The 124908-nt window shown below is 50.0% G+C and overlaps 8 protein-coding genes and 2 non-coding genes across 35 annotated transcripts; 6 read left to right on the forward strand and 4 right to left on the reverse strand.

Moving 5' to 3' along the window:
• Positions 1-2964: 2964 nt before the first annotated feature.
• On the forward strand, positions 2965-5910 carry Rps16 (ribosomal protein S16). The gene is made up of 5 exons (NM_001169146.1): positions 2965-3084; positions 3224-3325; positions 5132-5228; positions 5318-5365; positions 5459-5910. The coding sequence occupies exons 1-5, from the start codon at positions 3037-3039 to the stop codon at positions 5602-5604; spliced, it is 441 nt and encodes a 146-aa protein (NP_001162617.1). The 5' UTR covers positions 2965-3036; the 3' UTR covers positions 5605-5910.
• Positions 3773-3898, forward strand: LOC120100461 (small nucleolar RNA SNORA40). The gene has a single exon (XR_005500201.1). It is a non-coding gene; the product is annotated as a small nucleolar RNA SNORA40 (small nucleolar RNA).
• A 5845-nt stretch (positions 5911-11755) lies between the features above and the next one.
• Plekhg2 (pleckstrin homology and RhoGEF domain containing G2) lies at positions 11756-24917 on the reverse strand. 2 transcript variants are annotated; one of them, NM_001134972.2, is made up of 19 exons: positions 24208-24917; positions 23461-23591; positions 22607-22863; positions 22428-22528; positions 21013-21079; positions 20868-20914; positions 20476-20626; positions 20165-20302; positions 19821-20021; positions 17448-17540; positions 17275-17361; positions 16898-16931; positions 16705-16806; positions 16564-16611; positions 16449-16484; positions 16277-16293; positions 14966-15142; positions 13947-14847; positions 11756-13422 (listed from the first exon to the last, which is right to left on the reverse strand). In NM_001134972.2, exons 2-19 carry the CDS (start codon positions 23567-23569, stop codon positions 11954-11956), a joined length of 4035 nt encoding a protein of 1344 aa, NP_001128444.1. In that variant the 5' UTR covers positions 23570-23591; positions 24208-24917; the 3' UTR covers positions 11756-11953. The 2 variants fall into 2 exon arrangements, with proteins under 2 accessions (NP_001128444.1, NP_001402720.1); NM_001415791.1 differs by having other exon boundaries at positions 22607-22866.
• A 400-nt stretch (positions 24918-25317) lies between these two features.
• Positions 25318-25411, forward strand: Trnai-uau1 (transfer RNA isoleucine (anticodon UAU) 1). Its single transcript has 2 exons — positions 25318-25355; positions 25376-25411. It is a non-coding gene; the product is annotated as a tRNA-Ile (tRNA).
• A 3523-nt stretch (positions 25412-28934) lies between these two features.
• On the reverse strand, positions 28935-31415 carry Zfp36 (zinc finger protein 36). The gene is made up of 2 exons (NM_133290.3): positions 31334-31415; positions 28935-30663 (listed from the first exon to the last, which is right to left on the reverse strand). Exons 1-2 carry the CDS (start codon positions 31373-31375, stop codon positions 29725-29727), a joined length of 981 nt encoding a protein of 326 aa, NP_579824.2. The 5' UTR covers positions 31376-31415; the 3' UTR covers positions 28935-29724.
• Positions 31416-37811: 6396 nt separating this feature from the next.
• Positions 37812-43215, reverse strand: Med29 (mediator complex subunit 29). Its single transcript, NM_001106237.1, has 4 exons — positions 42949-43215; positions 42107-42165; positions 41820-41904; positions 37812-38697 (listed from the first exon to the last, which is right to left on the reverse strand). Exons 1-4 carry the CDS (start codon positions 43159-43161, stop codon positions 38455-38457), a joined length of 600 nt encoding a protein of 199 aa, NP_001099707.1. The 5' UTR covers positions 43162-43215; the 3' UTR covers positions 37812-38454.
• Positions 43216-43503: 288 nt separating this feature from the next.
• On the forward strand, positions 43504-49082 carry Paf1 (PAF1 homolog, Paf1/RNA polymerase II complex component). 2 transcript variants are annotated; one of them, NM_001024898.1, is made up of 14 exons: positions 43504-43755; positions 44110-44139; positions 45006-45098; positions 45371-45492; positions 45582-45648; positions 45724-45825; positions 45899-46004; positions 46079-46147; positions 46229-46332; positions 46662-46778; positions 46880-47008; positions 48158-48263; positions 48358-48448; positions 48524-49082. In NM_001024898.1, the coding sequence occupies exons 1-14, from the start codon at positions 43709-43711 to the stop codon at positions 48946-48948; spliced, it is 1608 nt and encodes a 535-aa protein (NP_001020069.1). In that variant the 5' UTR covers positions 43504-43708; the 3' UTR covers positions 48949-49082. The 2 variants fall into 2 exon arrangements, with proteins under 2 accessions (NP_001020069.1, XP_063122479.1); XM_063266409.1 differs by having other exon boundaries at positions 43622-43755; positions 48358-49082.
• A 179-nt stretch (positions 49083-49261) lies between these two features.
• On the reverse strand, positions 49262-87550 carry Samd4b (sterile alpha motif domain containing 4B). 4 transcript variants are annotated; one of them, XM_063261538.1, is made up of 14 exons: positions 87374-87549; positions 82857-82931; positions 73298-73700; positions 63418-63888; positions 57706-57945; positions 57253-57362; positions 57016-57102; positions 56141-56459; positions 55604-55689; positions 55113-55231; positions 53778-53976; positions 53532-53655; positions 51524-51607; positions 49963-51317 (listed from the first exon to the last, which is right to left on the reverse strand). In XM_063261538.1, the coding sequence occupies exons 3-14, from the start codon at positions 73491-73493 to the stop codon at positions 51289-51291; spliced, it is 2064 nt and encodes a 687-aa protein (XP_063117608.1). In that variant the 5' UTR covers positions 73494-73700; positions 82857-82931; positions 87374-87549; the 3' UTR covers positions 49963-51288. The 4 variants fall into 4 exon arrangements, with proteins under 4 accessions (NP_001100968.1, XP_063117608.1, XP_008757365.1 ...); XM_008759143.4 differs by lacking the exon at positions 82857-82931; NM_001107498.1 differs by lacking the exons at positions 82857-82931; positions 87374-87549 and having other exon boundaries at positions 49262-51317.
• A 910-nt stretch (positions 87551-88460) lies between these two features.
• Positions 88461-99029, forward strand: Gmfg (glia maturation factor, gamma). 9 transcript variants are annotated; one of them, XM_006228606.5, is made up of 7 exons: positions 88461-88812; positions 94044-94140; positions 94262-94311; positions 95578-95627; positions 97181-97263; positions 98397-98470; positions 98857-99029. In XM_006228606.5, exons 1-7 carry the CDS (start codon positions 88507-88509, stop codon positions 98926-98928), a joined length of 732 nt encoding a protein of 243 aa, XP_006228668.3. In that variant the 5' UTR covers positions 88461-88506; the 3' UTR covers positions 98929-99029.
• Positions 99030-99170: 141 nt separating this feature from the next.
• Lrfn1 (leucine rich repeat and fibronectin type III domain containing 1) lies at positions 99171-121291 on the forward strand. 13 transcript variants are annotated; one of them, XM_008759174.4, is made up of 6 exons: positions 99171-103535; positions 107135-107167; positions 110251-110341; positions 110602-110656; positions 111319-112758; positions 119616-121291. In XM_008759174.4, exons 5-6 carry the CDS (start codon positions 111353-111355, stop codon positions 120508-120510), a joined length of 2301 nt encoding a protein of 766 aa, XP_008757396.1. In that variant the 5' UTR covers positions 99171-103535; positions 107135-107167; positions 110251-110341; positions 110602-110656; positions 111319-111352; the 3' UTR covers positions 120511-121291. The 13 variants fall into 13 exon arrangements, with proteins under 13 accessions (XP_008757396.1, XP_017444961.1, XP_038940899.1 ...); XM_039084971.2 differs by lacking the exon at positions 99171-103535 and adding an exon at positions 103655-104264; XM_039084968.2 differs by lacking the exon at positions 99171-103535 and adding an exon at positions 104428-104611.
• Positions 121292-124908: the final 3617 nt, after the last annotated feature.

Consider the following 124908-nt stretch of genomic DNA (forward strand, 5'->3'; position numbering starts at 1 on the left):
AAATTCCTATTTTGAAAATATCCTGTTTCAAAACACTCATATGGGCTGGAGAGATGGCTCAGCGGTTAAGAGCACTGACTGCTCTTCCAGAGGTCCTGAGTTCAATTCCCAGCGACCACATGGTGGCTCACAACCATCTGTAATGGGATCCGATGCCCTCTTCTGGTGTGTCTGAAGACAGCTCAGTGTATTCATATACAGTAAATAAATAAATCTTCAAAACGCTCATACAATGTGCTGGAGAGAGACAGCTCAGCAGTTCAGAGATTGTTCAGTTGTAATATTTTGCTGGGAAGCTCACAACAGATCCAGGGGATCAGATGCCTTCTTCTGGCCTCTTTGGGTCTGTACACATGCACACGCGCGCGCGCGCACACACACACACGCACAGAGGGAGAGAGAGAGAGAGAGAGAGAGAGAGAGAGAGAGGGATGGAGGATGAGCATAAATCTTTTCTTGTTTGGTTTTTGAGACACGGTTTCTCTGTGAGGCCTTGGCTATCCTGGAACTTACTCTGTAAGACCAGGCTGCTGTCAAACTCAAGAGATCTGCCTCCCAAGTTCCCAAGTGCTGGGATTAAAGGCACACACTACCATTGCCCCGCTAATAAAATAAATCTTAAAACACAAACGAAAGGACACTTTTAAAACTGGATGTAGTCGTACGCATCTGTAGTCCCAGAACTGGGGAGGTGGTGGCAGGAGGATCAGGGGTTCAAAGCCATCTTCTCCTTAGTTATATTGTGACTTCCAGCCAGCCTAGACTCCAAAAGAAACTGTGGGGTGGATGGAGCAGGACAGGGCTGCTGGGTGGACAGAAGGACCACCGGGGTTAGGACAGTACTTTACTGCCATCTGCTGGAAGTTGACAAATATGAATCTAGGATGTCCAGGACAAACACCATCCTGTGTAGATGTCACATGTCTGCCCATCTCACGGAGTTAGCCTGGAGAGAACATTAGCCAATATACTCAATACATTTAGATTGGATCAGCACCTGGCACAGTAAGCACCATTTAAGTGTGACTGTAATCGATGTAATTATCATTTGTGTGTCTGAAAGACGTTTACCTACTGAAGTTTGAGGGAGTGGGTCAGGAGTAGGCCATCCAGGGCTCCAGCCCTACTGTTTACTGTGAGCGTGTTCAAGCATGCACAACTGCTTGCATACAGAGCCCATTGGTTTTTCCCTAATTTCCCAGCTCCGGGAAGGAGTTACCACTGCCAAAGGCATAGTCATGCAAGTGTGGACAGTGCTGTGCTTTGTTTTTTTGGCTGGCCTGGAACGCTTTCTGTAAGCCGCATTGACCCCTAATCCAGAGATCCACTGTGTGCGTTTTCCATTTTACTACAGTGCAGTGTGTGTGTCTGTGTGCGTGTATACATACCACCGTGCATATATGGAGTTTGGAAGACACCTTGCAGGAGTTGGTTTTCTCCTTCTACTCTGTGGGTCTCAGGAATCAAACTCGGGCCCTCAGGCTTGGCATTTCACTAGCGAGTTTCTTTTTCTTTCTGAAGCAGGATCACACGTAGCCCAGGCTGGCCAGACATTTCATAATGAGGAGAGGATGGCTTCGTATTCCTCCTGATCCTTCCGCCTCCACCTTCCAAGTGTTAGTATTTCAGGTGTACATGACCATACCTAGTCTTTTTGTTGACAGCTATGCCCTCCGAATGTCTCCACATCCCTGTGCTGCTAGAGAAACTGAGGCAATCCTGAGAACTGAAAACTGTTGCCCAGTGAGAAAGTCCCCTTGACTTAGAAGAATTCTAGGATGGGTACTATGGAAAAACTAAAAGCTGGGTTTCCTCAGGTTGGTGAGAGAGGGGTAAAGACAAAGAGCCGAGGGTTTAGGGGAGTATGACGATCATTTGGAGGTCGGGAAGATGGTTGGTTAAAAGCACTTACTGCGGGGTTGGGGATTTAGCTCAGTGGTAGAGCGCTAGCCTAGGAAGCGCAAGGCCCTGGGTTCGGTCCCCAGCTCCGGAAAAAAGAACCAAAAAAAAAAAAAAAAAAAAACAAAAAACAAAAAAACTTACTGCTTTCCTTAGAGAGGACCTGAGTTTGGTTACAGGTACACAAGTTGGGTGGCTCAGACACCCTGTAACTACATTTCCGGGGAGCCTGGAGGCCTTCCTCGGGAACCTGCCCTCACAAAAGTATTAAATCTAAAAACAAGACTATTAGGAGGATTCTGGATAAAGATCTTCTAAGATAACTGCCCTGCAGACAGGTCCTGAGGGTAGGTTTTCTAGGGCAGGGCTAAGCTGGGAAGAGCAGTTTCCCAGGTTCGTTTGCTGGGAAGAGCCACAAAGAGGTGAAGGCCTTCCAGTGGTGAAGGCCCGAGACTCTGAGGGAAAAAAAAACGTATATAAGATGCAATCCAGGAAGAAAGAGAAGTTTAGGAGAGCTTTGGAAAGGGCTTTTAAGGGGGTTAGGTTTACTGGGAAGAAGAGTCTCGGATAGGAAGGCAATTCTGGTGAAAGGCAGATTCGCGGTGGAAGATCTGAAGGGCTAGGGGAAGAGGGTTCTGGGAGGCAGGATTCTGAAAATCCAGCGTGATTTAGCGAAGTGGAGGCAGGAAGACTGAGATGGGATGGGGACCCTGGGAAATAGTGAAAGGAAGACGGCGAGTTGGGGGAGTGTGAGAATTGGTCCGGAGGAGGGCTTTGGGAGAGTATCGAAGAGCAGAAATGTCTATAAGAATTGGCCAAAAGTCAAGACCAAAGCGGCGGAAAGATAATGGAAAAGGAAGCCCAGCCCTCCATTTTCCGAGTTACCGACCGAGTCCCCGCCCAGTCCCACACAGCTCTGCCCCTCCCCATCGAAGGCCACCCCCTCCCTTGCTTGAGGGCGTTCCCGCCGCATTTCATACGTCCTGACTTCAACGTTAGCCGTAAAGCTCGCTTCTGTCGTGACTCAACGCTCTGTGCGCCTGCGCAGACCCTGGAAAATCGGTCGGGGTGGCCCCAAGCTTTCCTTTTCCGGTGGCGGCGCGGCGCGGTGAGGAGCTCGTGTTCATACTTGTAGCTATGCCGTCCAAGGGTCCGCTGCAGTCCGTTCAAGTCTTCGGACGCAAGGTGTGCCAGAGACGGGATGAAAAAAGACCGGTGGGGTGGAGTGGGAAGGCCCGGGCTGGGACACCTCAGGAACGGGGGCCCACCTGAGAATTAGGGTCCCGAACTCACTCGGCCCCGCCATCTCCCTCGCCTTTCGCAGAAAACAGCCACAGCTGTGGCCCACTGCAAACGAGGAAATGGGCTCATCAAGGTGAATGGACGTCCCCTGGAGATGATCGAGCCGCGCACGCTGCAGTACAAGGTGTTGGGGTCGGGGACGGGCGTCTGGGTGGCGGAGAGACGGAAGGAAAGGCCCCGGGACTATTAGAAGCAGAGGTGGGGAAGGGAGAATGGCTTGCCTAGCGGTAGATCTAGACCTGGACTTGGGAATGGTGAAGTCCGAGCAGGTAACATAAATGGAAATGTGGACTATTGAAGATTCTGTAATCTTCAGTGTCTCGAAGCTCGCCAGATTCGAGGAGCCGATGGCCAAGGGAATAGCACAGTGTATCTGACCTGATTGACGATTTCTGTTCTAGAAGTACAAGTTTACAGACTCATGTGTATGATAACCTAGCTCCTTGGATAATAGCATACTACTAGTTACAAGTCTAACGTGCAGTTTGGGTCACCATGGAGCTACAGTGTGAAACACTGCAAAGTAATAAAAGGTACAAACAGTAGGAGCCCTCTGAAATTTAACATTGATAGCACTTGTATGGGTTTTTGTTGAACCAGTGGACAAAGACTTAACAATAGGTGCAAGAACAAATCCTCTTTTGCAACCCAGAACTCATTGTTGTATGAGTTTTTGGTACATGTAAGAAGGAATATCACGGGGTTGGGGATTTAGCTCAGTGGTAGAGCGCTTACCTAGGAAGCGCAAGGCCCTGGGTTTGGTCCCCAGCTCCGGAAAAAAAAAGAACCAAAAAAAAAAAAAAAAAAGTCTGGAAGTCGCCCGTTAGGAGGATAATTTCCAGAGTTTAATAATGCCACTAGGAGGGTTGGGGATTTAGCTCAGTGGTAGAGCCCTTGCCTAGCAAGCGCAAGGCCCTGGGTTTGGTCCCCAGCTCTGAAAAAAAGAAAAAAATAATGCCACTAGGAGCCTCCTGCTTAGCTCTAATCCAAGTCAGGCAAAAGGACATAGTTGGGGGCTGGAGAGATGGCTCAGTGGTTAAGAGCACTGACTGCTCTTCCAGAGGTCCTGAGTTCAATTCCCAGCACCCACATGGTTTCTCACAACCATCTGTAATGAGATCTGGTGCCCTCTTCTGGTGTGTCTGAAGACAACTACAATGTACTTATAATAAATCTATTTTTTTTTTTTAAAAAAGGACATAGTTGGGCTGTCTGAAGTTTTTCGATTCTGTACAAGACCCTTACTGGTGTCATTCAGGCAGTCACTAGACTTGCTCTCCCTTGGGTCCACTCTGTAAAATGGGGACTTTTTTTGTTCTAGTGGGTTATGTGAGAACAAATCTGAAAGACTGGCTTAAATTCTATTACTCTCAAAGGGTAAGAACCTTTGCAGAGTGAAAATTACCAGATTTATTTTGTATTCCATATACCAAAGATATTTTGTATAACAAAATAGGTATTTTGTTTTTTGGTATCAGTTTATTTGATTTGTGTGAATACCCTGTGTTGTGAATTGCCCTAATGGTCCTGATGGCTCCAGGCCTGGCACTCAATGGAGCCTCTGGATAGATTGGTCCTAGACGCTGGACATAATTTGATCCAAAGTAATCTGGACTAGGATGTGTGCTAATGAAGGCTCAGGGGAGGATGGAGTTGGCTGCTGTGAGAACAGTGGACTGACTTCCTTTTTGGGGCACTTCATAATTTCCTGTCACTCCATAATCACAGCTCCCGAGGTGTCTGGGGTTCTCTTCTGGTCTCCATGGACACATACATGGAAATCAGAAGGGTACAGGGATCCTAGGATAGGTTGCCTCCTTGATTCTGGTGATGGTGGGAACCACACAAGGGGAGATAAGGAATTCCCACAGAGGGTGGTTAAGCCAGGCTATGACTTAACTCCTTAACCTGTTGGTTTCCATTTCTCTAGTTACTGGAGCCTGTTCTGCTTCTGGGCAAGGAGAGATTTGCTGGTGTGGATATCCGGGTCCGTGTGAAGGGTGGTGGTCATGTGGCCCAAATTTATGGTGAGTGTGAGGATCTGGGTGTGAGCGTGAGACAGCTCCTGAAGCAAGGCTGGGTCTTCACAAAACTTTTTGGTCATTGTGTCTTGCAGCTATCCGGCAGTCTATCTCAAAAGCTCTGGTGGCTTATTACCAAAAATGTGAGTAAGACCTGGTCCATCATGATCATGGTGGTTGGGCTATGCGTGGGAATCAAGGCTTGGGCACTTAAATCTTGTCTTATTTCTCTCTAGATGTGGATGAAGCCTCTAAGAAGGAGATCAAAGATATCCTCATCCAGTACGATCGGACCCTGCTTGTAGCTGACCCCCGTCGCTGCGAATCCAAGAAGTTTGGCGGTCCCGGTGCCCGTGCCCGGTACCAGAAATCCTACCGATAAGCCAGTCTCAAGGATCAGGGTTTACCTTTGTAATAAACATCCTGGGACTTTATATTTCTGTATTGTTGTCTCTCTTTGTAGTGTTTGGTTAGACAATGCAAGAGATACCTTTAATAAGTGGCTGTGGGGACTGGAGTGATGGCTGCCTTCCCACAGCATTTGAGCTCTGACCTGGTTTCTCTCCCCCCAGCTATCCTGGAACTCACTGTATAGACCAGGCTGGCCTTAAACCCAAGAGCTGTGCCTGCTTCTGCTTCACCAGTGCTAGGATTAAAGAGGTGTGGACTACCACATTCAGCGACTTAACATTTATTTATTTTGTATTTTTTCGGAGCTGGGGACCGAACCCAGGGCCTTGCGCTTCCTAGGCAAGCGCTCTACCACTGAGCTAAATCCCCAACCCCAGGCATGTAGTTAAGTATATGGATGTGTGTAAATGCATGTGGACGACAGGGCCTCCTTGGATGTTCAAGTGCTGCCCAACTTACTCTTTTTTAAGGTTTATGTTACGAGTTTTTGTAGGTTTATATGTGCACTATATACCCAGTTCTCGGCAGAGGCCAGAAGAGGGTGTTGCATCCCTGGAATTGGATTTACAGATTGGTAGGAGTCACCATTTAGATGCTGAACCCAAGTTCTCTAGGAGAGCAGCCAGCCAGTACCTGTTAAACTTGGGAGCAAGACCTTGGAACCATCTCTACTAGCCCCAAGATTCTTAAGACCACGAGGGAGGCAGAAGGGCAGGTAGAATGAGCTCTCTTACTGGATTTGGGTAGTGAGCTGCAGGGATCTGCCTGTCCCCACCTCTCTTGCACAGGGACTACAAGTGTGTGCAACCGTGCCCAGCGTTAATTCATTCTCTTTTGAGACAGGTTTCTGCTGCTCTGGCTGTCCTGGAACTCCAGAACAAGCTGGCCTCAAAGTCAAATATCCACATCCATCTGCCCACCAAGGGCTGGGATTGAAGGTGTCATTGGGCTTGCTCCAACTCCAAGGCTGCTTTTCTCTCGTGTGCGTGCGCGCACATGTTCCCTCTTTTTGGACATTGCTTTCTGCACCCTCCTTGGGGTGTTCGCACCCTGTGTGATTCTCCCCAGAGCCTATAACTATGACAAGTGGGTGGTGATAGGACTGTTCCCAATTTTCCTAACCCTAACCCTGGTCCTCACGCTTCCCAAAGCAAGCACTTTGCCAATCAAGCTTTCACCCTATCCCCTTTTGGTTTTGAGCAATCTGGTTATGTTCTGCTGGGCCAGAGCAATCCTATGTCCCCACCTCCATAGCCAGGACTAGTGTGTGCAACTATCAGCACACTACCACACTATGACACACCATCATAGCAGACTACAGAGTCCTTTCTTTGCCTACTTTGTTTTGCCTGGGAGCAAACCTGGGGCTTTGTACAAGCAAAATGTCCCTCCTTTCTGCACTTCACTGAGCCTTGCTGTCTTTGCTCATCTTGAACTCCAGGGCTCAGGAATGCCTCCGCCTCCCAAATGCTGGGGCTCGAGTTGTGCCATGCCTAACCCTGCTGAACACAAGAGTGGAGGAACTGTGAGGCCCGTAGTCTTCAGTACAAAGAAAGTGGAAGTTTTAAAATGTCAGGCATAGTATGGATATCTGATAGCCTGGAAGCCACCCAAGTTTAAGGGTCCTCCCGCCTGTAGGCCGTAGGCTGGGCAGACTGCATCTGCTCTTCTGAATCTTCAGATGCAGATTTAGGTACGGAGGGAGTGTAGAGCCCAACCTCAGAGCAGGACCCCTTATGCTCAGTGTAAGGAGCCCATGGAGCCTGTCTTTAACTTAGGTGGGCTCAAGTGCTCACCTTCTTACAGGAGCCACTCGATGGGTCTGCTGTGGGGCACGCGCCTTTCTTTTTTTGAAGGGTCATGTTGAGGTGTTGGTCTTCGATGCTGGTTTCTTTGCATTACCCTAGGTGTCCTTGAGTTCGATCTGAAGACCAGGCTGTCCTTGAACTCTGAGGTGGCCTGTCTCTTCCTGGGATTAAAGGTGTGTACCATCACCACCTGGCACAGGTCTGTATTCTTAGCACTTGCAAAGGGAAGGTAGGAAAATGGGAAGTCGAAAGTCATCCTTGGTTGTGGAGGTGAGTTCAAATTCGGCCTGACTTACTTGCTGTTTTCAAAAATAATTCGGGCTGGAGCAACGGCTCAGTGGTTAAGAGCACTGACTGCTCTTCCAGAGGTCCTGAGTTCAATTCCCAGTAACCACATGGTGGCTCACAACTGCAATGGGATCCAATGCCCTCTTCTGGTGTGTCTGAAGACAGTGTACTCACATGCAAAAGTAAATATTCAGGGGCTGGAGAGATGGTTCATAGGTTAAAGCACTGGCTGTTCTTCCAGAGGATCCCGATTTAATTCCTAGCACCCACATGGCAGCTCACAACTGGCTAGAACTTCAGTTCCAGGGGATCTGACGCCCTCACACAAACATACATGCAGGTCAAACACCAGTGCACATTAAGTTAAAAGCATTAGAACCAGTACTTGGGAATCGCTGTGGCTGTCAGTCCTGTTTATGTGTCTTCGTAGAATGCCAGGCAATGGCTCACTCAGGCACACAGTATAGGCTGGAAGTAGAGCTGAGCCACAACAGAGGGTGGAAAGGCCCAGTTCCCTGATGCTGTGAGCGTGTGGGTGCATGCATGCGTGCTCAGAGGCTATCTATGCTTTGCAGCCCTGTTTGGGGAGTGTAAGGTCAGAGCATTCAGCTTTCAGCATTCAGCCTACAGAGTAGCTGGCCCAGTTCAGAGGATAAGGTGGGTTTCTTGGGGGTAGTGCAAGTCAGGATCTGCTGGTGGATTGTTAAATCTTCATACACCTCTGAGACGTGATCCAGGGACCTTGGTAACCAGAACCCAAAAAGCTGTTACTGGTAGCATTGGCAATTGAGTGGCCAGCAGTCAGTGAGTGGCTGACCCGACATGCTCATGGTGGCCTTGGGAAGGGGAGTTGAGGGTAAAGTTCACACAATAAGGAGATTTACTGCTGAAGACCACACACAGCCACTGTCCTCAGCTCACATACATTTAGTTTTTTTGTTGAGTTCATTATATAGTCTGGGCTGACCGAGAACTAGCTATGTAGACCAGGCTAGCCCCCCGATTCTCAGAGATTCTGCTTGCCTCTGCCTCTAAAGTGCTGGGATTAAAGATGTGTCTACCACATTGGACCCAACAGATAGGCCATTCCCATAGGTAAGAACTGCTCCATGAACAGCAGTGACGTCTGGCAGAACAATGGAGTGGGGTTTGCTGACTAGCAAGTAGTATTACCCGACATGCTCATGGTGGCCTTGGGAAGGGGAGGTGGGGTGTCCCTGAGAAAACTTTCTTAGTGCAGCTTAAGGGAATGAGAACTGGGGAAGAGTACCCCTCCCCCTTTAAGTCAGGGTCTCTCTACATTGCCCTGGCGTCCTGGAGCTCCTTCTGTAGACCAGGCTCCCCTCTAACAGAGATCTGTCTGCCTCTGCCTGCAAAGTGCTGGGACTAAAGGCATGCGCCATCACACCTGGCTTGGTTTCCTTCTTTAAGGGCTTTTGCTGTGTTGCCAAGGCTGCCCTCAGGGATCCTCCTGCCTCAGCTTCTGGAGCAGCTGGGACCCCAGGCAACAGGCACATTACCACTATCCTCCACTAACCTCCTTTTTGACTACCGCTGTATGCAGGCTGATGGGTGGGCAAACGCCCTCCTGGCCCTGGTAATCTGGGACTCGTAATCATATACAGATAGGAGCTGGGGTGGGGTAAGGACTGGAACTCATCACGAAGAGGCGGGGCCGAGGCTAGCCTGGAACCTATGGTTTTCCCAGAGCACAGCTGGAACACATCTGGAGAGGGGAATTGCTTTTTTTCCTCTTGCCAGGCTCTGAAGCAGACAGCCCTTTCTCCCTCCCTGCCTCCTTTGAATGCCGGGAATTCCGGCGCCGCTGGGAGCCTGGGCCGGGCTGGGAACTTTCCTACAGCTGGGGGCGGCTGGGAATGTGCAACTCTGCAGAGGGGGCAGGGCCAGCCTCAGTCCTGACCTTGAGGGAAGCCTCTAGTCACTGTGGATATGTGAGGGGGGGAGCCCCCAGATACAGTCCAGGCCCTGTGGGCACAATGGCATTCAGTAAGAAGCCTGCTCCTTGGGCTGGTTGACTCACAAGCTCCCTCTTGTAGCGCTGGTGGCTCTGGGCCACTGGGGCTGAGAGAATTTGTCCCTTTCCTAGCCCTGAGACTAGGTAAGGTGCTTCTTTGTGTCTCTGCCTCCTCTTCCTATTTTTTTGGGTTGAGAAAGGGAGGAGTTGGAGAGATGTTTGTGGTTAAAAGGGCCCTCACAGAGGACCCAAGATCAGTTTCCAGCATCCATGCTGGTTGGCTCCTAACTACCCACCCATTTAAGTCCAGCTTCAGAGGGATCTGACTCCCTCTTTGTAGACTCAGGGTCATTTGTATGCACAGACATACACAATTCAAACAAACCAACCAAACCCACCAATAATGAAAAGCTGGGGAGAGATGAGGTGGGGTTAGAGCACTCGCCTAGCAAGCCCATGGCCCTAAATTCAATGCCCAGCACTGCAAACAACACAAAAGCCATCCTTATTGTTTAAGGGAGGTGACCGGCCAAGCTCTTGAAAGAACATGGCCCCAGTTTGGTTGTCAGTGCAAAGCAAAACTTAAGTGGAACCTTCATTAACCTCTTAGGGATGCTGAGGGCCAAAACAGAATGAGCTCACATGTAGTGTCAACCCTTAAGCCAGAAGCTAGTTTGTAATAAAGCACAGCCTCTGGCTGCTAGCCAATGGCTAACAATCAGATTCCTGCGTTCTGTAGGTCAGGACTGGGCCTTGTGTGTGTTTGTGTGCGATTAGACTAACTCCCTGGTGAGTCATGGGTTAAGATGTCCCTGAGAAATGACAGGATGCTAAGCTCATTCTGAGAAGTGGTCACTTTAAAGACAGGAAAGCCAGAGTTCTTTGAGGAATGTCACATGCCAAATAGAAAGGGGACTTGAATTTACAGCTGTGACACGGGAATGTCTCAGAATTCTTGGGAGGATCAGAGACAGAAGGAGCTGGCATTCTGTCACCAAACAAATTGCTTAAATTATGCTGCCCTGCAGACCACTGCTGGGAGGGGGCAGGATTAAACATAAAATCCCTTTTGTCTCTACTACAAACTTGAATTATTCCGTGGGAGGCAAGAGCATCCCAAATGAGGAGGGATGTGGGGTGTGTGGGGGGAGGCTGGACACAATCAGAATATTCATGGGAAAAGGGGGCTTGGGTGTTCCCAGGAAAACCAAATGAGGAACAGAGCTGCCATAACCCCATTTTAATCTGCCCTGGTGTCAGCATGGGAAGATCCTGAGGTTTCATGGTACCTGGAAGAACCCAATCAAGGAGAGGCGGCCAGGGGCGGGGGTTGATGATTAGAGGTGGCAGCAGTAACGAGAGATTAAAATGGGTGGGTGGGTGGACAGATGGAAGGATGTGTGGGCAAACAGTGGGTGGAGATAAAGATGTAGATATTGGATATACTTAAATGGAAGAGGAGAATATGAACCAGGTGGGATGGAAGGATACAATTGGATGAAGGATGGAGGGATGGATGGATGAGTACAGGACAGAGGTTGGTGTGTAAGACACTTGATGGGAAATGGACAGAGATGAATACTGAATGGATTGTAGAGGTTCCTCATTTCAGCTTCCCAAGAGGCTGGGGCTGGTGGTGCGCCCCACCATGTATACTGAGCTTTTTTGGATAGGTTATCACAGTCCTAAATGCCTCAAAACCACAAATCAGGTTCCAACAGTTTCTAACGGTCCCCAAGGAGCTTGAGGTTCCCCATTTTCTTTTTTTTTTGAGACATGGTGTCATGTGACACAGGCTGGCTTTGAACTTGCTATGTAGCCAAGGGCAGCCACAAACATCTGATCTGACCTTCACAGAGTAGAGGTATGCATTATCATACCCAGTTTTAGGTAAGTGCTGGGAATTGAACCTAGGACTTTGTGCATGCTAAGCAAGCGCTCTACCAACTGAACTACGGCAAATGTTCTTAGAGCTTCGACATTCTGGCCTACATCAGCCCTTCCCATTCATGGTGTCTTCACCCACTCATGGGGGCAGAGAAGGACCTCAAGAAAGTCAAAACCACAGCATTTTATAAAATTAACAAAATAACCACGCCCTCAGGAGGGCCATCTGTGGGCAGATTCCTGGAGCTAGAAAGCTACAGCCATTTCTGGACCCATGTCCAGACTCTGGATGTCATAGGGATGGGTGGCACCTGGTGAATGTTCTTGAAGCCAGTGTCCAGGCTTACATATGAAAAGTAGTATCAGGAGCCTTCTGGGCCCTGGGAAGGCCCGAAGGCTCCTGGGTGGGGGGCTGCCAAGAGAGCAGGGTGGTTTAGCCGGACCTGAGCTCTAGCTGGTCGTAGCCTCCCACCACCTCCTACCTGAATGCTCACTGTGGTGGCATAGCTGAGCCTCCTAGCTGGAGGAGCTGGGGGCTGGGGCTGAGGTGGGGGTGAAGGTGCCCGTGATGTGGGGGCAGAGGAGGACCAGTGACCCTGGGAGGCTGCCATGCCCTCTCCCCCAGGGCCCTGGCGCCGAGCCAAGCTCTGGCTGATGTACGAAGCTGCCAGGTACCTTGAGAGGGCAGCTGCGCTGGGTCCCAGGAGCTGGCGAGTGGACAGCGAGGGGCTATGTGGCGGGGTCAAGTCCAGAGACTCTGAAGTGGCAACCCGAGAGACTAAACCCCTTGGTTTGGGTAGCTCCATGGTCGTCTGGACCGGGGAAGTTATTAGGCCTTGAATATCTTGAGGGCATCCTTGTTCAGGGCAAGGCACGGCAGCTGTTGAAACATGGCCATCTGTGGTGTTCTGTTGGCCTGATGAAGGTAAGAGTCTGGGAGCTGGGGTGTCTGTGAGGCTGGGCTCTGGACCCAGAAACTCTGGAGCTTCCTCCTGTGTGGGGAAAGACGGGGGCACTTTGGCCCTGACGTCTGTAAGGCCTTGAGGCTGGGACATGGGGATGACCGTTGGCGTCTGAACGTCTTGGGGCAGAGATGGTAGAGGGTCGCATGGGACGCAGCAGTCTGGATGACCTTGCTGTGCGGGCAGAGGTAAGGCACCAGCACCCTCCATGTCTGGGAGGTCAGGTGACAATGGCAGCGGAGTGGCTGGGATCTGATGATGGTCAGGGCTGCTTGTGCACGCTGGCAGAGGGCTGACAGCTTGGCCATCAACAGCAGTGGGGCCCTGATCGACGCCGACATCTCTTTGCTCGGCTCCTGGAGCACTGTTTGGGCTTCGGCTGTCTTCATGACCTTCTTGCCTGGGCAATGCCGCAGTGGTTGGCATCTGAAAGTCTGCCGGACACTCTTGGCCAGGAAGGGAAGTGGTGGTGGACTGAACCTGGATCTCCACATAGTTTCTATGCTCAGTTGAAGGAGCCGCAGCTGGAACTTGCAGCTGACCTGTATCAGGCAAGGTTGAGGCAGTTGGGAGCTGAACATCTGGAGGATCTTGCTTGGGCAAAAGGGATGCAGATGGAACCTGGAGGCTCTGGAAGTTGCTTTGCCCAGGCAAAGGGACAGGAGGTGGAATGCAGTTATTACTCAGATGGCCTTGCTTGGGCAAATCTGAAACAGTCAGACTCTGGCCACTCAGGTCATCTCCTTGTGTACACAAAGGTGTGGCAGCTTGAACCAGAGCAGCAGGGCCCAGAGGGACAGACTCCTGGGCACAGTTCAGTGGGAAGGCCAGCTCACATACAAGCACATGTCCAAATGCAGGCAGGGCTCCTGTACAAAGAAAAAAAAGGTCAAGAGCTAAGGACGTAGTAGAGCCCCTGCCTAGAATCCCCCAGTGAGGGGCTGGGGGCGTGGCTCAGTGGTAGAGCCCCTGCCTAGAATCCCCCAGTGAGGGGCTGGGGATGTGGCTCAGTGGTAGAGCCCCTGCCTAGAATCCCCCAGTGAGGGGCTGGGGGTGTGGCTCAGTGGTAGAGCCCCTGCCTAGAATCCCCCAGTGAGGGGCTGGGGGTGTGGCTCAGTGGTAGAGCCCCTGCCTAGAATCCCCCAGTGAGGGGCTGGGGGCGTGGCTCAGTGGTAGAGCCCCTGCCTAGAATCCCCCAGTGAGGGCTGGGGGCGTGGCTCAGTGGTAGAATCTCTGCCTAGAATCCCCCAGTGAGGGGCTCTGGGCGTGGCTCAGTGGTAGAGCCCTTGTCTAGAATCCCCCAGTGATGGGCTGGGGGCGTGTCTCAGTGGTAGAGCCCCTGCCTAGAATGTGATAGTGGCCCTAGTACCATAAGAGGAAAAAAGTTTGTCACCTGGTTCAGCCTCTTCCTGGGGTGGGCAAGGGCATGGCTGGGGTTGGGCCAGGACTCGAGGTCTGCGGCGGGGTGCATTGGTGGATGCCCTAGTCTCAGCTCGCTGCATCTGCTGGATCCGCTCGCTGTAGAGCCGAGCCAACTCTCGCACCCGTGACGCTGACCGCTCTGAATGTGGCATTCTTGTCTTCCCACTGGTGCTGCCTCCACTAAGATCAGAGTCCTCCAGGATCAGCAGAGGTTCTGGGAAGCCAGGCCGGGCCAGCTGCCCCTGCTCCAGTGCTTGCCAGGCACTCCGGATTTCTGAACAGGAGCGGTATTCCAGTTCTTCCGGGAATCCTTGGACTGGGGTGCCATCCTGGGTCTGCACAGCTGGGAAGGACACGCCTTCTGTGTCTTCCTCCTGCCCGGCTCTGCTTTCTGAGGGTGGCTCACTCAGTCTTCCCAGGTTGCTCCCAGTCAACAGTTCCCTCCTGGTGGCTTGAGACTGGGCTGCCTCCTGCAGGGGTCCAGGGAGCCAGGAGCCACAGGGGAAGGACGGGGTGTTGGCCAAGCTGGGAATGTCAGGCACACTGGACATGGGTGAAAGACAGGGCACCTCAAAAACACCAGGGATATCAGAGAGACTTGGAAGGCAGGGAGCCTCGGGAATTTCTGGAAGGTCGGGCATGTCACTGGGAATCTTAGGAAGGCTGGGAATGCAGGGAACTTCAGCTGCACTGGAACCTTCCAGCCCCTCTAAGACATGGAGCGGGGAAGGCTCCCGTTCATCTTTCTCCAGCTCTTCATCCTCCTCCTCTTCTGAAGACTCTCGGCTGGGCAGAGCTTGGAACGGGAGGGTTTCACTTTCAACGGGCACCCTGGAGTCTCTGGGGAACTTGGGAATGTCGTGGGTGGCTGGCTGTAGTGGGTACACAAAGAAAAGCCAAGAAATCAGGGAGACGGGGTGGGCTGACCGGACGGTGGTCTCTGCCTGCCCAAGTGCTTCAAATAGAATTGTGATGGTGATTTCATCTCACCCCCGAGTCCCTGAGGCCTCTCTGGTTCAGCAGTTCTAGAATTTCCTCAGTTATGGACGTCCCCGATGGGTCCAATGTGGGGGGCCCAGCATCCTCCAGGTCTTCAGGGGGACCAGGAGCAGTTACTGGTGGCTGCAACTCAGATGGGGGATGGAGTTCACCTTCACTGCCAGCATGCTGTAAGGAGGAAAGGCATAGAAAGCAAGGGCCAGGAGTGCCCTGTGCCCCAAGTTCCAAGCCCCTCCTCTTGCACATTGGGGAAGTCAAAGATGACCCCTCCACCTCCTCACCCCCTTTTTTTGGGGGGGAACAGGGTCTTATGTAGCCTAGGTTGGTCTGGAACTTTTTTTTTCTTTTCTTTTTTTCGGAGCTGGGGACCGAACCCAGGGCCTTGCGCTTGCTAAGCAAGTGCTCTACCACTGAGCCAAATCCCCAAACCCGGTCTGGAACTTCTAATCCTCTTACCTTCTTACCAAGGCAGTCTAGTTTCTCCCTCCCACCCCCTGCATCCCTCCTCCAGTTATGTTGCTGGGGTTGGAACTCAGGGACCGGATATTCTACCTCTGAGTGTTATTCTGCCCCCCTCAAACTGCCCTCCTCCCCTTTTCAGAGACAGGGTCTTACTATAGAGCCTGAGCTGGCCTAGAACTCAGTATGTAGACCAGGCTAGCCCCAAACTCACAGAGATCTCCTCGCCTTTGCCTCCCAACTAGGATTTGAGACCTGTGGTACCACGCCATATCTGACCTGCTAGTCCTTTGGTTTTTTTATTTACTTTCCACTTGTTTGGTTTTTAGAGACAGGGTTTCTCTGTGTAGCCCTGGCCTTCCTGGAACTCACTCTGTAGACCAGGCTGGCCTCTTACTCGCAGAGCTCTGCCTTCCCCTTTTCTATCTTGAGCCAGAGAACTTGCCTGTGCAGCTTCAAACTTGATCCTCTTGTTCCAGTTTCCAATGTAGTGGGAACTGCAGCCATCTGCCAGGACACCTGGCTCAAGGCCTTCTCCCTCCCCCCTCCCCTTTTGAGAGTCTCATATAGTCAAGCTCGCCTGTAGTCAAGGATAACTTTGACCTCCAAGTCCTCCTGCCTCTGCCTCCCACCTGCTGGGCTTTCCGGCTTGTGCCAGCACATCTAGGTTTATGTGCTGCCAAGGGCTCACCCCAGAGTTCTGTGCAGACTGAACAAGCACAGACACACTCTGCTATGTCCCCAAGCCTTTAACCCATGCTTATTTTGAGCCAGGGGTGTAGAATTTCCTTCTCCATCAGAGCTAAGGATTTAGGTACCCAGACCCTGGCGGGCATTTCTTACCTTGACTTGAGGCTTATCTGGGGATGGAGAAGTAAAGAGGAGACAAGAACAAGACACAGGAGTAAATTATTCCCGGTAACCCATCAGCTGCCCCCTTCTTCCCTTCCCACCCTTCCCAGACATCCCTAGAGAGAGACCAGGACAGACTGACAGACACAGACCAGTTACTAACCGTTCTGGGGAAGGATGACATAAGGGTCCTTTGACTCTAGGGGGAAGGAAAAAGGATTATCAGGAGGCCAGGCTCCCTGGCATCCCTGGGACCCCTTTGAGGAGTGGGCACTCACCAGACTGCCTGCGGCCACGGCGACTGCCAGAAAGTCTTGGAGATGGAGCTGTGGGAGAGATGGTCAGAATTCAGTGTGAGCCCAGCCCTTCAGCCTTGGGAGACGTTCTGGGAACCTGAACCCACATTCTATTTCAACTACCTGGGTTCCTTCTGCTGGGGGTAAAACTTCGAGCATCTCGAGGTCGGGGAGAGTCCAGAGGGGATGTTGGGGGTTCTGGGATGTGTTTGCTTTTTGGGGCACCTGTGGCGAGAGTTGGGGGGACTGTCTACTTTCTTGGAAGCATCTCCTCTTTTGGCATAGGACCACAGCCAGCCTAGGCCCCTGGACTCACAGTGCAGGCTGTTTTCCAAGAGAACTTGCTTTGCCTGAAAGACAGGGAGATGGAGAGGTGTTGGAGGGATAGGACTGGGAGGGCAGATCCCGAGAACCAACCATTCCCAGGAACAAACGGCTGCTTCTGGTGCCTGGCTGATGACCGTCAGTCCTCTCTACAGCCCTACGGTGGAGTGTCACTGTCCCCCCAGGTGAGGAAACCGAAGGCTGGTGATCCTGTTGCCCAAGATCACAAAGCAAGAACGTGCTGTATTCTCAAGCCAGAAAGCAGAACTCCGCAGGCTTAGCCATTAGGTAGCACGAGGGTCCTACTCAGGGGTCTGCCGTGGAGACTGGGCTCCAGCTCTCAAGGTTGCTTGTTAGACAGGCCCATACCTTGGCAGGGATGGAAGCCGGGTGGTTCTCGAAGAAGAGGCGCTGGAGACAGTGGATCCACAACCGCTTCTCTTCTTGGTTCTTGGCCTGGGGGTGAGGTAGGTGGAGCTGAGGGAATCTGGGCTCTGAGCTGGAGTGGGAATGGGTGTCAGCCCAGCCCAACCTTTGCATACCTGAAACAGGTGTCTGTGCTTGGGGATGGTCAGGTCTGACACCTTAAATCCTAGGGGATCTCGAGGAGTCTCGCTTACACTCAGGTTACAACACTGAGGAGAGCAGAGAGGGTGGGATGCTGAGGGCACCCTGGTACCAGACACACTTCAGAAAATTCAGGGTTCCCATCTGCTACGAAGAAGCTCCCCACAGGCTGTTTTGCCTCTTAACCCGTCGGGCTGGGCTCTGTTCACTCCCTCACCAGATTCCTCCCTACACTCTTGAATATATACTCCCTCCTCTTCCTGACCCCCATGAAGAAACTTTCCACACCCCTCTGGGCTTTTCTTGAATTTTTAAATGATTTCCAATTCTACCCTTAAGATATTCCTGATTAAACATTTCTGTGAACAATTGCAATTTCTTGTTTTTTTCTTTTTTTTTTTTAGTACACTGTTCAGACACCCCAGAAGGCACCAGATTTCAGATGGTTGTGAGCCACCATATGGTTGCTGGGAATTGAACTCAGGACCGCTGGAAGAGCAGTCAGTGCTCTTAACCACTGAGCCATCTCTCCAGCCCCTTATTTTCGTTTTTTGAGGTATGTTTTCTTTGTGTAGCCCTGGCTGTCCTAAAACAAGCTAGGCAGGCCAGTCTGGCCTCTAACTCACAGAGATCCACCTCTCTCGAGCGCTGGGATTAAAGATGTGCACCATTACCACCAAGCCCCTACATTTTCAAAAAGTCTGAGTCTTACTATGTAGCCCAGGGTGGCCTCAAAGTACTTGTTCTCTGCTCTTAGTTTTTCCAAGGCTAGGGTTACAGGCATGGGTCACTCATGCCTGGTTTCCCCCACCCCCTTTTATTACTGAACTGGGATCCTGAGCTTGAGTAGACCATGGTGACCATGAACTCCCAATCCTGTTGTCTTTACTGGGATTACAGGCATGCACTGTCACAACTGGTTTATTCTGGGTTGGGGACAGAATATGGGGTTCTATTCATGTGAGGCAAGCACTCTAACCATTGAACCACCTTGCTAGCCCATGCTTCCTGTTTTTTTAATTCACACACACACACACACACACACACACACACACACACAAAATGCTGGCAAATATGATGGCACACACCCGTAGTCCTAGCACTTGGGAATCTAAGGCAGGAGAATTAAAGCAAGTTTGAAGTCAACATGGCCCATGTAGCAAGTTCCAGGCAGCTAGGCTTATAAAGAGGGCTGCAGGGAGGGCTTAGTCAGGGCAGAAGCACTTGTGTGCCTCCTAAAGTCTTGAGTTTGGTCCCCAGTTTCCACAAGGGGTAGGACAGAACTGAACCGTGAGAGCTTTCCCCACCACCCCTTCCTCACACACACACAAATAAAATAAATTGTGGGCCATGGCCACTTGGTTCAGTCTGCCCTTCACTCTGGAGGGTGGACTTACTGCTTTTACTTTTTTTTTTTTTTTTTTTTTTTCTTTTTTTTCGGAGCTGGGGACTGAACCCAGGGCCTGGCGTTTGCTAGGCAAGCGCTCTACCACTGAGCTAAATCCCCAACCCCACTGCTTTTGCTTTTTACACTCTACAAGTCCTTGCAGAGGTCTCTGTGTGTCAGAGGCCATGCACAGCTGTATAATGAGACCATGTCTCAAAAATAAACAAATCAGGGGGACAGGCTATGTGCATGTGACTCCATGTGCCCTTGGTAGCCAGAGGCTTTGGACCCCTCTAGCTGGAGTTCAGTGGTCTTGAGCAGCCTGATACACGACGATCAAATCCAGATCCTCTGTAAGAGCTCTCTCTCTCTAGCCCTCACACTTTTATTTTTATATATACTTGTGTACGGGGTAATAGACACATCACCACGGTGCCAGGGGAGGTCAGAGAACAAGTCCGTGGCATCTTTCTGCATTGGGCCCTGTAGTCACACTGTTGCCTTTTTGGTTTGGTTGTTTTGAGACAAGGTCAGGCTCACTCTGTAGTCCTAGCTACCCTACAACACAGAGATCAGCGTGTCCCTCCTGAGATAGGATCTCATGATGTAACCTATGCTGACCTTGAGCCTTCCTGTCGGTCTTACTGGCCTTAGGCTTCTGCTTCAGGTCCCCTCTCCCCTGACCTCCAACACTTGGTCTTCAGGTGTGAGCTACATCATCTAGCCTTTCCTGTTTCTCATCAAGCTGCCAGAGAATGGTCTTGAACCTCTGGAGCCCAGGCTAGCCTTGAACTTTTGATCCTCTTGTCTCAGCATTCCCAGTAACTGGAATCAAAGGTCAAATGCCACTGGGCCCAGCTAAGCTAAATATGGTCCTTGGAAGCCAGTCTGTCCCCTTTGGGTATTCAGGTGAAGAAATGTTGGTTGCGACTGTCTGACCCAGACCCCACCCCATACTCACAAAGATGTGACCCTTGTAGGTGTATTCAGGCCCCCGACGCTTGGCTACCAGCAGCATTCGGGAGAACAGGAAGAGCAGGCGCTCGCCCCCACGAAGCCTTGGGCCTCCCCCGCCTCCCCCACGGAAGGTGCCTTCCAGGACCAGCTCTCCAAAGGCACTGAGCTCCGGGCCAGTCCAGCCACCCAGCCGCCGCTGCACTTCCTGCTGGGACCACACCGGGCACGGAGACAGGCCCGGGTTGGTGGCACATATACAGAAGCCAAAAGAGAGGTGTTAGTGACACTGAGCAATGTCCCCCTGGCTCAGTCCCCAGTTCAGGCGGCCCCGTCCACCCCGGGGGGCACCTGCAGGCGTGCTGCGTGCTCTTGCTTGCGCTTCATATCATTGATGTACCAGGCCACTGCGGTCATGGACACGATGGCTTCCTCCACCATCTCTCGCCCTCCGGTGTCTGGGCCTTCTGCCCAGTGCTTGCCCAGTTCCTGCCAGTCACCCAGCGGGGCAGACAGGATGGAGGAGAAAAAGATTAGAGTGAGACGGGAGGCAGAGCAACATGAGGGGAAGGGCAGACCACAGAGAGTCAGGGTCCCAGGGGTGGCTGTTAGACCCAACCAGGCCCCCTCTCCACAAGCCAGGCCTCCAGGGCACAGCTGACCTGCAGCAGGAGATGGTACTTCAGGATGCGCTGAACAGGCTTCAGCAAGAAGCTCTGCAGAGGCAGGGAGTGACGGAGCTGGGCCTGACGCTCCTGCAGCCACACAGTGGCTGGCGGGGACAGTGACAGCTCTCGGAGCAGGGCCAGGGAGCTGGGGGCACAGCACAGATCAGTGGTGGCTGGTGCTCCAGCAGGCAGGGCTGGGAGCAGGTGGCCAGGTTTGGGGATGATCAGATCAGGGCATTAAAAGGAGATGAGTGACTAACAAGATCTAGAAGGGGCTGCCCCTGGGCATGGGGTTGTGGGGAGGGGGTAGTGGGTGGAGGATAGTGGCTTGGCCCATTGGCTCATGGGAATACCCTGGGGTCAAGCAGGGACTTTCTCTGCCTCACCTCGGGTAGTTCATGCAGTACAATGTGTAGATGTCAAAATCTTCGCTCTGTGGGGGTACTTGAGTCAGATTCCCATGGCCCCCATGAATCCCAGCCCAGCAATTCCCTGGCCTCGAGCTGTCCTCAGAGGCTGGTTCATACTCACCCTTTGCACGAAGCACTCGGCGATGCCCCCTGCACTGCTGCAGCCCTCCAAGTCCTCCAGGAGCTCACTGTGGGGGAGGGGGGGATAAAGAACTTGCCTGCCTCCTTGTCCCACGACAAGACTCCAGAGAGCGACAGACAGGTAGGAAGCAGCCTCAGCCCACTGTCTTTGCCCGGATTCGTATTATTCAACCTGCTAACCCCGTCGTGGCTGGCATGCCATGACCTAGGGAGTGACACCACAGGCCTGGGACGGGGGGGGGGGGGTGTTGGTGATGCCCGGCATCTTAGACATCTTAGACTATGTTGTAAGCCAGGGAGTGGTGGCACTATCTTGTAACCTCAGCTACTTGGGAGGCAAGCAAGTGGGATGGAGGGTTCAATACCAGTGTGGGCTACTGAGTGAGATTCTAGTCTTACAACAACAACAACAACAACAACGGAAGAGAGAAACTGAAGACACAGCTCTGGATGCTGAGGCAGGAAGATCTCAATTTCTTTTTTTTTTTTTTTTCCGGAGCTGGGGACCGAACCCAGGGCCTTGCGCTTCCTAGGTAAGCGCTCTACCACTGAGCTAAATCCCCAGCCCCTTAAAGACACCTTTTCTTTCTTTTTTTTTTTTTTTTTTTTGGTTCTTTTTTTCCGGAGCTGGGGACCAAACCCAGGGCCTTGCGCTTCCTAGGCAAGTGTTCTACCACTGAGCTAAATCCCCAACCCAAGATCTCAATTTCGAGGCCAGCTTGAACCACACCAGGAGACCGTAGGTGTGGTTGTGCATGCGGGTAATTCTAGCACTTGGGAGGGAAATAAAGGCAGGGGACTGAGTCAATGTCGTCTTCAGCAACCTAGCAAGTTCCAAGCCGGCCTAGTTCTATGAGGCCCTGTTTACCTCAAATAATAATACAAATCACAAAAGCTTCTTTTTTGCGGGGCAGTGGTGGCGCACACTTTTGATCCCGGCGCACAGGAGGCAGAGGCAGGCAGATCTCTGAGTTCGAGGCCAGCCAGGGCTACATAGAGAAACCATGTCTTGAAACCCCCATTCCCCGTGAAAAAAGATTCTCTTGGGATTGTGAGAGGCTACACTTGGGCCCTAGTGGCTTCTTCACTAGGGCAAGCAACCAACTAGGTTTGTTCAGAGCTGAGGGTGTCCTAGGCCCATGAAACTGCTGTGGTAAATCTGGGACTGGATGCTCAGACCCCACAGGACTCAAGGTCTGAGAACCTAACATGGTTCCTGTAAGTTCTATCCTTCTTCCCATCTTGAGTCCTCACTGTCCCCATCATGCCCAATATTACACCTCACATGCCAGCCTACACAAGGCTACTAAGAGGCACTCAGGCTAGTGTTAGGACACAGTCCCTCCCCTGGCATAGCAGCCACAGTCCCCTGGCAGTGCCCACCCTGCCCCTTACCTGCTAAACTCATAGATGTCCTCGATGTTTGCAAACAGAGTGCCCACCTGCTCCACGTTCAGCCCTAGGGCCCTGCCATCCATCAGAGGGCCCAGGTAATCCTATGGGAATGACAGGGGTTACAGAGGCCAAGGGCCTGGCCTGGGTTGCCACTGTCTTCAGGTGCCTGCCCACCTCACCTCCACGATGCTGCGAAGGTCCCGGACATATGCCCGCTCTGTCTCCACAATCTCCCTGGCCACTCGTTCCAGCATGGACAGTTTCACTGACCCCTGGATCCCCACTGGCGACAGGTGCAGGCGTATGGGGGGCTCTGGCAGGGGCTCTGGCTTGGAGGCTGAGCAAGCTGGAGATGGGTCCCCCTCAGAGCCCACGGTGCTCAAAGAGGTGGAGCTGCCAGAGCCCCTTGGAGAAGCCATGTTGGGGGCTGCGGGAGCTGCTGAGGTAGGGAGCAAGTGGTTAGGGTTTCCCAGACACAGTCTTATGGATCCCATAGTCACCCCCACTTGGCTACCAGTTCCCACAGGTCTCTGCTCTACTATTAATTTGTCCAGTCTGATCCTGTACCTATCAGGGTACTTTCCTCTCTGGGGCTTAGATCTCCACTGCTTTTTCACCTCCTTCATCAACCACACAGCTATCACTATGAATCTGTCCAACTGACCTTGTCACTCCCATAAGCACAGGACCTTTACGTTCAAGTCCAAACTCCTCAGATCCACACAGCCCCATCTAATCCCCTCACCTAGTTCCCTTTCCACACCTCTCTAACAGCCCCCACCCCTTCACACTCAACTTTGTCCAATTATTTAAAGGTGCAGCAGTGGGCCTTTGCACATACTGTTCCCTGCATGCAGAATTCTTCTTTGTGTCCAACTCCTTTTTCCTGACTTCTCAGCTTAGTAGTCTCCTCCGTGGTGACAGGGCTGGGCTTTCTTGGCCATGCTCAGCACTAGGTGAGCCACAGAGGGATGCTCATTGTCCTGAGGGAAGGGACAAATGCCCACAGGCTCCACCTGTCTGGGCCGCTCACCTGTTGGAGTATCACTCACAGCTGCGCAGTCGCAAACTTCACCTTGGTGACCACACCCGAGCCTAAGGCTGGGTTTGGACAGGCTGAGTCCCCGGGCTCCCTCTGGCATGGCTGAGGGGCACAACTCGGACCTACAAAGAGACCCACTTCTTGGGAACTAGACTTCACTGGTCTCCAGGCCGCTCCAACTCACAGATAGATTATTGGAAGTTGATCTAAATCCTAAGGGGGGGCTCCAAGAAGATACAAAGTGACAGAAAGAAGGGGCTGAGAAGACAAGCTAAAGATGGGAAAAGGTTGAGACAAAGAACGAAGACAGCAAAAGTGCCTGACTCTGCAAGTCCCATCTGTCTGGGCACCCCCCCTTCCCAAGGCTCAGGGATCCTGGGAACTCTCAGGCTCGGGCTGAAGCCGAGGGCGAGGGGCAGGGCTGGGAAAAACCGTGGGCGGGAGAGGCCGCGGGGTCCCAGGGGAGGGCGGAGGCTGGGGGACCGGATGCCAGGGTCCTACAGACGGTTCCTTACCCCGCCCAGGACGGCGCGCTGGGGCGCTGGCCCCGAGTCCTCCACCCAGCTCCAGCCAGTCCCTCGGCGCCCCAACCGCGGTCCCCACTGTTGGATCCTTCCCTGTGCAGTTGCAGCCCCTAACTCCAGCCGGCGCCTCCACTACCCCCCGCCGGCACGCCCCCTCATTGTTCCGCTTCGGCGCCGCCCCCTCCCCCAGCCCCGGGCCCCTCGCTCCCCTCACCTCCGGGGGAGCCACGGGCCTTGAGGTCGGGAGTCCCGCGCGTCTGCACGGTAACGCGCGGTCCCGGGGGAGGCTCACAACCCAGGCTTAAGGTCGTGAACTTGGGGTTCTTGGACTCCAGAATCCGGGGAGAGTTGGGATCCGGAGTCCGAAGTCTTGGTGTTCTAATTAGAAGATGCTGCAACCCTCTACTCGAGTCTCAGAACAGGGCGCTGGGGACCCAAATTCCTCAGTCTTCTAGGTAGGGCTGTGTGTTGTCGGGGGGCACCGGGACTCCAGAGTTTCCAGAACCCGAGGGGCTGGGATGAAGTCACCTCCGGGAGGGACCGCAAGGACTGGCTAACTCTCGGTCTCCTGGAGGTGATGGATGTTGCAGCCCTAAGTCGAGGCGCGAGATCCTGTCCCCAAGTGGCTCCAGGAGGGGGTCTCGGACTCAGAGTTGGGACCCCATGGCAGGGATGCACGGCCACAAATCCTACGGTCTTCGAAGCCGGGCGCGGGACCGGCCTCCAGCCTCGGGGCTGACTTCCCGAGCCCCCGCCTCCTCCAGAAGGGGGCGCTGGGCATCAGGTCCCGGACTCTGCACGGGAGCCAGGACTTGCGGGTCTCTTAAGACGCGGGACAGAGGTCCCGGACGCCTGGGTCCGACACTATGGACGCCTCGGGCTCCCGAATGAGTGTCCTGGGGCTCTGGGGGCGGCGCCGTATCTGGGGCGGGGAGAGTCGGGTCCCAGATGTGGGGTGGGGGGCGGCCGCCGCTGCGGCTCACATCCTGTTCCCGCCCGCTGGGGGGAGGGGCTGCCTTCCGGCACGCCCTCCCGCAAAGGCTTTAAAAAAAATCCTCGCCCCCTACTCGGAATAATCGCAAACTGCGGGCGGGCCCAACAGCAAGTCACCGCCCACATTCCAAGAGTCTAGAGCCCCGAGGACTTTTTACCTTTTACAGCAAGGCCCAAGAGGCGTGAGAATCTGGAATAATCTCACTCTCTCGTTCTTATTGGTCGGTCGGCGGGCTTTATATTTGCATATGCAATGTTATGCCGAACCATTCAACAAAGTCGCGCGACTACAACTGACTGAAGGACTTTGTGGCGCGAGGGTGCGGCCGGAGCTCCAGTGGCGCAATCGGTTAGCGCGCGGTACTTATATGTCAGTGCTAGGCGAAGCGATGCCGAGGTTGTGAGTTCGATCCTCACCTGGAGCACTTCCTTTTTTCCCCCCCCTATATCTACCCTGCTATTTTTGTGTTCTCTCATCAGTTTAGACATTTTCATCAAAATTCAATCAAACGGTTTGGCTTGTTTGAGACAGGGTCTCACCATGTAACTCTCGCTGGTCAGGAAGTCACTATGTTAGACCAGGCTGGCCTCGAACTCACAGAGATGCGCCTGCCTCTGCCTCCCGAGTACTGGGATTAAAGGCGTGCGTCACTACAACTACAGAATTTTTGAAGAATGAACATTTCCTTGTGAATTTTTTGCAATGTTTGGTGGAACAGTACCAAAGTTGCAGTTTCTATTCTGGTCGCCAGGGGGCAATAACGTCTCTCATTAAAATGGCCTGAGCGTCAAATGGAACCTCAATCTCAGATCCTAGGGATGGATGGATGGATGGTTACAACAGGCTCTTTTTGTATATTTTTCTTCTTGAGGTTTCTTTTTTTTTTTTTTTTTTTTTTTTTTTCCGGAGCTGGGGACCGAACCCAGGGCCTTGCGCTTCCTAGGCAAGCGCTCTACCACTGAGCTAAATCCCCAACCCCCTTCTTGAGGTTTCTTAACCAATTTTTTTTCAATACATACACTGAACATTCACTAGGTACCGTTCCTTCTGTCTCTGAGGACTTGACCTTTTTTCTTTCTTTCTTTTTTTCGGAGCTGGGGACCAAACCCAGGGCCTTGCGCTTTCTAGGCAAGCGCTCTACCACTGAGCTAACTCCCCAAGCCCAAGGACTTGACCTTTTAACCAGGGAGTCTGATTGCTAAAAGTCTACAAATTAAGTACATTTTTAAATTTGACGTTCACTATGTTACCCAGACTGGCCTAAACTCCTGGTTCTGTCACCATCTGGGAGTGTAAGTATATCTTTAGATTAGGTACTGATAAATACAGAGCAGGTAGATGAAGATCATCATGGCTGGGGATCTTAGTTTTTATTTTATGTATATGGGGTGTTTGGCTCCCAAGTGTGTCTCTGCACCACGTGCATGCTGGTGCCCAAAGAGACTGAAGGAGGGCGGCAGGTCCCCTGGAACTGCGGTTGCAGAGGGTTAGGAACCTTGTGGTGCAGGGAATCAAACCAGAGCAGCCAGTGTTCTTAACTGCTGATCTATCTCTCCAGCCCCAGGAGAGATCTACTTTGAACAGACACCTGGAGGAGAGGACGGAGCCATGGGAACACGGGGAGATGTTCCAGATAACACTCTAAAGCTGAAGATGGGTGTGTTAGTGGAGCAGATGAGAGGAGTGAGCAGGGGAGGGGTTGTGGGGCAGGGGCAGGATGGACTCGTGTGTGTGTATGTGTGTGTGTGCGTCTGTTGATTTTTTTTTTTAAAGATTTATTTATTTATTATATACACTGTAGCTGTCTTCAGACACACCAGAAGAGGGCATCAGACCCCATTACAGATGGTTGTGAGCCACCATGTGGTTGCTGGGATTTGAACTCAGGACCTCTGGAAGAGCAGTCAGTGCTCTTAACCACTGAGCCATCTCTCCAGCCCAGTAGTGAGGATTTTGAACTCTAGTGTCCTAACAAGTTTCCCAGAGCAACTGACTACAGGGAGGAACGAGAGAATAGGTACTTTTAGAACTGGGTACTAGCAAGTGGGCTTTTGATGAGAGGGCCCTAGAAGCTGGAGTGATTTGTAGACTTGGCTGTGTCTTTAAAGCAGGTCTAAGGGGCTCGTGTCATAGCATGCCTAGTGTCCAGAGGCCAGGAGAGGGCTCTGGATCCTCTGGAATTGGAGTTGTCAGCCGTCATGTGGATCCTTTGCAAAAGAAGCAGGTTCATTCTCAACCTCTGAGCCATCTGTCCAGGACTGGAGAGGTCATACACCAGGGTTTGGCAGATGTTGAACAAGTACTCTGTACTTTGCTACTTCCTCAAAAGAACAAGAAACTTTCTGAGGGGACCAGTGCCAGGGGTGGTAGCTGTGTATCCCTTTCTTCTAGTGCCCATCCATTTCTTCCTCTCAATGTCCAGTGCTGCTTACCTCTACCTACCTGGTGCCTCGGGGACTTCTGGGTTTCTGTTCCCCTCTCCCAACCCTGTTCTACATACCAGGGCCTGAGCTCTTTCTCACAAGGGAGGCAGTTTCCTGCGAGAGGAGACCAAAGGTCAGTAGAATGGAGTGAAAGACACACAGGTTACGGGTATACTGTTAAGGGAGGAAGCAAAGGGCCTAGCAGGAAGGACTACCATACAGGGAGACCATCTTAAAAAACAAACGGAACAAAAGTCCTAGGGGCTATGAGACAGAGGGGGTAACGGGGAGGAGCTACAGCAATAGGTGGGAGGAGTTGGGGAGAAGAAAAGAGGAAGGATGAGAGGGAGGAGGCTGAGAGGAGGGGAGGAAGGGGAGGAAAACGAAGAGGGGCGGGGCGCGGGCCCTGACGCGGGCAGCTTCCGGGTGCGGCCCGCCCAGCCTAGGCTGGCTGCGGTCTCGGCCTTTTTCCTTGTATGGTCGGACGACGAGGCTGCCCTACCCCTGCGCCCCGAGAGCTGAACCAGACGAAGTTCCGGAAATGCCCGATCAGGGTCTGTAGATGCTAGAAGGCCAAGATTCTTTAGGTGTCTGGAGACACTCAAGTTGCCTGGTGTCGGGGCCCGAGATTCCAAATGGAGCCTAGAATTTTCACACTTCTTTAAAGCCCCTGCTCCAAATCGGGAGGGTTCATATCTATAATCCTAAACATTCATAAGGTTGAGGCAGGAGGATTGCCAGGAGTTGCTCAGGGTTCAGAGGGAAACCCAGCCTTCCCTTCTTCCCCACCCTGCCCTCCAAAAAAACCAAAATCCATAAAGAATCGGCTGAGAGGGCTCAGCAAATATAAAGGCGCTTGCTACTAAGTTATAAAACCTAGTTCGATCCCGAGACCAACCAACTTTGTGGAAGAGACCCGATTCCTGACTAACACACTACACGTTAAAACGATAAAATTGGGCATGGTGACCTGCGCTTGTTATCCTAGCATTTCAGAGGCTGAGGCAGGAGGTTGCAGAGAGTTCAGATCAGTGTGAGCCAGGGTCGACCTTATTTAAAAAAAAAAAAAAAAGTTAAACTAAAATAAGTCCTCTGTCAAGCTCGCCCAGGCTGTCTACGCGGGGTTCAGAGTCCCCTAGGGGCCGGCTTTGGGGTGACCCCTGACCCTGGCCGCCCGGGCTCGCCTTCCGGCACATTCCGTCCTCGCCGCCCCGCCCCACCCCTCCCTCCTTCCTTGGCCCTGTGGGGACGGAAACATCCTGTCCCTGCCCGAGCTGGGTCAAGAGCCGGAGGGACAGGCCTGGAGCACCCCTTAGCCAAGAGAACTAGCTCTCCTTGTTCCTTTTGGGTGACCTCATCCCGCCACGCCTCCTCAGGTGAACAACCGGGCTAACGTCACTTCCTGCCAGGTAAGCGCCCCCCCCCCCCCCCCCCCCCCCCGGCAGCAGTGCTCACAGGAAGGTCTGGAGGTCAGTTTACCCACCATCACAAGGCTGTGGACCACGGAAAAAAACAAATTTCATCACAGTTCACACTCAAGATTTTATTTAAAAATTCCAAAAAAACCCACAAAAATAGACTTGTACGGTAACAATATATTACTTAATATATTATAGTATATACTTAATACAGTATCAGTTTTAACATTACAAAAAGAAAAACGGAGTAGACGACCCAATATATATAAATACTATAAAATCTTATTACAATAAATAAAGTCGTCATAAATAAAGGGTCCATTGGTTGGGGCAGGGGCGTGGGGGAAAAGGGATTTGGCAATGGCTTTGGCTATTTGCTTTGGGAGGGAAATTTGAGCACCAGGATTCTCAGGAGAGGCTACAACCACCGGACACTGAACTTCGGGGTCTAGTAAAAATTAGGATAGTATTGTGGGAGCCGGCTCTTCACAGCACTTAAGATTCCAGGAGACCAGAGTTTCCGAGGGGCTGGTGCATACCTGTAACCCCAGAACTTGGAAAAGGCTAAGGCAGGATTATATTGAGTTCAAAGCCAGCCTGGGGTACCGTAATAATCCCCTATCTCAGAAACAACATAAGACTTGAGACCTGGAAGATCAACTGTCAACTGTACCCCTCAAACATGCTACATCTCAGGTACCCTAGGAACGGATCCACCCAAACACTGAATTTGCAAACTAGGGACCTGCCCTAGCCCAGCACCAGGGGAATGGGTTAATGCAACTTGGAATGTCCAGGAGGAGGGACTTAGAGGAGTCCCCCCAGGTCCCCACAGCAACGAGCAGTTCCCTCCCTCTTCTTTGAGATCTAGCTGATCCACACTGGGCAGGCACTTGTCACTCAGAGACAGAGATGCGATTGAAGATGGGAAGACGCCTTGGGGGTGCAGGGGGCTGAGGAGGCCCAAACACCCCGGCCTCAAAGACAGGCGAGTCTGACCCACCCAGGCTGCTGCCGCTGCTGGCGTAATCATCAGGGTCGGATCCCAGAGAGTGTGCAGATGGGCTCCGAGCCAGACCACCCAAGGGCCCCCAGATGGTGCTAGGGGTAGTAGACCTTCGGCAGGAGGGACAACAGGCTGGGGTAGGGTCTCTTCGAGACACAGGGGTCCCAGGGGCAGCAGAGAAGGCAGAAGGGGAAAGTGGAAGGTCCCCAGGCGGTGGTGGGGAGCTGGAAGGCGAAAAGGAGCAAGAGGACAGGGAAGGGCCAGAGAAGCCTGGAGGTGGTGGTGAGGTTCTGCGGCCTGAAGGCAAGCCTGAGAAGCTGATGCTTTGTCGGAGCACATGGGGCTGGCCAGGGAGAGCCAGGTCCTCGGTAGGGTTGTGGATGAAGTGGCATCGAGAGCCGTAGGGGCAGCGGCCCTGGAGGTAGAACTTGTGGCAGAGTTCCGTTTTGTACTTGGGGTGGCGATTGGCTTGGCGCAGTTCACCCGGGCCGTGGGCAAACTGGCACTTGGCCCCATAGCGACAACGCCCGCTCTCTGAGTAGGTCCGACAGAGCTCAGTCTTGTATCGAGAGGAGGTGGTGGGAGTTGCAGTAGGCGAAGTAGGTGAGGGTGACAGCTCAGGGCCCGGGCGGGGAGCCAAGGGTGCGAAACCAGGGGGTGGGGGTACCCAGCTGCAGCTTCGGCCCTCCACCAGGCTAGTGGAGCGGCCAGTCAGGCGAGAGGTGACCCCAGATGGGATGGAGTCCGATGAGTTTATGTTCCAAAGTCCTCCGGAGGACTCAGTTCCTCCGTGGTCGGGTGACAGGTCATGGCTCATCGACATAAGGCTCTAAGGAGAATAGGGTTCGGTTAGGCCACCAGAAAAGGTAAGGTGACGACGCCCCGCCCCTGTGGTAAAGCACTTCACGAGCTTGTCATTCCGGTTTGTGGGTTCTCAGCCTGAGCCCCACCCGGCTCACAAATTTCAGGGAGAACCTGACTACAGAGGTTTGGGTGTTAACAAATGACTGAAGCTAATCCAGAAGGATCTAGGGAGCCCAGTATCCCCGATGGATCGAGAGAGGGTACCCCCAAATCAAAGCACCACGGCTGCTCGCCAATTTTGGGCCTTTAGACCTCCCCGGATAAGACCGCCCATCGGGCGCTCGTTTCACAACTTAGAGAAGCCGGCCAAAGCTGACCCAGGAGGCCAGATCTCTCTAGGACTCTGACCGGGTCAACTCCCCGCTCAACTTCAACACCTGCCTGGCCGCCAAACCGCGCCATGGACAGCGAAGGGTACTAGACAGGTGTGGGGCCGCTTCCGCCCTGCGCGAGTGACAGCAGTGCGCCAGCTTTCCGTCCCCAGGGGATCGCCGGTATCTAGACCGAGGCGCCGGGCTCACGGGCTCCCTCTCTCACTTCCAGCCAGTTAGGGCTAGTCTGAGAAGGAATGGAGGCGTCCGGGGCCTAAGTTTGGTGCGTCGAGGATCCGAGAGTGCTGTCTAACCAGTACTCACCTCGTAGATGGCAGAGAGATCCATGGTGGCGCGAATGGCCATGGAGAAGAGACCGACAGTCGGTTCGCAGAAGTCAGGCTGTGGGACCGCCGCAGGAGCTTTCGCCTTTTATGGGGCGGCCCGGGGGCGTGGCCACGAGAGCTTCCCGGACGCGCCCCCGCGGCGTAGCCCGGCCGGCCTGGTACTAGGCCCCTTCCGCCCATCTGCTGGTTAGCATGCACAATGTGCCTGAACTTGGCTCTCCCACAGCCCTCTCCCACGAGGTTAGTGGGGAGGGCTGTGTACCACAGATTTGGTGGTGATGGGAGTGGGGCGTCTGACTAGTTTTCAGAGGTTGAAGGTAGTCGGGAAGAGAACTGGGGCAGAAGTGGGGGCAGGGCTCTAGGGACAATTGACAAGGGCAGAGACTGAGAGGGCGTGTGCGTGTGAGACAGACGGGGGCGGGGAGAAACAAGCTGGTAGAGACAGAGATGGCCAGAAGCTGAGAGAAAAACAAAGAGACAGTGAGAGACATTCACACTGGACCCGCTGGTTTGGGATTGTGATTCCAGTCACTTGGGGAGGCTGAGGCAGGAGTCTGGGACTTCAAGGCCTGGCTCGACTGTATTGTGGGTTCTAGGGCAGCCTAGGTAACTTAGTGAGACTCTTGTCTTAAAAAGTAAAAAGGCCCCAGATGTTGGCTCAAACTTTTAATCTCAGCACTTGGGAGGAAGAAGCAGAGGGATCTCTGTGAGTTCGAGGCCAGCCTGGTTTACAGAGCGAGTTCCAGGACAGCCAGGAATACACATGAAACAAAAGACTGGCATATGGTTGTGATCCTGGTTCTGACCTATACGGAGTGGGGAGACAATAGGGAGAGGGGCCTGGGACACAAATCTCAGTGAGGAAGCCGGTTACAGAAGGATGAAAAGGGAAGTTGAAATAAAAACTAAAACCTGAAGGCACAGAACCTGTAAGACAGTTGGCTCAGGTAGGGACCGCTCAGAACTTTACTTCGCTCAGCAGCGCCCTTCCAAGTCTAGCAAGGCTGGACAGAGCCCATTTACCCAAGCTGCACTTTAAATTAAGAGGTTTTGCTTCCGAAGCTCAAGGCTGTAACAGCTTGAGTCTTTTATTAGGGAGGAAGCTCGCCTCTATTAAAAATATGGGCCACCTTCAACGTTGAATGGGTTTCTTGTAGTGCAAGCAGTCTTTAAGCAAACTTTAAACTCTCTCGAGGTCTGTAAGGGTTTTGTTTTTAGGTCGGGTCTCCTTAGCAGGCCTGGAACTCGCGATCCTCCAGTCTCCACCACCCAAGTAGTGTTAGGATTACAGAAATAGCTGCCACACCCAAGTAAAAAGTGTTATTTCAAAGATATCTCCAGTGAAAAACTGTTCTTGTGTATGGGGGTTATCATTGCCAGGAGTGTAATTACAATGCCGGGAAGTTCTAGCACGGTGCGTTGCGCACTTGTATCGAGATAGGGAGATTCTGCCAGGCTTCTCACTGGCTTGCCTCATAGGAGAGGGGTGTGTGTGTGTGTATGTGTGTGTGTGTGTGTGTGTGTATGTGTGTATGTGTGTGTGTGTGTGCGCGCGCGCGCGCGCGTGTGTGTATGTGGGGAATCCCTGGTGCAGCGCTTTCTGGGGCCAAGGGGCCTTCCTGGGCTGGTCCCGTGAGCAGGGCGGGCCGTAGGCTGCTGTGGCACGGTTGCGGCCTCCCGCTTGCCCGTGACTCACTCGCTTAGGGCGGGGGAAGGGGGCTTCCTGGAAGCCGTGACGAGGACGCTCAGCCCGGACGCTTGGGTTCCTCTCTTGTAACCAGGGTTCCAGTCTGTTGTAAACAGTCTCGAGGACAACGGGAAAAGAAGGGAAGGAGGGGCACAAGAACTTGCCTCCCGCCCAGTTTACAAATCCCTGAGCCAGCCAATTTTAGGACCAAACGCAAAAAGAAAGGGTTGGGGTGGGGCATGCCGGGGGTTTTCGGAGGCCAGCTGGGACTGGATCATGGAGGAGTAATTCCAGTTTCGATTCCCTGGAGACTGGGAGCCTTTTGCCATCCCTGACTCAGCCTGACCCCTCCTCTATCTGCTGAGTCATTGGGACTAAAGTCTGGCAGCCTGGTATTGGGCTACACTGCTGGGGTGGGAGATAGAGGAGGGGTGTAAGCATAACAACCCCTCTGAAAATCAAGACTTTAAGCTGTAGGACTCAAAGTGAGACGTCATTATCTAAAATATGGGGTCAGGTACTCAGCTCTTTCCTGCCCCACATCGGGTGTCTTGGCGCTCAACCCTTGTTCCTTTGCTTGTCCAGACACACAGATCACCTTATTCAGCACCAAGAATCCAGGCCCTACTTATTCTCCTTTAGAACCCATCCCACCCCCCACCCCCCGCCTTACTCCCTAAGACCTAGGGGTCCAAGTCCCACCGACTTAAGAGATCTAGGCCCCAGCCCCTGTTCTCTGGATCTAGGAGTCCCGAGTTTTGTCCAGTTCCCGTTTGTGTGCCCCAATCCCAGGAGGAAGTTCATGGCCTGACTCCTCCCTGCTCCCCACGTAGCCAGCGGGGAAAATCCGCGGCCCAGGCAGTGGCGGGAATCCCCTCTGGAATGACGGTGGGGAAGGGGACGGCTAAGGTCTCGCGGGACACGCAGCCACGTCCTGTGCACTCTGGGGTTGGGGGCTGGGGTAGAGAAAGGGGCGGAAACCAGAGAAGCTAAAAATATAGCAAGCACTTCCGGCCTAGGGGGAGGTGAACTCAGAGCTGAGTTTCCAGAAAAACAAGCAGGGACGGGAAACGCGGGGGTGTGAGAGCCAGTGGGCGGGCTGGGGCCGTGTACACGCGGCACGTGTGTGCCCGTCGTGATTGCCTGTGAGTGTGGTCCAGGCAGGGTGTTCCAGAGGGGACAACCAGTATGCCAACTGTAGTGTGCCCAGGGGATTGGGAGCTGTGCTTGCTCTGCATGTGTTGTGTGGGGAGCTCCTAGTTATGTAATTGAGGGCGCAGGTGCGGGGACGTGCCTGTGACTGATGCTTAAGTTTTCCATAGAACAGGGTTCTGTAAATAAATGTGAAGCCACCTGTCTGTGTCACTGACTTCTCCACATGTGCTGCAAGTGGCCTCTGGAGAATTGTCAACTAACTACTGCAGCTGTCTTTGAATGGACTTCATGGGAACTGCAACTTCCACCCCACCCCCACCTATCTGTGTGTAATTGAGCCACCGTGGGATCTGTGCTAAGTGTGCCATTCCTAGCAGGTGTCTGGGTGCTGGGATTGTACACATAGGACCTTGAAGTAGAGTATGTGGGGATTCTGTGGCTCACTCAGCGCTGTTATACTGTGTGTACAAATGTTATTTGTGGGTCTGTGCCCTTATTTGTGGCTGTCTTGGAGGTTGCCTGTTCCTGACAATGTGGTAGACCTGAGTCTGGGCATAGTTCCTCTGTGGACCAGTCATAAGGCAGTGAAACCAGTGAACTTTGGTGCTTGACGTAGCTGCAGGCGCGTGATGGGGAGTGCTGCGGCTTACTGATTGTGTGGCGCTCCTGTGTCTGCTTCTGTGGGCAGAACAGACTTGCACACACCCGCACCTAGATGCTGAGTGTCTGAGCCAATCTTATCTGTCCCCAGTGAATGAGGCTGCTCTGCCACAGAGCTGAGTCAGCCTGTGATGGGCAAAGTCTTGATGGGGTGAGAGATAGTGGGTTAAATGGTGGTTACAGGGTTGGGTAGTCACGTGGTTAGATGGTTGCTTTAGTGTTTGTGGTACTTGGTCATGGAGCAGGGTCCATGTGTGTGGGAGGATGGCCAATGTGCTAATCTCTGCTGGAGGTGGGGCATGTGCCCAAAGTTGGTCTTTTTCTTTGGGGGCAAGCAGCCTGTAGATAGGTGAAGCAAGTTAGCCTCGAACTTGCGGCAAGCCTACTTCTCAAGAGCTGAGATTACTTTGGCTGTGGTTTCCATCTCATACACATAGTCCCTGGGGTGGGGTTTTGTACAGGCCCCCACAACCTCCCCTGTGCCTATAAGGCTGGGAGAAGGCAAATCTTAGCAAGGACCTTCATGGTCCATCTGGGCTTTCTCCCCTGTGCTCCCTGAATCTAGCCCAAGCCTCTTCACTCTTCCTGCCAGGGGCTGGCCTGTGTTCTGCATTTCCTTCAATTTTGCTGAGGGTGCATCCCAAAGACCTAATTCCCTTTCCTTCAAATCTGCTCTCACCAGCCCAGTAAGAGTTTCTTTGACACAGACAGCTCATTGTTGTTCAGGCTGGTCTCAAACCATACTCTTGCCTCAGGCTCTCAAATGATGAATGTAGGCCAACAAACTCCTTTTAAAAATGTGTGTGGCAGTCAGAGGACAACTTAGGTGAGTCAGTTCTCTCCTTCCAACATGCAAGCCTGAGGGATTGAACTTAGGTCACCTGGCTTGGTAGCAAGTGTGGTTACCCATTGAGCCACCTCAATGGCCTAGACACCCATGCCCCTTTTCCTCTTTGGAGACAGGATCTCCCTATGTGGCCATCTGACTTCACAACTTGTATAGGTCCTCCCTGATGCTGGAACTGCAGGATTAAGTACCATGTTGTATCTTGTCCATCTCTGGAACCAGCAACTCCAAAGCTGCCATGTTTTTGAATGATTGTAAACTGCCAATTATCTTCTAACGGTGTGGGTGTGTGGAAGACACACCTGTTGCCCCATGTTGTAGCAAAGAGTGTGGTTTTAAGCAGTTAGGCCTTGTATCCCGGGTGCCACACCTCCCCTCATGTGGTAAGATGACATCACTGAGGGGTCAGCTGTACTTGTCTTCTTGAACCACAGACTACCTTACTCCAGACAATATACAGTGAGCCCCTGGTCATGCTCTGCCTTGGACAGGATCAGTCTCTTTTCAGTTATATACAAGATTGCTAATTCCCTGAACTATTTCTAGTCAAGGAGATGTATGTTGGGTGCTCAAGTGACAAGACCCATGGTGAATTTGATGCATCCCTTTGGGACATAGCTCACTGCTAATCATAGGGGAATCTAGGTATTGTTAAATGAAGGCTTGGCTTTTTTCTTTTGACTAAGATGAGGTCTTACTATGTTGCCCAGAATGGCTTTGAACTTAGTTTTCTTGCTTCCATCTCAAGACATCAAGGTGTTTTTTGTAAGTGTAGTTAAAGCCTATAGTCCTAGGACTTGGGAGCCTAGCTTGGGCTGCACAATGAGACGAAATGTCAAGAATGATGAATATGGTGATTGGTGACGCACTGTAGTGGCCATTTTGGGTTCTTTAAAAACACAGAAATATAACAATTTTTGTTTTAATCCCAGGTGTGGGGCTGCTTTGGACTGTCCAAAGCTACTATGATTTGCCTCGTGCTCTAGCAGAGTTTCTGCAGCCGTGTGATGTTTGGAATTCTGGACTTTTCAGATAGTGTACAAATGGTAGAGCCCAGACAGCCTTAGTGGGTGGTTGTTGGTCATTTAGGGAGATCGGCTGCAGTTTGCTAGTAGCCATGGTCAAAGAAGAAATAAAAGAAATGAGATTTTCTTAATTCTTCTCTCCCCTGTTTATCTAGTGTTAAGGGGTAAAACTGGATTGGGGGGTAAAGGGCAGGGAAAAAGAACCACAATGTACCAAAGACCAGCTACAGTGCACATCTGTAATCTCAACACTTGTGAAGTGGGAAGTGAAGACAGGAACTCACCTGGGAGCGCCTAGGCTAGCCCGCAGTGTGGTAAAGGCCAAGCAACAGGATGGTAAGAGAGCCTCTCTGCCTCCAAACAGGGGAGAACTGCTCGACCTGAAAGGCTGTGCCTAGCTCCACACACCGGGGCCCCTCCATACACTGCACACACCGGCAAGCCCCCCCTTCCCGCCCCCCAAGTGACATAATCACAGTACTTGGCAAGCTGAAGCAGGGATTCGGAATTACATGGCAGCCTGGACTATAAGGCTAGCCCAGGCTATGGAGTGAGATGCCCCATCTCTATAACTCCAAATGATAAGGAATTCTGCCCATGATCAAACTGGTGGAAGTCCCCGTCCCTGCAGAAAAGCCATGCAGCGGCACTGAAGCTGCAGGGAAAGGCAGGCCTGAAAGGTACACACGTCACACTCCCACTCTGACGATGCTGACGATGTTCCAGTGTTCCTAGTGTGATGACTTGGGCTCCTGTACATCAGGGACATCTCCACAGTCTCAGGGACTTTTGCAGACACAGGGTCCAGACCACGAGGCCACTGCTTGGTGACATGGGAACCAGGGTACAGAAGGTATGGGGCGGGGAGGTTCCCAGTCTGTCACCTTGGCCTTTCACACTGACAGCTGGGCCTCTTGGTGGCTCCATCAAGCATTTGTCCAGGCTCACAGGCCAGGGCCTCCCCCCTCTCCCACCAGCCCCCTCCCCAGTGCCTGCTTCCCGGAGGAGCTGGGTTCTTCCCCAGAATCCATGATTCATTCTAGCTGGGGCCTTTTCACTTCTGCTTTGGAGCTAAAAATACTGAGACCAAGGAGTCCTGTTGAGCAGGCCTCCCCACACATTGCACAATGCCCCCACACCTCCCCCTGCTAGAGAGCCCTGCTGACGCAGGGTCCAATGTGGACCCAAACTGCTCCTAGGTTGTGTGTGTGCTGAGGTCAGGGCCTACATTCATGCACATTTGTGAGCCAGAAAGTGCCTTCCTGTAGCCCCAGGCAACCCGGGCATTTTGCTCCTCTTATATACATAGGATCCCAGTTAGGCACTGGGGGCAACAAAAGCGGACTGGTAGAGAAAGGGAGGACGGGAGCAGAAAAATGGGTTAAAAAAAAAAAAAAAAAAAAAAAAAAAGAGTCCATACACTGGGACAGACTGAGGAAGGTTTAAACCGCCCAGTCAGCGCCCAGGGCCAGGTGGGAGATGGGAAGTCTTCAGAACACTGGTAATCAGCAGCTAGGAGTGTGCGTGTGGGGGGTCCACCCTCCATCAGGGAGCAGAGTGGGTGGAGGCAACAGAGGTGGGGTTGAGGCCTGTGTTGCCTGCAAGTCTCTGCTGCCCCCTGCTGGTTCCAGCTACTTACTGTGGCAGGACAAATAAATCAGTAACAGGAACCATGTTTTCCCTCAGGCCAGACTTCATTCTCTGCCCCTCCCTCCACCAAGACCTCAGAGGCTGCCTCCAGGGCCAGTCGAGGGTGCAGTAGTCTTGCCAGTGACCTTGTTGGCACAGTCCAGCAGGGCAGTGTGAATGTCTTTGGCACAGGTAATCTGAGCTTTGATGACAGCCAGGTACTGCGGGTAGGGCAGGCTGTCTGGCTGCACTGCATCTGGCTTTGTGGCTGTGGGTACCAGTGTTGGAGAGTGCTTGGCGCTGTCACAGCTCTGTGAGAGGCACTCGTGGGCCAGACGCTGTGGGAAGGCAGGCAAGAGAACAGCAACAGTGTCACTTGCAAGAACCTCCAGCCCTCGCCCGCCCTCCCAATCTGGAGCTAAACTGATGGGCTCTGGGTGTCCAGCATATGTGGCTACTTCTCTCTGGGATTCTGTTACTAAATGTTTTTGCTATTGCTTGAGTCAGAGACTTGCTCTGTAGACAAGGCTGTCCCCAGACTTTTTACTCTACTGCTTTGTCCTCTTGAGAGCTGGGATCAGGAGTGCACACAACTGAGCAGGTGAAGACAGCGGGCTCCGTAGGTAGAGAGACTTGCTATCAAGCCTGAGAACCTGGGTTCCATTTCCCCAGGACTCACATAGTAGAAGGGAAAAAAAAAAATCAACTACTACAAGATGTCCTCTGACCTCTGCATGTGCACGGCGGCAGGCTCTGACCACAATAAAATGCAATAGTTAAAAAAGAATCACCAAGTATAGTGCCATGCCCAGTTCCTTTTTTTTTTTTTTTTTTGGTTCTTTTTTTTCGGGGCTGGGGACCGAACCCAGGGCCTTGCGCTTCCTAGGTAAGCGCTCTACCACTGAGCTAAATCCCCAGCCCCCCATGCCCAGTTCCTTAAATGGGCTGGATAACCACTTCTTCTTGCCTGGTGAGAGTGGGTGACAGAAGTGTTAGACAGGGAGTAAGTGCTACACTGTTTTAAGTACTAATTGTTGGACATTAGCTGTCGTCACCGTCGTCATTCCTGTCCCAACTAAACCCAGGCACTGCACCTGGCAGCTGTCTTCTGTCCTGGTTCCCTCCAAGGCTGCTGCTCTCCTCACTGCCCAGGTCCCTCCCAGCCTCCCACCATCTCCCCAGAAGGCTTCTTGTGAGTCCTTGTCTCAGAGCTGACTCCCTTGGTAGGAGTAGTCCTAATCCAGCCAAAATAAACTCCATGTAGCTGTGTTCCAGACTGCAGTAAAACTCTGTCCTACTCATGGCTGGACAATGCTTTCTGAGGTTAGCAGAAGCCTTGATAAGAACCAGGCGTAGGAGTACAGGATGGGGGTACAGGATGGATGGGGTACATGCCAGTACGCCCAACTGAGAGGTGGATCAGGAAGTCCACAGTCATCCTTGGCTACATAGCAAGTTCGGCTCATTAAAAAAAAAATAAACAGTAAAATTGAAGGTTGGTGGCAAGGGTTGAGACCATTCAGTGGTGTAGCTGGTTGTCCAGTCCTGTCCTGTCTTGTCCTTCCCCAGCCCCTAGCCCACAATGTGTCTGTCCAATGAGCTCACATCACCATGCTGGACTCTAACTTTGCTTCAGTTCCCACGCCATTGTTTGGAGGGTGAGGAGTGTTTCTTCTACAGCTCCAGAAAGATCATTAATTCCCAGCCTTCCTAATTCCGACCATAGCCTGGGAACTCTTTGCCCAACAGTCCTTCAGTCTCTTGGCCTGGTAAAGCCTCCAAGCTTCTGTCTGCCCCTAATTCTCCCTCTCAGCTTAACTGGGACTGGTTCCTTGGGCTCCCACCTCCAGTTTCAGGCATTCTTTTTTTTTTTTTTTTTTTAAAGCTTTATTTATTATATGTAAATACACTGTAGCTGTTCAGACACACCAGAAGATGGCACTGGATCCTATTACAGATGGTTGTGAGCCACCATGTGGTTGCTGGGATTTGAACTCAAGACCTCTGGAAGAGCAGTCAGTGCTCTTAACCACTGAGCCATCTCTCCAGCCCAGTCTCAGGCATTCTTAACATGCACCTCATTTCCGCAAAACAAAACAAAACAAAACAAAACAAAACAAAACCTTCCTCACTTCCAACCCTCCAGCATTCTGGCACTCGGGTTATATCCAGTCTAGTAAGACCCAGCCCACCACACCTCAGCCAACTACTAACATGCCTAAAGGGAAGTGACTGAATGTGTACTGGGGACTGAATTTACAGATTTGTGTTAAGATAAACTCTACCATTCAACTAAATCCCCAGTTCTCTTAGCCCCAGTGCTCCTAGCCCAGGCTAGCCTGGAACTCATGGTAGTCCTCCTGCATCGGCCTCTCAAGTTAAGAGTGCAAACTGGAACCAACATGCCCAGTTCTTCCTTTTAAAGCAAGATCTCACCTAGCCACCCAGATAGGTCTTGAACTTGGACCTTCCTGCTTCAGCCTCTTAAGCAGTGGGATGACAGGACTATCTATACCAGCAGGTTTGCTCGCTTAAGGGAATTTTTGTGTATGGTGCAGGGTGTATGGCCAAAGGTCAGTCTGTACGTTATTCCCCAAGACTTGCCCTACCTACCTCACCCCCTTGCTTTGTAAGATAGATCTTTCACTAGGACCTGGAGCTAGCCAATGAAGCTGGGCTGGCTCCCGAGCCTCAAACACCCAATTATCCCCACCTCCCCAGCACAGGGACTGTAGGGATGCATTTCCATGCCCAACTCTGTAGTGTGGGTATTAGGAATCAAACTTTTCCAACTACACTACCACCTCAGTGTTGCTGCCCACATCTCATGGTCCTGGCTCATGCTTTATCATGTCTGCTTCCCGGCCCGCTCACTCAAGTCTCCTGGGTGTTCGTACCCCAACCAGCTGAGGGCACAGCTTCAAGCTCGTGCCAGTCCCTAGCAACCATGCACAGGTTCCCTTGCTCTCAGGCCCTGTCCTTGCTGCTGTTCAGGACAGATTGTCAGGTGGAATTCCATGTTCCACCAGCAACCTTCTGTGAGTCACTCCCTATGCTGGCCTTTCACAAGCCCCTGGGCTTCCTCACCTTACAGAGCTTGACCACTCTGGCCCAGGCTGTGTCATCACAGCCTTGACTACTGAGCTGTCCCTCTTTGGTCTTGTATCTGTCACTCGCTGAACTAGAAGCTCTTTGAGGGTGAGAATCAGGATAGATTTTACCCCCAGCCGCAGTTGAAGCACATGTCTGGCTCAGAGGAAGTAACCAACGAGTGGCTGGCTGACTAAAGTGGGACATGGTGGTGCATGCCTGTGACCTCAGTACACTCAGAATATGGCGGGCTGTTTGGTTTACATATCCAGTGTCGGCAGAGATTGGGCTACTGAGTGGTACTACATCAAACTGTTCTTGTGGTGAGCAAAGGGGAGCTTTGTCACAAGGTCTTTAGGGAGTTCCTCACCAAGCAGAGTTCCAGCTGATCACAGAGTGCGTAAAACTCCTCCAGACACTTGTCAAAGCGCTGTATGGGTCCGTCACTGCTTTTCCTACAGCCAGGGAGAAAACTGTTTGAGGAGTGAAGTGACTTTGAATCTGAAACACTAGGACCTGTATGTAGATATCTAATCAAGTGACCACCAAGATAGTAAGGCCAGGCCCAGGGGATCCACACAGGGCTTAAAAAGGAGGGAGTGGGGCAGTGGGGGAGGGGTTTCTATGGTTGAGGTAGAGAAGAGGTGGTTCACTCACTGTCCGTTGTCAATGTTAGTGTTCTGAATCAGGTTCTGGGCAGCAACTTTCATCAAAGTCTAGTTTTAAAAGGTCATCGAGAGAGAAAAGTAAGACACAGGAGATGAAGGCACACAGACAGGATCAATAGTCTTTTTTGAGATTCACAGGCCTTTTCAGTTGACACCTCCATTCTGATAATGGAGACTAAAGCTCACTACCATCCCTATAGCAATTTCTCCTCATATTTTCCCATAAGCCTGTTCTTGTTTGGCACTCTCACCAATAACTTTCTGGACATACCCTTCACCCAGTCATCACCGGTAGAAATGACACTTAGGCCTGACCTCTGCACGGAATTTAACAACCAGAACTGTTTCTGTTTCTGCCCCCCCCCCCCCAATCCAGTTTTTCGAGACAGGGTTTCTCTGTGTAGCCCCGGGTGTTTTGGAACTCACACTCTGTAGACCAAGCTGTCCTGGAACTCAAAAGATCCACCTTCCTTTGCCTCCCAAAGGCTGGAATTAAAGGCGTGCACTACCATACCCGGCTAAAATCCTCATTCATTCTCATTTCCTTTCTCTCCACAGGGATTCATTATGTAGACCCCGGTAGGCCTAGAACTCGGTAGACCAGGTTGGCCTCGAACTCAAAGATCGTTCTCATCTGCTGTCCGAGCGCTGGGTTTAAGAACGTGCCACCACTACAGCTCCCAGAGCTTCGCTTTAGTTAGACACAAACATGCACACACACAGCTAGTCTTACTTCTCTTCTGGGTCTACGGTCTCTCCTTCAACAAAAAGCCCCTCGGCGCACCTTCCCGGAGCCAGCCCGCCAGCCCCTTTCTCCCTGTGGCCCATCACCTGGAGACTCTCCTTCAATTGCGGGATGAGCATCTTGTAGCGCTGCACAGGATCGAAGTCCTGCTGCTGCTGCTGCAGGAGCCCGCTCTGGGCAGCACCCACCAGTTGGGTTGGTTGCGGCTGTTGCTGGGGACCAGGACCACCAGCAGAACCCGGACCAGACACACCGGCAGCAGAGGAAACCGCCGCAGCCTGTGGCTGGGGCGCAGCCATTTTCCTCCGCTAGAACACCGGAAACACGTCACAAGCGCGTCTGCTCCGGTGGCTCTTCTGCCTCTAAAGTTGGCTGGCCTCCTTTCCTAGTTAGCGTTGCTTTACCGACGAGTCAGCCAATGGGAAGAGAGGATATGCGTTTTTTTTTTTCTCCGCCCTCCCAAATCCGAGGGCTTGACTGGAATATCTTTTCACCAATCATTAGAGGCGGTCTCCTACAGCCCCGCCCCTTCACCCACAGTTCACCAATCGCTGTGAGGGACTGACCGCACTCTATTTCCCTGAAGGCCTTGCGGCCAGAAGCGACCTGTCCAGTCTTCAGCGTCTTGGTAGTAGTCGAAGCGGGAGCTGCGAGTCCGTGTCCGACGCCGTCCACGCTTTAACTTGAGTCACACCCGAGCCTTTCTCCCCGGCCCACTTCATCCCGCCTTTCTCCGCAGAGCCTGCGTCTTGTCCGCAGATCCGGCGTCTCTCAAAGTCGGCACGCCCCTCAGCGTCCGCCCGCGGCCAGCTTGGACGCCGTCCGCGCCACCGTCGCCTGGTCGCGATGGCGCCCACCATCCAGACCCAGGCACAGCGGGAAGATGGCCATAGGTATGTCTCCTGTCACTTGCTATTTCAGTGTGTGACCTGCAAGCTTGGGACTAGGCCGAGAGGGGTTGCTTACGACGTCACTGGTTCCCTCAGGTCAGCCCGCGATGTCGCACAGTGCTCCCCTCTGGGCCTCTGCGGTCGCTTCCTGGTCCCCTGCTATACAATTTTGGAATTCCACCTTGGGGGAGGGACCTAGTCCTCAGTACCCTTCAGTTAAGCTTCTGGACCGCCTCCTTAGGGTATTGAGCATCTGGCTTCATGCACTAAAGCATCACTCCCACAGAAATTCGGGGACCTTTCTTTCCACTCACATGTCAAACTCTTGACATCACTCTCTCTCCTTCCTGAAACCAGGCCCAATTCCCACCGGACCTTGCCTGAGAGGTAAGCTCCCAGCTACGCTTTCCAGGACGGGTGGGACACGAACGCATTTCGGGGAGGCGGTTGGGGGTCGTTGTGCTCTTGAGAATCTCATAAAGTGGCCCAGTCTGACCTCAAGCTTGCTGTCTTTGTACCTCTCAGCCTCCTGGGTGCTAGGAGTGCAGTCCTATGTTGCCTGGCAGAACAGGCCTCGGTTGTTTTTGTGTGTATAGTTAAAGCTGTGTGTGCCAGTCTAAAGACAAGTCATTTTTTTCCTTCTACCGTATAGGTATAGGTCTGAGATATTAAACTCAGTTCCTCAGGCTTGATAGCTGATGCTTTTACCTGCTGAGCCATCTTGTCAGCCCGAGGCTGTTTTTATAATTTGTACTACTCTTTTGATTTTTCAAGACAGGGTTTCCTCTGTGTAGCCCTGTCTGTAGACCAGGCTGGCCTCAAACTCACAGAGATCCACCTGCCTCTGCCTTCCAAAGGTGTGTGCCACCACAGCCAGGCATTATTATTCCTTTTGAGACAAGAGTTTCACTTTGTATCCCTGACTGGTTTGGAACTCACTATGTAAACCATCACTAGCTTAAATTCTCAAGTGATCTGCTTGCCTCTCAAGTGCAGGGATTAAAGGCCTGTGCCACTAACTTCAGCCACTTATATTATTTTTAATTAGATGTGTAAGTATGTGCATGTTTGTGTAGCTGCCTGCAGAGGCCTCAGTTGTCAGGTCCCCCTGGATCTGATGTTACAGGTGTAGCAGCCTGATATGGGTGCTAGGAACCAAACTTGGGTCCTCTGCAGGATAAGTACTCCTCCTTAACTGCTGAAGTCCTCTCTGTAGGCCTGCGAGACGTAGTTCTGAGCTACTGTTTTCTTAGGTCTGGAGTGGTCTGCCGAGTCAAGTACTGCAACAGCCTTCCTGACATCCCATTTGACCCCAAATTCATCACCTACCCCTTCGACCAGAACAGGTATGACCAAACTCAGTGGATAAGCTATTAAAAATAGTTCATTGAAAGCAAGGACTGCTTATTTCATTGCCTCTTCCTGCCTATGATTGGCACATAGGAAGTGCTCAGTAACTACTAATAGAGAAAGCAGCATGCAAAACCCTTCTTACTCAGAAGCTGCCAATACTGGACACTTACACTCCCTCTCCATAGAAGCTTAACATCTAGGAAGGAAGCATGTTGGGATGTGAGGGTGGATCATAAAGCTATAACAGGTATGTTTTCCCACCCAGGTTTGTTCAGTACAAAGCAACCTCCTTGGAGAAACAGCATAAACATGACCTCCTGACTGAACCAGATCTGGGGGTCACCATCGATCTCATCAACCCTGACACCTACCGCATTGATCCCAATGGTGTGTGGGGAGACAGGGAGGGTCTGCTCTAGCCTAGCAAAGGCCAGGCCTGGGTATTCCTCATGGTCCTCCTGCTCCTCATCCCCTAGTTCTTCTGGATCCGGCTGATGAAAAGCTTTTGGAAGAGGAGATTCAGGCTCCCACCAGCTCCAAGAGGTGAGGTGGTCCCCATAGGTACTGGGTGGACTTTACCAAGCATGGGACCCTGAGGTGCCTGGTTTTCCTCTCCAGATCCCAGCAGCATGCGAAGGTGGTGCCGTGGATGCGTAAGACAGAGTATATTTCCACTGAGTTCAACAGATATGGCATCTCCAATGAGAAGCCTGAGGTCAAGTAAGTAACGGGTGGGAAGGGCAAGATTTTAGCAATGTCCAGAGGCCCTTAATGTTATCTTCTTCACTGCTAGGATTGGGGTTTCTGTGAAACAGCAGTTCACAGAGGAAGAAATATACAAAGACAGGGACAGCCAGATCACAGCCATTGAGAAGACTTTTGAAGATGCCCAGAAATCGGTAATTGGGGGACTAGAATAGAGGCAGAAGTATGGCTCAGGTTCTTCCTCTTCTCACCCTTTTTCTTCTATCAGATCTCCCAGCATTACAGCAAGCCCCGAGTGACACCAGTGGAGGTCATGCCTGTCTTCCCAGACTTTAAGGTCAGACTCAGGGTGGGAGGCAGGGGCAGCCACTTGTGCCTGTCCAGTCCTTACTAACTTTAGTATCTTTCTATTTCCCAGATGTGGATCAACCCATGTGCTCAGGTCATTTTTGATTCAGACCCAGCCCCCAAGGACACAAGTGGAGCAGCTGCATTAGAGATGATGTCTCAGGCCATGATCAGGTCAGCGGTCCTGTTTTCTATCTTTTTTTGTTGTTGTTGTTCTTTTTTTCCGGAGCTGGGGACTGAACCCAGGGCCTTGCGCTTCCTAGGCAAGCGCTCTACCACTGAGCTAAATCCCCAGCCCCGTTTTCTATCTTGATGTGCTCCTTGTTGCCTCTCCTGTATTTGTGTTTTTGACATAGGTTATGGTTCCGTTGCCCAGGCTGACCTCTAGGCTCCTTGCATTCCTCTTGCCTCAATCTCTGGAATGTTGAATGTACAGGCATGTGTCACCACACCCAGCTTTGTTACTTTGCTTTTGACCTTTACTCTCTTTTCCCCCAAACCAGGGGCATGATGGATGAGGAAGGGAACCAGTTTGTGGCTTATTTTCTGCCTGTGGAAGAGACACTAAAAAAACGAAAGCGGGACCAAGAGGAAGAGATGGACTATGCACCAGATGATGTGTAAGTGGGTTAGGGTTAGGGTTAGTGAGGCTTTAGAATTCAGAAGTATGTTTCCTTTACTCCTCTATAACCAATGGGCTGACTGTGTACCTTCTTCCCAGGTATGACTACAAGATTGCTCGAGAATATAACTGGAATGTGAAGAACAAGGCCAGTAAGGGCTACGAGGAAAACTACTTCTTCATCTTCAGAGAGGGTGATGGTGTCTACTACAATGAGCTAGAGACCAGGTACTCAGCACTGTTGTGGGTTTTTTTGTTTGTTTTTGTTTTTTGAGACCATGAATGAACTACTCTGAAGTCATTTGTACCTAAATATTTGTTTTATGTATCTGAGAGAGCAGCAGGACCCTGCTTATTAATGTAGGCTGGGGGGCTGGGGATTTAGCTCAGTGGTAGAGCGCTTACCTAGGAAGCGCAAGGCCCTGGGTTCGGTCCCCAGCTCCGGAAAAAAGAACAAAAAAAAAAAAAAAAAAAAAATGTAGGCTGGACTTGGCTCTCTGTTCCTAGTACTATAAACCACAAAGAAAATTTTCACACAATGTAGGATGTAAACCTAGTCATTTTTCTGTTCATGTGTGTACATACTGGAGCCAGAGATTGAATCAGCTTTCCTTTGTTGCTCTTATTTTGTGTGCATGCATGAGGAGGTTAGAGGATAACTTGGGTGAAGTTACTCTTTCCTGTTCCCCCATGGCACTTTACCAACTGAACCATCTCCTCCAGGCCTTCAGGTTTTAAATAGTTGACAAAAACTTCAAGAGTGTTACCTCAGAACCTTTCTTTTGAGGGCTGAAAGCTAACTTGTCCTAGGGCCTGTGGTTTGAGTTTCTGTTCAATATGGCTGGAGATGTGAAAACAGACAGTGACAACACCGTTAGTGAGTACTACAATTCAGCTGCAATCCAATGCTTTTCTATTTAAAAGCCAGAAACCCAAATAACTACTGGCTACTCTTCTAGGATGTTTGTTTTTCTTTTTTTCTTTTCTGTTTTTCGGAGCTGGGGACCGAACCCAGGGCCAAGCGCTCTACCACTGAGCTAAATCCCCAACCCTGGCTACTCTTCTAGAAGACCCCAGTTCGTATCCCAGTTCCCACTTAGACAGTTTTGCCCAAAGAATCTGATGCCCTCTTGTGGCTTCTTGGGGTACTATACATACAACATGCAAAACACCCATTCACTTAAAATCTTGAAACAAGAAAAATCCAAAAAACTTAAAAGTTGGGTAAATCAAACCCGTAATACCATCTTTCACGTTCACTGTATGTATACTTTGTTTTCTGGTATGCTGTGGGTCAGATTATTGATAGGGAACTAGGTGTCAAGTTAGACTGGTCCCAGTGGAGCCTAACTCCCCTTCTGCAATTGTCCACTGCAGGGTCCGTCTCAGTAAGCGCCGGGCCAAGGCTGGGGTTCAGTCGGGTACCAATGCCTTGCTTGTGGTCAAACACCGTGACATGAATGAGAAGGAATTAGAAGCCCAGGTAAGTTCTACTGTCCCAGAATACCCAAAGGGAGTGTAGTGAGTGAGGACAGGGTTAGAAGTCTTCCATCTTCTTCCCAATTTGCTGACTCCAGGAGGCACGCAAGGCCCAGTTGGAAAACCACGAACCAGAGGAAGAGGAGGAGGAGGAGATGGAGGCTGAAGAGAAAGAAGCTGGAGGCTCAGGTAAAGGACTGGTCACATCCTGGGAGCCCTGGGAGGGTGGGCAATGGAATCTCACCAGTGCCTACTTCCTCACAGATGAGGAACATGAGAAGGGCAGCAGCAGCGAAAAGGAAGGCAGCGAGGATGAGCGCTCTGGCAGTGAGAGTGATCGAGAGGAGGGTGACAGGGATGAGGCAAGTGACAAGAGTGGCAGCGGTGAGGATGAGAGCAGCGAGGACGAAGCACGTGCTGCCCGGGACAAAGAGGAGATTTTCGGTAGTGATGCTGATTCAGAAGATGATGCTGACTCTGATGATGAAGACAGAGGGCAGGCCCACAGGGGCAGTGATAATGACTCGGACAGTGGCAGTGATGGTGGTGGCCAGCGGAGCCGCAGCCAGAGCAGGAGTCGTAGCCGGAGTGCCAGCCCCTTCCCCAGTGGTAGTGAACACTCAGCTCAGGAAGATGGCAGTGAAGCTGCAGCTTCTGATTCCAGTGAGGCTGACAGTGACAGTGACTGAGCCTCAAGACCTTCTAATGAGGTCAGCACAGACACCATTCTTAGGGCAGGGAAGCACTTTTCTAGTTGTCTGTTTTGTGAGCCCTTTGTCCCTACCCTTCAATCTTTGCTGTTAATAAATCTAACTTCTCTGGACTTCATCTCCCAGAGCTTCTGTTCCCCTTCATGTCATCTTCGCACCCCCACCCCCACCCCAGTGCTCAAGGTTCTCCACTTGAAGCACAAAATCAAGTCCCCATTGGATTTCCCAGGAAGTGCATCATAAATGAGAAATTAGAGTCTTTTTTGTTTTTTGTTTTTGTTTTTTTGTTTTCCAAAATAAGCCCAGACCATTAACAATTGAAACTCCAACAAATAAGTCTTCTCCAACAGCGAGAAAAATGTACAGTTACTCAAAGCTGATTCTGCCAGTGGGGCTGGGGACAGAAGTGGGCAGGGTAGGGTGAAACCACAGAGGGGGATGGAGGGTGGGAGGGTCAGGGTCCTGCCTGTCAGAGTAGGGCCGCCTGCGTCCTGCACTCTGCTGTCAGGTGGGTGGGAAGCTCTCACCTCCCTCTTGGGGAGGATATCCCTCATCACCTTCCAGTGCCAGGCAGAGTCAGTAACCCTGATGGGAAGTGAACAAGACAAGACTAGACCGGCTTGTGGAGGTGAGGGTCCCATGAGAGGGACACCCTGCTTATTCCAAACAGGTGGCCTTTCACCCCACTTCCCACTGTTAGTGGGAGGGGCCGGAGAAGCCTAGGAGTCAAGAGGGGGAATGAGCAAAGGCACAGAAACCTGGAGGGCCGGGGTGGGGACTTGCATAGGTTGATGAGTGTGCAAGAGGTACATAAATACACCTGACACCCCGCCCAGCCCGGCACTGGGAGAGGTGGTGGGGACCACAGGCAGGTCCCCAGGGCCACACTACCCCCTGGCTTCTTCTCCCTCCCTGGGCTCAAAGCAGGGGAGGTCCACAGCCCAGGAGGCAGGGGCAAGGTCTGGGGGGATGGGCTGATAGTGCAGGGAAGGCTTTCTTTTTTTCCTTTTTTCCTTTTTTTTTTTTTTTTTGGTTTTGTTTTTTTCCCAACATTTTGTATCTTTAATAACATACACAATGGTTACCAGCCATATTCATAACAAAAGTTATTCATAAAATGTATCTAAAAATAACATTTTTTTCCTTTTCGTGTGAAAAGCTTGAGAATGTCCCAATGAGGGTATAGGTTGAGGGGGAAAGAGGAGTTTGGAATAGGGGACCCTGGCTTCCCCACAGCCTGAATCCCTAATTCCCTCCCTCCACCTGGGCCCCAGCACCAGCCCTCATCAAGAACAGGGAGTAGAGGGTTTATGTGACTCAGGCTGGGCTGCACCTCTGGGTTATGATAATAGTGTTCCACTTACATGAGGTCATGACATAATGGGGGTAGGAAAGGCTGACAGAAAGAGAGGGTAGGCAAGGAAACAAAAACCCAACAACCCTCCTTCCCTGGTTCCTACCCACAAGTCTTGCCAATAGACCTGGGGAACAGAGAAGGGTTATGTTGGTGGGGGAAAGGGACATTAAGGCAACAGACTTCCTGACCTCACTGTGGGCCTGGGGCTGCCCACCTTCAACCTCTGCATCTGGGAGCCGGGGCTGGGATGGGGAAGGGCAGGGGGTCTGCAAGAGGGGGCTCTGCCCTCTCCTCATAAAGTTCAGGCTCCCCCTGCCACTGTCCTGGCTCAGAGAGAGGCCTGGGGATTCTAAAAATGACAGGGAATGATCAGAGAAAAACCGTTAAGAACTATATAAATATGTATCTTAAATAGGCCTAAGAAATTAATTGTAGAGAACCTCTGATAAACAGGGCAAGAAAAAAAAAAAAAAAAAAAAAGAGGAAGGTGGTGCCTGTCCTGGGAAATGGTAGGAATGATGAAGGGTTGGGGGTAAGGGAGATGGGCTCCACACTGCTCATTCCCCCACTGTCATGTGTCTGAAGGGCAGGCTGCACAAGGTGGCTGTCAGTTTGTCTCTGAGGAAGTCTGCTCTCTTGGGGAAGGACAGGTGTCAGCAGTCTGAAGGAGGCAGGGGTAGGAGGGGGCCAGTAGGGGATTTAGGAGGGAAGGGGCAGGCAGTCTGGCTAGTCCTTGCCTCTGGCTGCCTTCTCTGTCCCTGGCCTCAGCTGAGATCCCTCAATGGGCCTGGGAGTGAGCAAGGCGTGTGCCAATGTTAAACAAAAGTTAAGAGGATGAGTAGAAAAATATCAGAATGTATAGCTGCGCCAGCCCACCCTCTCGCTGCCGAGGAGAAGCCTGTTGGGGGATGGCCCCGCCCGCCGCCCAGGGAGCCTATGGGTGCGCTGGGCTGTGGGTCCCGTCAGATGGTGGAGGTTTTGTCTGTCCCATCTGTGGTAAGAAAGGGAGGAAGGGAGGAAGGTCAGGAGCTGGTGAGAGGCCTGAGCAAAGGCACTCACATAGCATGTCATCCCAGGCAGGCCCTCCCTGGAGTCTGACCTCCCCTTGGGACCCTCAGGATGTCTCCAAGTTGCTGGGTTCAGAGCTGGAGATGTTGGGTAGGTGGGAGCTAGGTCAGGGGAAGAGGAAATGCTCACCACCCAAGGCGTGTTCTGTCATGCTCAGACACAGAGACTCCAGGGTAGGATTGATCTCCAGGTCAGGCCCAGGTACCGGGCAGTCTGAGTGGGAGAGAAGAGAATGGTGGTGGTGAGGGGAAGGCCAACCAGAATGGAAAGAGGGAAGGGCTGGGAGCCAAGATATTGCTGGCGTGGGTTTGGAGCCAAGAGATAAGGAGCTCAGAAAGCATGCACAAAAGGGGTGGACGATATAGTTGAGAAGAGACAAAGGCAGGCCTAGGGATGTCACAATGCAGACAGGGAGACAGACAAAGTAGGGTAGGGGTTGGGCAATGCAGAAAAGGCCAGACTTTTCAGAGAGAGGAAGTGATGTGAAGCCCAGGGAGTGTTCTTGGAGGCCACACATAGGCTTTGACTATTTTGAATAGGGACTCCAAGTTGCCTTGGGCAATCTGGGCAGACACTGGGAAGCTTCTTGCTGATTGATGGTCCACCCTCTATACTTGGTGGAAAAGCTAAGCTAAAGCCCTTGCTAAAGCCCTTGCTGTGCCTACTTGGACTTGTTCCCGCAGACAGGAAGCAATCCAAGCAGGCTGAACAGGTGGCACAAAACAGGACAGCAGCTATAGAGCCTGTCCTCAAAGTACTTCCCAAAGATCTCTGCTTTAGCACCTGCACTTTGAGAACTCAGGTACTGCACTGCTAGGTGTTTGACTCACCTCAGGACATCTGAGCTTTTGAGCTGTACTCCTAGGGTCTAGCTCCTATCTCAAGCCTCATTTTTCATCCCAGTCACCCTAACCTTGAGGTTAGGTCCCAGGGAGACCCATTTCTCTCAAAAACAAGCTTTGAACTTGAACACTATAGCTAAGGGGTAACTGGTGAGGTGAGAACATTTGAGCACCTTTCTCATGAGTATCAGGGAGGGCTCCATCCAACAAGTGTAGGAAGGCTGCCTAATGGACTGGCACACTGGTTAGAACAGTTCTCACCTTTTGCACCTCTGGCACACCCATTCACTCAACACCATTTTCTATCTATCTATCTATCTATCTATCTATCTATCTATCTATCTATCTATCTATCTATCTATCTATCTATCTATCTATCTCCTTATAGTGCACTAAGCCCCACCCTAAGATGAACAGACAGGAGATCTCTGGGACCACCCATGGAGGCCTGGAGTATTTCATCAATTCATTAACTCCACTTGGCTACGAAGTTTCTGGCTGCAAGAATTTATGTCACCTCCAAATCTAAGGTCTGTTCAGAGCAGCTCACTGAAGCCAGCTTCTTGTCACAGATGTATGTCATGCCTAGTCCAAGCATGCAGGAGTACAACACTCTACCTTGTCCAGTCAAGCAGGGACCCAGAGCTGGCATATTCTTTGATCTCTCAACCCTCCTGACCTCTGGCCTTCAGGGTGATGTGAGCAGAGGGGAGTGAGCCACTTCTACCACCCTTTCACCACAAAACCTCATTAAGAGGTGTTGTCATTGGTTTCAGTGGTCACCAGCCTCTGACGGAACACAGGTGTGCTGACAGGTTACAACTCTTCCACAAAACCTTCACTGACCCCTCAGATTTTAAACCCTTCTAAGTTTTAAGTGAGCCTATAAAGAGATAGTGCAGATCAATACCACACTTGAGATCATGGCATAGGGAAGGAAAGACATGTAAACAGAGGGGAGCTAAGATATTAGTGAAGGGGAGAAAGCCCTGATTAGACATACAAGGAAAATGCCTCTCTAAAGATGCAGGGAGATGCATCTCTCTCTCTCCTCCCTCCCTCCCCCTCCCCCTCCCCCTCCCTCTCCCTCTCCCTCTCCCTCTCCCTCTCTCTCTCTCTCTCTCTCTCTCTCTCTCTCTCTCTCTCTCTCTCTCTCTCTCTCTCTCTCTCGTGATAGTAGCCTGGAGAGACTTGCTGCAAATCCAGAGGGGAGAGTGGATGTGATATCCAGGAGAGCAGACAAAAGTCAACTAAGGATGTTGGCCAGGCTGAATGACAGAGGCAAGGCACCTCACCTGGAGGGAACATGAGAATAGCCTGGGGTGACGAGTGAACTGGGAGCGAGTGGGTGCGCTGCACAGAGCTGCGGCTCTGGCTGGGCATGCTGTTGCTGCCTCCAGGATTGGCAAACCACAGGTTCTACACAGGACAGGGGGAGAAAGTGTCAGGGTGAATAGGAGAGGCCCAGGCCCAAACATACATCCCAAGGTACTGCCACCTCAACCCCAGAAGCACCTGGACCGGGACAGCAGCCAGCTCACCTGTCGGCCCTGACCCCCAAGACTGGGGCTGGTTAGGGCATGTCGAGGAGAGACACCCCCAATGCCAGAAGGGCTCAGGAGGCCCATCCTGCCAGGTGGTAATGCCCGAGGAGGCATTGGGAACTGCCGCTGGGTCCGCCGGGCCACACCCATCCCCACAGAGCCAGCTATGGGGAGCGAGTTGGAGCCAAATGCCCAGCTGTCAGAGAGCAGAGCACAGGTTATTAGCTTAGGCAGGTCTGTATCTCCTGTCCTTCCCACAACTCCAGTGGGTAGGACAAAACAGCAATCTGTTCTGAGCAAAGATCCCTTGACCATGTCCTTGTATTCTGCATTTGTTTCCTCCTGACTCAAGGTAGAGAGGGGGAGTACAGTGAGGTCTCCTTGTACCCTTCAAAACAGTTCTTCAAATGTCACTTTTCAGTGAAGAAATGTGTAATCTGGTGTGAGAAGGGACCTCAGAGCCTTCTGTATACAGGTAAGGAGACAAAGGTACAGCAGCACAGTTTACTTGACAGACATGCTGGGTTTTTGTCACCTCAGCTTCCATGTGGTGCTGGGGACAGAAGCCAGGGCCTTATGCACGGTAGACAAGTTCTCGATACATGATGCCCCAGCCCTTGCACACTTGGACTGTTAATGGTTGGATCAGACTCGCTAGCTGACTTTCTTTGCTCTCTATTCCACAAGTCAGGCAACACTCCTTGTATCTTTCTCTCTGGGACAGAGAGCTGATAGAAAAGCATACGGTGGCTCAACAGAAAGTAAAGGTGCTTGCCATCAAGACTGACGACCTGAGTTGGACCCCTAGAACCCAGATGGGATAAGGAGAAAACTGACTCCTAAAAATTGTCCTTTGACCTTCACATGTGCACCATGGCATGGGTGTACTCACACACATAAGTGCTCAAAGTATTGTGTCTCGACCTTGCAGGCCCTCCCTCTAACAGCTGCAGAGCAATTTCATGGTTCTACCTACTTCTATGCCCTAAGGCATGTAAGCTAGAGCATGTAGCATAAAGCTGCCCACCTCCCTGAAAATCTGTTACAGCCAGAACCCCATTTTGTTCTCCAGATTCAAAAGCAAAAGCTCCTTCTTCTCTCCCTCCAAAGTCCCAGTGTGGCTGCCAATGGCCATGGTACATTTTCCCTAAAGAAGCCTCTCTGGACTGAAAGCCTGTTATCCCTCTTCAGGGCCCCATCCCTTAAATTCTTCTGAAGGGTAATCAAATGGCAGTGCCTCTCTACAAGTCCAGCTCTCTTTCCATGAACACGCAGTCACCCTTTTAGGTATCCACATGCCAACCCCGTCTGCCTAGGGAGCCGCCCACTTACCCCTTCTGCTGCCGGTAGCTCTGCATGTCCAGAGCAGCTTTGCGTGGGAATGTCCGGAGGAGTTTCAGCACTTGCTGCTTCCAGGACAGCAGCCGCTTCTTCTGTGTCTCTGTGAAAGCCTGGAAAGGGGGAAAGGAAGATGCTGGACACCGAGGACCACACTTATAGGTGGGTGCCTGGGAGAGACAGGCACACAGCGGTAACTGAGTATAGTCATCTTTCCCTGTGATCAAGAAGAGCAAGAGGCAAGAAACCCTGAGCCAGTAGGAGTGGTTTTTTGAGTTGGGAAACTTGAACAAATATTGGCACTAAGAGCAGGGATGAGCAGGTAGGAGATGGCCACTCCCCACAGGGTGTGTACAAAAGCTAAGAAGCGTTTGATGGCAATGCTGGAGAGAATGGGCTGGAACCTGGGCCCTGGTGCATCGGGTGAGCTCTGAGTGGGGTGGAATAGCCTCTTTCTCTCTTCGGAGCCCTAGCAAAGTTCCTACCTCATGAGTCAGGCACTTTTCGATGAGCTGGAGGTAACTGGTGATGTTCTCCTCGTCTGGTCGGGACACCAGCAGCTGGGTGCATACTGAGGAACATGGGAAAGGACAGAGCTTAGTTCCAACATACCCTCTGCCACATTGCAGCCTTCCCAGTACTACCTGGTGGGTACAGAGGGACAAGAAATGTGGGCTAGATGAGTCACAACTCCTTGGCTTAGAGGGCAACGACTAATACCATCGGCTCAGACAGGCCTGTTGGAAGAGACCTAGTCACACTACACGTCTCACCTACTCCCAAGGTTCACCTCTAGGGTTTTTAATAAGAAGCACTGCTCCCGGGGTTGGGGATTTAGCTCAGTGGCAGAGCGCTTGCCTAGCAAGTGCAAGGCCCTGGGTTCGGTCCCCAGCTCCGAAAAAAAAAAAGAAAAAAAGAAAAGAAGCACTGCTCCCCTTCTCCAATTTGGACTTGATCCCTGGTGCTTGGTTTTACCTCATGTTCTGCCTCAGGATTCTGGGCTAGACACTGGCTGCTCTTACCTTTGCCCATCACCCGTGTAAACTGGCTGGGGATGTCTCCGTCGGCGACGGGAGCTGGGGCTGGCTCACTGCTATCAGAGGGGGCTGGAGCTGGTGGAGGAGGATAGTTCTCTGCAGCTGGAGGGTCCTTGGCCTCAGTGCCCTTGTCTGATCCAGGGTGGGTGAGGGGAGGCTCAGCACCTGGCAGCAGCGGCTCCCCCCGACCCCCATCCTTGGCAGTAGGGGTAGCCTGAAGGACACTGTAGGCCTTGATAGGAGTGATGATGATCTGCTGCAGTTCCTGCAGAGCATTCCGCAGATTGCCACCTTCCAGCACATCCTACAAGGGAGGACGGAGCTAGGTCAGGCACAGATCCCAAGGTGATGAGGCTCAGAGAAGCCTACATGGTATGCAAGGTTCTAGCACAGAGGGCAGAAGAGCAGCTCTGGCTCATCAGCCAGAGAAGACTCCCTTTTCCCTCCAGGGTAGAAGCAGAGTGTCTAAGACATTTAAAGAGAAGGAAAAACCCAAAGGAGGAAGCAAGGAAAAGAGAAGAAAGATAAATGGAAGCAGACTCAGGACTGAGTGGAGAAGAAAGTCAATGAAGACATTCCTTACACACCTGCAACTCATCCACAAACTCACCCACTCAGGTCTACTGGTAAAAGATGGAGACATTCTGGGATCACAGACCAGGACAGGGAGGGAAAACAGGGAGAGAGGGTGGGAGGGAGCCTCTCAGGCAGCAGCAAGTGAGCCCTTTAATGACAACTTGTTCAAGGTCTCTAGAATCCAGATGTCCATGGCTGGGGCCATAGGTCAGATTGTAGCTACTAGCAAGACTGATACTTGTCCATACCACGGGGTCCTGGAGATGAGGATACCAGGTCCTCACCTTCTCTAGGGACTTGAGGACGCTCTGTCTCTCACGCAGCTTCTGGATGCTCAGGGCTATCTTGTGCCGGGCACCTTTGGTGACATTCTATGATGAAGACAGAAGGAGACAGGAAGCTGAAAACAGTTATGGTACATAGGGTAACCCAACAGAGACCAGGAACAGAAGAGGCTTGATGACAGGAACAGCACCCATTTGCGCTGGTCCAACACCTGCCCAGTGGTCTTTTAGATTTACCTGCGACTCTAGGTGCTGCTCAGTTAGGGTCATCATCTCTTCATAGCTCATCTGTGAAAACAGAGCAGCATACTTGTGCAAGCGGAGGCTCTTGAGCCACGAGGGTACATCTGTGGAAAAGGAGGGAAGGTAGGTCAGGAGATGGAGAGCGGTGACCAGAGGGGGGTTGTGGGCAGAAGTCAGGTATAAGCCACCAGTACCTTTGGACTACCTAAACTACCGTGGGTTGGAGCCAGAATCTGCTTTTTAGATGATGCCTGATCTACTGAGTGGCCAGGATGGGCTCCATGCTTTATCTCATCTGTCAATTATCTGAGCTCTGGCTGGCTGTGAGGGTTATCTATTACCTTCAAACCTGTCCCCTCCCTGAGGTAGCAGCTACAGGCAATTTTCTGTCCTTCTGGCCCAGCCCAAGCCCCGGAGAAGGGTTTCTGGCACTGTCCTCAGAAGCACCTTTCATCCCGCTGCCATCCTCCTGGAACGTGTTCCGGCTGGAGCCCTGCTCCTCCGTCTGCTCACTGCCAGAGGAAGCCACACTGCTCTGCGGTGAGAGGGGTGCGTGGTCGGGCGTGGTGAAAGCAGCCCGGGCCCCAAGCTCCTCTGGACTCGGCCACTCACCAGGGGCCTGAGGGCTCGTGGGGATGAGTGACATGGAGCGCTTCAGTGGGCTAGGGTGGATTTGGCAGGGGAGACCTGGCCAGAGAAGGAAAAGCAAGAGGTCAAGTTGAAAGATCTGAGCATAAAAAAAGACCATGGCCTGATCAATCCTTATAATCCTTGAAAGGGAAGGAAGGAGCCAAGGGACTTCAAGGGGAACTGTCTACAGATATTGTTCAGCCTCCCACCCAAACACCCAGCTTCCAAGCATGATGCCAGGGGTCCATGGACTTGCCCCACTCCTGTATTCATACTCATCCAAGCCCCAGCAGCTGTGGCTGGAATTCTTTTCATGCCTAACTAGTCTTCCCTTCATTCCTGCCACTTACAGCCTCTTTGCCTTACAGCAGCCGTGCTGATGGCTTTTAGAGGCGGGGCTTTTTGACACTGGTTCACTTTGTGTTCTGTAATTACAGGCATGTGCCACCACATTTAACTAAACAACACTTTCAAATGTGCAAATTCCGTCTGTTTTTAGATCCTGGTGGCTTCCTTCACAATGATAAAAAAATCCAAACTCTTCTATACACCTGATAGCCCTGGCCCCTAGTTAACTCTGATCTCTCATCTCCTTCAGACCAGTCCTTGGTTCAAGACCATTCTAATCCTCATTTCTCTGGAACCAACCCACTCCTCTTTTGAGATGTTCTCTCAAAGCATTCTTGTGCTTCTGTCTTTTAAAGGCTGAGATTAAAGATATATGCGACCACCCTGGCTCTGAACACCAAATGCTTGCTCCTGGTTCACTCAAGTTTACACCAAAGGACTTTGGCACCTGCTCTATTAATGGCTGATGCTGATCATAGGTGCCACAGTAGAGAGAGAAGTTCACCAAGATGCTAAGTCTTCATTTTCTGAAGGAACAGAGGCATTTAGTCTTCTTGGAAAAGACTGACATCCTGACTAGCTTACTCCGGTTACTTCTACTCAATCATTACACAAAACTAATTGGGGCTGGGAAAGGTTCCAACTACCAAAGTTATCTTGCCCTTGCTGCCCAAGCAGACAAACTACACAAATCTTTGATTATGGCTATCCATAATCAAAAGTAAGAATTCCAAGTTTGCCAGGAGTATCTTAGGATCAAGGTTTGCATAGCTGCAAGTTCTCATTGTAATACCAAATGCAGACTTTTCAGGGAGACATCTCTTCAAGGTTAAGTCTCAAAACAACTTCTCAGCCTCTACTCATTAACCCAAACATAGTAAAGGCTTTGCTGAAACGTTTCACTCAAAGCCAGACACAAAGGCTTCACTTTACATATCACTACACTATACTTCTTCTTTTTTTTTTTGTTTTTTTTTCGGAGCTGGGGACCGAACCCAGGGCCTTGCGCTTCCTAGGCAAGCGCTCTACCACTGAGCTAAATTCCCCAACCCCTACACTATACTTCTTTGTTGCTTTCTTTTTTAACAAGACTTATTTATTTATTATATATGAGTACACTGTCGCTGTCTCAGACACACCAGAAGAGGGCATCAGATCCCATTACAGATGGCTATGAGCCACCAGGTGGTTGCTGGGAATTGAACTGAACCTCTGGAAGAGCAGTCGGTGCTCTTAACCATTGAGACATCTCTCTAGCCCAAACACTGTATTTCTTTACCTTCTTCTTGTCTCTTTTTCTATGGTAGTGAAGACAGAAAGAACCCAGGATCTCCTGTATACTAGACAAATACTCTACCTCTGAACCCAGTCCCATATTCTCAACTCACCAATCTTAGTGGTTGGCAGTCTCAAGCCTCAGTTAACTGTTACCTCCAAGGCGTACATTAGGTCTTCTACCTTGTCAATGCCCTTTACTCCACCATTCCAGTTATTCCCCATCTTTCTTTTAACACCAATCACAAGCTAGATGCTCGTGCTTATTTAACTAAACCTCTTTGCTCTGCTGTGAAGCAGAGACCTACATACTACATTATCATGTTTTCAGCAATCACAGGGGGATGGCCCAGGAAGTTGCTTCCTTAGTACTTACAAATAAGCCAACGAAGTGCGTTGAGTCCCTTGTTACTTTTGGGGGGAAGAAAGATCTTGAGGCAGGGTACTGCTATGGTATGGTGTCCTGGCACTCACTATATAGCCCAGGTTGACCTCAAACTCATGATCTCCTGCTTTAGCCTCCCAAGTGTTGGGATAGGTATACACCATCATTCCTAGCAAATGAACTGCTTCTTTAACATCTGTGACTAGGATTCATGTGTCCATTTTTTCCTGGACTGAATCCAAACTGACCACCTAAGAGGCCTGTAACTCATGGTGAAGTCAATACCCTCTTCCCCAGTTCACAGTCTGTCTATTCCATTTCTGGGGTAAGCAAAGGGCTCCAAGTTGGTTCTCTAGGTAAGGCAGTAAACACCCAGACCTTGCTGCGGCCTTTTCCCCCGTCCTATCACTGCTTCAACATTCCTTTCCAGAGACTGCTTCTGCCTCTGCATCATATTCAAGCACCTCCTTATGGCCCCTGAAAGCCAGGCACTCGTTCCTCTCTGTGCTAACCAGTCTCTTGTACTGGTTTGTGGGTTTATGAAGGACAGCAACATGGCCTAATCATTTTTGCACCTCAGGCTCAGGGCAGTATACATCACACAGAAACCTTCCAACTGTGTTTCATAAAGAACAAATGAGCGCTAAGAGGGCCTGTGAGCTCAACACAGGGAATCCAGAAGTTCCCGTGGCAGCCTAGAGAGAAAAAGAGAAAGCCAAAAAGCCTGGTTAGGTTGAGGACAAGGCCCAGGAAGCTGAACTCCGTTGCCCCAGTTCCCACAGGGAAGAGAGAGGAGGAAGAGAAAGAGTACAGGCCTTGTTCTGATGGTGAGGCTGAGGTCCCCTGTCAGTGTTCAGTGACACCCTAGCCAGGAGGCCACCCTAGTACAGGTCCCAAAGCACATCCCATTACTATCTGTGACTATATTAAAGCTCCTAGCCAGAGTGTTATCCAAGAGAGAGGATTCTGACTGACGCCCTGCACACTGCTAGGGTCGGGCTCTACTATTACCCAGGATCCTACTGAGTTCTCTACTCAAGGTTCCTTCCAAGTTTCTGGACACTGTGGACTCTGGCTTCTGCCCCTCTTGGAAGAAGATGGCACTCTGGGCCCCAAGGCTGGAAAACCATCAATACAGGCCTTTGTGCCTATCTTCGTGTGCTTGGATACCTCCGTTCTCCCTTTTTAGCCAAGAAGTGGGCTGGTGAGTCTGAGAGGGCAGGAAATTACCCCGACTAGAATGACCATGCAGTTCCTGAGGAACCTGGGGTGGAGGCTGGCCACTGCCTGAGGATTATAAAAACAGGAATGTCGGCTGCAGATCCACGGCCTTGTACTCTCCAAGAAATCCTGGTCTGTCCTTGGCAGTACACCCAAACTCACCCTGCCTGCCCTCCCAGGCCAATCTTTGCTTCCCACTCAAAAATATTTTAATTGTTTCCTGCTTCCTGCAACTGTCTGATGTCCAAATGTTTCATTTTATCCTTCAAAGCCCCAAATTGTACCCCTAAGATGTGAGTTCAAATCTTAACTCTACTAACTCTAAAATCGGTGCTCTTGGATAGGAGACTGTCTCTTTGTCTGTATGAAGTCCTCATTGGGTGCAAGTTAAGCCTAGCATGCACTAATATGATCCATCACTCACAGAATATATAGGCCTGCACACTGACCCTTACTGGACACCATCATGCCTTTTAATCATGCTGTGCCTGCCAAATGGCATGGCTCTTTCTTTTCTCTTTTGCTCCAGAATGAACTAAGTCATAACAACCATTGTTAATATAACCTCCAAACCTGGTATAGGAAGTGTGGTACTCCAAAACCAGAAAACAAATCCAAAGTAATTGGGGTTGCTAGAGTTCCCTGGAAATGCCCTATCTTCCCTGGCCTACTTTAACCACAGCCTGCTGAAAGGCCACCTATGGCTAATTTTGAGCATTCACCTTCAATCAAGTCATGCTACTCATTATGACTTAGAAAAGCCAATGTCTTACACTGCTCATCTCAGCTAACATTTCAAAAAGGCACCTCAATACCAACTCCTATTTTACCCAGCCTCTGGGCTTAGCTGGTCAGGACAACATTAGTCAGAGGTGACTCTGGCTCAGACTGCTCAGGCCTGAACCTTGCCAGTTCTACGATTTGTTTTATGTGATATCTCAACTATGTGGTTTCAGTTGAGTTCTAAGTCCTCATCTGTGAAATGGACCTAATGGTCTAAGAGGCTTAACTGAGACTGTATCTGTAATAGTACAGCAGTGAGCCTTGGCACTAATGCTCAGCTATATCAAATTACAGACATACTTCTCATGGTGGAACCTAAGACCAGAGACAAAAATCCCGAGTGAGCTAAAGAGAACTCAGAAATCCTTAGCAGCCAGTCAGGTATCAGAAACGTTGACGGGGAGTGCTGGAGAGACAGATACCTCAGTGGTTAAGAGCCCTCGTTGCTCTCGCAGAAAACTTGGGTTCAGAACCCACATGGTAGTTCACAATCACCTGCCACCTTCCTGACCCCCACTTTTTTTTTTCAAGACAGGGTTTCTCTGTGTAGCCCTGGCTGTCCTGGAACTCACTCTGTAGACCAGGCTGGCCTCAAACACAGAGATCTGGCTGCCTCTGCCTCCCAAGTGTGTGCACCACACATCTGGCCTACCTGCCACTATTGTTCCAGGGGATTCTAAAACCTCTTTTGGCCCCTATGGGCAATGCATGCAAGTGGTACAGACAAGTTTGCAAAATATCCACCCACACATTAAATAAAATGCCAAGAGGGTCATGGGGCCTCATGGACAGGTATGGCAATGCAGCTTTTTCTCAGGCTGTCACTGGGAATATAGCCTGTGAAGCACCAGATACCTGGACTTTTCAAGAGAAGCTAGAAATTCAATTCTTAAAACTTTGTATAATAAATTTAGAAACAAATCAAGAGCATAAGAGATGGCTCAGTGGTTAAGAGCACTGGCTACTCTGAAATTAGAGGACCTGGGTTCAATTCCCAGCAGCCATATGGCAGCTCACAACTGTCCGTATCATTAACTCCAGTTCCAGGGGATCCGAGACCCTCTTCAGGCCTGTAAGGGCAACAACCAAACAAACGGTAAACTGGCATACCTAGAAGAAAAACACCCATTTTTTTTTTTTTTTTTTTATAAAATAAAAATTAAAAAGGAAGCTGGGCATAGTGGTACACAGCTTTTAATCCCAGAACTCAGGAGGCTGAGACAGGAAGATCTCTGAGTTTGAGGCTAGCCCAAACTAGAGTGAGTGCCAGGATATCCAGGGCTATACAGAGAAACCCCGTCCTGAAAAAATTAAACAAGCAAACTCAAATGTGAGTTCCTAAGACACAACCACAGGTCAGATTTAGCTCTAAGAAGGTCAGTTCACAATCTCTGCACTGCCTCTCATATAAAGCTGAGGCCAAGAGGTGTGATGGGATTTGCCAAGACCACAGAGCAAGAGAAGACAGCTCAGTTTATTTTCAAATAGATATGGCCACCTAGGAAGATGGCCCTTACCTGTGTTTGCATTGCTCCCAATACTGTTGATGGCCGGCGGCACAGAGCTGGATGGGTGGAAGGGTACGTGTCCGTTTTCCCGGGGTGGCTTGTCCTGCCAGCCTGACCCTGCCTCTCCAGGGGCCAGCTCTGCAGGTCCGCCCCATTCATCTGAGCCCTGGCGTGAATGGTAGGAGGGCTCTGGCCGAGTGCGGAAACCACTAGCTAGCCGCTCTTCTAGGTGGCTCAGCCAGAGGGCTAGTGCATTGCGGTCCTCCAGCGTGGTGGCTGGGTGGATGAGGGCATACGAGAGGAGCTGGCGGCTCTCTTCAATGAAGGCATTGCTCTCGATGGAGTAGGCCAGCACTTTCTGCAGCAGTCTCATGTACTCAGACTTGGCCTCTGTGTTGCCTGGCTGGAGCAGGGGCAGATGGGACAGCAGGAGGGACACCACCTTCTCTTTGGACTCCTGTTGCCACTGGCTGACGATGGCTACAGTGGGAATAAGAAAGAACATAAGGTGCATGAGTAGACACTATCAGAAACCCAAAGCCCCATGGTTTCTCCCTCATCTCTAGTCTTCTCTACTTTTCCCATTTGTTACCCATGGCCATGTCCCTCACAGAGCTAAGACCAAGCACATGTTCCCACTTCTGAAGTCATTCTTGCTAGTTCTAGTTTTATCACTTCTGTCCTCAAAACCCTGCAGTAACCTCCAGTCCAGTCAGTTATGTGGAAGTCCTCTTACAACATGAAGGCCTGTTTCTTTGCTGTAGCTACCTGCCTATGGCCATCATCAATACTTCCCTCTCCTCATCAAATAACCTCTTGCCTAAAGGGAGAAGGTGCTGGAATTCAAGTTAAAGGTTTGTTCTCTGGCATAAGATGGTATAGATTCTTCACCAGTTAGACTTCAGGTAAGTCACCTTAAATGTCATTGAATACTGATTTCTTTGTTTGCTTTTGGAGGCAGATTCTTGCTATATAGCTCAGGGTCGCCTTAAACCTTCTCCCAAAATACCTGTAAAACTCGAGAGGAAATTATAGCACCTGATTCACAGTATTGGCCTCAGACTCAATGAGCTAGTAAGAAAAGTAGAGTGGAGCTGGTGAGTTGGCCCATCGGGTAAAGAAAGGCACTTGTGGGGCTGGAGAGATGGCTCAGCGGTTAAGAGCACTGACTGCTCTTCCAGAGGTCCTGAGTTCAAATCCCAGCAACCACATGGTGGCTCACAACCATCTGTAATGGAATCTGATGCCTTCTTCTGGTGTGTCTGAAGACAGCTACAGTGTACTCATCTATAATAAATAAATAAATCTTAAAAAAAAAAAAAAAGGCACTTGTTCCTGAGTGTGACAAGCTGAATTTGATTTCTGGGCAGTATACTCTGCAAAACACCAGCTCCCTATAAATTGTCTTCTGACATACTGCTATGGCTTACAACCATCTTTCAAATGAATGAAGGAGCAAAAGCTAAAAATAATGGATTATGGCTTGGAATAAAAAAGTATAAACAGTTGCTGCAGTTTTCTAAACTGGTTTCTCTGCCTCCAATCTGTCCCATCCATATTGGTGGTTTTATCTTTCTAAACCACACTCAAGTTTCTGACCAGAAGTTTACTATGGCAGCCTGCACCCAGACTCAAATCTAAGAACTCACAGTACAACAGCAACTTCATTTCTATGCCACTGCACCCTCCCCAAAAAGAACCCCATCATCAGACACTGACTCAGCATGAGTGAACCACCCCATCTTCCTTGGGGCTCACTACACTGTATTCATTCAAGTTCCCACAGTGAGGCTGAGATTCAAGGGTTTTTCCTAGCCAAATACTAAGTTATTAGTCCTGTCTTCCTCTTCACCCTTAGAATTGTGAACTGAGCCTGAGGTCTTGAATGCATTCAAGAAACACAACCACTGACCAATGCCCTCGGCCTTCTTTTTACTTTGTATTTTAAGATAGGGCCTCACTAAAAGTGGCCCAGGCCAGCCATGAACTCATTCTGTAATCCAGAGAGGCAATGAAGTGGTGGTCTTTTTGCCTCAGTATACTAACTAGCTGCCATTTCAAGCCTGAACCACTAGACCCAAATTGATTGTGTACGGATATGTCCATGTGTGTCCATGTCTATGTCTCACAGTCCACTCATGGAGGTCACAACTTATAAGAGCCAATTCTCCCCAAACACCATGTGGGTCCCAGGCATCCAATTTAGGATGTCAGGCTCACCTGCAATCTGAGCCATCTGCCAGCCCAGCTTGGTTATTTTAACAAGGCACACAAAAGCAATATGGAATACTTCATTAATTTGAGCATCATTTCTACACAAAACTCATGTTAATTTTCTTTATACTTTTACAATTTTAGTATATGTGCTGTTAAAGGCGAGCTGTAAACTCCACATTGTTTTTTCTTTTCTTTGACATAGGGTTTTACTAGGTATCTCAGACTGGCTCTAAACTCTAAATTCTCACCTCAGCTTCCTAAGTGCTCTACTGTATTAAGCTTCAGCTCTACTATATCAAGAGAACTCAGAATCACTCCTACTCAGCGCAGCTATTAGGAACTAAGTGGGATTCAGTTTAAGGCCAGTCCTCTGGGAACACTGTTTTTACTTTTTAATTATTAGTATTGTGATCAGTATACTTTATGGTGGTTTCTTCATTTTCAACAATATACAAAGATTCTAAAGATACAATATACAAAGATTCTAAAGATATCATTGGGAAACAGAATGATATTAGACCTCAGAAACCTAGATACAGCCATGCCTGATGATGAAAGCCTATAATCCCTATTCAAGTTCAAGGCCTGCAGGAGCTACAGGATAAGTTCAAAGGCAGTCTTAGCAAGAGCATATCTCAAAGGAAGAGAGAGAGAAAGGGAAGAGGGATGAGAGGGAGTATACCCTGGGGATCCAGCTCAGTGGTAAAGTGCACACATCTAATATATATGTGTCTGCAGTCACATGACTACATGTGTGCAAAGTGGAGACATAGAAACTTGCAATTGCTCCCTGTACCTTTTGTCTTAATTCTGTAGCATGGAATTCACATTAGTTTCTAATTCTACTTAAATCTGTAGCTTTGGGAATGAATCACACAACTCAGAACTCCTGGGGCCTGACCTGAAAGTCTGTTCTGTTTTTTTATAGAGCCCCTGTTAGAGTGCCAGGAAATTCATCCACTCAAAGCCATCAACTCACTTTATGACCACAGCACCAGCTCAAGAGTAATAGAACTAGCAGTACTGCAAGCACTTCTCATGAGGCCAGCAGTGATGGCTGAAACTTCCTGAGCACATACTAAGTATGTGCTGTCCAACTTTAGCTTAACCATTTTATTACTTCTACATACAAGTAAGACTTGGGAAAGTGAAGTAACAGAACTAGCAAGTGACAAAGCTGAGATGAAGTGACAGAACTAGCAAGTGACAAAGCTGAGACCTAAGTTGGGTGTCCTGCTTTGACAACTGGGAAAAACTTTCTCCATGACTTTCTACTTTTGTTTTATTTTATGTGTATAGGTGTCTGTCTGCATGTGTGTCTGTGTCCTACGTGCATGTAATGCCTGTACAGGCCAGAAGAGGGTGTCAGATCCCCAGGTACTGGAAGTCAGACAATTGTGAGCCAACATGTGGGTGCTGCGAATGGGCTTGAGCCTCTGGGAAAGCAGTCAGTGCTTACTGAGTCATCCCTCCAGCCTTCACTGTAATTTTCCAACTTCCGGTCTTTCAGTCTTGACTCTTCTCACATTGTACCTGCCACTCAAAGCCAGGAAACTGCCTCCCTCATCTATCTTCATCTGAACCAGCACATTTGTCCACAGAGCTCTTCCTCCAACCAACACGGCATTTAATTTTTTTTTTTCCTGGAGCTGAGGACAGAACCCAGAGCCTTGCAAGAGCTCTACCACTGAGCTAAATCTCCAACCCTCACAATATTTAATTTTTAAAATAAAATAAAATTGTGAAGTGGGGCAAGTTCTTCTTCAAGTCAGGAAGCCCTTTCTGCCCTATCCTACCTCCAACTGGCATGAAGTCACATTAACTCTTTGATAACTTTCTTTTTTAGACTTGGTCCCAACCTTTAATTCTTAATAAGAAATACAGTAATATTAAGGACGAAGTCAAAGGCCTTGCATTCCAGCTGTCTGTTAAAAGAAGTACAGGGTTGCTGAGATGTGGGCTGCTCAGATTTAGCAAGGGTGTCCAGTAAAGGATTAACAGTCTACATGTAGTCAATGCGCAAGATGTAGCTCAGTGACGGGGTCTTTTTCCCCTTGCTCCTGCATCCCTATCCAGACTTCTCAATTGCCGTTGTTTAGGCGTTACAGTGAAGCTAGAGGCATCTAGGACAGAGAGAAGCCTTGTCTAAACCTTCCCCCACCCCGAGTACTGCCAGGACCCCAGGGCTATGGGATGCAGCTTCTCCTCTGGTACTGCCAGGGGACGTGACAGAATAGCCTCAAGGGTTGGGCTCAAAGAAGGACCTTGTTCTATTGCCCAGAAAGGAGAGAGTAATTCTGAACCAATGAAGGCTTACCCTGGGGAAATGTGTGTTCATGTGTTTGAGTGGTGGTGTTAGGAAGGGTGGGCAGGCCTCCCAGGACTGGGAAGCATCAATGAGCACTGGAATGAGTCCAAGGAATGTGCACAGCCTCAGGCCTCGTGGGGTGAGCCCAGCTGGGGCTGCAGATGATGGGTGGGGATGGAACTTCTAGTTTCCTGCCCAGATCAGAAAACTCTGGCCCAGACTTAAGGCACAGTAGGGGCCTAATGAATACCTGCACAATTGAACCCAGATGGTCTGTTGGTAGGTAGTAGTGTCTATGTGTATAATGTGCCCTCTCTGGGATCCCAAACATTTAGTCATCCTGCCTTAAGTTATAGCAGGCATTCTGCAAGTTCAAAAGGAAATACCTGCCTGGGTTTAAAAAAAAAAAATCTACCTCTGTCTCCATGACTCAGTATATTGTAACCATGGACCAGTTCTTTAAATTCACTGAATATTGGTCATTTGTCTATGTAATGATGGCTGTCAAAGCTCTTAGGTCACAGGGTTGTAGAGAACAGGGAGCAAAGCACCTGGCATGAGGAAGTGCTCGGCACATGAACATAGTATCCCCACTGTTCCTGTGGAAATCTTTCTTGAGACTGTCTCAAGGCTCTTAATCCAGTGGTTCACTTAGCACAGCACATCTGGGACTCCCCTTAAAATTTCCCACAGGGCTGGGGAAATTTACAGAATAATTTACCAAAACTAGACACACGTTTGCTTTTTAAGTTAGAGGCATAATTTGTAGTGATAAAATTCTGGAAGTGGGTGGACTGGGTTTGGGGGACCAAGCAATGCAAAGATACCAGCAGTTGCTACTGTCAGAGATGCAAATTTGGACTCTGAGGACACAGAGAGGGTAAAGTAGACTGTGTGAGTGCCCTCCTTAGCATAATGGCTATGGGACTGGCCAGGTGATCCAAGCAAAGTAGGTCATGACCCTGGGTCCTGGGCAAATCATAGGAGCCAAATATATCTTTGAGACTATCATAAGAGCAAACCCATTTTTATATGCTTAGCGTTGCAACAATCATGTTGGCCTCTGGCACTAATCAGAGGGGCTGGGGCTTGGCTTCAGACATACTCTTCTCTGCCTCACCCCAGCTCAGAGACACGGGTTCACATTTTTGTTTGATGAACTATGTTAGTAGAGCCTGAAAGGGAAGGGTGGGAGTATCGGAGGATGAGTTCTGGTGATTCACTCACCATGGCCCCTTCTGACCCCAGTTTTTCCACCCAAATTCAGGGGGCCAGAGAGGAAGACACTTAAATCTGCCAGACTGGGAGACTGACTCAGAAGACTAGATGTAGGAAAAAATGTAAGAACTGCAGACCAGGATGCCATACGATGAGGGAGAAGAGATCTTGGCTGTCTAGGCCCAATTTCCTATCAGTCATGGAACACCCTTATAGTTCAAGACACACTAAAGGGAAGGAGGCCAGGATTGCTGTTGGAGCTCTAAACAGCAGAGAACTAGGAGAAGTAGGGGTGATGACAACTGGGAACTCCAGGCCTCTCTGTCCTGGTTATTTTTGTCAACCTATTACAAGCTAGAATTTTCCTGAGAGGAACGTCAATTGAGAAAATACTTCCAGAAGATTGGCCCATAAGCAAGCCTGTGAAACATTTTCTTGATTAATTTTTCTGTGGGTGGGCCCAGACCATGATAGGCAGGTGATCCTGAGCGGTATTAAGGAGGCAGGTAGAGGGCTAGAGAGATGGCTCAGCCATTAAAGGCTAGGCTCACAACCAAAAATATAAGAAGGTAGGTAGAGTAAGCTATGAAGAACCAGTAAGCAGTGTTCCTCTGTGATATCTGCTTCAGTTCCTGCCCCCAGGTTCCTGTATGGAGCTCCTGCTTTGATGTTCCTTCAGGATGGATGTCAGCTTAAGATGAGTAACTCCTTCCTTTCCCAGGGCTTTTTTTTTTTTTTTTCTTTTTTCTTTTTTTTTTTTTTCGGAGCTGGGGACCGAACCCAGGGCCTTGCGCTCCCAGGGCTTTCTTTGATCAATGTGCCTGCAACTCCAAGACAAGTAGATGGACCAGAAGGATATGTATCACAGAGCCTGGTATTTATAAGAACCTAGAACCCTTTCTGGGCCCATCCCTTTAGGATTCTTACTTATTGTGTCTGGGGTTGGGGGGGTGAGAGGGTTGGGAATCTGGATTTTAAGTTTTTCTGACCCTGTCCCTAAGATTCTGATAATACATGTGTGGGAAACAAAAGAATGAAGAACCATAATGAGCAGACAGAAATAAGTATCAGGAGAGACAGCCAGGCCACCAGTTCCAAGAGGCAGGAACAAGCAGATGACTGGGGAAGTCTACCTAAGTAAGGGTGGAAGTGACAGGAAATGCCACCTCTTTAGACTTAAAGCCCTCACATCCATTAGGAAGAAGTATTCAAGGCCCCCATAGACTTTATTCATGAGCACTTTCCTGAAAGTGATGCTCTGCTATAATCCTGGCAGACATCCTTCCTGCTTACTATGGGATAAGCCATGGCCTCCCTCCCTTCCCTCATATTCTGTTTTCCTTACCACTCTACCCATTAGCTTCATAGAAAACTTTTCAACACGTGACAGGGATCATATATTCACTATCATGCAATTCTTTGAACAATAGTCCTCCAGTCCTTGCTGAGCCCTCCCCAATATGCTGATATAACTGTTTGGAAAGGGCCTGTATATGTTTTGTATAGCATATTGTTCACAGAAAATGTGGTAAGAGCTAACACTTTAGAATAACACACCTTCAGACTAGGTGCTCCAGAGATGTCTAGGGATTCATCCTAGAGCTGCTTAAAGGATCTTTATTTACTATAGCTTGGAAGTGCAAAACCAAGTGGCCCAAGTGGTAGACAGAGCTAGTGGTCAACTACTCCCAAGGGCAAATTGATCCCTGCCTTTAGCCCAGCAGTTCTCAACCTTTGGTTCATGACTCCTTTGGGGTTGGGTATCAGATTTTGTGTTTATCAGATATTTATGATTCATAATAGCAAAATGATTTTATGGTTGGGGGTCACCATACATACGTTAAAATGCTTCAGCATTAGGAAGGCTGAAACGCACTGCTCTATCCTATTCTGTGACTCAAAGCAAGTCACTCAGCTTCCCCATCTATAATAAGGCTTTCCTTACAGGTGCTGTGAGGGTTAGACAGCAATAGACAAAGCACCGCTGAGCACTACTGCGCATGCCTGTAACCTCAGACTTAAGAGGCAGAGGCAGAAGTCACTGCACTACAAGTCTGAGACTAGCATAGGCTGTAGGCTGAGATCCTGTCTCAAAAATATAAAAAAATAAAGGCCAAGTGTTGAAGTATACACCTTTTATCCCAGCACCCAGGAAGAAGCAGAGGCAGATGATCTCTAAAGTTTGAAGACAGCCTGGTCTATATGGAGAGTTCCAGGCCTGGCAGGACTGCAAAATGGGACCTTGTCTCAAAAAACAAACAACCCAAAACCAATAAAATGCCAAAGCTCAGAGAAAATATGTGCACTTAGATTGCACAGATCATCTTATAACACAGAAGATCAGGAAAGAAGACCCCACCTTTAGCCTTCTATAGCAACTAGTTTTTCTTGGAAGTTCTGAAAACAAATGCAAAACCCGAAAGTGCTCTAATAAGTTAACAGGGAGAGCACATGGCTGACCTGATAAACAGATAAGGCTGGAGCTCAGGACATAGTCGTAGAGAATGTGATGAAGCTGTGTAAAACACTCATCTCCAGTGTGGGCAGAGCCATTTATTAAACAGACCTCCATCCCTGGGTGCCAGGGCAGGGGAGCCTTTTTCTTTGGTGGGGAAGCTAGCAAAAGTGGAAGACGGCTGAGCCCTCAGCCTGCTGTACCTGAGCTGGGCTCTAACTGTTTTTCTGTCTGCCTTCCATCAGGTCAACAGGACTCCTAATCTACGCAACTATCTTCTGCTATGTGTGATGCTTTTGCAGCTTTTACATCCAATTCTGTAAGAAATAAAGGGCGTTTCTATGATGAGTGGGAGAGATAACAGAGGCCAGGTAGCTCTGTGGTTCCCCAAATCCCAATCTTAGAAACCCATGCTGGAGCCCTTACCTGTAAAGCAGTGATGGTAACAGTACTAATTTTATAAGGTAGTTCTGAGGAGTGTTAAGTAGGACTGACAATAAAAACAATCGACAGTTACTGGAGTATTTACTGCTTATCAGGCACTGTGGGAAGAACTCCACCTGCATGAACTTCCTGGCTCCTCATAAGCATTCTAAACATTGGTAGAATTAATCATCTTTAACGACTGTTACTTCAGTCTAGGCACTGTGACTCAAGAGCCACCTAAGGACTTGACACAAGCTAAGGGACGTCTGGCTTGCAAGGGCTTCATGAAAACTGCTGTTATAAAGATAAAGATAGAACAAAGTTGACTCTGCAAGGAGTCTCTCGGTCCCCTTCTCTGCTAGCTTTTGGTTATTCACAACTCTTCTGCTTCTCTGACTTCCATCTCCTATCCGTGTCACTGAGATCACCAGCTCCGCACCCGACTAGCTGTGTCAAGGCTAGAAGGCCCTTATGCTTTTAGCAGTAGCCTTTGAAACAGTTCTTTGGACTGACGACTGTAAGGACAGGTTCTAAGGATGTCTGTCTGGCTCACCTATCCCAATGTCAGCTTCAGGAGACAGAGTACCTCTCTAGTAGGTTATTAAAGAACTGACACGAGGGCTGGAGAGATGGCTCAGTGGTTAAGAGCACCTGACTGCTCTTCCAGAGGTCCTGAGTTCAATTCCCAGCAACCACATGGTGGCTCACAACCATCTGTAAAGAGATCCGATGCCCTCTTCTGGTGTATCTGAAAGACAGCTACAGTGTACTTATATATAATAAATAAATCTTAAAAAAAAAAAAAAAAAAAAAGAACTGACACAAAGGACTACATTTACATTAAGAACTCTCTTGAAGCTGTTTGTGGCCTGAGACCAATCTACTTTTAGAAGTGAAACCTCTAACCCTGTGGGTTATGGAAGACTTCTGAGCGCCTCTGCTAGCTTTGGTGTCCTAGAGCTAGGAAAACAAATCATTGCTCACCTTCCACTGACTCACTTCATGGTTTACTAGGCTGTTCCTTTCAGCAGCTCAAATAAGCTAGCCAACATCCTTCCTCTATGTAGGCAATTTCCAGTTTATATTGCCCTCCTCTGGGAGTCCCCATTTCACACCTGAGGACAGCTGACAACAACACAGTCCCAGGAGACCAGACAAGCACAGAATATACATTTCTCAGCTCCAATGTTGGTTGGCCTCTGTGGCACCTGGCACCTGCTCTTGCTCTCCCCACTGTACTCCCATCTCTAGGGGCAGAGACTCACCAGCACTGTTGGCCTCTGACTCCAGCAGGTGGATATCATTGCAGTCCGCCAGTGAGTGCTCCAGGCAGAGCTGCAGAAAGCGGGCTTGGGTACGGGTGACCCGCTTCAGAAGTGACAGCAGGGCCACTGTCTGCTCACACTCATTCCAGCCCTTGAACCAGCTAGCGAGGATGCCCACTTGGTCTCGGAACATCATGGTGCCAGGCCTGGGGCCAGGGTTGGGGGACGGCGGTGGCAAGGGCCAGCGCCGTCACATGGTCTCGGCTCTGGGCTCCTGTTACCTCTCCCCTAAGGGCCAGGGCTTGAGGATGTCCCCTGGCGTGGTGGCAACGGGTGGTGGGGGGGAGGAGGGAGCCTGCTTACATCAGGGGAGGTCTTGGTCCAGCCACACCTCTCCAGGCTCCTGGAAAAGAAAGCAAAGGGATCAGAGGGGTTGTAGGGGTTGAATCTGTCATGGATAAATTATGGAATGAGGGCCCTGTTCATAGTTTATGGAGTTTGCTCTAAGTCTCTGGGAAAAGTCCGCAGCAGATACTAAACCAGCTCCTCTCCAACTGAGAACTCGGGGAACAGGCATGATTGACACCCCTTCAAGACAAATCAAAGATTACATCAAAATGGTGTTCAGAAACAAGAAGGAAGAGATGATGTATATCTGGGAAAAGATCTGAAGGAAGGAAGGTTTGGCTCAAGGTGACATGACAAAGCAGACATGTAACTTGGAAGATAATCTCTGACCTTGCTAGTCTCATGCTGCCTCCTCTTAGAACTGAACTGTGACTGTTCACCAGCAGAAAAAACCTTAGGGCTCCTTAATTACTTCAAATTAAAACCCACAATTCAGGGTTGGGGATTTAGCTCAGTGGTAGAGCACTTGCCTAGCAAGCGCAAGGCCCTGAGTTCGGTCCTCAGCTCCGGAAAAAAACAAAACAAAACAGCTCAAGAGTGTTAGGTGGACCAGTAACCCCAGTAGAGATCCCAGGTATGCAGACAGCAGATGCTGACAGCAGTTAACTATCTAGTCACAAACTATCTGGTAAATATGAGCCCAGGGCATGAACATGGACAAGCCTGTTTAAAGATCACCATCATAAAGGGATCTCATGCCCTCAACCCAGCTCTGCTGCTCTGGAAGAGGCTTAGCTCTGCTGCTCTGGAAGAGGCTGGGCTCTGAGCTCTAAGACTCTACCTCTCTACTGTGAGGTAAACCCCTCACAGTTTTCCTCTTTAGTCCTTGAAGTCAGCTTCAGGCCCAGGCTCTGAGGTCGAAGTCCCCTTGATTTTTCAGGAGACCAAATTGTTATCAAAGAGCCTACAGAGTGCCAACTTGAAGGGAATGGGACAGATTAAAAAGTAGACACCCAAACAAGAAAATGTCCAATTCTTCTTAAGCAGGGCCTATCCAGAAGTTGTTTGAAGTGGGCAAACAGTAGGTCTAGTTGTTTTTCAATTGACTTGTTTCTAGACACTCCTCTGACACCTTTCTCAAGTGTCTGGAGCTTCAAGTATCCACCCAACATTTCCCCATCTGCCTCTCTTGCAACCGGTGCCCTCTGTTCAATTTCCCCAGGGCTGTGTAAGAACCAAGAACTCTATACACAGACCTACTGCATATCGGACCTGTCAAGTCCAGGCTTTAGGGCATGACTCATATTACCCTGTTATAGGCTAGCTCCCAAGTTAGTTGGGTCTCAGCACAATATCACTTCCTCAGAGACAATATCCCTGATACTCTCCCATGATCACACAATTGTATTAGTGCTCTTATTTCATGTTACATATTGTATGTTCATTGTTCTCACCAAAATGTAAGTCACATAGTCACTTGAGCCTAACAGTACCTCACTCATTAAAAAAATTATTAATTTTATTTACTTTTTGTGTAAATGCCTGTATATGTACATTTCACAGAGCACATGTGGAAGTCAGAGGACAATTGTGAAAGCTGGTTCTCCTTTTCCACCATGTGGATCCCAGAGAATTGAGGCTTGGTGGTAAGCATCTTTACCCACTGAGTTATCTTGCTGGTCCAGAATATACTTTAAAAATAAAATCAGCCAGCTATAGGAACACATACCTTTAATTTCAGCACTCAGAAGCAGAAACAGGTGGATCTCTGTGATTCTGAATCTTTGAAAGATTTGTGGATCTTTGTGTATTTGAATCAAGCCTGGTCTATATATTAAGTTCTAGGCCACACAGGACTACATGGTGAGGATCTGTCTTAGAGCAAAAACATAACCAAAAACAATGGGATGGAGTGAGGTAGGGGTCAAGATAGGGTTTTTACAAAAGCCTGCCTTGTTATGTTTTCTTTTAACTCTCTCTGTGTGCTCACTTGTCTTACTTGCTTGAGTGTGAACATGTATGTGCACACTACATGCATATGCAGGTACCTGAGGTGCCCAAAGGCTTCAGATACCCTAAAGATGGAGCCTTAAGCCATCTGATGTTGGTGCTGGGAACAGGCGACCTCCTCTGAATGTGTAGTATGCTCTCTTAACCACTCCAACTGAGACAAAGAGTCTTGTTATATACAAGTTTTCTTTTTCTTTTTTTTTTGGAGCTGAGGACCGAACCCAGGGCCTTGCGCTTGCTAGGCAAGCGCTCTACCACTGAACTAAATCCCCAACCCTACAAAGTGTCGTGTTATGTGGTCCAGGATAATAGTCTGAAGTTACAATCTTCCTTGCCTTAGACTCCTAAATGCTGAGATTACAGTCGTGCATCATCATACCTGGTTTAATGGCAATATCCATCAATGGGGCATAACTAATAAACTGAGGCAGATGCTAATAAGCAAGGAGGAGCAAAAGTGTATCTAGTGAAGAGGGACAGCATAAAATTCACTAATAGTGACTGTCTGTAATCCTATCCCCCAGAAGGCTAATGCAGGAGAATTGCTACGAGTTCTAGGTCAACCAAGATACAAAGTGAGGACCTGTAAAAGAAAGCTGCATAGAACCATGTATAACACACCACAGTATTTCAGGTGTGGAAGGATGAACTCCAGGCTTTTGAGATGGGTTACTCCCAGGAGATGGGAATAACTCTAAAATACCATTTCACTGGATATAAGTAAACGTACACTCCCACTTAAAAGAATAATTTCAGCCTTTAATCCCAGAACTCAGGAGGCAGAGGCAGAGGCAGGTGGATTACTGAGTTCAAGGCCAGCCTGGTCTTATAGAATGAGATCCAGGACAGCCAGAACTACACAGAGAACATCTGTCTTGAAAAAACAAAATCAACCAAAACAAAAACAGAACTGAGGATGCTTTCTACTTATTCACAGTGAGAGAGCACTGTGCCACCCTAGATGAGGGTGGATGAGTAGTAGCTCTGTGCCTGGAAGCAGCACTTGCCCTCCCTGCTCCAGCATTCTGTGGCTTTAGGTCCCAGGGAGGCAGCAGCTGCTTCAACATAAGACTTCTATATAATGGAGCTGTCCAAGGATAGAGCAGGCCCCATGTGAGGAGGTAAGAAGTCCCTGGCTGTTAGAAGTGATCAAGTAGAGGCTGGGTGGACATCCCTTGGGAATGGGAGTGGTTCCTCCACTGGGAGTGGTTCCTCCACTGGGTGACAGCTCATGTGATACCAGACCATGTTACTATTTCAGGGAGGTTTGATATGCCAAAAGCATTCACAGCAGAAAGACAACCAAATTGTCAGGCAAAAATGGCGCATATTTCCATATTAACTCTTTTACTAGGTTGTTACTTTTCCTAAGTAACAACACTATATCACCAATAAGCTGCTGAATAAACATCAATCCAGTTTCTTCCAGCAAAGCTCTGGGACAACATAAGGTCTCAAATGTGGTGCTCACCAGGCTAGGCTTTCAACAGAGCTGGTCACTGGGGACTATACTGAGTTGTACAGTACACAGTCGGTTTAAAGGCAGAATACACCATTCCACTGTTGCCATGTGGGAACAGATTCATATTAATTCTTTTAATTTTTTTAAACTAGAAGAGGAAATCTGGCTTTGAAAAAAAATTCCCTATTTTTAAATGTTGGAGACTAATTCACATTAAAACAGCAACTGTGAACTACAACACAGAACAACAAAATCCCAAAACATTGTGGCTGTAGTCCTTGAAACAGACTGGAAATAGGCCAAAAGCCAACTAAAAATTCCTCCCCAGGCCCTCTTCAAGCCACCCAGATGCTCAAGGGACATAACCAGTAGGGAGGACACCGGTGGAGCGGGCTCTAATGGTCTGCAGTAGAACTGGGGTTTCCACAAATCCACCCATAAGACCAAACTATGGAAAACCATCCCTTAGTTAAACCCAAGGACCTGTGTTTGATTCCCAGAACCAATATGATAGAAACAACTCCAAGCTGTTTTTCTGACCTCCACACACATACACACTATGGCACATGGGTACAAACACACACTAAGTAAAATGTAATTCAAAATAATTTTGTTTTAAAAGATCTCCATGAATTGAGACCAGTCTGATCTATGCAGCAAGTTCTAGGTCATCCAGAGGTACTTAGTAAGATTCTGTCTCAAAAATAAATAAGCTATCCCTAATGGGACTGGAGAAAGAGCACTGTGATTAAAAGCACTTGCTGTTCTTGTAGAGGACTTGGGTTTGGTTCCTGTCACTCATATGACACCTCACAACCAGCTGTAACTCTAGTTCCAGGAAATCCAATGCCCTCTTTGGTTCTCTGCAAATACTTGTACATATACTATACATACATATACACAGGCAAAACACTCTCACACATAAATTTTTAAAATAAAGAAGAGAAAAATGATATGAGGACTTCCATGAGTTTAGAGCCAGTTTGGGCTACCCAGCAAGTTTGAAGCCAGTCAGGGCTACACAGCTATCTCAAAGTAGTAATCTTAGGCTAGGGAGATAGTTCAGGGGGTAAAACACATGCCATACAAGCTGGAAGTTTGAGTTTAGATTGCTACAATCCAGGTTAAGTCAGGTGTGAGAACTCTTGTCTGCAGTGCTCCTACATCAGGGTGAGAGGTGGAGACAGGAGAACCCCTAGAAGCTCATAGACCAGTTATATCAAGTGGTGAATAAGAGGCAACCCTATCTAAACAAGGTAGCAGGCAAGGGCCAATACCCAAAGTTGTACTCAGACCTCATAATGATAGGAATATCATGGCTCACACACACACTTGCAGCTACCCACATAAATGTGCATCTACATACTCACAAACAGGGATGGAGGGAAGGAGAGAGAAGTGGAGAGAGGGGGAAAGAGGGTGAGAGAGGAAAGGGAGGGGGGATAGAGGGTGAGAGCGCGAGATCAGGACAGAAGGATGCTGAATACTGAATGTAGATGGTAACTCATGAAAATAAATGGATGGCCCCTTTCCATCGAAGTGCAGAGATCCTTGGCCTGTGTCCCCGAATCCCACCTTTGTGTGAAATGAGACAGTACCCGAATAAGGCAATAGCACCAAGTGTCCTATGGAAGGACCATCTTACCATGATGGGTTTGTCTGTCAAAGAGCCATTCTATCTTCTGGTTCTAACAATGAATTCCCTTTTAAGAATGAACCCTCCTTCTTGGCTGCAGAAGTAGACATGGGATAAAGCATGAAACAAGGAGAGTTTTCTTGGAACTTTCACTGTAACTACTGAGGAAACTAGCTTTAGTTTTTTAGTTACTACATCTGCTACCTTGTAGCTCACCTGCTTTTTGAATTAAGCCAACATAGATGGAGCATCCTCAAAGAGGTGAAGGAAGGAGACGACCCAAGGGACAGAGCCTGAAGTCTCCTTACTGGACTAGACTTTTCAGTTCAACAGGCCAATAAATACACTCCTTAGCCCTGTTTGAACTGGATTTTTTTTTACTACTTAAAACTTAAAACAGTCCTGGCTACTTAAATATAAAACAACATTCACTGCTGTTCTAGTCTCTCTGTCCTCACGTGGCCAAACCTGAATCTTCTTGCTTTTAAGGAAAGTCAGGAGAGAGGCAAGCCTCTAAATACTTAGGAACAATGCTGGTGTCTGGCCAGATTTAGAATGTATAACTTCTTGGGAAGTACCTACCAACCCCAGAGGTGAAAAATGGAACCAAACAAACAGCTGAGAGATACTAGAGAAAGTTTTCCCCAGGTTTCTTCCCTGACCTCCAAAAGTAAGAAAGGGTCCACAGACAGGACAAGTACTTAGCATTCACACTCAGGTTTCTCTGTGTAGCCCTGTCTTGGAACTCACTCTATAGACCAGGCTGGGCTGGAATTCAGAGATCCACCTGCCTTTCTCCTGAGTGCTGAAATTAAAGGCGTGCACCAGCTCTGTCCAGCTCAGTGAACTCTCTTCATTTAGAAACAGAACTGGGTAGGTCAGGTGACCTGGTTCAATTCCCAGCTCTCCCACTGACACTACTATGACTTTTGGCAAGTAATTCATCTTCTTCTTCAGTGAGACCAGGAGAAGACTGAGATGAAACAATGTATAGGAAGACAGTTAACCGGAAGCCTTCCTCTCTTGGATCATACCCTGGCCCTTGCAGGCCCTGCAAACAGTTCTTCAGAGGTGAGTTCACCTAGATCCCAGACATCTATCTTTGCAGTTCGTTTGAGACAGGTTCTCTCTAGGAACCCAGGCTGGCCTTGAAGTTGAGATCTGCCTCCTTTAGCCTCAAGTGTTTGGGATCTATTTTTTAAAATATATGTAAGGCTTAGAGGAGGGGGCTGTAACTCAATGACAGTGTACTTGCCTGTAAAATGTGAATGTCTGGGATTTAATCCCTATCAACACACATATATAACACATAAAGGTCACATACATTTGTAAGACATAATTAGTCTCCTTTTACAGATAGAAAAATGAATTTAGACAGAAGGGAAGTCACTACTCATGACTGTGTAGGATATGCAAGGCCCAGGTACTATGCTTTCAGACCTCTTGCTCTTTAAAGATGTTGAAGCCTACTAGAAGTTCCCCATTGATGCCCAGAAATTAGGCTTAAGGAATATCTTTTAACACCAGATCTCTGGGTACAATTAGTCTCCCCATCCATTCCTAGCTCTTTTATAGTCTGTGACTTAGGCCTTTGAGGAACACACATTTTATAAACACAGTAATAGGCTAGTTATCAAACAGGTGCCTGTCAAAAGCAAAAGAATCCAGTCTCTTTTGTAAGAACTATTGTTTTCAGAAACTTCTCAAATATGTACACATAAAAAAGTATACCATTGCCTCACTAAAAAGTATACCGTTGGGGATACAAAGGGGAGAGAAGCCAAGCAGAGCCATTGGAAGCTAAGTGCAATGTGGGGACTCTGGGAAACCCTGGAGTAAAAGGAAGTTGCATTTCTCTTCCTATACCAAAATCTCATGTTTTGTTTTGTTATCCTTCTTCTCACAGAATGTTCCCTACTCCCTTGTCCTCCTATAAAATAAACTGTCACCTTTGTGGATATCTCAGACTCTCTTGTCATCTGTTTTTTTCCTCTCCTGAAGATGCAGTCTTTTTTCCCTGGAGCCAGGATCTTGCTACACAGCTGAGATGGCTTAGAACTAGAGATCTTCATGCCTCCTGAGTGCTGGGATGACAGGCATATGCCCCACAATCACATTTTTTTCAGGGAGAGGGGAGAGGTGGAATGGATTAGGTCCTGCTATGTGGTCCTGGCTGGCCCGGAACTCATGTAGGCCAATGTTGCCCCTTAACTCAATATGATGAACTTCCTTCCTCTGCCTCCCAAGCCCTGAAATTTCAACATGAACAACTAGATCCACCTGTTTTTGTTTTATTTTAAAGAGAAAAAAAAGAGGGCTGGAGAGATGACTCAGTGGTTAAGAGGACTGGCAGTTCTTCTAGAGGTCCTGAGTTCAATCCCAGCATTCACATGGTAGCTCACAACCTTCTATAAAGTGATCTGATGCCCTCTTCTAGCATGCAGGTGTACATGCAGATAGGGAACTCATATATCTAAAATAAATAGATATATATTATATTTAAGAGAAAAAGCTAGTTTATCAAGCATACAAGGGCACAGCAGATATGGCTGTAACAGAACTGTTTGCTTGATTCTAGTTTTCTTTTAAAGGACTTAGTTTTTTTTTCATTGTATGTGTTTTGCTTCTGTGTATGTGTACCATGTGTCTAATACCTGAAAACATCATAGGAGGGTGTCGGATTCTCTGGAATCAGAAGCAGAGATAATAGTGATCTGTCATGTGGGTACTGAGAACTGAACCCAGGTCCTCTGGAAGAACAGCCAGTGATCTGAGCCATCTCTTCAGTCCCTAGTTCTTTTTTCTTAGTGGCAGCTATATATGTCCTTATCTGTGACAGGAAAATGGCTCAACAGGTTAAATGCATGCTACCAAGCCCAACAACCTGAGTTTAATCCTTGATACCCAATTAGTGGAAGAACAAATTCCCATAAATTGTCCTGACTTCCACATGTGTATATTATCATTCGTATGCCCAGATATGTTCGTCAACACAAATAAATGTTCCCAATCCTCTTTATCAGACCTCAGATCAGACCTATCCCCAACTTTCCTCAAAAGGAGGATCTGATATCTTTACAGGTGGTGTTTCTTCAAGGGCTGCAGTTCTTCTGATTCTCACACTGCCTAGACAGTAAGAGGCATGAGGGAAGGGAAGGTTATGGTTATATGACACACTGCTATACCAAAGCATCTGGCAAAGAGCAGGCTCTCAACAGCTATGATACATTTCCCCACTGTGCAGCAGTCCTTGCCCTGCATGCGGCAATGCTAGGTTTAGAATGTCTCACTTCCTGGACTTCCCACAACCAGTGTCACTCATCTTTCCTGCTTATCAGGCTCAGTTTTCACCTCTTCAACAAGGCCATTTCTGGCCACTCTTGTCTACAGCAACCACCTTTTACACCCAGCCATTTCCTTCACACCACATATCGCACTCCGACTTCTTTTTAAAACGTTATTATTTTATGTGTGTGAATACACAACTGTCACAGCATGCATGTGGAGGTCAGAGATGACTTGTGGTGTTAGCACTCTCCTTCTACCTTTACACGGGTTCTGGGACTCAAACTTGGTCTTGAGACTTACATAGCAATTGCCTTCACATGATGAACCACCTCACTAGGGTTTACATATCTTTTAATGCAGTATTTCTTCTCCCCCACCAGAATGTAAATTTCATGAGTTCAGGCCTTTCACTATTTTATCCTCAGCTATATCTCCAATTCCCAAAATAGTTCCCTCCATGGACTACTTAATGAACACTTGTAAGTAAGGACATTTAAAGACTTGCATAGTTCTAGTTCACTGGGTAGTGGTGGTGCACACCTCTAGTCCCAGCACTTGGGCAGCAGAGCAAGGTGGATCTCTGTGAGTTCAAGGCCAGCCTGGTCTACACAAGAGACCCTGTCTTGAAACAAAACAAAACAAAATCTTGCATAGTTCACAAACTGCTGTTTTATGACCTGCTTTCAACCATGATCTGACAAATTTGGACTAAAACAACCAAAACCTCCCCAAAATTCTAGGCCTTAGAAATTCAAAGGACTTAATCCCAGGACTACTGTTTCTATGTTCTAAGGCCAACAAGCCAGGCCACTCACCTCCTTCCTGCCTCCCCTAGTGAGATCTTGAAACAAAGTCTGTAGGGTCATACTGGCCATTAGAGCAGGGAATTACTGGGGAAGGGGACAGAGAAAAGGAGGAACCATCAGTATTCATAAAGTTCATGGGACAGAATCACAATCCTATTTAATTTAGCAAGAGACCCAGTTGTAGAGTGCAGAACCCCAAATATATGGAAGGATCTTCCACCACCAACTGTTTCACACCTACTAGGGAGAGGAAATGATTCAAATTGGGACCTTTTTTCCTTTCCACTGTGGCTACTAAAAAGGTAGAGTTTAAAGCTGGGGTTGTTGAGGGCAGTATCTATCACACAAGCAGAAACCTGTTAAAAAAGAAGCTACTAACTCAATGGAGAAATGTGAAGGTTGGGACTATTATATGAACCTTTAGATGCAGCTATAAGCAGCCTGGATTTTTCAATAACATGAGCCAAGTAACCCTCACCTAACTCCCCTGCACACCTCTCTCCCATCCCTACTGGAGCTTAAAAAAGGCACAAAGTAGTTTAAAAATCCCCTTTTTAAACTACTTGTGCCAAGATTCTACTATCTTTTAGAGCCTGGGCTAACATTAACCACTTTCTGCTCTAGCACTCAGTGTGTGCAAGGCATTGTTTTAACTACTTTACATGCATTAACTTAGTCCAAGAAGTAAGATATCATTATCACCTTCATTTTTCTCAGCTGTAGAAATGAAGGGTCGCACCCAACTCCTATCTGAACAGAAAATTCAACTATCTAACCCAAGGCACTATCGTTTTGGGACAGGCAGGGCCCACAGACCTTCTATTAGTTCCACCTATCCACCTCATCATATGTAAAATGAAGAGAGTTGTAGTTTTATCTACCTCAGGTTCCTGTGAATATGAGATTACACAGATAAAGCATTTAAACAGCATCTAGCAAACAGTAAATAGCAATCCCTGTTACAGCTATGGGTCACTCCAGTACAGCTGTGAAATATCATGCAAATGAAAAAGTGCTTCCTTCCTTTAACTCTACCCATTTACAGAAGATACTATGGCTGAGAGATGAAGAAGCTGTCTTGAGGCTTCGAATGTAGCTCAGTCATTAACTAATTCTTTCGTGTCCCAGGCCCTGAATTCAATTCTCAGCATCATAAAACAAAAACATACTGTATCATCTGTCTAGGAGCCCCTCATTGTGTCCTGATTCTCATGGATCATTACCTCACCTAAATACCACCTATTTCATGACGTCTTTGCAAACAGCTCTATCTCCACAGCAGATAATCTGTACCTCAGGCCCTTTTTGGTGCACCTGCCCAAGCTCTCTACTGACTCCCTGAAGTCAGTATTTATCTTGAGGTTCTATTTCCTCTTCTTGGCCCTACAGAGAAATGGATTCTCTTGGGAAAAGCTGAGAGTACTATAGAGATCTGAAACGTAAAGGGCTAACCCAATGAGGTGAGGTAGGACACCAGAACAGAATATAGGACAGTTCAGAATCAGTGCCAAGAAGAGTCTTATGAATAGAAGCAGCAGGGCAAGATTATAGGTAAGGAGACAGTGATGAAAGGGAGGGAGAGGTGGGGAAAGTGTGCCAGACATGAATGGGAAGTGGGATCTAAGGAAGCTGGAGCTACCCATTTTCCAATAGTGCCCACTCATTCCTGGGGAACACCTGGCACATTCAGGTGCATCCTGTGCTTCTCACTTCCTGTCTGGTGAGGATAAGTGGGAAAGTGTATATAAAACTACAAGCAGGAAAGTGAATGGTGTTCTGTGAAGTACACTGAGGGCCCTTGGCAGTTGAGACACAGAATGGAAGACCTGAAGATGACCATATGGAGAGAGAAATGAGGAGATGAAAGGGACATGTGTTTTCATGGAAGCAGCAATTTAAAGCAAAAGCAGCAAAAACTCTGTAGTGGACCAGAGGGACAGAAGGAGAAAGTGCTAAAAGGGAACCATTCAAAGGCAGAATCTGAAGTAATTACTCAGAGGGTGGGGTAACCTTGTGGAGAAGCCAAGATCCTTCAAAAGTGGGTAAGAAGTCTTTCTGGAGGATGGGTATTTTACACAGTGGATTCTTAGGGAAATGGGGGTCTGCAACAGGGCTTAGAGGCACATTTTAGGGCTTTTTCAGGGAGATTTTTTATAGAGAGAGATCCTCTTAGAAGCAGTGCTTCTCAAGCTTGAGACCATATATCAGAATTACCAGGAGCATTTGTTAAAAACTCTGCTTCGAGGTTTTCTGATTCACTAAGTCTGAGTAAGACCCAAGAATTGGCAATTTGCAACCAAAGCTGCTGCAGGTCTAACCAACCATACTTTGAGAGCCACTGACAGAGGGCATGGGAGTTCTTCAGTAATAGGTCTTCAAAAATGGAAGGGAAGAAAGCAAAGTGAGTCCTCAAAAAGTTTCTAAGTGAGTGTTAGGATCTTTTCATTTCTGAAAGGAGAGACCTATGAGAGTCAGGTCTAAAAATAAATTAAGGAAGGAAGGAAGAAAGGAAGGAAGGAAGAAAGGAAGGAAAGAAAATAGGTCAGTCAGTTGGTTTATTGAGAGAAGAGTCTCCAAGCACTGGGATTTCCAGAAGTAGAGAAGGTTTGGGAAGAGAAAGTCTGAAGGATGGTGGGGCTCTTGTAAAAATAGTGGGGGAAGTAGGCTGAGAATCCAGAAGGGTCTATAATTTCAAAGGAATAAGAATGGAGAGATAAGAGAAAGAAAGAAGAAATTCATCCTAACTGGGATTCATCTGAAAGAGTCCTGAAATAAGACTGGGGATGTCAGAGGAGAAAATTGAGGGAGGGTTCCCAGAAAGTGCTAGAGATTACTGACACAGGGTTTGGGAGAAAAATCTTTAAAGAATGTCTGAGGAAGTGTCTTCTGAGAAAGGTCCCAAGAGAGGGATTTTTAAATACAGGATAGGGCAGGGGTTGGGGGGGGTGGGGGGGTTTATGAGGAAACCAAGTTAAAACAAAACAAAACAAAAACAAGCATATAGGGCTGGGGGAAGAGTCCTAGTGAAGACCTGAAAGCATCAGAATAGGTTTTTCACAAAGAATTCTGGGTGTTCAGCTATACTGAAGGAAGACTAGGTAGGTGTGTAAGGCTTTCTCAAGATAGTTCTAGAGAATTGGGGGGGGGGGGGATTCTAAGGAAGAGATAGCTAAGAAAGCCTGAGAAACAATTCAAAAGATTCGAGGAATATCAGGATCTCTAAGAGGTATTTTAAAGGCCATTTTAGGGTTACTAAGTTCTTTGATGCAAAGGGGTCATGAAAGCTGTAGTTTAGAGGGGTGTTTCAGGATTGTAAGCAAGAGCTTCAGAAAGTTTATCTAAGGTTAGAAGGGGAGTTTTGAATTTTCATATTATCCAAGAAATGTTCTAGTGGAACAGAGACTATGGGGAAACATTTTGGAGTCCGTACACTATTTTTAAAACATGTGGTGTGTGTTACTGGAAAGGATTTGGGATACAGAAGAGGGGATTTGGAAGAGGTTTTGAGAATATGAGAGGAACTCTGGAGACTTTGAAGATTAGTAGGTGTAGGGGCTCAGGAGAAAAGGTTTAGGGCACCTAGAGCATTCCAAGGTGGGGAATATTTGTGGAACATGAGGTCTCTGGGACAGATTTTGGAAATCTACAGCAGGGTCCAAGAAGTATGAGAAGAGAACAGGGTGCATACAGAAGATGGACACAAAGAGAGGAGATGGTCCTCCAGGTGAGTTTTGGTATCTAAGAGCACTTCATGCTTCATGAGTATCTGAAGAAGACTGTTCTGGGATATGCAAACTCTTCAAGGATGATGTAGTGGTCACCAGGGACATCCTGAAAAATTTGGGGATAAAAGTGAAGATCTCTAAGATTTCTGGAATGGGGAGAGGTAGGAGGGTAAATTCTTGGGGTATTTGAAGAAGTCTGAAGGAGATGACTTGAATATGTGATGCAGATGGGGGGGTTAGATGCAGAGAGTGTGTGGGGGGCGGTTTGGGGGCTTCAGAGAGGCTCCTGGGGGGAAATGCCTGAAATATATGTGCTGTGGAGACATAGGACGAGTAGCCACCAAGGAATGTGTTGCGATCCAGAAGGAAGATGTGGGGAGAGAACCAAGGACCAAAGGGCGGGGATCAATGGGGAACGTCCCCAGAGGAGACAGTTGAAAGCTGAGGGTGGTCTCCGGGGAGGCCGCTGGAGTCGTGCGGGAGGACCAGGCAGATGCGTGCCGGGTCAGGACAGAGGTCCCCGGGCCCGGCCGCTTGGCTATCCCCAGGGCGTGACGGTTTGGGAGGGAAACTGAGGAAGGGGCCCGGGTGGGGAGAAGCCGGCTGAGTCGGAGACCCTAAGGGGTCCTCCAGGATTCTCCGGCCTCCCGAAGCCCGAGTCCGCCGGCCGCCGCAGCCCGCGGCGCGGGGTCCCTGAGGGGGCGGGGCCGGCCGCGCGGCCTGGGTCGCCCTGAGGGGAGCGCCGCGCGCCTCGACCGCCGCCGCCCCGCGCCCGCCGGCCCGGCCTTGCCCGAGACTCACCGCCTCGGCCTCCGCCGCCGCCGCCGCCACCCGCGCCTCCTCAGGCAGCCGCCGCCACCAGCGCCGCTGCCGCCGCCGTCGCCACCGCCGTCGCCCCCTCTCTGGCCCGAGAGCTCCCCTCCCTCCTCCCGCACCGACCACCGCCGCCGCCGCCGCCGCCGTCGCGCTGCGTCACCGCGCCGTGCGTCACCGCCCCTGGCCCCGCCCCGGAGGGCCACTGTGCGCCAGCATTAGCTCACACCCGATTGACAGACGGTGAGCCCAGCCAACTGGCGGCGAGGGCAGCCCGAAGGGTGGGAGGTGTGCGGCGAGAAAGGCGGGGTCCTGGCCTGGAGGGGAGCGACAGGGCTGGAACGAGGCCTGAGAGGCCCGCCCCCTCCTCACTACGATTGGTCTGACAAGAAGGTGACGGACAGACGGCCAGGCCCTGGGCGGAGAACAGAGGGCCGGGAAGAGGAGGGGCGCGCGCCGCGTTGCCCCGGGCAACGGGCTGGCGGAGCCCGCGATTGGACCTACGGGCCCGCAGGGGGCAGTCTCGCGCCCGTCTAACTCAGTGGCGGCGAACCGAGTCACAATTCCTCATTCTGGCGTTCAAGGACCCCCCTCCTCCCGCCCCTCAGTCACGTCCCGCCCTGGGTCTGTGTCCTGTAGTAACGTGGTCCTTTGGGATGACAATGCTGCATCCCGGCTCCTGGTGTCGATCGGCCATGCCTCAAGTGACTCCTCAAGAAGAGCGAGGTCGAACCTTATTTAAGGGTGGAAAGACCCCACACATAAGAGGCTGTCAATAAATGAAGATGGCTTCCATCACTTTTGTCATAATCTTAGTCCATCCACAATCTGTCCTGCGTCGGGGTGAACTGATTGGAAAGGGGCCAGCGCTCCAGAAGGGTGACAGCGACGTGGCTTGTTCCGAGAACTCCAAGAAACACAGGGTGGAGTGTCGAATTTACGACAGGGAGTGGTAGGAAATGAGCTGCGGCCAGATGTTTGGCCACTGGAGGGAGACTGCGCTTGTGCTGAAGGCACAAACGACTAGAGTGGTGACGGACCGGGCAGGGATTCATGGCCAAGAAGATCTCGGGGACTTGGGAGTTTGGAAGGGACGCCTCTGGCTGACATAGGGAAATGGGATGAGAAGGAATGGAACACAGAAGGGAGAGCTCCTCAGGGAGCTGCCCCGGAATTTGGGGCGGGGTTGCATCTGGGAGGGACCATGGGGAGGGAGGCGGTGCGAAGTGGGAGGGACGTCCAGGTGGCCCATTGAACTACCCTTTTGCCATGGAGCGGAAGAGAAAAGTCCAGGACAAAGCCCTCTGGGAGACTGGGTCCCAGAGGAGAAGCTCCGTGTGGGACACCCAACACTGAGGTCAAGAACACTGCCCCACCTCGGGCATAAATTGAAGCTGGAGACCAGGATTCAAGGATCATTAGAGATGGTAATTGAAGCTGTGGGAGTTGGTGACCGATGCCAGGGAGGGTATGAGGGATGAATGGAGACAAGGACCAGACGCAACTTGGAGAAATGAGGGCACATGAGTTGAGAAAAGAAATGAGCACTAAGGGGTTGGGGATTTAGCTCAGTGGTAGAGCGCTTGCCTAGCAAGAGCAAGGCCCTGGGTTCGGTCCCCAGCTCCGAAAAAAAGAAAAAAAAAAAAAAAGAAAAAGAAAAAAAGAAATGAGCACTAAACCAAGACTGTGAAGATACCACAAAAAAGAGTAGACAGGCTTAGCGGCGCATCCTATCCCAGCAGGGCATTTCTGTAAGCTCGAAGCTAGCCTGGTCGACACAGAGGCAGAAGCAAGTGGCTATCTGAGTTCGAGTCCAGTCAGGTCTACAGAGCGAGTTCCAGGATAGAGAGTTTCAGGGCTTCACAGAGAAACACATATATTGTCTTTTTTTTTTTTTCTCCCTCTCTTAAACTAGCATTGTAGCAAGGAGTTATAGATGGTTGTTTTGGGAAAGTTTGGAAGGAGGTTAAACTTAACAGATGTGGTTGCAATGGCATACAAGTGGAGATCGGAGAATAGCTAGCAGGAATCACTTCTGTCTTATCCTGTGGGTTCAAACTCAGGTAGTTAAGCTTGCCACCAAACACCTGAGTCTGCTGAGAAAACTGCTGAGCCTTGTTTGTTCTGAGACAGGGTCTCATTGTATAACTCTGGCTGTCATGGAACTCAACTACAGATACCAGGCTGGCCTCAAATTCACAGAGCTCCACCCACCTTTACATCCTGGGTATCTGGATTAAAGGCATGCACCACCAAACCCAGCTTTTTCTTTTCCTTCTTTTCCTTTTTCCTTTCCTTTCCTTTTTTTTTTTTTTTTTTTGAGACAGGTCTTGTAGCTCAGATTGGCCTCTTAACTCTCCGGATAGCTAAGAATGATCTTGAACTGTAGATCCACCGGTCTGCACCTCTTGAGTGCTAGGTGTGCTAGTATATACAGTTTATATGGCACAGGGGATTGAACCAGGGCGTGCATACTAGATAAGCACTCTACCAACCAAGCTATAGTGCTAGCCAAATTACATGTAATCTTTGTTTATAGGTTAGTTTTTATTGTATGTATATGGGTGTTTTGCCTGCGTGTTTTTTGATGCATCATATTTGTGCCTGGTGCCCATAGAAGCCAGAAGAGGGCATCGGATCTCCTGTAACTGTAGTTACAGCTCTCAGAACATAGTGTGTGTTCTGGGAAAGAAATGCAGGTTCTCTGGAAGAGCAGCTAATAAATACTCTTAACTGTTGATCTATCTCCCCCCCTTTTCTTTCTTTCTTTCTTCCTTCCTTTCTTTCTTCCTTTCTTTCTCTTTTTCTTTTTTGGAGATTTATTTATTTTATTTATATGAATACACTGTAGTTGTCTTCAGACACACCAGAAGGGGGCATTGGATCCCATTGCAGATGGTTGTGAGCCACCACGTGGTTGCTGGGATTTGAACTCAGGACCTCTGGAAGAGCAGTCAGTGCTTTTTTTTTTTTTTTTTTTTGGTTCTTTTTTTCGGAGCTGGGGACCGAACCCAGGGCCTTGCGCTTCCTAGGTAAGCGCTCTACCACTGAGCTAAATCCCCAACCCCCAGTCAGTGCTCTTAACCAATGAGCCATCTCTCCAGCCCTCCCCCCCTTTATTTTTGGTCTTTGGAGACAATGTCTTGTTAGATATTTGTGGCTGGCCAAGACTCCTGCCTCAGATTCCTGAGTGCTGGGATTAGAGATGTGTACCACCACCCAAGCTGGAGACAGGGTTCTTTGTTTTTAAAACAGAAGAACTAACATTGTATGGAGGCTCGGGGGAAGACCCATCAGGGGGCAGGGACAGAGTATAGGAAGAGTGGGAGAAGAGCTGGAGACATGGCCTGGCAGGTAGCATGGAGGGGAGCCAGCACAGAAAACCAAGTGGAGCAAGGATTTAACAAATATTTTCTTTTGCTTACCTATATTTCTTCACTAAAATACATATGGTTTTCTCATAAGTTACTTTGCTTTTATTTCTCCTTTATAGGACAGTTGGGTTTATGAATTGATTTTTTTTAATTTATGCACATAAGTAGGTCGCATTGTCTAGGAATTATTTCAAGGGAAGGGGAACAATATGAACATTCGAGTATTTGTGTGGGACACACATGAGATCAAGAGGCCAGGCCCTTTGCATGCTAGTGTGTGTGTGTGTGTGTGTGTGTGTGTGTGTGTGTGTGTGTGTGTGTGTTACCCTGCTGGGGTGGGGACGGAGGCTCAGTGCATAGTAGGGCCAGGCCTCCGAATGGATGTGGGAGGGAGGGGACTTGGCTGATCCCTCGGTCCATGTCAACTGGAGGAGGGGGTCCTCAGTGATCTGGGGGAGACGGCCATGTCTTTCACTGAGCTACACACCACCCCTCAATGCTTGTTTATTTTATCAGATTTCCTAGAGTTTGTGTTTGTTTGTTTTTGTTTTTGTTTTGTTTTGTTTGAGAAGGGTTTTTCTGTATAGCCATGGCGAGCCCGGAACTCACTGGATAGACCAGACTGACCTCACACTCGAAGATCTGCCTGTCTCTGCCTTCAGGGTGGTGGGATGAAAGGTGTGTACCGCCACTTCCCAGCTGCCAGTACTCTTAACTGGTCTTAGATGGGTGAACATCTCTGGAACCCCCTGGTTTTTTTTTTTTGTTGTTGTTTGTTTGTTTTTGGTTTAAGATTTATTTATTTATTATATATAAGTACACTGTAGCTGTCTTCAGATACACCAGAAGAGGGCATCGGTTCTCTTTACAGATGGTTGTGAGCCACCATGTGGTTGCTGGGAATTGAACTCAGGACCTCTGGAAGAGCAGTCAGTGCTTTTAACCGCTGAGCCATCTCTCCAGCCCGAACCCCCTGTTTTTTGATGATGTTTTTTGTTTTGTTTTGTTTTGTTTGTTTTGTTTTGTTGAGACAGGATCTTATGTATGCCCAGGCTGGCTTCACTGTAGTCCAGGTTGATCTCAAATTTGCTATGTAGACAAGGTTGTCCTTAGCTCTTGATCTCCTGTCTTTACCTGCCAAATTCTGAAATTAAAGGGGCGGCTGTTTTGTTTCTGACAAGAATCTGAACTGTGTAGCTCAGGATGCCTTGCACTTCTGCCTCCCCAGGGTTGGAATGACAGACTGCATCGCTGTGCCGTGCTAGCGTCTGCTCTTAGCTTTTCCATTTTTTATTAGATTGCAGTTCATTTGTTTATGTTTGTGTATGCAGGAACATGCCCCATCCCACCGGTGGAGGCCAGAAGACAATTTGTGGGAATCAGTTCTCTCCTTCCTTGTGTGGGTCCAAGGAATGAAATTCAATTTTTCAGGCTTCATGGGAAGTGCCTTTACCTTCTGAGCCATCTCACGGGCCATATTTTGGTCTTTTGGTATGCATTGTCTCTGTGTGACTCTGGCTTGCCTGGAGTTCACTGTGGTCAACTAGATTGGCCTCAGACTTGTAGCAATACTGACTGCTGGACGAGATATATAAAATTATGTTATGGGGTTGGGGATTTAGCTCAATGGTAGAGCGATTGCTTAGGAAGCGCAAGGCCCTGGGTTCGGTCCCCAGCTCCGAAAAAAAGAACCAAAAAAAAAAAAAATTATGTTATATAATTAATAAACATTAGAATTTGGATTTAAATTGTATACATTTAATTAAACATATTTAATTATATACTTAAAATTATATAACATATTATAATATATGTACACATATATAATAGTATATAGGTGTATATATATATAAACATTATATGTATATGTGTGTGTATGTGTGTGTATCTATATAAAATGTGCTGTAACTGGGCCTTTTCTATGCCTGCCCTTGCTCCCAAACAACATGGAAATCTTTATAGTTATTTAATAGCTTTTGGCCTTAAGCTAGGCTTGTTCCCAGCTAGCCTGTAACTCAGTTATTCCATTTATCCTAATCTAAGTTCCGCCATGTGGCTGGTTACCTCTCCTCAGTTTCATACAGTCCACTTCCTCCACATCTCCCACGCCTGATCCTTTCCCAGAGTTCCTCTCTCTGTCCCACCTTGCTAGTCTGCCTTTTGCCATAGGCCACAGGCTTTTCATTTTAACCAATCAGAAGGTGCCTTAGGCAGGCAAGGAAGGACAGAGATTCATCTTCACGCAGTGCACAAAAACATCTCTAATAATAGGCCACCATTTCCATTGTAGCATTTATTAATTTTGAGACAGGCTTTCCCGATGTAGCCTGTCACTGCTCTAGGGGCAGTAGGACCTGGGAGATGGAGTTGATAAAATAGTTGAATTTAGCAGTGGGTGGTGACAAACTTTAATCCCAGCACTTGGGAGGCAGAGACAGGCTGATCTTTGAGTTCAAGGCCAGCCTGGTCTACAAGAGAGGACCTACACAGAAAAACCCTGTCTTGAAAAATCAGGAAAATAAAAAATAAACGTGTGTTCCACAACACCAGGCTTATTTACTCTTTATTAGGTATCCCTTTCAACCTGGGAGATAGTCGATGCTATTTTCTCTTTACAGCAATCCCAGACCAAAGACATGATTTATCTAGGGCACAGTGAGGCAGTATTCGAACCCCCATCTTAGGGGTGACTGAAGCCTCTGACAGATGCAGGGAAGGAAGGAAGGGGAGGAGCCCTTTGTGACAGTTGTCCTAGGCTAGGCATAAACAGGATGTGGTGTTAGATGAAAGCTTCCCCCTTTCACAGCCCGGGCCCCCACCCCTAGAAGACAGAGGAACTGAGAAGAGGCCTGAGGACAGAAAAAACATGGTCAGAGGGCCTGGGTGACACGGAAGGGTGAGGGGGCTGAGGTTTAGGGTGACCTGGAACAAAGAGGGTACCTGAATGGAGGTCAGCTGGGGGATGAAGGTCACAGGCAGGGAGGGAAGGGACCCAGCTGAGGCAAAGCGGGGTCATAGAGGTGGTGGTTTGGCCCCAGGCGAGCAGATCCTTGGGTCTTCTGGAGTAATCCAAGAGTCCCCACCGGACTCTGTGCATACCTCGGGGCTGAACTGTGTGTCTTGGTTACTGCTCCCCCCACAACCCTCGACCCTCTGAGGCCTTTGCTAAAGGCCTTTCATATGGGCTACCTTCAGCTTCTTCTTTGACTTATGGAAATGCTGAATCAGGAAAGGGGCCAGGTTAGAGGCTAAGCCAGCTCAGCACCCCCCTGTCCCGTTGGCAGTCCGACTCCCTGGTGGTGTGTGACGTGGACCCGGAGCTAAAGGAAACACTGAGGAAATTCCGTTTCCGAAAAGAGACCAACAATGCCGCCATCATAAGTCAGTGACCTCTGCCCTGTGAAGGGTCGTGCTGGGGGGAGGGGGGGACAAGGCAGGGAAAGCTGGGCTGGTATCCCTTGGGATGGGGAGGGTCTGTAACCTGTGTTCTATCCCTCCCCAGTGAAAGTGGACAAAGACCGGCAGATGGTGGTGCTAGAAGACGAATTCCAGGTGAGGGGCTGGGATGCTTGATCCCCTAAATACAGGGGGAGGTCTGGGGACAAAGTTGGTAAGAGTGCTCCCAGGGTTGGTTCCAGGTACCTCATAAACAGGGCACAGTGACACATGCCTGTAATGCTGGCCCTCTAGGGGCGGAGAGAGAGGGACCAGGATTCAAGGTCATTCTTGGTTATAGTGTTAGTTGGAGGCCAGCCTGGACTACAAGAGACCCTGTATCAAAAAGCCAAATAAAGACTGGGTGTGCTGGCACTGGCTTTTAATGCCTGAACTCAAGAGGGGCCAACCTGGTCTACATAGTAAGTTCCAGGCCTTATTTCTGCAAAAAAAGCCAGGTGTTTTAGTCAGGGTTACTATCGTTGTGATAAAACACCATGACCAAAACAAGCTGGGAAGAAAAGGGTTTCTTTGGCTTACATAGCCTGAATCACAGTCCACCGGGGAAAGTCAGGACAGGATCTCAAAGTTGGCTGACACTTGGAGGCAGGAGCTGATGCAGAGGTTATGCAAGGGTTCTGCTCGCTGGTTTCTCATGGTGTGGTCAACCTGCTTTCTTACAGTACCCAGGCGTGGGCCCATATCACCAAAGAAAGTGCCCGGTAGGCTTTGCCTACATCTGATCTAATGGAGGCAATTCTCAATTGAGGTTCCCTCCCCTCAGATGACTCTTGTGTCAAGTTGACATAAACTAGCCAGCATGGGAGTTAAATTAAAAAGAAAAGGTTGGGGAGACAACTGAACAGAGCTCTTCCCTGTTGAGCAAGGCCCTAGAGTTTAAAAAAAAAAGGGGGGGGTTTCATTTTAGATAAGGTAGCCCAAAGCCACTAGCAACCCCATATAACTGGATAAACCTCCCACTGTGGCCTTGCCCTCTGCAACAGCCTTCCTTCCTTCCTTCTGGAGCTAAGGCTGTTTGGCAGAGAAGGGTATTGACCAGGAAGAGCTAGGCTCCCTTAGGCCCCCTAAAAGGAAGTATAGTAGAGTGGTTACCATGGGAACACAGACACAAATCGGAACTCTGGCATTTACTGTCTTGTGCAATGTGGGGCAAGCCCCTTGACACTACTGGGCCTCAGTTTCTGTAGCTGTTAAGTGGGCATAATAAGACCTTCCTGCAGGATTCTGAGACATCTCAATGAATCCACATGCGCTTCTTAGATCAATGTCTCCGCACATTTTAAGTAATCATTTAATGAATTGAATGACAATCATTTGTTTGCTCTCTCTCTCTCTCTCTCTCTCTCTCTCTGTCTGTCTCAGAATGTTTCCCCAGAGGAACTTAAGTTGGAGTTGCCAGAGAGACAGCCCAGGTATATGTGGGGAAGGGATAGAGTGTGGGACTATGGGTAGGGGGTGATAGACCTACTATAAATTGGGGGACTGTTGGGCTCTAGTTGTGTTTATGAGCTCAGGATCTCTGAGTTTGAAGCCAAGAAGTCAGAGCCTAGACTTTGTTGTTCTAGTATTCTTTTATTGCAGAATTTCTCACTAGTATGTTGAAGATCTATTTAGTTGTTTTATGTACATGACTATTTTGCCTGCAGTTATGACTGCAGAGCTCATATATGCTTAGTGCCAGCAGATGTCAGAAGATATCATAGGATCTCCTAACTGGAGTATTAAGCTACCATATGGGTCTTGGGAATGGAACCTAGGTCCTCTGCAAGAGCAGCCAAGTGCTTTAAAAAACTGACCCATCTTTCCAGCCCTTATACTACTAATTTTTTAAGGGGTAAACAAATCAGGAGGGTATTTTAAAAAAAATTAAGGTCAGGTAGCGGTAGCATGTACCTTTAATACCAGCACTTGGGAGGCAGAGGCAGGTGGATCTCTGTGAGTTCAAGGCCAGCCTGGTCTGCAAAGACAGTTCCAGGGCAACCAGGACTAGATAGTGAGCCCCATGTCTCAAAAAAGTTTTTATTTTTAAATTTCTGAGTATGCGTGTTTCCGTGCATGTCTGTCCTTAGAGGCCTAAAGGGGGCTGTGGATCCCCTAGAACTGGAGTCTCAGAGCATTGTGACCAACTTTGTGGGTGCAGGGAACTGAACGCAGTGCTCTGTGAGAGCAACGGTTGTTCTTAACTGCTGAAACATCTCTTCCAGCACTCCACCTTGTAAAAGAGGCTTTAATGTATGATTCACGTGTATGTCTGTGTCCAAGTATGTGCATGTGTGTATGTGAGCCAGCTGACACTGGGTCCTGGGAAACTGCTCTGTAGCCCTACATAAGAACAAAAAAGGACTCTGTCACAGAGCCATCTCTCCAGCTCCTCTTGTTTCTTTGAAACACAGTCTCCTGTGTACCAGGTTGGCTCTGAACTCAATACACAGCCAAGGTCAGCCCTGGATTCCCGATTGTTTTGCCTCTACCCCTCCTGGTCGTCTGATTCCACCCTCCTGTTCTAGCCTTCTGGGTATAAGAGGCTGCGGCCCCTCTGCCTGACTCAAGCTGGTCGTCCTTATCTTTCATCTTGACTCATTTCTTTTGGGATCTCTCAGCTTTTGGACCTCATTCCCCAGCTCAGGAACTTTTGGCAACTGCAAAGAGCCAGGGCCCAGAAGGGGGCCTCGCCCCCGGGAGTACGGGTTCAATTCTGATTTTGTTTAGCGTTTTATCTTAAGTTTGTCTTTCTATGAAATCCAATTGGTCAGACTGTGGTGCTTAGCACCTTGGCTCACATGCAGTTCCAGTTCCTGGGTCAGGCACCAGTTCCCAGCATGCAACTGCTGAGCCAGCACTCAGGTCCCATTATTGGGAGAGGGAAGTCGGGGGTCCTAGCCCCAGATTCAAGGATGTGAACTCAGAGAGCATCGATGGCGCAGCTTCTCAGGTCCTGAGTGTGAATTCTCTTTCTCTTCCATAGGTTCGTGGTCTATAGCTATAAGTACGTGCATGACGACGGCAGGGTGTCCTACCCTTTGTGTTTCATCTTCTCCAGCCCCGTGGGTGAGGAAAGGGTCTTAGATTCTGAGGAGCAGTGTGTGTGTGTGTGTAATTGTTGTGTGTGTGTGTGTGTGTGTGTTGAGTGTGTGTATATGATGTGTATGTTTGTAAGTGTAAGTCTGTGAGTGTGTTCGAGAGTGTGAGTGTGTGTGAGTGATTATGAGTGTGTGTGTGAGACTATGAATATGTCTGTAAGTGGGTACAGACACCTTTAAATATATATATATATATATATATATATATATATATATATGAAGAGCACTGGCCCAGTATGCTGCAGGCCCTGAGTTCTATCCCCAGCAGCACCAAAACAAAACAAAAATCAACATCACCAAGTATAATAGTAACACCTTTTAAAACCGGCACACAGGAGGCAGAGGCAGGCAGATATCTCTGAATTTGAGACCAGTCTGGTGTGAATAGCAAGTCCCAACACAGCCAGAGCTATGTAGAGACTGTCTCAAACAACAATTCCCCCTACACACATGCGTGCAGAAACACACACACACACACTCCCACCCCATAAAGGCACCATGGCCAGGCCTGGTCCTGTTCTAACTTGGGAAGCTGAGGGCAAAGGACTGTGAATGCCAGGCCGGATTAAACTACAAAGTGAGAATTTATCTGAACAAGGAGAGCAGGCAGGCATGGTGGTGCAAGTTGTTAAATCCCAGCACTCAGGAGGCAAGGGCAAACAGATCTTTGTGAATTCACATGGTGAGTTCAAGATCAATCTGGGCTACGTAGCGAGACCCTGTCTAAGGAAAAGAAAAATAAAAGTGCGTGACTGTGTGTGTGTGTGTGTGTGTGTGTGTGTGTGTGTGTGTGTGAGCGCGCGCGCGCACTCGAGTGCTTTGTACATGGGAGCTATAAAGTGAAGGTAGGCATTTAGATTCATCAAGAGCTCACGAAATCCTGTTCATGTTACCTGGAAATCCCCGACAGGCTTCTAAATCTTCTCCCAGAGACCCTCACTACAACTTGAAGCTCCCAAACAAATGTAGAAACTCTTGAGGACGGATGACCTTCAAGGTCCTCCTATAAGGCTCCTTGAACCTCTGTGCCTACCGGACATTACTAAAGCTTTGCAAGTTATGTTGTGTTCCCAACCACATCCATTTCCCTTTCTCACACAGGCTGCAAGCCTGAACAACAGATGATGTACGCGGGAAGTAAAAACAGGCTGGTGCAGATCGCGGAGCTTACAAAGGTCCTGAGGGCCCCCATAGCACTGGAGGGGCTGAGGGAGCGAGCCAGGGGCTGGGCCCTTGGAGTCGGGGGGCTGGGAGGTGGTGGGGCTAAGTTCTAGACCCCAGAGAAAAAGGCTGGTCCCGAATCCTTAGGTCTGAGAGGAGAGGAATGGGCCTGGACTCCAGGGTCTGAGAAAGGAGGGATGTGGAGGCCCGGATTTCTGAATTTGAAGCAGGAAGGCTTTTTGAAAAACAGAGGAGGACAACTCCTGGATTTCTAGTAGAGACTGGGGCGCGGATTCCTGGGTTTGAAGGAGGATGGCTGGAATCTGGACTCCTGAGTCCTGGGGGGGGGGGGGGTTAGGAATCCTCTCTGGATCATAATGCTAGATTGCTCTTTATCTAGGTGTTTGAAATCCGCACCACAGACGACCTCACCGAGACCTGGCTTAAGGAAAAGTTAGCTTTCTTTCGTTGACGTTTGAGCCAGGGATTTGGAATCTTTACTTCGGAAGACTCAGACTGATAGGATATGAACATCCAAGAGCTAAATAAAGATTAAAATTTCAGGAATGTTAATTAACTCGGTTCTGACTCGGTACCTTCGGAATCTGCGCCTCTTTGTCGGTGCGGGCGGACAGTCCCTACAGTTCCAATTTGTGGCCGGGAGGGGGCAGACGTTTCCAGCGAAACCAAGCTGGTCCCAGGAGAACAGACACCTGTTTCTCAGAAATCAAGGGAGGGAACTGTAGGGTTTCCTGAGATGGAAGGGAACCGGGTAGTCTGGTTCCCCTTAAGAATTTGAAGGAATGTTTGAATCTGTGAAGGGTCACTCCTAAGCGTATAAAGCCCCTCCACGGGATAGCGCGGGGCACCCATTTTCTCCACCTGTTTCCCGCTCTGGGGCTTGCAGGCATCTTTGTCTAAACGCTACTTTTCTCAACCGAGCCCTCTGGTAGGAAGAATTTAAAGGAAAAAAAGAGTCAAAGGATCAAAATGTAATTGCTTTAGGCACTCAGGAGGATGCTGAGGGATGGATAGTTTAAGGGTTTGCTAAGCTTGAAGGCCCAGGACTGTGAGAGGAGAGGATCCCGAACTCTCAGTGAGTCCCAGAGGGCTTGAAGAGTCAAGGAAAGGGACACTCCTTATACTCTAGCCTTTTTCTTTTTCTTTTTCTTTTTTTTTCTGGCACACCAGGGCATTGAATTTTCTCAGACCTCTGTCTCTCTTTGAAGGACGTGTATTGAGCACCCAAGGCATACAGGGCTCTGAGATAGGCAGTCATCACAGAGATGAATCATACTTTCTCTGCTTCTCCCATTGTCTCCCATGGTTCCTCAATCCTCACACCCAAGGCCCCTGGAACTCCCTCCCTCCACCTCTTTCCAGGTTCCCCGTTGAGAGGTGGCCGTTGCCATGGTAACAATGACACAGTGACCTTGGGCCTGGGCTGTCCCTCCTCCTACCCTGGCGCTCTTAGATGAGCCTAAAAGGGAATTCTAACCCTGCCTCTCCTTCTCAGCCTTCGGGTTCTCCACTCCTTCATCCCCTTTCAATCCATGTTCCCTTGTCCTCAGTCAAAACAAAGCCTTTGTGGAGACGTTCTGCATAGAATATCTCTAAACTGGGCTATGGAGAAATGCCCTTAGCCTTCCGTGTTCTGGGACATTTGGATCAAGCTTGTCCCTCTGCTAGAGGCTCCACCCTATCCATGTTACTTCCGATCACAGCCTCAGTCCCCAATGGCTGGAGGTAGGAAAGAGAGGTCTGGGGTTAAGAGGAGGCATCTAACGAAGAGGTTGAGGAACTCCTGGGCTGTCAAGACCAGAGGGGCGGTGGAACTTGTCTGAGTTTACGCAGTCACAAACTCAAATGCTTAACAGCTAACTCCCCCATTGCGCGATTCCCGTGAGCCATGTGTTTGGGGGCGCCATACAAGCAAGCATTAGTTCAACTAATTTCTTAGGTAATGAAGTAGCCATGGTTAACTCAATTTGAAGACAAAGAAATGGAGGCGCAGAAGCCAAAGCATAGACTATCCCGTGCCCAAGGACCACACCAAGGTTCTTTGGGCCTCAACAGCCTTCGCCTCCCTTCCCTCCTCCCTCCTCACTATCCTTTGGGTAGAACTGCAAATACTCCAATCAGAAAGGGCCATGTAGGTGATTTGTCCAATCAAGAGCAAGTTTGGAAAGCAAGGGAGGGGGGCAGTTCGATGGGTTTGTTCAGTCTTCTTAGAAGTACCAGCATCTTCCAAGAAGTACCAGCACCCTGCTGCCTAACCTATTTTTTTTTTAAAATATTGATGTATTTTATTAAATTGTATGTGTGTGTGTGTGTGTGTGTGTGTGTGTGTGTGTGTGTGTGTGTGTATTCTTTGGGCAGGAAGGCAAAAATGCAGAGTGTGGCTTAAGCAGTAGTGGGTGGGGCTTGAGTTTGTGGGTGGAACTAGGATGAATATTATAATTAAGCCTACAAATAGGGGTTGGGATTTAGCTCAGCGGTAGAGCGCTTGCCTAGCGAGCGGAAGGCCCTGGGTTCGGTCCCCAGCTCCGGAAAAAAAAAAAAAAAAAAAAAAAAAAAAAGAAAAGAAAAAAAAAGCCTACAAATAGTTGGTGGTAGTTGGTGGTGGTGGTTGATGGTGCAGGGATGGCGCACTCGCCTTTACTCCCAGCACCGGGAAGGCACAGGCAGGCGGATCTCTGGGAATCGGAGGCCAGTCTGGTCTATAGAGTGAGTTCCAGGACAGCCAAAGCTACAAAGAAACCCTATCTTGAAAAAAAACAAAAAAGAGAAGAATAGGAATTATGGGTCTCAGGCTGGGCGTAGTGGTGCACGCACCCCTTTACTCCCAACACTGGAGAAGCAGAGGCAGGCAGATATCTCTTAGTTCAAGGCCAGGTTGGTTTACACAGCAAATTTGGTGCCAGCCTGCCATCTAGAGCTAGATTTATGCTTTAGAGGCAGCAGGTGGGACCAAAATTGGGGGTAGGGCCCAGGTGAGGAATTAGAGGCTAGCTCATGAGTCTGTGTTGGAAGATCTGTTGCAGGAGTTCGCGCTCTGATCAGGCGACTGCACTGTGTGCTTTCAATGGCCCCTTCTCTCACGTATCCATCATGCGTTTCTATTACCTTCCCCTCCTCCCACACCTCCAGTCTCTTATATGCTATGTCTGCATATGTGGACTTCCTCTTCATTCATAAGCTATGCTGCTGCCATTTATCATCTGCGTGACGCTGGGCAAGTGACTAGATCTCTCTGCCTCAGTGGTTCTCATCTGTAAAATAGGGATAGTCAGGGGAGCGCCTTCCTACTTGAATACCTGCTATGTCTATCTGGTTTGTTTGCTGCTGTTGTTCTACCTCATTATGTGTGTTACATGTGCACACACACACGTGTGTGTGTGTGTGTGTGTGTGTGTGGTGTGTGTGGTGTGTGTGGTGTGTGTGGTGTGTGTGTATGGCAGAGGTCAACTTTCAGGTGTTGTTTCTCAGAAATTGGTTCACCTTATTTTTATTTATTTATTTATTGTTGTTTTTGTTAATGATTGATTTATTTTTATGTGCATTGGTGTTTTACCTGCACACATGCCTGGCAAGGGTGTCAGGTCCCCTGTAACTAGAGTTACAGTCATGAGCCACCTGTGTGGGTGCTGAGACTTGAACCAGGGTCCTCTAGAAGAGCAGCCAGTGCTCTTAACCACTGAGCCATCTCTCCAGTCCCCTACCTACTTTGAGTCAGGGTTTTTCTATGTAGCCCTGGCTGTCCTTGAACTCCCTCCATAGACCAGGCTGGCCTTAAACTCAGAAATCTGCCTGCCTCTGCCTCCTGCGTGCTGGGATTAAAAGCATGAGCCACCATGACCTTGTTTTTCTTTCTTTTTAAATTACTTTATCTGTGTGGGTGTTTTGCCTGCCTGCACATCTGTGCAATACTTGCATATCTGGTGCATGTGGAGGTCAGAAGGGCTGAGGATCCCCTAGGACTGGAATTACCATTGTCAGCCACCATACATCACAGACGGGGTGCTGGGAATTGAACCTCGGTGCCCTGCAGTAGCAATGAGCACTCTTAACAGATGTGCCATTTCTCCAGCCTTGCTCTACCTGGCTTATGAGACAGAATCCCTCACTGGGGCCTAGTGCTGGGCAGATTAGGCTACATGGGGTGGTCAAAAAGTTCCAGGGATCCATTTGTCTCAGCCTTCACAGAGCCTGGGTTACTGGAGCAAGCCACCATCCCCCTGTGCTACACAGCAAGCTCTTCACAGGCTGAGAGATCTCCTCAGTCCCTTTCTTTCTCCTTCTGTCTCCTCAACCCTGTACCCCCTTGCTATAGCTAAAAGGTGAGGTGGAGATGGTACCTGGAGAGAGTGGAGCAGGCGTAGTCTGGAGAGGGGAGACTGGGCGCATCCCCTGATGCTCCTCATGGTTTGAATGAACTATTGTCATCCGCATCTGTGAGCTGTTCTGGAGGCATGACTCGGAAGGACTTATGGGGTTTGGGTGAGGATCTCCATATGGGGGGGGGGTGTCCCTAAACGGGCAGTGTTTAAGACACTAGGGATCTGGGGACTGCGATAAGATAGATACTGATTTTTTTTCCTTTTTTTCTTTTAGTTCTCGCCACTATGAGTTTTATGGGCAGGCGTTGACACCAGAGCAGAGTGCACGGCGCCATGCCTTGGAAAATTGAGGAAGTCAAGGACTTTCTGCTCACAGCCTGGCAGAGAGATGCCACATCTGTCAAGATCAAGAAGACCAAGGATCATGTGAATGAAGTTCAAGGCTCACTGCAGCAGATACCTCTACACTGTGGTCACCACAGACAAGGAGAAGGCAGAGAAGCTGAAACAGTCTCTACAGATTGACAGTGAAGAAGCTGAACTGAACCAGAGCTCTGCATTTGACTTTTAAAAACCCTGAGAAGCAATATATATATGGCCTTGCAGAGTTTGGGGGCCCAGCGTGTATGTCAGAAAGAGACGGAACATGGCCTGAGACACCCAGTGGACTCTGAGGACAGGGCGGGAGGTCAGCTCTGGGGTAGGAGTTGGATACTGAAGGTCCAAAGGAGTAAGCAAGGTATTCAGGGATCCACAGAGTGAGGAAGAGGTTGCAGGGAGGCTGAAGGCAGCAGGACTGATTGCTGGGAGTCGGGGTGGGGGTGGGTGGGAAAGAACCTAGAGCAAATGGGGGTGGTGGTAAACTAAGGGGTGCTCTGAAGGGAACAGAGTGAAAGTTCCAAGGTTCCTGAGAGTGTGAAAGGAAGACCTGAGGTTTAGTTGGGGGAAATGAAAGTTTAAGGGTTTCCCACAGGCAGAAGAGATGTTTGGGGTCCCTTAAGCATTAACCATGGCATACAATTCCTTCTGGTGGGCAAGGAATGGTTTAAAGTCCTTGATGGAGGAAAGACATTGTTGGGGTTGGATCAGTTTTTACTTTGGATGACTATGAAACATCGCGTGGCTCCCCAGGGTTCCCCAGTGAATCAAGCTATGGTAGGCTCTCTGTGGACATTGACATATAGTCTTCCCTGGATTCCGGGGTGTGGTCTTTGGGCTATCTGAGTCTTGGGTTTGATTTAGGATGACTGGGAGGTAGGTTAGTGTCTGGACCCCTGAGATGCTGTGATATGATCTGGGGGGTGCCTCCGGAATTAGAGGTGTATGGTCTAGGGTTCCTGACAGGGTGTGACTTCACCCCTGTCTGAGGTCACAAAAGAGTAGAATAGTTCCTGGTTCCAGGTGGCTCTCCAACATGGTCTGAGGCTTCAAAGACCCGCACTTTGAGGATGTGATGGGGAGAGCAGCGGTGTGTGTAGGGGTCCAAGTAGCCGCTGGGGCGTGGTCTGGGGGACAGGGGTGGGGCCGGGGCGGGGGCTGGACTCTGGCTCTCTGCAGTGGAGAGGGGGTCTGCGGCGACCTGGGAGTGCGTGTGGCCGCCCCACCTCCGGCCCGCGCCCCCTCCCCCCCCTTGCGGCGGCGACGCGGAGGGCGGAGCGCGGCGGCGCGCGGGAGGGCGGGCGGGAGGCGGGAGGCGGGCGGGAGGCGGCCCCGCGGCACCGCGCCCCCTCCCCCGGCCCTCCCCCCACCATGGCGCGGCGCGAGGCGGCGGCGGCGGCGGTGGGGCCGGGCCCCGGGCCCCCTCCCCCGGGCTGGGTGAGCGCGGCCCGCGGCGGCCCCGGGGGCTCTTTGGTAGCGGCGGGCGGGGGCGCGGGGACGAGCGTGCCAGTGTGTCCGCGGCGCTGCGGCGGGGCCCGGCGTGCGCCGGCCCGCGGCCCTGTGTGTGTGCCCGGCGCCCCGCCGGTGTGGCCATCCGGGCGTGTGCGGGGCCGTGGTCGGCCGTGCGTGTGCATGTGTGCATGTGTGCGTGTGTGCGCGCGTGTGTCCCACACACTCCGGGGCGCCGGATCTGGGGGGCTGTGGCGCGCCCGTCCGAGGGGCTGTGTGCAGGTGTGTGCGGGGGCTGCGCGCCCAGGTGTGCGGGGGGGCCCCCAGCGGGCCTGTGCGCGCGTGCGGCTGGCTGCGTTGGGGGTCTGTGTCCGGCTGGGTTGGATGTCCATCCGAGGGGCTGCGGAGCCGGGTGTGTTCGCTCGGGTGTGTGTGTATGTGTGTGTCTCTGTGTGTGTCCGTGTCCGTGTGTGCGTGCACTGGTTGGATGTCTCCAAGGGTGTGTGTGTGTCTGTGTGTCTGTGTGTCTGTGTGTCTGTGTCAGGTACCCTGCTGGGGTGGGGGCTATGGCTAAGCGCATAGTGGGGCCAGGCCTCCGAATGGATGTGGGGGGGGAGGGGACTTGGCTGATCCCTCGGTCCATGTCAACTGGAGGAGGGGGTCCTCAGTGATCCTTGGGGGAGACGGCCATGTCTTTCTCCTCTTCTCCGTGGCTGGTTGGGGAGGGGGGGATGGGAGGCCGGGAGGTGGACAGATGGAGGAATGAGAGGCCGAGGGATGGACAGATGGGCCCTGGGGTGGGGGCTGAGGGTTGGAGAGTGGAGGGTGGGGTTGAAGACCTGGCTCTTCCCACCCCACCCCACCCTAACTCCCCCACCTGCCGGGTATCTGCAGATAGCGCCCCAGTTGCCTATATCTTGCTGGTAAGGCTGGGGAAACTCTGGGGATGGCTGGTGGCAGAATCTTGTTGGAACCCGGCTTTGGAGACTCAATTCCTTCCTGATGGAGTCCCACCTGCTGAACTATGACCTTTGGCCCTGGCTTGTGCCTGATTCTTTTTGGGGAAGGGTGTAACAGGGACTGGAGGGGGTGTTAGAATGTATTTGGCTTGGGAAGTAGGTGGGGCAGGAGTGCCAGGGCCATGAGGGATAGGTATCAGTGACTGTGAGTGTGAATCTAGCTGGTCTGTTGACTGTGCTCTGTGCTTTGCTATTTTGTGTGCATTTACAAGTGAGTTGGTTCCTCATGGGACTGTGGCCTGAGTGTATCTGTGATGCATGAGCCTCTTAGAGCGCTTACAAAGTGCCTGTGTGCTTGTTCATGGCTCCCCGCTTTGTCAGCGTGTGTCCGCGCTAGGGGATCTGTGTCCATGTGTAAGGTATGTGTGTACCAGCTGTGCGTGCGTGTGTTTGTTGGTGCTTTATCTGCTCTATGGCTGCCAGTGGGAACACGTGAAGTGGCACGGATGCGTTTCGGTGTGTGAGTGTGCACCTATGTATCTTTCATTGTGCAGGTGAGTCTTACATGTGTGAGCCACTGTGTGTTGACAAGTGTGCAAGGACTATATAGATGTAGGTGTCTGGTTGTCTATTATGGGGTGCGTGGGTTTTTCTGTATCTGCACATCTGTGAGTGTGCAACGGATATCGTGTGTGTGTGTGTGCGCGTGCGTGTGCGTGTGTGTGTGTGTGTGTGGTGTATGCAGATACGTCAGCCTTGAGAGTGTGTGTCTATCTTGGGTGTCCTTTCCTACTTTAGTCTCTGGGGACCAGGCTCTGTATGTTTACACATGTATCTGCAAGACACACGTGTACTGGGCCTTGGGCACAAGACTGGCCCTACTTCTGGGTCTAGTGAGTGTGATCTGTAGCACGCCAAGGCATAGTGCGTGGTCCTGGACACAAATGTAACCGTATCCTGGGCTCAGTGTCCTGAAGGGTAGGGAGCACCCATACTGGGCTGATGTTCCCTGGTAGAGCTTGGGTTGGGACTCACGTAGATCGGGAGAGATCCACCAGTGTGTATGTGCATGGAGAGGAGACGGTAGCATAGGAACCCTAGTGCTTCTGGGCTCTGGATCCCGCTCATGACTTTGGAGTTGGGGAGCCCAGACGAGAACTCTTGAGTTGTAAAGGAAGAGGTGTCTGCTCCATACATCTGAGTCTCAAGAGGAGAAGGCTGGCATTGAGAATTCTAGAGCTGCTAAGAAGAGTGGGTAAATTCCGTAATCAGGAACCAGAGCAGGAGGGCAAGGGTTCAGAGCTCCCGAGACCTCAGAGGGCAAAGCTCACATGCTGGACTCCGGGGGTTTGGAGGGTGAATGACTCTGAGGCCCAGTCTCTTAAGGTTTAGACATGACTTTTGGGTCCCTCCGAGAATATGATGACCCTGTAGCGGGAGGCCTGAGAAAGTAATCGCTATAGGGATTACTTGGCTTTGATGGTCTCCAAGGTAGGTTTGGGTGATTAGAAAGGAGCTAGAAGACGCTAACTGCGTTTTTGTTCTTTTGCAGGTACCGGCCCAGGCCCTGACTCCTTGAAGAGAGGTGAGTATAGTACCTGGGTTGGGGAAGAGATGTGGGGGGGAGGGGAGCACCAGTTATGAGCCCGCCCAGGCCCAGAGCTCTGCCTAAGTGGACCCAAGTGTAGAGTACCTCAGTGTCTAGGGAGGCAGGTGCCCTCTCCCAGTGAAGAGTAGAAATAGGCCTGTGAGAATTGGCGTTGGGTAAGCATTCATCTCATGGTGGTCAGGAGGCTCAGAGGGGCCTCATGTCAGGATGTGACACCTCTCGAGATAGGTGATCAGGAAAGCGGAGTCCCTTTACATCAGGAAGGCTTCATGAAGATTTCTAGGTGTGAAATAATCCTGACAGCTGGTGATATAGTCTGTCCTGTCATCCCAGCACTCAGGAGGCTGAGGCAAGAGAATTGTGAGTTTAATGCCATCTTGGGCTATACGGTAGAACCCAGTTGCAGAAGAAAAGGAGGAGGAAAAGAAGGAGGAGGAGAAGGAGAAGGAGAATATAGCTCGTTTGAAGAACACTTGTCTAGAATCCATCAGTGAGGGAGTAGGGGCGTGGCTTGGCCATAGAGTATTTGCTTAGCGTGCACAAGGCCCTGCATTCTATCCTGAGCACCACACACACACACACACACACACACACACACACACACTGTTAGCATCATCTAACATCCATGTAGTATTTATGTACTCTGAAACCTAAACACGTTACAAAGTATTCTCCTTGAGCGCTCTTCACAGTGGGGTGAGGTAGCCAGGTGCCATGGTCATGGTGGATGAGTACAGGAAGGTAGAGAGGAGGATGCTGTTTCCCCAAAGCCACAAACAACTGGGCCTTGGGTGTGAACCCTGGCAGAGAGACAGGTTCTGATCTGTGGTGCTATGATGCCTGTGGGTAAGCTCAGGGTGTTTTCTTTGCAGCTGTGTGAGGAGAAACTCTTAGAACAGGGTTTTGGGCCCTAGAGACCTCCAAGCAAGCGGATGCCCTGCCAGGGCTCCTCATGGGGGAGGCCCACCTTCTAGACCGGGGTTTCTAGTCAGTATGGAACAGTAACCTAGAGGGAGAGGGAGGTGGAATCTGGGTGGGGGTGCTCAGCATGTGCTGCCCTGGCCCTGCCTCAGTTTCTCCTCAGCCCCACTGTCTCTTTCTTCCTCTAACTCTCTTTCCTCTGTTCCTCTTTCCCTCCACTCTTCCTATCACCCGGCTCTGTTTCTTTTCTGTCTGTTTCCTTCTTCACTCAGATGTTTCTTTATTTCTTTGTCCCATGGGTACCTGTCTTTTCATCGCCTTCTTAGTTTCTTGAGACAGGGTTTCCATATGTAGCCCAGGCGGGTCTGCATCTCTCAACCTCTGGAGTGCTGGGATTATAGGTGTTTATCACCACACCTGGCTGTCCCCTTTATGCAGTGTTGGGGAGGGAATCCAGGATCTCAAGCATGTTAGAAAAGCATATCACCACTGAGCCACACCCCCAGCCCCTCACTGGGGGAGTCTAGGCAGGGGCTCTACCACTGAACCACACCCCCAGCCCCTCATTGGGGGATTCTAGGCAGGGGCTCTACTACTGAGCCATGCCCCCAGCCCCTCACTGGGGGATTCTAGGCAGGGGCTCTACCACTGAGCCACACCCCCAGCCCCTCACTGGGGGATTCTAGGCAGGGGCTCAACCACTGAACCACACCCCCAGCCCCTCATTGGGGGATTCTAGGCAGGGGCTCTACCACTGATCCACACCCCCAGCCCCTCACTGGGGGATTCCAGGCACATGTTCTGCTGAGCCATACTTGGAACCTATATCACCTTCTTGGGAAACTCTTTCTCTTTTTGTCTTACTCTCAGTCTGTCTTTCTCTGCCAGTCCATTCCTCCCCACTTGCTTCCTTCTGACTCTCTCAGCCATTCTCTGACTTTCTTGGTCCCATTCTCCCCTGGGTAAAAAGATCAAGGTCACACATGGCCACCATTCCACACAGATTCCTCAGAGGTTGGTCAGCAAGGGCTGGGGCACAGGACAGGGTGGGATGAAAATAGCTTTGAGGACACCCCCTTCCCATCCTTTCTGCTTTACCCCCACCCTCCACCCCCCACCACCCACCGCGTGTTATGATGGGAACTGACATGTCGTGGGTTGCAGCTGCTGGAGGGGAATCCCTGCCGGAAGGTTTTGCCTGGAGCAGAAACATAGTGTGTATGCATACACGCATGTGCCTGTAGGCATGTATGGGCCTCCTGTGTACCAGTTGCTATCAGTCAGCCCTGCTTGGGAGCTCAGAAGAACCTGGAAAGAAGTCATACTCAGAGGAAGACCTCCCTAGACTGAGATGGGAAATTCTGATGCTTTTTCCTCAACTCTTCCCACCTTTTTGTTTTTGTGTCTATTACTTTAGGTGAAGGAACTTAACCTTCATTGAGTGAGTGATTACTGTGAGCTGGGCCCTGTACTCAGTGGTTCCCATACAGAAACCCAGTGAAGATGGTATTGTTTTGATATATAAAGTGAAGAAATTTTGGCCTGTCTGTGTGTGGTAACACACACCCATAATCCCAGTACTTGGGAGACAGAAGCAGGAGGATTCAGAGTTCAAGGCCAGCCTCAACTGTATGGCAATAGCAAGTTCTAAACTAGCATGGACTACATACTGTCATGCTTAAAGAACAAGATGGACCGGGCAGTGGTGGCACACGCCTTTAGTCCCAGCATTCAGGTGGCAGAGGCAGGTGGGTCTCTGTGAGCTCCAGGATAGCTAGGACTTCACAGAGAAACCATGTCTCAAAAACAAACAACAAACAAACAAAATAATTAAAAAACAAAACAAAACAGGATTCGTGTGGTGCACACCCTTAATCCCAGCACTTGAGAGTCAGAGGCAGGTGGTTTCATGGTCAGCCTGGGTGGGCTACAGAGTAAAACCTTGCTGCCTAAGGAGGTTCATGAGTTTAAGACTAGCCTGGGCTACATAATACTACCATGCCTCAAACAAACAGCACAAATTTTAAAAAGGAAAGAAAAATAAACACTGGCGTAGGTGTGGGGATCATGGCTGTGGTCTTCTAGAGTAAGTAAGTGAGAGAACCAGAATTTTTACTGGAATGCCTTTGTTTTTAAAGCACTTGCAGGTCAGCAAGAGGGTTTAGCAGGTAAAGGAGCTTGCCGCACAAGCCCAGCAGCCCAAGTTCGATTCCTGGAAGCCACATGAAGGTAGAATGAAAGAATCAGTTCCACAAAGTTGTTCTCTGACCCAGCTGCACACGTGCAATATTTGTAACAATAAAATTTAAAACGAAAACATTTTCTCTTACCATAACGCGCAGGCCCTGTTCTGGCATTGCTATCATCAGGCATCCAGTGGTGTTGTGGCTAATAATTGTTAATATGTGCTGAACCCATCTTACGGGTCTGCTCATGAGTGTACATAGTCCTCACCAAAGTAAAGCCTGTTTTTTCTTTCTATTTTACAGATGAAGAAACCGAGATTCAGAGAGGTTCAGACACTTGCCCGAGGTCACACAGCTAGTAAGTGTCACAGCTGGAATTTGAACTAGGAGTGTATGTTTGACATCCTTGGTCCTAATTTCAGCCAACAGTGATTTCAGAGGTACTGGGGTTGGGGTACAGGGAGAGTCACAGGAAGTTGGGAAGCTCCCAGAGGCATGATCAGTGGGAGAGTTGAAGACTTCAGAGTAATGCAGTAATGATTTGCCGGTTCCTATGGAAATGTTGTACTCAGATCTGGGTGCTTTGGCCCAGATCTGTAATCCTTACCCTTGGAAGGCAGACACAGGAAGATTATGAGTTCAAAGCCAACCTGGGATATACAGTGAAACTTTATCTCAGAAAAAAAGAAGCCAGGGTTGTGGCACAGGCCTTTAATCCTAACACTGGGGAGGCAGAGGCAGGCTGATCTATGTGCATTTGGGGTTAACCTGGTCTACAAAGCAAGTTTCAGGCCCAGCCAGGTATACACTGAAACTCTGTATTCCCCACCCCTACTCTGGAGTATGGGGGGCACAGGAAGAAAGAAAAAGATGGTGTGGCCATGTATGCTAGCTGCTTTGAGATCTATTGTCCAGAACCCATTCATTAGGGGATAAAGGATCCAGTTTGACTTTCAGCAGCACATCCCAAGGTTGCAGGAGAGGTGACAAAACCTGGTTGACCATCTTCTTCCCTTCCAGGTCTCTCCCACTCCTCCTGCCTCCCCCGTGCACCATGGCTCCAGGCCCCTTCTCCTCCGGGCTCCTCTCGCCACCACCTGCTGCTCTCCCTTTTCTGCTGCTGCTCTGGGCAGGAGCATCTCGTGGCCAGCCCTGCCCCGGTCGCTGCATCTGTCAGAACGTGGCACCTACACTGACCATGCTGTGTGCCAAGACCGGCCTGCTCTTCGTGCCACCCGCCATCGACAGGCGTGTGGTAGAGCTGCGGCTCACTGACAACTTCATTGCGGCTGTGCGTCGTCGAGACTTCGCCAATATGACCAGCCTGGTCCACCTCACCCTGTCTCGAAACACCATTGGCCAGGTAGCAGCTGGCGCCTTTGCTGACCTCCGTGCTCTCCGGGCCCTGCATCTTGACAGCAATCGTCTTGCAGAAGTGCGAGGGGACCAGCTCCGGGGCTTGGGTAACCTCCGCCACTTGATCCTTGGCAACAATCAGATCCGTAAGGTGGAGTCGGCAGCCTTTGACGCTTTCCTGTCCACCGTGGAGGACCTGGATCTATCCTACAACAACCTGGAGGCACTGCCATGGGAGGCGGTGGGTCAGATGGTGAACTTGAACACCCTCACGCTGGACCACAACCTCATTGATCACATTGCGGAGGGCACCTTCGTGCAGCTGCACAAACTCGTGCGCTTGGACATGACCTCTAACCGCCTACATAAACTGCCCCCCGACGGACTGTTCCTGAGGTCCCAGGGCGGTGGGCCCAAGCCACCTACCCCACTGACCGTCAGCTTCGGTGGCAACCCGCTGCACTGCAACTGTGAACTGCTCTGGCTTCGGCGCCTGACCAGGGAGGATGACTTGGAGACATGTGCCACGCCCGAGCATCTCACTGACCGCTATTTCTGGTCCATCCCCGAGGAGGAATTTCTCTGTGAGCCCCCGCTCATCACACGACAGGCAGGCGGCCGGGCCCTAGTTGTGGAGGGCCAGGCTGTCAGTCTGCGCTGCCGGGCGGTGGGTGACCCAGAGCCCGTGGTGCATTGGGTGGCACCGGATGGGCGGCTGCTGGGGAACTCCAGCCGGACTCGGGTCCGTGGTGACGGAACGCTGGATGTGACTATCACCACCCTGAGGGACAGCGGTACCTTCACTTGCATAGCCTCCAATGCTGCAGGGGAAGCCACTGCACCTGTGGAGGTATGTGTGGTGCCTCTGCCACTCATGGCGCCCCCACCTGCTGCCCCGCCGCCTCTCACTGAACCTGGTTCTTCTGACATCGCCACACCGGGCAGACCTGGTGCCAACGACTCAGCCACTGAGCGCAGGCTTGTGGCTGCTGAACTTACGTCCAGCTCTGTGCTCATCCGCTGGCCGGCCCAGAGGCCAGTGCCTGGCATCCGCATGTACCAAGTGCAATACAACAGCTCTGCGGATGACTCCCTAGTCTACAGGTGAGTGTGATGCACAGCTCTAGATCCTCCTCTCTCACCCTGACATCCTGTCTCCTTTCCTCCCACCTGCCCATTCATCCCCTTGACCTTGCTTAGTTCCGACTCCGGATAGGTCTGTAGTTGCCGGTTTGTTTGTTTGTTTGTTTGTTTGTTTTCCTACTCCTCAGTCTTTGTGTTTCCTGCACTTAGGAGATGTTTGTGTAATACTTAACAGGAGCCAGTGCAGGGCTGGGCAGTGGAGTTTAGCGAGGAGCAGGGAGTGGTGCTTCAGGCTTGTTATCCTACCCTCTTAGGGAAGCTGAGGCAGGAGGACAGCAAGGACAAAGCTTGCCTAGACAACTTGGAGACACTCTGTCTCAAAATTTAAAAATTGGAAAAAAAGAGGACTGGAGATATAGCTCTTATAGTGAGAGAGCTCTTGTCTAGAATTCTCTAGTGAGAAACTGTGGTTTCGCTCAAAGGAAGCCCTCTCAGGGAAGGGCTGGGGGCGTGGCTCAGTGGTAGAGCCCCTGCCTAGAATCCCCCAGTGAGGGGCTGGGGGCGTGGCTCAGTGGTAGAGCCCCTGCCTAGAATCCCCCAGTGAGGGGCTGGGGGCGTGGCTCAGTGGTAGAGCCCTTGCCTAGAATCCTCCAGTGAGGGCTGAGGGTGTAGCTCAGTGGTAGAGCCCCTGCCTAGAATCCCCCAGTGAGGGGCTGGGGGCGTGACTCAGTGGTAGAGTCCCTGCCTAGGACCTCCCCAGGGAGGAGCTGGGGGCGTGGCTCAGTAGTAGAACGGCCTAGAATCCTCCAGGGAGGGACTGGGGGCGTGGTTCAGTGGTAGAGCCCCTGCCTAGGACTCCCCTCCCCCCAGAGGAGCTGGGGGTGTGGCTCAGTGGTAGAGCACCTGCTAGAATCCTCCAGCGAGGGGCTGGGGCATGGTTCTGCAGAACACTTGCTAAGCTGGAAGGCACTGAGGTCCATCCCAGAACTGCCAAACAATAAATATCTCAGAGTTCATGGTCAACATCACTTGCTCTCCAGAGGCTCTGATCATGAGTTCCACCAGTTAAGCATTGTCACATAAAGCACACACGTTTATAGTTATATTTCTATTTATGTCAATACTACGGTTCCAGTCCCCTACATTATAGAAACAGAAAGCAAAAAGCATGAGAAAAGTAGAAATATAATGTTCTAGTTTGGTTTCTGTTGCTTTGATAAACACCATGACCAAGCCAGGCAATGGTAGTACATACCTTTAATCCCATTACTTTGCAGGGACAGGCAGACAGATTTGATTTCCTGGTCTACAGAGTGAGTTCCAAGACAGCAAGGGCTACACAGAAAAACCTTGTCCAACAACAACAGTAACAAAAGACCAAAGGGAGGGGGGGGGGAAGCCAACAACAAAAGCAAGTTGGGAAGGAAAAAGTTTAGTTTTTAATCTTACAGTTCTAAGGTGGAAAGTTCATCAACATGAGAACAGGAACTCAGGGCAGGAACCTGGAGGCAGGAACCTGAAGGCCATAGAGGAGTGTTGCTTACTGGCTTGCTCCCCATGGTTTACTCAGCCTGCTTTCTTATATAACGACCCTGGACCACCTTATACAACATTCTCAGTGGTGAGACTGCCCACAGTGGACTGGACCATCCCATGTCAATCATTAATCAAGGAAAGCCCCCCCCCATCTGATGGAAACATTGTTTCAGTTGAGATTGCCAGATGAGCTTAGTTTGTGTCAAATTGAAAAAGCACTAATCAGTGACTATGAATTTCCATGCCCATCTGGATTAGAAGCCACCGTTTTAGGGTGAACAGGCTGTAGTGTAGACACATGTCAGTTGCTTTTCCACACTATCTCCAGAGTTTGTTGTCTTTTCCTCTTCCTTGTCTGTCTCTACTCTCTCTTCCTCCTTCCCCCACTAGGCATTTGGACTCTGGGTTATACTGGGCCCTGAGTTGGGCGTGGCTATGAGTATAGAGGAGAAAAGAGTATAAGATAGAAAGAAATGAACAAAATAAGAGTATGTTGTTGTTGTTGTTGTTGTTGTTGTTGTTGTTGTTGTTGTTGACAGGGTCTCTCTTTGTAGTCCTAGCTGTCCTGGGACTCACTATGTAGACCAGGCTGGCCTTGAACTCACAGAGTTCTGCCTGCTTCTGTGTGAGTGCTGGGGAAAATGTGTTATCACCACCTGGCCCTGAAATAAAAGTATATAAAGAAATAATTACCTAACCCCCCTCCATCCTTACTTGGGAAACAGTAGGTATTCAATATATGTGCTTCCTGAATATAAGAAAAACAGCTCTTAGGTAGACATTGGTGCCACATGCTTGTGATCCAAGCCACTTGGGAGGCTGAGGCAAGAGGATCTTCAGTGCAAGGTCAGTCTGGGTTGTGTAGTACCTTGGAGGTCAGCCTGAGATACATAGTGAGATCTTGTCTCGGTAAAAATAAAATGGCTGCTTTCATCGTGACCATAGGCACCTGTGCCCTGAAGAGATCAGGAGACGCAGTCCCTGCCCTGAAGGAGTACACAGCTTGATGAGTAGGGGCCCATTGGGAATCAGTCCCTGTGCCCTGTGGTCTCTCCATCGTGGTAGTCTGTCAGCATGGCTCCCGTCACAGACCCTAGCACAGCAGGGATGGCACACAGTGGGCACTTGGTGAATGACTGTTGGCTGAAGAGGCACATGTTGTTCTTGCCTTCCGTCTGCACTGTAGGGTCTGCTGAGGGCGTGACCTGTGCTTCACCGTCTTTGGGTTATTAGAGGGTTAGGAACCATTTCCCTATAAGTGGTGGCCCCAACAACTTGAGTGTGCTTAGCCCTTCAAACTAAGCCTGTCTCTTGGCCTCCATCTGGGTCTTCTTAGCCAGTCTGTTTGCCAGGACCTCTCTTTTCCCTTGGCTCTGCTTTTGTTTTGAGACAGGCTCTTGCCCTTGTACCCTAGGCTAGCTTTTGACCCACTATGGAGCCCAGGCTGACCCGGATCTCTATCTTCTGAGATTACAGGGACTATATCACTACATCAAGTACACATTTCCTCATTTCACTTCGTTCAGAACTGAGGACATCCTGTGTGTCAGAAGCCCTCCCTAGATAGAGAGATGGACCCATTCTTACAGTCAGAAGACCAAGGCCCCAAACACAAGCCTTCACAAACTATGCCCAAAGATGCAGCTGTTTGCTACAAAGCTGTACCATCACCCCATTTATTTCATTTAAAAATTACTTTTTGGGGGTTGGGGATTTAGTTCAGTGGTAGAGCGCTTGCCTAGCAAGCTCAAGGCCCTGGGTTCGGTCCTCAGCTCTGAAAAAAAAAAAATTACTTTTTGGGTGGTGGTGTGCGCCTTTAATCCCAGCACTAGGAGGCAGTGAGAGGTGGATCTCTGAGTTTAAGGCCAGCCTGGTCTACAGAGGAAGTACCAGGACAGCCAGGGCTACCCAGAGAAACCCTCTCTTAAACAAATAAAAGACAAAAAACAAGAAAAGAAAGAAGAAAAATTACATTTTTTATGCGTGTCATTTAATATTCTTAAAATTACATTGTGTGTGTGTGTGTGTGTGTGCGCGCGCGCGCGCCGTACATGTGGCAATCAGGACATCTTGTTCTTTTTTTTTTTTTTTTTCCGGAGCTGGGGACCGAACCCAGGGCCTTGCGCTTCCTAGGCAAGCGCTCTACCACTGAGCTAAATCCCCAACCCCAATCAGGACATCTTGTGAGCGTCAGTTTTCTCCTTCCACCATGTTTTAGGGATTAGATTCTGGTTGTTAGGCTGGTGGCAAGTTCCCTTACCCACTAAGCTATCTTGCTAGCCTTTATTTTATTAATTAATTTTTATAATGCTGTTGATTGAACTTAGAGCCTCACACATTTTAGGCAATCCTTCTGTAATAAACCAGCCCCTCCCTGGGGGATTCTAGGCAGGGGCTCTACCACTGAGCCACGCCCCCAGCCCCTCCCTGGGGGATTCTAGGCAGGGGCTCTACCACTGAGCCACGCCCCCAGCCCCTCACTGGGGGATTCTAGGCAGGGGCTCTACCACTGAGCCACGCCCCCAGCCCCTCACTGGAGGATTCTAGGCAGGGGCTCTACCACTGAGCCACGCCCCCAGCCCCTCACTGGGGGATTCTAGGCAGGGGCTTTACCACTGAGCCACGCCCCCAGCCCCTCACTGGAGGATTCTAGGCAGGGCTCTACCACTGAGCTACACCCTCAGTTCTCCTTTTTTTTTTTCAGTCACAGAACTCTATGCTCTGTGGGAGAGATCATTTGCTCTCAGACATAGAGAGCAGCAGAGCTATCTTTCATATGGTTGAATGCACACTTATTGAATACCTAGTGTTTGCCAGGCTGGGATAGTGAGTAGATGATGGATGATGCGTTTCTGTCAGTCATTCGGATTGTGTGGTTTTTCATCTCCCTTCACTGTACCTCTCTGTTCCATAGACATCATGAGACAGGGTGGGGAACACTCCAAACCCAGCATGTAAGCAGATCTTGATGGTCCCTTCTCCCCAGTTAGGGAGCGACTCTTTCCCCTGAGGGCCCCACTTCTATCCTGCATCCTCCATTGCAGATGCTTCCATGTAGGATGGCACTGCAGGGGTTAACTTCCTCTCTGCAGCCGTGGGCTGAGGTGACATCCAACAAGAAGCCTGCTCAGCTGCTTGCTCTGGTCTGGCAGCCAATGAGAGACTCGTGGGCTCAGGCTTTCTTAAGGAGCCAGTGACTGTCCTTGAAAAGGGGTGGGGGGAAGCCCCTAGCAACTGGTTATTTGGGGAGAAGAACCAAGGAAATCCAAGCCTCTAGGAGAAGAAAAGGGAAAGTTACAGCCAAGAAGGGGGTCAGGGCAGCTCCAGATGGGTGGTTTATGAAAAGGAAGAACAGAATGTGGGGTGTTTTGGGGAGGATGGGACCTATGCTTCAAGTATTGGGGTAGAGGGTGGTGCCTGAAGGCAGGAACCTTCTTGAGGGTCTCAGGACCAGCAGGCAGCCTCACTGGCAGGCCCGTGGAGCTCTGACAGGTAAGCATGCTTGGAGATGAGGCATGGCTTTTTAGAGGGGGTGGAACTTGTTCTGCTTGGTCTCAAGCAGAGGAAGGGGCGGTGCTTGTCTCTGGTGAGCCACTAAGAACCTTGGCAGGAGAGGTGAGCTTGCAAGGTTGGGTGCAGTGCATGCCAGTCAGGGCGCACTCCACAGTCTGGATTCCCTGAGGCTGGAAGTAGCCCAAACAGACTGTGCCAAGATACGCTCATCAAAAGAGACCAAAGTCTGGGAGGGAATGTCCCTAGGGTGGATCTTAGAGGAATGTAGAGGGTGCACCTGGTGAGATGGCTCAGCGGCTTGGGGCACTTTTCTACCAAGCCCGATCACCTCAGTTCAATCCCTGGGTCACGTATGGTCGATGGAGAGAGCAGAGTCCTGCAAGTTGTCCACTGACCTCCTCTTCCTTACACGTATATACATGTTAATAAATGTAATTTAGATGAGGTCAGGCCGGTTAACGATGGTATCGTTGTAGAGTAAATGTAATCTAAAAAGAAACAGAGAAGGGCAGATAGCCTGGGAGCGAGAGCCCACACAGTTACTGGAAACACTGGACGGGACATTAGCTCATAGTCACATCCTTTTTTTTTTTTTTTTTTTTTTTTCTTGGAGCTGGGGACCGAACCCAGGGCCTTGCGCTTGCTAGGCAAGCACTCTACCACTGAACTAAATCCCCAACCCCCAAAAAGTAATTTTTAAATGAAATAAATGGGGGTGATGGTACACCAACTCCTCGTAGTCACATCCTTAACTTTAGACAATCTGGGCTTTAGCTGCTTTAACTCATTCATTCCCTATGCTATCTCAAAGATATAGAAATTCTCATCGTCCCTGTTAGAGGGAAGTGGTGGACAGAGAAGTTAAAAAACCTGTGTATGGTCACAGAGCTAGTAAAGGGTAGAGAGGTTGTGGCTCCCGGGCGTTTAACTGAAAGACTTCTCTATGCTGTGCACCTCATTTGACAAGAGTCTATGGCAAAGAAGGAAACCGTGCTTAGCTACAATTTAGCCAGTTGTAGATGAGTATTTGGGGAGTAAGGTTAGGTGAATTGGTCCCAGGAATTCCGATGGTACAATGATGAGTGTTCAAGGAACAGCGGTTGCCTCTAGAGGAGCTGTCCCAAGGTGCCTTGAAGGGATATGGCTTTAAGCCAGAGCGCAATTAGAAGGACAAGAAGTGGGGAAGTGTAGCTGAGGTGCTTGGGAAACTGAGCCAGGCGCTAGAGGTTTATCTAAAGGTGGGGCATGTTCTGCAGCCTGCTCCCTCCCCCAAAGGAAAGTGTGTATCAAATTGGAATTAGGGCTGGAAATGTAGCTCGATTGATGGAGTACTTCCAGGAAGCCCCGGATTTGTTCCCTACAACCACAAAAACAAAACCAAACAAACCAATATGTCTGTACATGTCTATAAGCCTGAAATTCCAGCATTCAGGAAGTGGACACTGGATGAAGACCGGGAATTACAAGTCCACCATTGTTGACTCCAGTGTCCATCTGGAAGGAGGAGTGGCTATAGCATTGATCTCCTTAAACTGTTGTAGCTAAGTACAGGCGATGGAGCTTGAGTGGCAGTTGTCCAAGGTAGAGCAGAGATAGTCCCAGTAGGTGATGCTAAAGGCTGGAGGTTCTGGAGGCGGGGCATATAGATGAGGGGGTGTGGTCTGGAGCAGTGATGAAAGGCTGGCAATAAATTGTTGGAGGAGAGACTTGACTGGATCCTGTAGTCTGCGTAGACATTAGTAGCACGGTTTCCCACCGTTAGGGCGCAAAGTGAAGGGACATGGTTAAGAATGGGACTAACTGCGTCCTGATCGCACCCCTTTCCACAGGATGATCCCTTCTACCAGCCAGACCTTCCTGGTGAATGATTTGGCGGCTGGCCGCGCCTATGATTTGTGTGTGTTGGCAGTCTACGACGATGGGGCCACCGCTCTGCCGGCCACCAGAGTGGTGGGCTGTGTGCAATTCACCACCGCGGGAGATCCTGCACCATGCCGCCCGCTGAGGGCCCACTTCTTGGGCGGCACCATGATCATCGCCATCGGGGGCGTCATCGTAGCCTCGGTCCTCGTTTTCATCGTTCTGCTCATGATTCGCTACAAAGTGTATGGCGATGGGGACAGCCGCCGCATCAAGGGGACGTCCAGATCGCCCCCTCGGGTCAGCCACGTGTGCTCTCAGACCAATGGTTCAAGTGCACAGCAAGCCTCCGCCCCACCAGCTCCAGACCGCTACGAGGCGCTGCGGGAGGTGGCTGTCCCTGCAGCCATCGAGGCAAAGGCCATGGAGGCCGAGGCGACTTCCACTGAGCTAGAGGTGGTGCTTGGACGCTCTCTGGGTGGCTCGGCCACCTCTCTGTGCTTGCTGCCCTCCGAGGAAACTTCAGGGGAGGAATCTAGGGCCGTAACCGGCCCTCGAAGGAGCCGTTCGGGGGCCTTGGGGCCTCCAACTTCAGCACCCCCAACGCTAGCTCTGGTTCGTGGGGGATCCCCGGCCCGGCCGAGGCCACAACAACGCTATTCCTTTGATGGGGACTACGGGGCGCTGTTCCAGAGTCACAGTTACCCGCGCCGCGCCCGGCGGACAAAGCGCCACCGGTCCACGCCCCACCTGGACGGGGCTGGAGGGGGCGCGGCCGGGGAGGACGGAGACCTGGGGCTGGGCTCCGCCCGGGCACGCCTGGCCTTCACCAGCACCGAATGGATGCTGGAGAGTACGGTGTGAGCGGCGGGCGCACGGGCACCGGGACGCCTGTGGGCCGCACTTAGTTGCCCAGCCCGGCCGGATGCGGGGGAGGCTGGAGAGAAGGGACGCGCGAGGGGCGGGGCCTACCGCAGTCAAGGCCACGCCCACCAGCCTCCGGATTGGAGGAAGGCCGCCGGCCTCTCCGACTCCACCCCTCTGCCCTGTCCCCCGCGCGCTCGCGGACCTCGCCGGAGCCGGTGCCTTACACAGCGAAGCGCGGGGAGGGGCGGGGCCCCCCCACACTGCAGCACTGAGACACGAGTCCCCTACCCTACCCGGGACCCTGGGGCAGGGGCGAGGGGCCCATTCCTTGTATCTGGCTGGACTAGATCTCTTCTGCCCCGCGGCGGCCTCCAAAGCCTCCCGTCCCCTCACCCAGCCCCATCCCTGGTCCCACCAGTCTGGTTTGGAGGGAGGGGCTTCTTTTTTCTCTCTATGTCCTAGTCTTTCCTGCCCTCTGTCGTCTGTTTTAAGTCCTTCCCTACTTGTCTCCCTTTTTTCTGTCCCATTGTCGTCTCTTCTCCCTCTGCCCTCCCTTGTTTTTGGTTTTTTGTTTGTTTGTTTGTTTTTTGTTTTGTCCAGTGTCCGTGTCTCTCCCGATTCCCTGTCCTCACCATCTTCCGGGCAGGTCCCACTGAAGGACCAGACTCTTCTATCTTCCTTATCCCCACAATGAATTCCCCACACAAACAAAAACCAAATCCCACTCCGGAGCCGGGACCCTCCGCCGCAGCAGAATTAAACTTTTTTCTGTGTCTGAGGCGGCTCTGCTGACGTGTGTGTGTGTGTGTGTGTGCGCGCGTGTGTGTGCGTGTGTGTGTGTGCGCGCGTGTGTGTGCGTGTGTGTGTGCGCGCGTGTGTGTGCGTGTGTGTGTGCGCGCGCGCGCGTGTTTTGGGGGTAGGAGGATTCTGAATCAGACTGAAGAGGACATGACAGTGGGCATGAGGAGACTGGAAGGCAGACTCGGAGGTGGGGAGAAACAAAAATGATAGTGACAGGTGGCTAGTATGTGGGTAACCTTTAAACCATCCAATCTTTAAAATTATCTTAGGACATCACACTGTTAGCCCATTTTAGAGATGAGAACGCTGAGAACAGGTGGAATAGATAACATGTCCTGGCATAACCAGAGGGTGGAAAATTAAGATTCGTTTATTTAATATTGATTCCAGCTGGGCATAGTGGCTCTTGCCTTTAAGCCCAAAACTCAGAAGGCAGAGACTGGGGGATGTCTTATGATCTCTGATCTTGAGGCCAGCCTAGTCTACAGAATGAGTTCTAGATAAGCTAGGGCTACATGGTAAGTATATCTGAAAACAACAAAAAGCAATTCTCCATGCAGTGTTTTCTTACTGATTTAGTATGTGGGTGTGGCGTATACACCCCTGTGCTGCTGCACTCATCTTTATGTGTGAGAACCGAGGTCAAAGGTAAATATCGGGTGCCATCCACCTCATTTGTTGAGACAGAAACTCATTGTAGCTCATCAATTAGGCTAGACTGGCTGGCCAGTGAACTCCAGGGTCCTCCACTATCCACTTCTGCCTCCAGCACTGGAGTTATAGATGTTTTATGAGTGTAATGGGGGTCTGCACTCCCCCATGTTTGCATGACAAACACTATTCGTTGAGATATCCCCTCAAGCACATACATACATACATACATACATACATACATACATACATACATACATACCTGAGTGTGGGTGGTTGTTTTTGACAGTCTCCCTGTGCAGCACTGGGTTGCCCTGGAAACTCCCTATATAGGTCAGGCTAGCCTCCAAGCATACGTGTCTGTGTGTGTGTGTGTGTGTGTGTGTGTGTGTGTGTGTGTGTGTGTATAGTTGTTTCTAACAGAATCTCCCTAGATAGAGTAGGCTAGCCTCCCAGTTTTTATCTTTACCTCTACCATGTGCTGGGATTGTGGGTTTGCACTACCATGCCCAAATACAGAAGTACATACAAACATGCACACATGTACACACATATATGGCTGGCTTCAGCTTGGTGGCGATCCTCCTGTCTTCGCCTCTCGAGTGCAGAGACTGTATGCATGTGCCATCACAAACACTTTTTTTTTTTTTTTTGAGACAGGATCTTGATAAAAATCTAGCCCAGGGGGGTTGGGGATTTAGCTCAGTGGTAGAGCGCTTGCCTAGCAAGCTCAAGGCCCTGGGTTCGGTCCCCAGCTCCGGAAAAAAAAAAAAAGAAAGAAAGAAAGAAAAAAGAAAAAAAATGTAGCCCAGGCTGGCCTTGAACTTTCAATTATACCGTCTTATCTTTTGGAGTGCCAGGTTTATAGGTGGGTTTCTTGGAAAACCAGAGAACACAGCAGGCAGAAATTGGGCAAGATGGAGCATACATGAAATGCTGATACCTGGGAGGTAGAAACAGGAGAGTCAAAGGTTCGAGACTGGGCTGGCAGGTTGGCTCAGTGAGTAAAGACAATTTGCCACCAAACCTGGCACTCCGTATTTGATCTCTAGGAATCCAGTGCCATAGCACATGTGACCCCCAATTGATTAATTAATTAAAATTAATTAATTAAAATTACAGCCAGGTGGTGGTGGTACACACCTTTAATCCCAGCACTCTGAGAGGTAGAGGCAGGCGGATCTCTGAGTTCCAGGCCTGGTTTACAAAGTGAGTACCAGGACAGCCAGGGCTACACAGAGGGAAAAAAAAATTTTAAAGTTCAAAAAAAACTTTAGGGACTGGAGAGATGGCTCAGTGGTTATAGCACCCACTGACCTTGTAGAGGGGCCTGGTTTGATTCCCAATACCCATCTGGCAGCTCACAACTGTGTGCAACTCCAGTTCCAGGGGATCTTATGTCCTGCCTTCTGTGGGCATGTGTGTGATACACAGACATACGTTCAGACATATTACACACAGAATAAATCAACATTTTTTTAAAGATAAAAAAACTGAAGACTATTCTCTTCCACATGCGGAGTTCGAGACAACTTGGTCTACATGAGACCCTAGGGTTTTTTGTTTATTTGTTTTTGCCAACAAAATACGGTGGGTTTTTTTGCTTGTTTTGCTTTTGATTTTTTGTTTGTTTTTGTTTTGTCTTTTAAAGGCAGGTGGATTTGGGCAAGATGACACAACTGGACTCCCAGCTACTCAGGGCGCTGGAGCAGGCTGATTGCTTGAGTCCAGGAGATTGAGGCCAGCCTGGGCAACACAGCCAGACACTGTCTTAAACCTGCAAACATCAGTGACAGTAAAAAGCAGGTGGGCAATTCCTGACCCATCCTCCACTTTAAGCTTTTTCCGCTGGGCAGTTTCTGCCCCTGCCTGGTGCCCACACTGTAGGATAGATGTCCACATTCTTTTTTTATAGGCAGCGGTCAGAACCAGAGGGAAGGGAAGCCCCTTGCCAGAGGGCTCCTCCCTGCTCTGCTTCCCATGAAGAAAAGAGTGGAACTGGCATTTTTGCCTCCGGAGCTGTGTCTGGAGGCTGAGGAATGGCTCTGGTGACCCTAGCCGAGCTGGGGTCTCCAAAGCCAGCTGTTAAGGGAGTAGGGGAGGAGACCTCTGTGCTTACCTGTGTGAACCCAAGTGGAGCAGGGTCTGCTGCAGGAGAGTAATGGAGGAGGGGCTACCCAGGGACTGAAGACTTGCCTAGGGAGGCAAAAGTGGTTGGGTCTAGGTCAAGGGCTCTGGGCATCTCAGTCCTTGCAGATTCCCTGCCATGAAAACTCCTTCCGAATTCTGGTGAAAAAGGAAGAAGGCTTCAAGCTAGCCAGGGGCCCCCTGAGGCCTTGGGGGGAGGAAAGCAAGACAGAAATAGAAACGGAGCCAGAGGGAGGAAGCTGGTCTGGGCAGAGAGGGTGGGAGGCAAGGACAACAGAGCTGGAGAATTTCAGGCCAGGTGGATGCCTTACCCATTGGCCCAGTATACGCGTCATTCACGAAGATACCTGTGTGCAGAGTGCTCCCACTAGCTGGGCTCTGTGCTCACACACCCCACCTAAATGTTCGAGTCAGGATAGCGTAGAGCCCAAGGCACTACACATGACACCCAGGAAAGGTCATGACTGCTGTAAGAAGCAGGGTTGCAATACAGCACTCTGGGTGCTCTGCCACTCACGAACTGATAAGGCTTTACTGAGCTGGGCTTTACTGGCTCAGCGTAGGGGCTTTAACAATGAATAAAATAGACAAACCGCTAGGCCTGATGGCACGCGCCTTAGTCCGCCCTTGGGAGGCAGAGGCAGGAGGATCCAGGCCACCAGAAGATACAGTAAGACCCTGTCTCAAAAATAAAGGCCACAAACAAGAAAATGGCCCTGGTGGAACACGTCTGTGATCCCAGCATTCAGCAGGCTAAGGCAGGAGGATCAGAGGTTTGTCATTATAAGTTTGAGG

The sequence above is a fragment of the Rattus norvegicus genome, chromosome 1 (assembly GCF_036323735.1).
Source record: "Rattus norvegicus strain BN/NHsdMcwi chromosome 1, GRCr8, whole genome shotgun sequence".
NCBI lineage: Eukaryota > Metazoa > Chordata > Mammalia > Rodentia > Muridae > Rattus > Rattus norvegicus.

Coding starts and splice junctions, on each gene's coding strand:
- Zfp36 (NM_133290.3), bottom strand. CDS start 31,375: ATGGCCATTCGCGCCACCATGGATCTCTCTGCCATCTACGAG. Junction 30,664..31,333: donor ATCTCTCTGCCATCTACGAG/GTGAGTACTGGT, acceptor TATTCTCCTTAG/AGCCTTATGTCGATGAGCCA.
- Med29 (NM_001106237.1), bottom strand. CDS start 43,161: ATGGCTGCGCCCCAGCCACAGGCTGCGGCGGTTTCCTCTGCTGCCGGT. Junction 42,166..42,948: donor AATTGAAGGAGAGTCTCCAG/GTGATGGGCCAC, acceptor TTTTAAAACTAG/ACTTTGATGAAAGTTGCTGC. Junction 41,905..42,106: donor ACTAACATTGACAACGGACA/GTGAGTGAACCA, acceptor CCCTGGCTGTAG/GAAAAGCAGTGACGGACCCA.
- Paf1 (XM_063266409.1), top strand. CDS start 43,709: ATGGCGCCCACCATCCAGACCCAGGCACAGCGGGAAGATGGCCATAG. Junction 45,493..45,581: donor CTACCGCATTGATCCCAATG/GTGTGTGGGGAG, acceptor CTCATCCCCTAG/TTCTTCTGGATCCGGCTGAT. Junction 46,148..46,228: donor CTGTCTTCCCAGACTTTAAG/GTCAGACTCAGG, acceptor TCTATTTCCCAG/ATGTGGATCAACCCATGTGC.
- Gmfg (XM_063288517.1), top strand. CDS start 88,507: ATGAGAAGGAATGGAACACAGAAGGGAGAGCTCCTCAGGGAGCTGCCC. Junction 94,141..94,261: donor CAACAATGCCGCCATCATAA/GTCAGTGACCTC, acceptor ATCCCTCCCCAG/TGAAAGTGGACAAAGACCGG. Junction 94,312..95,577: donor TGCTAGAAGACGAATTCCAG/GTGAGGGGCTGG, acceptor TGTCTGTCTCAG/AATGTTTCCCCAGAGGAACT.
- Samd4b (NM_001107498.1), bottom strand. CDS start 73,493: ATGATGTTCCGAGACCAAGTGGGCATCCTCGCTAGCTGGTTCAAGGGC. Junction 57,946..63,417: donor TGGGAGCAATGCAAACACAG/GTAAGGGCCATC, acceptor TTCTCTGGCCAG/GTCTCCCCTGCCAAATCCAC. Junction 51,318..51,523: donor GACAGAACACGCCTTGGGTG/GTGAGCATTTCC, acceptor TTCTTACCACAG/ATGGGACAGACAAAACCTCC.
- Rps16 (NM_001169146.1), top strand. CDS start 3,037: ATGCCGTCCAAGGGTCCGCTGCAGTCCGTTCAAGTCTTCGGACGCAAG. Junction 3,326..5,131: donor CGCGCACGCTGCAGTACAAG/GTGTTGGGGTCG, acceptor CCATTTCTCTAG/TTACTGGAGCCTGTTCTGCT. Junction 5,229..5,317: donor TCATGTGGCCCAAATTTATG/GTGAGTGTGAGG, acceptor TGTGTCTTGCAG/CTATCCGGCAGTCTATCTCA.
- Lrfn1 (XM_008759174.4), top strand. CDS start 111,353: ATGGCTCCAGGCCCCTTCTCCTCCGGGCTCCTCTCGCCACCACCTGCT. Junction 112,759..119,615: donor GATGACTCCCTAGTCTACAG/GTGAGTGTGATG, acceptor CCCTTTCCACAG/GATGATCCCTTCTACCAGCC.
- Plekhg2 (NM_001415791.1), bottom strand. CDS start 23,569: ATGCCAGAGGGAGCCCGGGGACTCAGCCTGTCCAAACCCAGCCTTAGG. Junction 17,541..19,820: donor CCTACAAGGGTCACATCTTT/GTGAGTATGGGG, acceptor TGCTCTCCTCAG/TGTTGTAACCTGAGTGTAAG. Junction 17,362..17,447: donor AGCACAGACACCTGTTTCAG/GTATGCAAAGGT, acceptor CCTCACCCCCAG/GCCAAGAACCAAGAAGAGAA.